Below are 144,179 nucleotides of genomic sequence, written 5' to 3'. Positions count from 1 at the left end.
TAAGTGGATATTAGCCCAAATGCTCAAATTACCCTAGATGCACAGAACACATGAAACTCAAGAAGGATGACCAAAATGTGAATGCTTCATTCCTTCTTTAAAAGGGGAACAAGAATACCCTTGGGAGGGAATAGGTAGGAAAAGTTTAGAACAGAGGCTGAAGGAACACCCATTCAGATCCTGCCCCACATGTGGCCCATACATATACAGCCACCAAACTAGATAAGATGGATGAAGCAAAGAAGTGCAGGTTGACAGGAACAGAATGTAGATGAGAGACACAAGTCAGAATACAGCAAATACGTAGGTGAATGCCATCATTAAACCACTGAACTGAGAACGGGACCCCCGTTGAAGGAATCAGAGAAAGGACTGAAAGAGCTGAAGGGACTTGAGACCCCATATGAACAACAATGCCAACCAACCAGAGCTTCCAGGACTAAGCCACTACCCAAAGACTATACATGGACTGACCCTGGGCTCCAACCTCATAGGTAGCAATGAATAGCCTAGTAAGAGCAGCAGTGGAAGGGGAAGCCCTTGGTCCTGTCAAGACTGAACCCCCAGTGAATGGGATTGTTGGGGGGAGGGTGGTAATGGGGAGGAGGATGGGGAGGGAAACACCCATAGAGAAGCGGAGGGAGAGGGGTTAGGGGGATGTTGGCCAGGAATCCGGGAAATGAAATAACAATCGAAAATGTAAATAAATACTCAAGTTAATAAGGATGGGAAATAAAAAAAGAAAGAATTACTAATTAGTGCTTTCATGAATTGTATTATGTAATTATGTATTATATAACTATTGTACATGCCTAATATTTAAAATATGAAGAGTGACTGAGGGAAAATATAATAAAAGAGGATAGGAGAGAAGGAGAGAGATGGACTGAGAGGACAGAGAAATCTGAGCCATGAAAAGGGGATCTCTTCAAGCCAGATCAATAATAATATGTAAGTATAATGGAGGTAGCCAGATTAGCTTAGAAGGTAAGGATAGATCATTTAATTGCTCACCTATTGAGTTGCCATTCTAAATAAATCTTGGTTTCCCTGTGTAGATATCGGGGAGCAACACAAGGTAAAGAACACACATGGTATGCCATCACTGATTATTGAATATTAGCCCAAAAGCTCGTGAAGCTCAAGAAGAAGAAAGACCAATACTTATGCTTCAGTCCCTCTTAGAAGGGGGAACAAAATACTCACAGGAGAAAATACAGAGACCAAGTGTGAAGCAGAGACTGAAGGAAAGGCCGTCCAGAGACTGTCACACATGGGGATCCATCCCACATACAGCCACCACACCCAGACACTCTTGCAGATTCCAAGAAGTGCATGCTGACAGGAGTCTGTTATAGCTGTCTCCTAAAAGGCTCTGCCAGAACATGACAAATGCAGAGGGGTATGCCTACAGTCAACCATTGGACTGAGAATGAAGTCCCCAATAGAGGAGTTAGAGAAAGGACTGAAGTAGCTGAAAGGGTTTGCAACCTCATAGAAAGAACAACAATATCAACCAACCAGATATTCCAAAACTCCCAGAGACTAAACCACCAACCAAAGAGTACACATGGAGTGACCCATGTGTCCTACTGAATATGTAGCTGAGGATAGGCCTTGTTGGGCATCAATGGGAGGAGAGGTCCTTGATCCTGTGAAGGCTCAATGCCCCAGTGTAGGGGAATGCCAGGGCAGGGAGGCAGGAGGGAGAGTGTGGGTAGATGGGGAAGCACCCTCATGGAGGCAAAAGTGGGGTGACAGGATAGGGGGTTTCTGGAGGAAACCGGAAGGGGGATAACATTTGAAATGTAAATAAAGGAAATATCCAATCAAGTAAATGGGAAAAAAAGGAGATTTTGTTTTAAAAAAAATTAAAGTTACAGGTGCCCTTGCATTTGGAGCATAGTGTTCAAGCACTGAGATATCCTCTTTGTGTATTTACTTTGATATGTATGAAGTGTCTTTTGATTACTTATGATTGAAAGTCTTATTTTATTAAATATTAGAATGACTAAACTAGCCTATTTCTTTAGTCCATTTGCTTGGATAAGCCTTTTCAAGACCTTTACTCTATCTTTCTTGCAGAGATGTGGTTCGTTTATCTAGCAGAATAGTGGACTCTGTTTATGCATCTATTTAACTCTGGGGAGTTAAGTCCATTGATGTTGACCAATATTAATTCCTGTTATGTTGATGATTGTGGTAGTAGTAGTGGTGGTGGCGGCGGTGGCGGTGTATGTATGTATATGTGTTAACTCTTCTTTTAGTTTTAGTGGTGCAAAATTATTTATTTCTTGTTTTTCCTGAGTGTAGTTACCCTTATTGGGTTGGAAATTTTCTTCTAGTATCCTCTGTAGGGATCAGTTAGTAAAATATATTGTTTAAATTTGATTTTGTCACAATATATCTTGGTTTCTACACCCATAACGATTGAAAGTTTTGCTGGGTATAGTAGTCTGGGCTAACATCTGTAGTATCAGAGTCTGTAAGCCCCCTGGCCAGGGCTTTCTAGCTTTTATTGTCTCAGAGAAATTGGTTATAATTCTCATAGGTCTACCTTTATATATTACTTGGCCTTGTCCCCTTGCAGCTTTTAATATTCTTTCTTATTTTTGTATATTTAGTGTTTTGATTATCATGTGTTAGGAGGATTTTCTTTTCCAGTCCAATCTGTTTGGTGCTCTGTAAGCTTCTTTATCTTCTTAGGCATTTTTTCCTTTAGGTAAGAGAAATTTTCTTCTATGATTTTGTTGAAGATGTTTTATGGGCCTTTGAGCTGGACATCTTCTCCTGTTATTCTTAGGTTTGGTCTTTTCGTAACGTCTCAAGTTTCCTTCATGTTTTTTGTCATGAAGCTTTTAGATTTTGCATTTTCTTAGACTGAGCTATGCTTTCTTCTATCATATTTTTCTATGCCTGAAATCCTGGTTTTCATTTCTTGTATGCTGATGGTGATGCCTATGTCTGTATTACTGTTCTCTTCCCTAGGTTGTTTTCTATCTCCAGGATTGCCTCACTTAGTGTTTTCTTTCTTGCTTCTATTTCCATTTTCAGTTTTTGGACAATTTTATTCATATCCTTCACCTATTTAATCATATTTTCCTGCACTTCTTTGCATTTCTTTATATCTCTTTGCTTCCTCTTTTAATACCTCTAATTCCTCGGATATAATTTACTGTATTTCTTTAAGGGATTTATTCATTTCCTTTTCAAAGATCTTTATCATATTTATAAGATTGGATTTAAAATCATCTGCCTGTGCTTCAGTTTCATTAGGATATTCAGGGATTGTTGTACCATGATATCTGTGCTCTGGTGGTAGGTTCTTACACTGACCTTTAGCCGTATGGTTTCCCCAGGAGGTGGCTGCATGATCCTGATAACAGCAGTACTTCTAGGGAAGGCTGGAGTAGTGGTGTGCTAGACAATGGAAGTGAGAGGACTGGACTACGCAGGCTGTGTCTCAGGCAGACACAACTGAAAATGAGTTGGTGGGGATGTTTCCAAGTTGGTTACTCTTGGGGCCCTGTAGACCTCCAACAGAAGCAGGATACTCTTGAGATTCCTTCAAAGTCCTCAGGAGCAACAGGCAATCCCAGAGGCAGACAATGGAGATGAAGGAAGTGTGTGGAAGTCAACTCTGTTGACTATGACCCAGACAAACCTGACTGAGAAGGGATTCATGGGACAGGTTTCCAAGCTTGTCACTGTTGGGGCCCCAGAGGCCTCCATGAGGAAGCAAAACATTTTTGGGGTCCTGCAAGTCTTCTCAGTTCTAAAGGGTGAGCCGGTGTGGTAATACTTTAAATGTTGCAAACATAAGCATGGCTCATGAGCAAGTGCTTCGTATCTATTCCAGGACCCCTCCCATTTTCTATCACTCTCTTCTCAGCTGAACATATCCCTTCGAATGGATTCACTGAATAAATAATGATGATGTCTTTGATAAGTCTTAAACCTAGAAACATAATACCATGCCTAAATCATACTATCACATAATATAATTTAATACAAAATAAGCATAGCATGTTACAGTTCATCCACAAAAACGAGAGGCAAGTGTAAACAATGTCCCGTCATTCATTTTGGTGAGGACTTCCTTCCGTGCTTAGGTCTTCCTTCTACATGCTTCATTCAGCATTCTCTGATGAGTAACTCCTATCAAGACACAATCAGTCAATAATTCATCTATCTTTTTAAAATTGTTCTCTGCTTCACAAATCATCCTCAAGTCTCTGTGGTTTTAGTTACGTTAAATTTCTCAGTGTAGGGAGATAAGAAAGGATCTCAGCATCATGATTAGCACACGACGTCCCTTCACCTTTCACTTTTCCAGTCCTCCAACTGAATCTCTGATGTGTGCTCCATGTGTCGGTCAGCCCCCGTGGGCCATTTCCCTTTTATTTCAGAAGACTTTTTGTCTCCTCTTATCCTTATACCTGATCTTCCTACCCTGAGTCATTCCCTCTATCATAAGAAATATACCTACGTATACCGATCCACAAAAAGTAACTTGGAGAACCCACTCTAGCATATTTTCTTTTCTTTTCCATTACACCTTTTTAGATTTCCTATTTCCTCTGTCATTATATCAGAATCTAGAGATAAGTGGATAATACATAATTTTGCTATCAAACACATTTCATATTTTATTTCCTCCTATTTTTATTTAATAGATACTCCATATAGGAGGAACTGTTGCAGACACTACGGATCAAAAAGTAACCAGCTGATATATAAATTTCCCCACTTTATGGAATAAAAGAGAGAAAAGGATGAACCAGGAAGCTCTGGAATGTTTCGCAGGATTAAGGAAATTATTTCAGTGGATTAGCACTGAATTTTCATCAGTTCCTATTACAAGACTAATTGGTACGAAACAACTCTTTACAGTCACCCAGAGATAAATGCACGTCTCCTTGAATCTCTATATCTCTATAGCACAAGGAATTCTTGTTGATAAAAGTAAACAGCCAGCAAACAAAAAAATTCCCAAAACCTATAGGACCTGGTAATTGCAATTAAATATAGTGAAAGAGATCATTGGTTTCACACACACACACACACACACACACACACACACACACACACACACACACACACAGTTTGTCATGGAAAACTTCAGCATAATTTTCACGTCTAATTTCCCAAAATTCCTGCTAAAAATAATAGGATGTTAATCAGATAGTGAGAAATGCAGAAATACATCATCTGGAACCCAATTAGCCTAGTTAGAATGCCTGAAGAGCCAGATACTAGATGAGTTTACGTAGAGTGCCTCTTTACCTGGTCTTCTCACGAGATACTTTCTTATCTGTGTGCCTTCCTCTATAGCACATATGGAAATGTTATTTCTGTCTATATAGATGAATATCACTATTTTAATAAATTAGCAAGTCAACTATTATGCATTTTATATGAACCTAGCATGGTCTTTTAAATCCTCCTTTGCCTGTTCTGCTTTGATAAAATATGAGCATTCTGTCCAATTCTTCAGGATTTTGCAAAGAATATGATATAAAGGATGATACTATGACGTTTTATGAAACATAAAACATGTTAAAAGGTAATGTATAAATACAATCATTTCTTTTATCACGATAATAATTCTAATTGTGTTGCATGCTTTCCACATCATATTTACATTTATTTTAGAAAATAGCTTCAATTTATAAAACACAACCAGATGAATGCTTCCTGTCATAAAAGATCATGTTGCAAATTTAAATTTGAGAAGCTACTTTGAACATGGTGTTCAAATATGTTGCAACATACATAAATATGAATATGTTGTGGACAATGGAAGTTCATTCTGTATGTTTACTTGACTGAGCTTCTCAGTGGAAACTGTGAGAGAGTTGAGAGATATAACTTCAGTCTGGAGGATGCTAGAATTTTTTAAGTGGTACTTTTGTGAGATTGACAGATAGCTATTACTAAACACAACACCAACAGTGAGAAATGCTCCAATGTCAGCCTCTCAAAAAAAGAACAGCTAATTCAGAGGAAACACATGATAGGAAATATCTGTGTCCTTTTCAGTTCTTCTGGGAGTTGAGAATACACCTTTGACAATAAATAAAAGAGTCAAGAAATAATCAAATGAAAATCTAAGCCAGGATATGCATTTTTAATATTATCTTTCTGAATAAAGATTAAATTTATATATACTTTTTACAGGATGGGATATTCCCCGGTTGGTAAGACATATGAGAAAAAATGAATAGATTCCCTCACATATTTCAATACAATTTAAAACTTAAGTTAGAACTTTAAAAGTAGGAAAATTGGTAAAGTCTATTTATGACGAGTAAGAATTAAATGCTGATGGACTGTTTTTTTAATCTTCTGTTTTAGACACTTTTACATTAATAAAGAAAGCTTGGCAGTAAAGGATGTTTTTTCCAGAGGCTTTGTTACTTTCATGTTGATGACATTAAAGCAGAAAACTTTATTGATCTGTCTTCAATTTAGGGTGGCTAAATTTTGAACTAAATGATACCAGGTAGGCAAAGAATTAGTAGACATGAGGTAATAGGAGAACTAGCTATAACCAAGTAGCTGTATTTCATGATGATCCCAGTGGTCAAGCGCCCTTGAAGATGCTGTTAAATTCAATGATCTCTATATCAGAAACTTGGGCGCTACCACATTTTCTCAGGTATGCATGCTAATAAAGTGTTTCATCTTCCAAAGACCTAATAGAATAATGCCACTTCTATGTGGTTTTGATACCACCTCCCTTTGCTTTCTCTTGGCTTAAGTAAACTGTTTAAATTAAGTCTCTTGACTGAATTCTGTCTTTCAACGTGCTAATAACTGAGATGAATTCATGTCTCAGGAATAAGAACATTACTCTTCTTGATGAGGACCATGGCTCAATTCCCAATATCTTTAAAGCAGCTCATAATTGTCTGTGACTCCAGTGTTGGTAAGACTCTCTTCTTCTGTTCATGAATACTTATATAGATGCAGGCAAAACTCTCATACGGATCCAAGAAAAATAAGTATATACATTTAAAGACATGAGAACTTGAAGACTGGTCAGTTTCCCATAACAGTCCAATTCTCCCTAACCAAAGTGCTGAGTGATTTCATCTCTGTATTAGAGTATTTTTGTTGTAGACATCTAGACATACAAAATGCTTCTATGTCTACTAGGACCGCTTTGCTAGGGATCAAAGCTCTGTTCTCTGAATTCTGGGAGGCGCAGATGTAGAGGTATTTAAAAATACCATGGAATCAAAGATAGAAAAAGACACAGATATTTTGTATAGGCTTAGAAATTAGTGTCACTGAGTTGCTCAGTAGGCTCTCTGTTGCTCTTAGAAGATGACATTTCTTAGTCCAGAGAAGAATCGTAAAGTGACTTATTTGATAGCATTATATCCTGATTCAGGCTTACTTTACATGAAATTTTGATGTGTTTCACATGGAGATCTGACAGTTTTTCAAGCTTTTTATTTATTGATTGATTTGGCTTATTTGCTTCTTTGTGATGTGTTGTAAAAATGGGATTATCTTCTGCTTCCATCAAGACTGAGCCCCTGAGTTCTAAAACACACAGTTCTTACAAATGACAAAATTACTCTCAGGAAAATTGCCTCTACTGTATTTTAAGAGCCCAATTTAGCACCTAGAGTCATAGTTTGAATATTCTGCACATACTCATCATACAAGAAATCTACAAGTTATGCTCTCAGGTATTAGTTCTTGCGACTGATGGGAAGGACAGAAGAAGGGAGAGGAAGGACATCAAGGAAATTTGGTTACTGTACTGAAAACAAGTTTGCACTAGCTGCACTGGGAAAGTTTATGAACTGACATAGCAAAACAATACCCAACCAAACTCCATGTAATAATAAAACACTAGATCCGCTGTGGTTATTATTACCTATCCTTTAAATTATTTTTTAATGTTACTTAACTATAATTTTCTTTCTTATCTAACTCTTCCATAAGCCTCAGTAAAAGTGTAACACATAAAAGGTGACTTAATGATAAAGTGACAGGAGTCTGAGGGGCATGATCTACGTTGTTTCACCAGTGCAATGTTGGACAGTTGTTCTTTACAAAACTATTGGCAAATTTAATAGTTTCTACACAGGGCAGATGATCCTATCATTAACACCTGGAGAATGTAAGAACAAACCAATCGCCTCTTAAAATGTCGAGATTGAGCCTTGAGTCTTTGTTCTTGCTGTGTCTGACATTGACTCTCTATTGCTAGCTTGAGAAAAGTCTGAGAGTTGCTGTGGGGTTTCAGTGACCATCCGGGCTGGCAGGGTCTGATCCACATGAGGCAAAAATGAAGCTTGCTTCTGCATAACATACTGAGCCATGCTGGTTTAAATGTCTAGAGTCTGACCATGAGCAGTTTATGGTAAGCATATATAAGCAAGGCACAATTTGGGGGAAAAAAGTTTCCTGATGTAATACAATCCCGATGTGTAGAAGGAGGCATAATTACATTGAAACTCAACTCAAAGTACATGTAACCTCTTTTAAAAATATAGGTTTTAAAGATAGACTACAGGTGTCATACTAAGGGCCTATAGAAGAATTTGTCATACAGATAGCACAGAGGTCATTTGGGCTATTAGCCACCTCCAATCCTGGATATGAGAGCCTGGGGAAACTTCTGATTATATGGATAATACAAAGGTTACAGAGTCTATTAAGTATCTCTGATTCTGGCTATCAGGACTTGGAGGAACACCATGCCATACAGACAATGAAAAGTCACCTAAAATTATCCACCCCTGGTTGTTTCTGTGAGACCTTGGAAGGATTTACCCTACAGATATTATATCACTAGGTGGTTTTCCTTTTGTTTCGTTTGTTGTTTTTGTTTGTTGTTTGTTTGTTTTTCAGGACAAGGTTTCTATGTGTAGTAGCCCTGGAATTTACTCTGTAGACCAGGTGGCCTGGACCTCAGATATCCAACAGTCTCTGCTTCCTGACCACTGCTTCCTAAGTGCTGAGATTAAAGGCTTGCAATCCCACATATTTCCCTAAATCACCAAGTTTTTAACCACCTCCATTCTCAGCCACCTAGACGGAAAAACAGGTTATACACATCTCCCATTGTTGAAAAGACAATTCCACACATTTAGTGTTCTTGGTTTTAGTTCTTATTTATAAGGCCAAGAACCTCTGTGCTCCCAACATGTTATAACGACATTTCCAAGATGGCCGACGTAAGTTACTTAGAATGGAACATTATTAGCAGTCCATACCGAAGCTGAGTGTCAGCCTCAGTACCAGACTGTCGTGATACAAATTTTATTCAGCCCTGGGTTATCTTTAGGATGCATGTCTTCATTTTTCTAGTTCAATAGTAACATGTTCATCCTCAGTCAACCCTAAGCTGGACAGAAAGTCTACCCAGTCTTCTTGAGGTACATGGTTGTTAATGTGGAGAACAGTCCACTGACTCTTGGCGGTGGACTTACTTTATTGACTCTCGAGGTCTTCTCTTTCTAGAGTCTGAGTGTTGTGTGGGGTGGCTGAAATTATTTCACTCCATACAATCTTTCCCTAAAGGACCATCAGGAGACCAGAGAGAGAAGGGATTTGACCCCTCCCCTTTGGTTCTTCTAATGTTAGCCCACAAGAGGAGATATTACAATTCTTGACATCAGAAATTTAGCCTCATTTTTTCTATCTTGTAGAACAAAATGATTCACATGAACACTTATTGCTGCCTTTGTAACTCCCTCAAGTACATACTAACAAACCCTTGTCATTAAACTGAGACCTCAAGCTTGAGCTGTTTGCATGTATCTTGTCATAGGCTACTGGCGTACACAGGTGCCATTCAGTAAGTAATTACTGAATTAAACACAGAATCGAACCCCACCACACTGTAGTTTCTGACTAGTTTATTTCATGGTATTTATTTTCTTTGGAATCAATGAAAAGCTTAAAAGAACCTCTCTTTTTCTCTTTCCTTTACCCCCTCTCCCCAAGTCTCCCGCCAGACACACTCACACATAAACACACAATTGTTTCATTCAGAGGTTTGACTATTATAAGGGAGGTAAAAATCTAAACCACTAATGTTATAATGATGAATTTTTAACCAGCCTCCTTCCTTCCCTGAACTCTGAACTGCATTTAAATGACTTTGCTTTTTAGCCAAAAATGCTTCTAAATGTTATGTGCAAATAAATACAACACTAATTACTAAAAGAGACCTTCTGACTCAGGCAGACCATACTCAATAGAATAATAAATCACTAGTTTGGGACTCCTTCATCTTGATCTTCTATATTTTTTGTTTTCTTTTTTACTAAATGAGAATTAAAGCAACTGAACTCAGGAAGACTAAAATTAGAATCACAAATAAACATCATGCTTTAATAAACGTAAAGTCCCCACCATTAACTCATACATGCATTTATTAATTTATGCATTCATCATAATTCACTGGGTAAAGGAAGTAAGGTTTTACTCTACAAAAAGAGATATTGCTGTGCTAAAACATCATAGCCAAAAGTAACCTGGGAAGGGAAGGGTTTCATCTGCGGGAAAGTGTCCATCACTGGAAAAAGTAAGGGAAGGGAAGGAAAGCAGGATCCTGGAAGCAATAAATGAAGCAGAGACCAGGAAAGGATGCTGTCACACATGCTCACTTGTATTCGTACACTACCCATAATCACCTTTCCATGTGTGTCGTCACTCACAGTGGACTAGGTGAAAATATCCCACAGAAATGCCAAAGGCCAGTTTGAGTTTGACATTTTCTCATTGAGTCTCTACCCAGTTGACTAACTTCTTTCAAGTTGATGAAAGGCTAACCAGAACAGAAAGGCAAAATATTCCTTAGTATGTTGAACAAGAGTTTTGTCTCCTGGACCCAGATGGGAGAAAGAGAGAAGAGAATGGAATTCTGCAAGTTGTCCTCCAAATAACTAGTTTCTCTGTGACATGGGACACACACACACACACACACACACACACACACACACACACACAGAAAGAGAGAGAGAGAGAGAAACAAATGCATAGAACCACACACATAAAAACATATACATGCAGACACACACTGAAACATACACATGCATACACACACACACCAATAAATGAATAGATATACTTGAAAACATTGAAATAAGCCATAGTTAGTTTATACAAAGTTTGTCTCATAGCTAAATCCTGGATAATTTACTTTCTAACATATCAAGTGAGTCTCTTTCTTTTTTAAGAGCTGAATTCAATAGAGAATATGCAGAAGTAAGAAAGGAGCTTGACTACAAATTAAATAATTTCTTATTTAAGAAATAGAATATCCCACACCCGCGGATCCCGGCCCGCAGCAGCTCTCTGCTCCCAGACCCGGTGAGAGAGAGACCCAACCGCCTGGTCAGGTGGGCACTCCTGAGGCTGCAGAGCGGAAGAGACCACCAACACTGCTCACCCCTGCCCACATCCCTGGCCCAAGAGGAAACTGTATAAGGCCCCTGGGCTCCCGTGGGGGAGGGCCCAGGAGCAGCAGGACCCCTGCCAGAGACACCCCGGACCCTGAAGGAAACAGACCGGATAAACAGTTCTCTGCACCCAAATCCCGTGGGAGGGAGAGCTAAACCTTCAGAGAGGCAGACAAGCCTGGGAAACCAGAAGAGACTGCTCCCTGCACACACATCTCGGACGCCAGAGGAAAAAGCCAAAGACCATCTGGAACCCTGGTGCACTGAAGCTCCCGGAAGGGGCAGCACAGTTCTTCCTGGTTGCTGCCGCTGCAGAGAGCCCCTGGGCAGCACACCACGAGCGAACCTGAGCCTCGGGACCACAGGTAAGACCAAATTTTCAGCTGCAAGAAAGCTGCCTGGTGAACTCAAGACACAGGCCCACAGGAACAGCTGAAGACCTGTAGAGAGGAAAAACTACACGCCCGAAAGCAGAACACTCTGTCCCCATAACTGACTGAAAGAGAGGAAAACAGGTCTACAGCACTCCTGACACACAGGCTTATAGGACAGTCTAGCCACTGTCAGAAATAGCAGAACAAAGTAACACTAGAGATAATCTGATGGCGAGAGGCAAGCGCAGGAACCCAAGCAACAAAAACCAAGACTACATGCCATCATCGGAGCCCAATTGTCCCACCAAAACAAACATGGAATATCCAAACACACCAGAAAAGCAAGATCTATTTTCAAAATCATATTTGATCATGATGCTGGAGGACTTCAAGAAAGACATGAACACACTTAGGGAAACACAGGAAAACATTAATAAACAAGTAGAAGCCTACAGAGAGGAATCACAAAAATCCCTGAAAGAATTCCAGGAAAACACAATCAAACAGTTGAAGGAATTAAAAATGGAAATAGAAGCAATCAAGAAAGAACACATGGAAACAACCCTGGATATAGAAAATCAAAAGAAGAGACAAGGAGCTGTAGATACAAGCTTCACCAACAGAATACAAGAGATGGAAGAGAGAATCTCAGGAGCAGAAGATTCCATAGAAATCATTGACTCAACTCTCAAAGATAATGTAAAGCGGAAAAAGCTACTGGTCCAAAACATACAGGAAATCCAGGACTCAATGAGAAGATCAAACCTAAGGATAATAGGTATAGAAGAGAGTGAAGACTCCCAGCTCAAAGGACCAGTAAATATCTTCAACAAAATCATAGAAGAAAACTTCCCTAACCTAAAAAAAGAGATACCCATAGACATACAAGAAGCCTACAGAACTCCAAATAGATTGGACCAGAAAAGAAACACCTCCCGTCACATAATTGTCAAAACACCAAACGCACAAAATAAAGAAAGAATATTAAAAGCAGTAAGGGAAAAAGGTCAAGTAACATATAAAGGGAGACCTATCAGAATCACACCAGACTTCTCGCCAGAAACTATGAAGGCCAGAAGATCCTGGACTGATGTTATACAGACCCTAAGAGAACACAAATGCCAGCCCAGGTTACTGTATCCAGCAAAACTCTCAATTAACATTGATGGAGAAACCAAGATATTCCATGACAAAACCAAATTTACACAATATCTTTCTACAAATCCAGCACTACAAAGGATAATAAATGGTAAAGCCCAACATAAGGAGGCAAGCTATACCCTAGAAGAAGCAAGAAACTAATCGTCTTGGCAACAAAACAAAGAGAATGAAAGCACACAAACATAACCTCACATCCAAATATGAATGTAACGGGAAGCAATAATCACTATTCCTTAATATCTCTCAATATCAATGGCCTCAACTCCCCAATAAAAAGACATAGATTAACAAACTGGATACGCAACGAGGACCCTGCATTCTGCTGCCTACAGGAAACACACCTCAGAGACAAAGACAGACACTACCTCAGAGTGAAAGGCTGGAAAACAACTTTCCAAGCAAATGGTCAGAAGAAGCAAGCTGGAGTAGCCATTCTAATATCAAATAAAATCAATTTTCAATTAAAAGTCATCAAAAAAGATAAGGAAGGACACTTCCTTGGTTGAAAAATCAACCAAGATGAACTCTCAATCCTAAATATCTATGCCCCAAATACAAGGGCACTTACATACGTAAAAGAAACCTTACTAAAGCTCAAAACACACATTGCACCTCACACAATAATAGTGGGAGATTTCAACACCCCACTCTCATCAATGGACAGATCATGGAAACAGAAATTAAACAGTGATGTAGACAGACTAAGAGAAGTCATGAGCCAAATGGACTTAACGGATATTTATAGAACATTCTATCCTAAAGCAAAAGGATATACCTTCTTCTCAGCTCCTCATGGTACTTTCTCCAAAATTGACCATATAATTGGTCAAAAAACGGGCCTCAACAGGTACAGAAAGATAGAAATAATCCCATGCGTGCTATCGGACCACCACGGCCTAAAACTGGTCTTCAATAACAATAAGGGAATAATGCCCACATATACGTGGAAATTGAACAATGCTCTACTCAATGATAACCTGGTCAAGGAAGGAATAAAGAAAGAAATTAAAAACTTTTTAGAATTTAATGAAAATGAAGATACAACATACTCAAACTTATGGGATACAGTGAAAGCTGTGCTAAGAGGAAAACTCATAGCGCTGAGTGCCTGCAGAAAGAAACAGGAAAGAGCATATGTCAGCAGCTTGACAGCACACCTAAAAGCTCTAGAACAAAAAGAAGCAAATACACCCAGGAGGAGTAGAAGGCAGGAAATAATCAAACTCAGAGCTGAAATCAACCAAGTAGAAACAAAAAGGACCATAGAAAGAATCAACAGAACCAAAAGTTGGTTCTTTGAGAAAATCAACAAGATAGATAAACCCTTAGCTAGACTAACGAGAGGACACAGAGAGTGCGTCCAAATTAACAAAATCAGAAATGAAAAGGGAGACATAACTACAGATTCGGAGGAAATTCAAAAAATCATCAGATCTTACTATAAAAACCTATATTCAACAAAATTTGAAAATCTTCAGGAAATGGACAATTTCCTAGACAGTTACCAGGTATCGAAGTTAAATCAGGAACAGATAAACCAGTTAAACAACCCCATAACTCCTAAGGAAATAGAAGCAGTCATTAAAGGTCTCCCAACCAAAAAGAGCCCAGGTCCAGACGGGCTTAGTGCAGAATTCTATCAAACCTTCATAGAAGACCTCATACCAATATTATCCAAACTATTCCACAAAATTGAAACAGATGGAGCCCTACCGAATTCCTTCTACGAAGCCACAATTACTCTTATACCTAAACCACACAAAGACCCAACAAAGAAAGAGAACTTCAGACCAATTTCCCTTATGAATATCGACGCAAAAATACTCAATAAAATTCTGGCAAACCGAATTCAAGAGCACATCAAAACAATCATCCACCATGATCAAGTAGGCTTCATCCCAGGCATGCAGGGATGGTTTAATATACGGAAAACCATCAACGTGATCCATTATATAAACAAACTGAAAGAACAGAACCACATGATCATTTCATTAGATGCTGAGAAAGCATTTGACAAAATTCAACACCCCTTCATGATAAAAGTCCTGGAAAGAATAGGAATTCAAGGCCCATACCTAAACATAGTAAAAGCCATATACAGCAAACCAGTTGCTAACATTAAACTAAATGGAGAGAAACTTGAAGCAATCCCACTAAAATCAGGGACTAGACAAGGCTGCCCACTCTCTCCCTACTTATTCAATATAGTTCTTGAAGTTCTAGCCAGAGCAATCAGACAACAAAAGGAGATCAAAGGGATACAGATCGGAAAAGAAGAGGTCAAAATATCACTATTTGCAGATGACATGATAGTATATTTAAGTGATCCCCAAAGTTCCACCAGAGAACTACTAAAGCTGATAAACAACTTCAGCAAAGTGGCTGGGTATAAAATTAACTCAAATAAATCAGTTGCCTTCCTCTATACAAAAGAGAAACAAGCCGAGAAAGAAATTAGGGAAACGACACCCTTCATAATAGACCCAAATAATATAAAGTGCCTTGGTGTGACTTTAACCAAGCAAGTAAAAGATCTGTACAATAAGAACTTCAAGACACTGAGGAAAGAAATTGAAGAAGACCTCAGAAGATGGAAAGATCTCCCATGCTCATGGATTGGCAGGATTAATATAGTAAAAATGGCCATTTTACCAAAAGCAATCTACAGATTCAATGCAATCCCCATCAAAATACCAATCCAATTCTTCAAAGAGTTAGACAGAACAATTTGCAAATTCATCTGGAATAACAAAAAACCCAGGATAGCTAAAGCTATCCTCAACAATAAAAGGACTTCAGGGGGAATCACTATCCCTGAACTCAAGCAGTATTACAGAGCAATAGTGATAAAAACTGCATGGTATTGGTACAGAGACAGACAGATATACCAATGGAATAGAATTGAAGACCCAGAAATGAACCCACACACCTATGGTCACTTGATTTTTGACAAAGGAGCCAAAACCATCCAAAGGAAAAAAGATAGCATTTTCAGCAAATGGTGCTGGTTCAACTGGAGGGCAACATGTAGAAGAATGCAGATCGATCCATGCTTATCACCCTGTACAAAGCTTAAGTCCAAGTGGATCAAGGACCTCCACATCAAACCAGACACACTCAAACTAATAGAAGAAAAACTAGGGAAGCATCTGGAACACATGGGCACTGGAAAAAATTTCCTGAACAAAACACCAATGACTTATGCTCTAAGATCAAGAATCGACAAATGGGATCTCATAAAACTGCAAAGCTTCTGTAAGGCAAAGGACACTGTGGTTAGGACAAAACGGCAACCAACAGATTGGGAAAAGATCTTTACCAATCCTACAACAGATAGAGGCCTTATATCCAAAATATACAAAGAACTCAAGAAGTTAGACCGCAGGGAAACAAATAACCCTATTAAAAAATGGGGTTCAGAGCTAAACAAAGAATTCACAGCTGAGGAATGCCGAATGGCTGAGAAACACCTAAAGAAATGTTCAACATCTTTAGTCATAAGGGAAATGCAAATCAAAACAACCCTGAGATTTCACCTCACACCAGTGCGATTGGCTAAGATCAAAAACTCAGGTGACAGCAGATGCTGGCGAGGATGTGGAGAAAGAGGAACACTCCTCCATTGTTGGTGGGGTTGCAGACTGGTAAAACCATTCTGGAAATCAGTCTGGAGGTTCCTCAGAAAATTGGACATTGAACTGCTTGAGGATCCAGCTATACCTCTCTTGGGCATATACCCAAAAGATGCCTCAACATATAAAAGAGACACGTGCTCCACTATGTTCATCGCAGCCTTATTTATAATAGCCAGAAGCTGGAAAGAACCCAGATGCCCTTCAACAGAGGAATGGATACAGAAAATGTGGTACATCTACACAATGGAATATTACTCAGCTATCAAAAACAACGAGTTTATGAAATTCGTAGGCAAATGGTTGGAACTGGAAAATATCATCCTGAGTGAGCTAACCCAATCACAGAAAGACATACATGGTATGCACTCATTGATAAGTGGCTATTAGCCCAAATGTTTGAATTACCCTAGATCCCTAGAACAAACGATACTCAAGACGGATGATCAAAATGTGAATGCTTCACTCCTTCTTTAAATGAGGAAAAAGAATACCCTTGGCAGGGAAGGGAGAGGCAAAGATTAAAACAGAGACTGAAGGAACACCCATTCAGAGCCTGCCCCACATGTGGCCCATACATATACAGCCACCCAATTAGACAAGATGGATGAAGCAAAGAAGTGCAGACCGACAGGAGCCGGATGTAGATAGCTCCTGAGAGACACAGCCAGAATACAGCAAATACAGAGGCGAATGCCAGCAGTAAACCACTGAACTGAGAATAGGTCCCCTATTGAAGGAATCAGAGAAAGAACTGGAAAAGCTTGAAGGGGCTCGAGACCCCATATGTACAACAATGCCAAGCAACCATAGCTTCCAGAGACTAAACCACTACCTAAAGACTATACATGGACTGACCCTGGACTCTGACCCCATAGGTAGCAATGAATATCCTAGTAAGAGCACCAGTGGAAGGGGAAGCCCTGGGTCCTGCTAAGACTGAACCCCCAGTGAACTAGTCTATGGGGGGAGGGCGGCAATGGGGGGAGGTTTGGGAGGGGAACACCCATAAGGAAGGGGAGGGGCGAGGGGGATGTTTGCCCGGAAACCGGGAAAGGGAATAACACTCGAAATGTATATAAGAAATACTCAAGTTAATAAAAAAAAAAGAGAGAAAAAAAAAGAAATAGAATATGAGTCAACTGAAGATAGTTGAAAATTTCAGTGGTTACATTAAAAATAATAGAAAACAGCAAGCAGATTTAATTATAGTAATATCTATCTAAATACATGTCTATAAGTTGATTGTTATTGAGAAATTAGCCACTGTGACTCATATTTGTAATCTCAGCACTTGGGAGGAGGCAGAAACATGAGAATTACCATAAGTTCAAGGCCAAACTGGTTTATACAGTAAGTTTTAAACTAGCCAGTGCTGGAGAGCATGACCTTGTCATAAAATTATGCATAAAATACTTTCTGCTTTTTAAATTTTTTTTGGTATTTTAGATGTATATTTTACACTTATCACTCACATCAATTCAGAAGCCAACTTTTTTTTTCTGGAGCATTTTATTTTATTTCTTTATTTTTTTAATTCTTTTTGATTGGTTTCTTTTTAATTTTTTGTTAGATATGTTTCTTTACTTACATTTCAAATGCTATTCTTCTTCCTGGTTTCGTGTCCATAAGCCCGCATCTCCTCCCCTCCCCCTCTCCCATACAGGTATTTCCCCCATACATCCTTCTTACTGCCCTCCCCCCATATTCCCATGCACCGGGGGTCCAACCTTGTCAGGACCAAGGTCTTCCCCTTCCTCTGGTGCCCCAACAAGGCTACTCTCTGCTACATATGCAGTTGGAGCCCTGGGTCAGCCCATGTATAGTCTTTGGGTAGTGGTTTAGTCCCCGAAGCTCTGGTTGATTGGCATTGTTTTTATGGGGTTGCAAACTCCTTCACCTCTTTCAATCCTTCCTCTAATTCCTCCCAAGGGGGTCCTGTTCTCAGTTCGGTGGTTTACAGCTAGCATTAACATCTGTATTTGACATGCTCTGGATGTGTCTCTCAAGAGAAATCTATATCCAGTCCCTTTCAGCATGCATTTTCTAACTTCATCAATCTTATCTAGTTTTGGTGGCTGTATATATATGGGCCACATATAGGACGGGCTCTGAATGGCTGTTCCTTGACTCGCTGCTCTAAACTTTGCGTCCATATCCCCTCCTATGGATATTTTTCCCCTTTTAAGAAGGAGTGGGAGGGGCTGGGGATTTAGCTCAGTGGTAGAACGCTTACCTAGGAAGCGCAAGGCCCTGGGTTCGGTCCCCAGCTCCGAAAAAAAGAACCAAAAAAAAAAAAAAAAAAAAAAAAAAAGAAGGAGTGGGAGCATCTGCATTCTGGTCATCCTTCTTTTTGAGCTTCCTTTGGTCTGTAGATTGCATCTTGGGTAGCTAGAGCTTTATGGCTAACCTTTGTTCTGTGGATTGCATCTCGGGTAATTGGAGCTTTTAGGCTAATATCCACTTATAAGTGAGTGCATACCAAGTGTGTTTTTCTGTGATTGAGTTACCTCATTCAGGATGATATTTTCTAGTTCATTCCATTTGCCTATGAGTTTCATGAAGTCATTGTATTTGGTATCTGAGTAGTACTCCATTGTGTAGATGTACCACATTTTTTTAATCCATTCCTCTGTTGAAGGGCATCTGGGTTCTTTCCAGCTTCTGGCTATTATAAATAAGGCTGTTATGAATACAGTGGAGCATATGTCTTTGTTGAATGTTGGAGCAACTTTTGGGTATATGTCCAAGAGAGGTATAGCTGGGTCCTCAGGTAGTGGAATGTCCAATTTTCTGGGGAACCTCCAGACTGATTTCCAGAATGGTTGTACCAGTTTTCAATCCCACCAAAAATGGAGGAGTGTTCCTCTTTCTCCACACCCTCACCAGCATCTGCTGTAGGCTGAGTTTTTGATCTTTGCCATTCTGACTGTGTGAGGTGGAATCTCAGGGTTGGTTTGATTTGCATTTCCCTTATGACTAAGGATGTTGAACATTTCTTTAGGTGCTTTTTGCCCATTCGATAATCCTCAGCTGAGAATGTTTGTTTAGCTCTGTACCCCATTTTTAATAGGTTTATTTGGTTGGCTCTTTGGAATCTAACTTCTTGAGTTCTTTGTATATTTTAGATATTATCCCTCTATCAGATGTGGGATTGGTAAAGATCCTTTCCTAATCTCTTGGTTGACATTTTGTCCAAATGACAGTGTCTTTTGCCTTACAGAAGCTTTGCAGTTTTATGAGGTCTCAATTGTTGATACTTGATCTTAGAGCATAAGCCACTGGTGTTTTGTTCAGGAAATTTTCCCCAGTGCCCATGTGTTTGAAACTCTTCCCCACTTTTTCTTCTATTAGTGTGAGTGTATCTGGTTTGATGTGGAGGTCTTTGATCTACTTGAACTTACATGGTATGTGGTGATAAGAATGAATCCATTTGCATTCTTCTACATGCTGACCTCCAGTTGAACAAGCACCATTTGTTGAAAATGCTATCTTTCTTCCATTGAATATTTTTATCTCCTTTGTCAAAGATCAAGTGACCATAAGTGTGTGGGTTCATTTCTGGGTCTTCAATTCTGTTCCATTGATCTATCTGTCTGTCTCTGTACCAATACCATACAGTTTTTATCAGTATTGCTCTGTAATACTGCTTGGAGTAGGGATGGTGATTCCCCCAGAATTTCTTTTATTATTGAGTATAGTTTTTGCTACCATGGGTTTTTTGTTATTCCAAATGAATTTGCAAATTGCTCTTTCTATCTACTTACATTTCAAATGTTGTCCCCTTTCCTGGTTTCCCCTCTGCAAACCCCCTATCCCATCACTCCCCACTGTTTCTATGAGAGTGCTCCCTGACCCACCCACCTACTCCCATCTCATTGCCCTGGCATGCCCATGCACTGAGGCATCTAGCCTTCACAGGACCAAGGGCCTCTCCTCCCATTGATGCCATAGCTCTCTAACATCATCTATTACATCTGCAATTGGAGTCATGGGTCCTCCTATGTGTACTTTTTGGTTGGTGGCTTAAACCCTTGGGAGCTCTGGGGGGGGTCTATTTGGTTGATTATTGTTGTGTTTCCTATGGGGTTGCAAACCCCTTCATCTCCTTCAGTCTTTTCCCTAACTCCTCCATTGGGGTCTCCATGCTCAGCCCTTGGTTGGTTCTGAGTACCAGCATCTGTATTTTTCATGCTCTGGCAAAACCATTTAGGAGATGGCTATATTGGGTTCCTCTCAGCAAGTACTTTTTTATATCTGAAATTGTGTCTGGATTTGGTGTCTGTATGTGGGATGGATCCCCAGGTAGAACAGTCTCTAGATGGCCTTTCCTCCAATATCTACTCTACACTGAGTCCCGGCATCTTCTGTAGACAGGAACAATTCAGGTTAAAAATTGGAGATGGTAGGTGGTCCCATCCCCCAACTGAGGGCCTTGCTTAACCTCTGGATATGGTCTCAACAGGTTTTCCCTCCCCTTTGTTGGTCATTTCAGCTAATATCATCCCCATTGGGTCCAGGGAGTCTCTTGCTTTCCTGGCACCTGGGACTTTCTGGTGGCTATCCTCAGTTCCCCATCTCCCATTGCTACACACCTCTGTTCAATTTCCTGACCCTCTGTATATTATCCCCTTTCTCTTTCCATACTGGATTCTCCCTCCCTTTCCCCCCTCCCCCTCCTCTATTCCTCCCAAGTCCACCGTGCACTCTAACTCCTATGAGTATTTTGATCCCCCTTCTAAGAAGGAATCAAGCAACAGTTTGGTCACCCTTATTGAACATCATATGGTCTGTGAGCTTTATCATGAGTATTCTAAGTATGTTGCCTAATATCCACTTATCAGTGAGTGTATACCATGTGTGTTCACCTGTGACTGGGTTATCTCACTCAGGATGTTATTTTCTACTTTCCATCCATTTGCCTATGAGTGTCATGAAGTCATTATTTTTAATAGCTGAGTAGTACTCAATTATGTATATGTGCCACATTTTCTGTATCCATTCTTCTGTTGAAGAACATCTGGGTTGTTCCCAGCTTCTGGTTATTATAAGTAAGGCTGCTATGAACAGAGTTGTGCATGTGTCCTTGTTATATATTGGAGCATCGTTTGGGTGTATGCCTAGAAGTGGAATAGCTGGATCCTCAGGTAGTGCTATGTTCAATTTTCCAAGGAATCACCAGACTGATTTCCAGAGTGGTTGTACCAGTTTGCAAACCCACCAACAATGGAGGAGTGTTCCTCTTTCTTCACATCCTCACCAGCATCTGCTGTCACCTGAGGTTTTTATCTTAGCCATTCCAACTGTGTGAGGTGGAATCTCAGGGTTGTTTTGATTTGCATTTCCTTGATAACAAGGGATGTTGAACATTTCTTTACGTACTTCTCAACCTTTCCACATTCCTCAGCTGAGAATACTTTGTTCAGCTCTGTACTCCATTTTTAATAGGGTTATCTGATATATGATATCTGATATATGATATTAGCCCTCTATTGTATGTAGGATTGGTAAAGATCTTTTCCCAAACTGTTGGTTGCTGTTTTTTTCTAATGACAGTGTCCCTTCCTTACAGACACTTTTCAATTTTATCAGGTCTCATTTATTGATTTTTGATCTTAGAGCATAAGCCATTGGTGTTCTGTTCAGGAAATTTTCTCCTGTACCCATATGTTTGAGGCTCTTCTCCACCTTTTTTTCTATTAGATTCAGTGTATCTGATTTTATATGGAGGTCCTTGATCAACTTGGACTTGAGCTTTGTACAAGGAGATAAGAATGGATCAACTCTGGCAAACCGAATCCAAGAGCACATCAAAATAATCATCCAATATGATCAAGTAGACTTCATCCCAGGTATGCAGGGATGGTTTAATATATGGAAAACCATCAACATAATCCATTATATAAATAAACTGAAAAAACAAAACCACATGATCATTTCATTAGATGCCGAGAAAGCATTTGACAAAATTCAACACCCCTTCATGGTAAAAGTCCTGGAAAGAATAGGAATTCAAGCCCATACCTAAACACAGTAAAAGCCATATAAAAAAACTAGTAGCTAACATTAAACTAAATGGAGAGCAAGTTGAAGCAATCCCACTAAAATCAGGGACTAGACAAGGCTTCCCACTCTCTCCCTGCTTATTCCATATAGTGCTTGAAGTTCTAGCCAGAGCAGTCAGACAACAAAAGGAGATCAAGGGGATACAGATTGGAAAAGAAGAAGTGAAAATATCACTATTTGCAGATGATATGATAGTATATATATTTTTTCTTTTCTTTTTCTTTTTTTTTTTTGGAGCTGGGGACTGAACCCAGGGCCTTATGCTTGCTAGGCAAGTGCTCTACAACTGAGCTAAATCCCCAACCCGATATGATAGTATATTTAAACGATCCAAAAAAGTTTCACCAGAGAACTACTAAAGCTGATAAACACCTTCATCAAAGTGGCTGGGTATAAAATTAACTCAAATAAATCAGTAGCCTTCCTCTACACAAAAGAGAAACAAGCCGAGAAATAAATTAGGGAAACGACACCCTTCATAATAGTCCCAAATAATATAAAATACCTTGGTGTGACTTTAACCAAGCAAGTAAAAGATCTGTATAATAAGAACTTCAAGCCTCTGAAGAAAGAAATTGAAGAAGACTTCAGAAGATGGAAAGATCTCCCATGCTCATGGATTGGCAGGATTAACATAGTAAAAATGGCCATTTTACCAAAAGAGATCTACAGATTCAATGCAATCCCCATCAAAATACCAATCCAGTTCTTCACAGAGTTAGACAGAACAATTTGCAAATTCTTTTCGAATAACAAAAATCCCAGGATAGCTAAAACTAACCTCAACAATAAAAGGACTTCTGGGGGAATCACTATCCCTGAACTCAAGCAGTATTACAGAATAATAGTTATTAAAAACTGTATGGTATTGGTACAGAGACAGGCAGATAGATCAGTGGAAAAGAATTGAAGACCCAGAAATGAACCCTCACACCTAAGGTCACTTGATCTTTAACGAAGGAGCCAAAACCATCCAATGGAAAAAAGATAGCATTTTCAGGAAATGGTGCTGGTTCTACTAGAGGTCAGCATGTAGAAGAATCCAGATCGATCCATGCTTATCACCCTGTACAAAGCTTAAGTCCAAGTGGTTCAAGGAACTCCACATCAAACCAGATATACTCAAACTTATAGAAGAAAAAGTGGGGAAGCATCTTGAACACATGGGCACTCGAGAAAATTTCCTGAACAAAACACCAATGGCTTATGCTCTAAGATCAAGAGTCCACAAATGGGATCTCATAAACTACAAAGCTTCTGTAAGGCAAAGGACACGGTGGTTAGGACAAAACGGCAACCAACAGATTGGGAAAAGATCTTTACCAATCCTACAACAGATAGAGGCCTTATATCCAAAATATACAAAGAACTCAAGAAGTTAGTCTGCAGGGAAACAAATAACCCTATTAAAAATGGGGTTCAGAGCTAAACAAAGAATTCACAGCTGAGGAATGCCGAATGGCTGAGAAACACCTAAAGAAATGTTCAACATCTTTAGTCATAAGGGAAATGCAAATCAAAACAACCCTGAGATTTCACCTCACACCAGTGAGAATGGCTAAGATCAAAGACTCAGGTGACAGCAGATGCTGGCGAGGATGTGGAGAAAGAGGAACACTCCTCCATTGTTGGTGGGGTTGCAGACTGGTAAAACCATTCTGGAGGGTAACTCCTTAATCAAGAGACCTTAGTGCTTACAACATATGAAATAATATAGAGAGGTACTTAGGTTTTTAGAGATGAAGACCATATGACATCATTGCCAAATGGAATTAGGCTATCATGAACCAAGGAAGTCTAAGAATTTCTGCAAGTAAGAGGTAGCTGGAATAGACTGGAAAAGATCCTGCTTAGAACCTTTTGAAGCAGTGTAGGCCTGAGTATACTGATTGCAGACTTTCAAATCTCATAAGGAACAAAATTGTGTTGTTTTAAGACACAAGATGCATGGCACGTTGTTATGGCATGCTAAGATCTCTTTATAAGTAATCATAAATTTTAAAAGATTTAAATATGGAAAACTATTGGCTTGCTTTTTTTCTTATGAGGAAGAAAATGGTCCACCTCGATCAATATATTCTTGAGAATTCTAAAATGTTTGGATTATTACAGCACTAACTACATCATTATTTAACTATGCTTGTAATACATAAATTAATAACTTTAAATCTGTTTTTAAAATGAATAAATAAAGATTTAGTCTTGGTGTTGGAGAGATGGCTTGGTAGTTAAAGTGATAACCGCTATTACAATGGTCTTGAGTTTGGTTCCCAGTATTGACATCAAACAATTCATATAAGTTCAGCTCTAGGAGTTCTGACATTCTTTTCTGGCCTCTTGAGATACCTAAATGTGGTGTACATAAAGTCACACACACACACACACACACACACACACAAATACACATGCTAAATATATTTGTCTATATCTAAAATGTATATTCCTACAAAACTGAAATATTCAACTGAAATAGTATAAAAATAGCAAAACTCATACCCATTGGTGTTAACTCCTGAGTCCACTATATTAGTGTACTTTCTTTGTCCAACCTTGTGCAGATAATTAAAAAATGGAAGAACATTTTACTTACATTTCCAATGTTGCAACGATTTTTCAGCCTTTAGGAGTTATGCCCTTTAATTTAATGAGATTTTTAAATAAGAAAGTAAATTAGATTTTTATATTAATATTTCATAGTTTATAATGAAAAAACCAAATTTTAAAAACATAATTTGCCTTTCTAGTCAAACAGTTTATGCTAGTTTTTTAATTTCTTTTAGTCTTCTCTAACAATATAAAATGCTAAGAAATTTCTGACTACTACTGACATTTTTAATAACAATAATTTCATTATTTCTTTGAGAATTTCGTACAGTATACACTGATCACATTTACTCCTTCTTTTTCCTCCCACCTCCTCCTAGATCCAGCCCCCCTTTCTATCATTTGTTTTTTAAGAAGAGACTACTGCATTGTAGATGTCCTGGCCCTCTGGCTTATACCAACATTTTGCTCACTTTTATAATTCTTTAATTGGTTAACTGCTGATAGTTTTATGGTGAATAGTTATTACTCAAATGTCAAAAATCATGCACATGTAAAAAGATAATGCAGACTATGTATAAAAAATAGAATTCTGAACACAATCCACACTATACCCTGTAACTCAACCCATCTTCTATCATTGCCAGCCCAGGAAGCCAGTCTAGTATTGGCAAATCTGATTTATGTGAAGTCAAGATATTTCTGGTAACAGTAAAGGACTTCTGTGTCCAGAGTCTGAATTTTTGTCCCTGTTTTCAACTTATTACCCTTTGAGAGAAAGGCAGACATCAACCCCTAACCTATCATCAACCTGCAGTTTGCTTACATCATTGACTTAATGACATCTCACCACAACTTTCTCTTTTTGCCTCTCTAAAGGATTCCCATCCTTCTGCCTGTATTTCAGTCTCTGCCAAAATGCTAGCAATAGTGATTGTTTCTATTTCTATGGTATAATCTAAGTCAACCATCTTTGCCTGTTTTAAAATAAACTTACCAGGCAAAATAGCCACGTAGTGCATAAACTCCCTAAGACAAACAACTGTTCCTAATTTTGTTTCAAATAACTGACTGTAGGTTCAGCTATGCAACAGCTGATTTTTTTTTACACTGCAACTTTCATCTTATATAATGTTCATGCACTTGTGGAGATCATAGAGATAGCAAATGATGTATTCCAAAACGAGCAACTAGCGAGGTGTGCAGACATGTTCAGCTTGCCACAGAATGAAGGTGTATCTATCATTCCTCATAAAGACAGAAAGTTCCCTGCAATATTTATTTCCACACGCACCAGGTACAAATGTAATTGTAATTTTTAAATCCCAGGCATGCATGTGATTTGCTGGAATAAAATTCTCTGAAAGGTGAAATATGCAAACTTATATTTATACTGTTCACTTGATTTCGTTCAAGAAATGGCAGTCATTCATTCATCACACACACACACACAAACACACACACACACACACACACACACACAATAAAGAATTTCATAGGCCTAGCTTGAAGGTTTATGTTTGTATTCCCAGCAGTCAAGAGGCAGAGGCAGTAATATTTGAGTTCTAAGGCACCCTGGGTTTCACATTAGACCTTGAACCAAGAGATGCTAAGAATATTCATTTAGAAAGAACAACAATGTCAACTAACCTGGATCTTGGAGCTCTTAGAGTCTGGACCATCAACCAAAGAACATACACATGCTAGACCTAGCCTTCCCACATATATGTAACAGATATTCAGCATGGTCTTCATGTGGGTCCCGAACAACTGCAATAGGGGCTATCCCAAAAGCTGCTGCCTGTATGTGGGATATAATCATCAAACTGGGCTGCCTTGTCTGACCTTAGTGGTCAAAGAACCACCTAGCTTCACAGAGACTTGAAATGCCAGGGTGGGGGATACTGGGAGGGGGCAGCTACCTGTTCAGAAAATGGGTGGAGGATGGGGGAAGGATTGTGGAAGAGTGTGACTGGGATGCAGGCAGTGAGCAGGATGTGAAGTAATAAACAAAAAATAAAATTAAATTAAAAAAAGATATTTGATTTAATCAGCAGCACACACACACAGCACCGAATCATAATTTAAATTTATAAGTGGGGCATACCTTAATACATTCACAAAAAAGTTATAACTCTGTACTCATGCCATTAAAGACACATATTATTTTTCTCATTCAGGTTTCAAATCCAGTGTTAAATTTGGCTGATATTATATAATAGAATTATTACCAAATACTAATACAGTAGTTTTATAAAGTGATCTAGGCCTTGGGCAAACAGAGATTGCATTTGCATTTTTATTTATTCAGTAGTCGTGTTACAATTCATATTACATCAGAGTCTCCCTTCATATATTAGGAAAATATATCCAAGATTTAATTCTGAGACAAGCCTTTGTATTAGCGAACAGGTATATTTTAAAAAATAATCTCTTTTATTAAAAATAGATTTTTCTCATACATTACATCCTGATTACAATATTCCTCCCCTCTACTCCTCCCAGTATGTCCTCATCTCTTCTCCTTCTATCCTTACCCACTTCCTTTCTGACTCTTATTAGAAAAGGATAGGTTTCTAATAGATAATCATGAAACATAATAAAATAAACTATAATAAGATGAAACAAAAACTATCGCAATGAAATTGGACAAGACAAACCTCAGGAATGAAGGGTAGCATGAAAGGACACAGAAACCACATGCCCACTCATCCATGCATTCAGAGCATCATAAAAATGATATGCTGAAAGCTATACTATACATGCAGAGCCACATGTAAGCCCTATGCTTGCTGTGTCAGTCTCTATGAAGACTTATTAGCCAGGATTTTAAAAAGATTTAAATATTTAAAAAAGATGAAGGTTGAGATCTACTATAGCATTATTGAATAAATCTTAATGTAGTAGATATGGAAAATTATTTTTAAAATAGTTTAATTTTAATAGCTTCAAACTAAAACCAAAAATGTTCACAAAACTATCAAACACAAAATAGCGAAGCCTTTTAATATCTGCATTTTTCTCTACCTAAATTTTACCTAAGCAATTGCAGGCCATATCTTCCATTGCTTGGAAAAAATGAACTTAAGCTAAGTCAGGAACATTGTCAGTCATTCAGAAGAAAAGGACATCAAAGCTGAAGTCAGCACACTTGGGCATGAGACATGTTTAAAATGTATCCATTTCTGTGATTGTCATGTGTTCTGTACAGTAACCTATTATTTATTGAATGAGAACATTTGGTAAATCTGTAACTTTCAAAAATATTATTGCTTGAGATTTGTCTAGTGCCCAGTAAGTTCTAACTAATATGTGCTCCTTGGTGTGAGATTGGTGGTCCAAAAAGATAAAGTAAGTTTACACATTAATAGAGTAAGAGTGTGTGTGTATGTGCATATGTGCATGCCTGTTTGTTACACACACACATATACATATATACATATAATTTATACATATATACATATATATATGAAATAGGTCATATGTACATTTTGTTACATTTGCTTATCTATACATACATGGAGCTTGCATGAACCATAGCATTTGCGTGACAATCAGAGAACAACTTGCAGAAGTTGGTTTACTCCCAACATGAGGGTAAGGGGTACGGGAGGGATCTAATTCAGGTAATCAGTCTGGTGGCAAGTTGCTTTTAACTAGTGAACCTTCTTGGTATCCTTTCTCCCAGTATATTTTTGTATATTGTTTCTACATTATAGAAGTTCCCAGGGTTTTTATTTTCTTGTTATAGGGAAAGCATAATATTCAGAGAATTTGACGGGTGCTTCTTCGATGAAGCCAGCAAAATTCCCTTCAAGATAATTTAGTTGCATGTAATACTAAAAATTATCTTCTTTATTTTGTTCCCAGAATATTTTTTGCTAAAATCCAATTTAGCAGTACAAAGCACCACTGTAAAAGAACGTTGGGTGAATTTATAAGTTTGCTAAAGCTGACATAATGCACTACACATGGGTTTAAATGAGAACATACATGTTCTCGTAGTCCTCTATCTTAAAAGTACAAGGTGAAAACCAACAGGATTGGTTTATACAGAGTTTTCCATCCTGTCTACACAGATGGCCACCTTCTGCATTGCCATGGGAGAGTCCTTTCTGTCTGATCTGTATGTGGCCCAATTTGTTTTTGAAAGAAATCTAATCACACCAGGTTGACACCAAAGCTCATTTTAAATTTACCTCTTTAAAAGTCTTTCCTCTGAATGCTGATATAATACAGCTTCAGTGGCTGGACCTTTGGCCAGTAACCCAGATAATAATCCACATTTGGGGTTATTGCTTCTGTCTCTCCGTAGGAAAAATTTCTCAGAATATGATCTTCAAAGATCATCAGATACAGCATAAACTAAATACTTTTGAACTTTGCACACGGGCAGACATGTTTACACTGGAACCAGGTAACTAGGTTATCATCAATAATCACATGTCATATGATTATTCGACCTTAATCGACATGTGTCATAAATCAAGCACCATTAAACATATCCAAGTCAGCGAACTGGAATGCATTCGAATGCTTACCCTCATATTTCCCCAGCCTAATACCTTATTAATTTGATCAAATGAAGTAATTCTACAAGGAGTTTTCTCTTCTGCTATGACTCCCTACTTGCACATTTAATGTGTACATATTCTCCTCTGTCTCTGTTGTAGTCTCACTCTACTTCATAGGCAATCTGGATATTATTTCATCTGATTTTTCATTTTCTTTGTAGCTATTTTCTGCAGCAAACCACTTGAAGCTTCTATGACCTTTCCTTTCAGACTTCCTTCTGTTGGCATGAGCCCTGATGCTCCACAATTCCTACTAACTTAAAAAAACAACCCCCTTGGCTCTTACTTGCAAGTGAATGTTATCAGTGGAAACTCCCTCATTAGAGCTGTACTCTTCCTGCCAGGGAGCAAAGATACATAGTATTCAAAGACAATGATACTGAATGTGCCAGCCTCCAGTCACTCCCTGAAACTATGAACAGAAAAGAAGGAGTTCATTTTATGCTCAAATCATGGCAGCCTATCATTTTTCTACCTGACATATACCAAGCTGTTCCAAAGTCCTGATTTTCAAAGGTCTTCACAGGGCAATCTCAGCATGCAAAGGTTGAAAGTCTTTTCTAAAATGCCTCAAAAGAAAACATGACTGATAAGTGAATATTAGCCCCAAAACTTGGCATAAACAAGATACAAATCACAGACCACATGAAGCACAAAAAGAAGGAAGACCAAAATGTGGATGCTTCAGTCCTTCTTAGAAGGGAGAACAAAATACTCAAGAGAGGAAACACAGGGACAAAGAGTGGAGCAGATACTGAAGGAAGAAAGGCCATCCAGAGACTGCACCATCTGGGGATCCACTCCATATGCAGACACCAAACCCAGTCCTATTGCTGATGGCAAGAAGTGCTTGCTGACAGGAGCCAGATATGGGTATCTCCTGAGAGGCTTGGCCAGAGTCCTACTGATACAGCTGACGATGGTTGTAGCTAGCCATTGGACTGAGCATGGGGACCACAATGGAGGAGTTAGAGAAAGAACTGATGGAGTTGAAGGGGTTTTCAGTCCCATAGGAAGAACAACAATATCAACCAGCCAGACACCCCAGAGCTACCAGTGACTAAACTACCAATCAAAGAGTATACATGGAGCAACTCATGAATCCAGCCACATATGTAGCAGAAGATGATGGCATTGTCTGACATCAATAAAAGGAGAAACCGTTGGTCCTGTGAAGGCTCCTTTCCCCAATGTAGGGGAATGCCAGGGCAGTGAGGTAGGAGTTGATGGATGGGAGTGGAAGCATATTCATGGAAGCAGGGGGAGGGGGAGGGAGCCTAGGAGAGGAAGGAAAGGGGATAACATTTGAAATGTAAATACATAAAATATTCAATAAAAAAGGGAAAAAAGAAAACATGACTATACGTAAGGGACTAGTAAAAGCAAATAATTTCTGTAATTGTTTTTTCCTGGTATCAAGATTTTAAAATTGAGCTATTATCAAGACAGATGTCTGATATTAAATGACTTCTGAGCATTAATATTGTATATTACAGAACATTTCTTTTATGCATTTAAATAATTGATCCCATGAAGTCTAGGCAATTCTATGACAAGCTTAGTTTTCCTGTTTTAAGGATCATCTCTATGATGTTTTTATTTAAATATTTTAAATAATATATTGGATCATATTCTTTTCCCTTCCCAACCCCTCAGAGATCCTGCCTAGCTCCTTACCTACCCAACTGCATGTGATTTCTTTCTTTCTTAAAAATCATAATCAAAATAACAAAAATACAAACACACACACACACACACACACACACACACACACACACACGCACGCACACAGACCATTTTGTGTTGACCAACTTCATCTTGTATGGGACTATCCTGAGTGGTTGATATACCCACTAAAATCCCATTTTTCAGTGCTTGGTTTACAGAAAGACAATGATCCAGAAATCAATTTTGAGCTCCCCATCTGGCTGGTACCAGGCCTTAGTTTTTTTCTCCAGCATGAAATTGCAGGAGAGATTCTAATTTCTTGAGGCCTATTGTTTCAATAGTCTGATGGCTAAAGGGAGGACTGTAAGTATCTTTGCAGCATCTCCACTATTGGTGGAATGGTTCAGTGGCTTTAACAGCTAGAAATACATTTTCTTTTCTTTTTAAATAGTTTTTGTTCTCTTATATATTACCCTCCAACTGTAGTTTCTCCTCTCTCTACAACCCTCACCCCAGCTTGCCCCTCTTCTCCTCTAAACTCACCCCACTCCTCCTCTCAGAGAACAGTATGCCTCCTGGGAATATCAAGCAAACCCTGAGTAACAAGCTATAATAAGACTGGGCGCACACATACCATCACATTAAGGCTGGACAAGGTAACCCAGTAGGAGGAAAGGGGTCCCACAAGTAGGCCAAAGAGTCAGAGAGACTCACCTTAATTGAAAACAGGCTCCTTGGTATCTGCTAGTTTTGCTTTTTAAGATTCCAGATTAATATCTACTAATCAGTGAGTACATAACAAGTATGGTTTTTTTTGTGATTGAGTTACTTCATTCAGGATAATATTTTCTAATTCCACCCATTTGCCTAAGAATTTCATGAAGTCATTGTTTTTGATAGCTGAATAGTACTCCATTATGTAGATGTACCACATTTTCTGTATCCATTTCACTGTTGAAGGACATCTGGGTTCTTTCCAGTTTCTGGCTATTATAAATAAGGCTATTAGGAACGTAGTGGACCATGTGTCCTTGTTATAGGTTGGAGCATCTTTTGGGTGTATGCCTTGTAGTGGTATAGCTGGGTCCACAAGTAGTACTATATCCAATTTTCTGAGGAACTTCCAGACTGATTTCCAGAGTGGTTGTATCAGCTTGCAATCACACCAACAACGGAGGAGTGTTCATGACTCCAGCCACATATGTAGCAGAGGATGACTTTGTCCAACATTAATAGGAAGAAAAGCCCTTGGTCCTGTGAAGCTCATTTCCCCAATGTAGGGTAATCCCAGGGTGTTGAGGTTGGAGTGGGTGGGAGGAAGTAGGAGCATCCTCCTAGAAGCAGGGGAGGAGAGAAGGGGTTTGGGAGAGAGGGAAATGGGATAACATTTGAAACATAAATACATAAAATATCTAAGAAAAAGAATCCAGATTAAACCATTTAATCAGGCCATAGGGCTGGCACTGGTTATTTAGAAAGATCTAAAGTGTAATCTGGTCTAGAGCAATGGGGATGAGCATAACAGGCACAATCCAATAAGGTTCCGCACTAAACAACAAGAACTGCCCTGGCTGTAAGTGTAAGTTTAAGTTACTTCTCAACTCTTGACTAGGTCCAAATGACTTACATAAAAATCTCAATAAAATTCCAGGACTGCTGTTTATCTGGTGACATTTGAACACCACATCAAATGAAGATCAAGTCTTCTCTTGAAGCATTTATCACTAAGTAAGTTGGCTATAGTTTTGTTATCAACAATGTTCAATTCTACCCCCTTTTCGTTTGAACCTCCTCAAATGGAAACACGATAGGCTTTCCATATAGGTAACCTTTAGGGAAAATTAAAACAGGTTTTCTCCTCTGCAGGGTGGGAACAGATTTGCATCTTCCTAGCTTACCTCTGACAGTTTGCGCTGGCGACAAAGCAGTTTAAAACAGCAGATGGTTACTTGCATATCATAGGAATGGGGGAGAAGAAGCAAGTGACACATCAACTGGGATCACAGCCCTGGGAAAACTTGCACATTTCAGCAAAAGCTACAGAGACTTGAATGTTTATAGGCAATAAGGAACAGGAGAGCGAACAGGAGGCAGAAACCTCAGTACAAAAAGGGAAAGGTTAATGTGGCAGAAGGTGTGGGCCTGTTACTCTTCCCCGAGGAAAGAGTAAGTGCATTTGATAATTTTGTTGCTGCATAATGTGTACGACTTCAGAACAGTGCGCCGTGGACATGGAGTTCTTAGCAAGTTCACAACTGGGAATACATTAGCACGGCATTTGAAGATGGTTCACCTCTGCACACACAGTGCCGTTCACAACCAGCCTAGGTTTGTTTCCTTCCCTTATACCCTGCTGAGCTTTTTCCATTTCCATCACGGATCTATATCAGTTAAACATATTTTAATTAAAAAAGAACTTCTTCAACATACAGAACTATTGTCCTGATATGCTTGGGACAGAGTCCTAATACATGAATAAAACCTGGGACTTCGTTATAGAGGCTGTGGGGGTCTATTATGCTTCAAGGTGGTTTCGTGTAAACGCCTGTATCTCCTGAGATTTCCCTGCTGATTTTGTATAATCTTTTGTTCTCTCTACTGTGACTGGGGGTAATAACAGGACCTGCCTCACAGGTTGGCTGTGAGGGCAACCAGAGCAGCAAGCCCTGTTGGTTACTCTGTGTTCTTTTACTGACAGCTTAACGTGATTTATTGTGAACAGATAACAGATCAGAGCAGTTCCTTCAGATTCACTTCACTTTAATAGTTCAAATTCTCTCCTCTTCTAGCAGATGGCTTTTAAAATTAATAAATGGTAAATAGCTGGCATTTGGTGTTTGCCACATGCCAAACATGGCGCTTAAGTGTTTTACAGTCTTGTTTCCCATGCTGTGGTGAACGCATTCAGCATTACTCCTGCCTTAGCTGTGTAGAAATGGAGACAGATCAACGAGGAGGAAGATTGACCTACAGCCAAGTAATGAGTGGCTAGAGGAAGGCAGCTTTAGTCCCAGGCTGTCTGGCTCCAGGGTCCACACCCTTACCTCTTCTCTACATGGCTTCCTGTGTTTGTTTTGACATTAGCCTATCTCTTGAGCTTCACTGGTTTCATCCCAGCCAAAGCCTAGATCAGTGCAGCTTCCCAATCCTTTGGACTAGTGTACTTCCCATGACCTCTCGCCTGGTAATTCTCTCTCTCTTTTCGAGTATCTGCAATTTGTCACATTTCATTGGCTTTTCAGCTGGTTTCCAAACAACCAACTGTTTATTGCTTCTGAGATGAGCGAGTGCCTGCTTGTATCTTATCCTCCTCATTCCCCACCCCCACCCACAATAATGCTTCAAGAAGACAGGCTCCATGCTAGCCTCAGCATCTACTTTGTCCTCAGTTTGTTCTTTTTTATCAACTTTGATCCCTCCACCGGGACTGTTCATAGAGGCTTACTGTGAACCTGGCAAGTGTAAAGACCTCTGATTAATGGGTCTTCCTACACGGAGATCACGATATCAGTTATTTCTTGCAAAGACTGTATTAGGATAGTTTGTAGAAAACTAGTATTTAGGATGACATATGGAAAACAATAAATGATTTTAATGGAAGAAAATTTAGTGGTTTTCTTTTACTTCTATTTATCTCTTGGGCTACCTGAGTCTTGATTACCTGAGTTATACGTCTCAGTTTTTAATATAAATTTTTATTACTATCCTTTGAATAACCATTTAGCTATCTAGTTTTGATGACGATTTTTTTCTTCTCTTGACATTTTATTAGCACTGTACGTTTTGCTATGAACGATCTTAGGAAAAAATTTTCTTTCAAATGAAGTGGCTAATTAGCATGACAATGTTCATGACCCTCATTCTTTGAAAAGTGGTTGACATTTAAGAACTGGTAGGACAGGTTGTGATTAAACTGCAATAATTACATATGGACTTTTGAGGTAAATGCTAATTTAAGATTATTTATGCTTTGGTACTATATCGTTTTAAAAAATATATGCCTGCTTAAAGCCCCTAATGCCATGGGCCATGAGATAAATCAACATCGAGAACAGCATCTTTCTGAGTGATTTGACCTGCCCAGTGCTGCTTCCTGGCTGGCCTTAGTGCTCAGCATTTCAAAGCATCTTTGCAGGTGCCACACACTACTCACTAAGCCTAATGTAGGAAGGCACAGTTATTGTCTCTTCAGTGACTGTATGACTACCATGTGGGGGAGAGGAAGACTCGGGGTAAGTTCATAGCATCTTTTCCCTCTGGGTCCCATGCTCATTTAAGAACTGCACAGAGGTAAAGATGTAGCATTCTAAAGACAGAAATTTTAAAAAGGAGGAGTACAAGGAATGTAGAAAAGAAGCAATCTGTACTTCTGTTAAACAGTTCAAAGATGGCAGCCTAGCTTGAGGGTGGTGTGGCAACAGTAATATAGTCATAATGCAAAACCTAAATGCTAACTGAATCTGAGTTGTGCCAGAAGCTACAGTAGATTACATATTTATATAATACATTTTACAACATATACATGTATATGGTTCATATTCCAAGAGCTAAAAATTAGTAAATTACTAAATCAAGGACCAAGAAGACTTTGTAATATATTTCTACTTCTAGACAATAAGCCTCAAGACATAGAAGGAAAAAGTTTCAGTTTGAGTTCAGTGATAGGATAAACTTATATAAACATCTGACATAGCCAGATGTGAGGAATTGTGGATATGCAAATTTTTAGATAAAGCAGCAATGTTTTTAGGTGTAAATGTTATTCTCTCTCCAGGAAATTCTTAAGAGAAACACACAGGAAAATATGTGAGGAAATATCCAGGTATCCCCTGGTAAAATCAAGGTAAGAGTTAAATGCTTTCAGAGTAAGCTATGTGAATGAGGAGGTATATGATTATATTATATAAACATAATAATTTACAGAGTTATATTTTATTCAATTAGTATAAGTATAATGTTTGAACACTGTATGACTATGTATAAATAAGTATATAACACCTGGGTATGTATTAATAGTTGCATATAGGATGTATGTGTATATGCTAATTAGTTTTTTCTACTAATTTACTGATTAATTGATTGATTCATTCATTCATTCATTCACTTCATATCCCAATAGCAGCCCCTCCTCTTCTTCCACTTCCTCCTCACATAGCCCCTCCTTGTAACATCTCCCCTTCACCTTTAAGAAGGGGGAAGTCCCCCAAGGTACCAACCCACCCTGGCACATCAAGTCACTGAAGGACTAGGTACAACCTCCTCCCTTGAGGCCAGATAAGGCAGCCCAGTTAGGGGAACGGGATCCACAGGCAGGCAACAGATACAGGGTAAGCTCCTGCTCCAATTGTTGGGGGACACTCATGAAGGCCAAGGCACATATCTGCTACATATGTTCAGGGAGCCTAGGTTCAGTCCTTGTATGCTCTTAGGTTGGTGGTCCAGACTCTGGGAGCCCCCAACAGTCCAGTTTACTTGAACCTGTTGGTCTTTTTATAGAGTTCTTATCCCCTCCAGGTCCCTCAGTCCTTACCTCAACACTTCTACAAGACTTCCCAAGGTTGGACTAAGATTTGACTGTGGCTTGTTCATCTGTTTTGGTCAGCTTCTAGGTAGAGCCTCTGAGAGGTCAGTTATACTAGTTTCCTGCCTGTGAATCCAAGCTGACACACACACACACACACACACACACACACACACACACACACACACAAAAGCCTAAGGATCCAAGGTAGTTGAAGGAGGAGGCTTGGCACATGCCACCCCACCCGACAAATTGGCAGGGGTTGCTCCAGCATTCATTGATGTCTTTCTCACATAGATAACTTGTGCATCCAGGCCAGCAGTGACAAATAGATGTCAACAGTGGATCCCAGTCATATCTACTTGGTACTACATGTCAGGATGCTCTTGGGAATTACTTCTGTGATCAGGCATCTGCATTCCTTGGAGACCACTGTGAACTCAACTTTGATGAGCCAGTCATCTATGTCTCCATAGAGATCCAAGACATAGATGGAGGACACAATTACTACTGTGACTGCATTGGGTAGTGGATTCACAGAGACACACTGTGAGACCGATACCTCTTTGTTGGTTAAATCCTTGTCACAATGATACAACATGTGCTGGTTACATTTAAATGTCAACTTGCTGCAACCTATAGTCAGAATGTGAGATCTTCAATAGAATGATTGCCTACTTCAGGTTGGCTTGTGGATCACGTATGGGGGCTTGTCATCATTGTTATTTGATGTAGGAAGACCCATTCCATTGTGACATTGTGGTCAGCATCATTCTCTATCAGGGGGTCCAGGGGGTCTTGATCTACAACACACAGGGTAAAGGTCGAGGGAAGCAGGCAGAAAACTAGGATTCAGTAGCAGATATTTGGTCCCTTCTGTTCAAAAGTGTGGTTGTGTTGGTACCAGCTACATGACATTATGACTCACTGAACAACGACAACCCAGAATTGTAAGCCAAATCAGGAAAGCCATACTTTCCACCCCTAAGTTGCTTTTGGGCAGGGTATTTTATCACAGTAATGGGAATGAGCACAAGTTATTTATGTGTTTTATTTATAAATTCTCTTTTTATGTATTATACAATTTCTCAATATTTCAATTTTTAAATACTTAAAACTCAATATGTGAGGGAATGCTGTAAAGATTATAAATGTTTTAAATCAATTCCTGAGAATAAGACATTATTAATTGTGGTCACATATTAGTAGGTAGTTCACATATGGGACTAAACTCTGAACTACTGAGATGTTCTTTAAATCTCCCCACATGTAGGAGTCTCAACTGTGAGGCTTGAGTAAATATTATATGTGCAATTTAAAGCATAATAGAAGAACATTATGAGGATAATTATTATCTTTATTTCTACCAAGGTCTGGAAACAGCAATTCAAGATAAATAGGTAAACTCAGATATTAATATGTGGATACAAATACATGATGAATTTTTTGGATGATTCTGCATATGTAAAGACAACATAAGAAAAAAGGTTCATCATAATAATTGATATTTTATTGGAAAATACTTCAATTCTAGCTACTTACTGTACTATATGGATTATAAATAGTAAGACTACATGTAAAGAAATTTATCTGCCATTCACTTTTATTTCAATTAGTTAAAATTAAAAAATCTCTTTGACAACTTTTCAGTGAAATAGACGATTATAAGAACAATTCTCCTGAGCAATATTTGCGGGTTTGGAGGATTTCAAATTTAATACTTGAAAAATATTAACTGTATTTGGTCCTGTATGGTTATATGTTCCTACTAATGCTGGTTTTCTAGAATGTAATTTTTCACATAACTCTTATAAAAAAAAAGCCCTAGTAGTTATAACTACTGTTGCTATGTTACAAATGAGTAAAGTTTATCTGTGACTCAAGTGGTGGAGTCCAGACAGTGGAGCCAAATGGCTTAGACTCAGTCTGGTTTTATCACTTTCCTGACCGAGCCAGGGAACAGCCTCGGCCTCTGTGTATGTTGGTTTCTTCATTTTGATGGCAGATACTATAATAGCTCCCATCTGACATGCAAGCTGTGAGGAATGAATGGCTTGAACCTCACAACTCCACACTGGGGATAGAATACCTAGATTAGCACTGGCACCAGGGAGAGCTATTTACCTAGACAGTAATAACAAAAGTAACAATTCCTACTGCAGTATTTCAGAAGAACTGAAAGTCCTGAGTTTCTTATTGCATAACATGTCTTAAGACCAATCTTACTGTAGTTCTAGGCATGGTAGAAAGTTCTTTGTACATATCATTGCTTTCAATTAAAATAAATGGCTCAAAAAGCTGACTTGATTATTATCGTTTTTTTTTTTTTTAGGTAAGAATACTGAGGTTTACAGACTTAGCATGTCTTTTTAATAATATAGTTTATCTTCTCTTCTTAAAACCCATAGCAAATGAAGGCATTTTATAAAATATTCAATATAGTGATAATAAATGTGAGGTGAACTCCTACAGTGTTGGAAGGCTTATTTTGAAAATTAAATTTTGGTGGAAATATAGTTACTTTTGCATGGCATTTATTTTACTTCTGAGACGACACCCCCATATTCCCTTCTCCTTGATGATGCTGAGAATAGATCTCGGCAAACTCCATTTCTCATGGAAATTTTCTTATATTCTGTCTTCCATATTAGGCACTAGGGAGAAAGGAGGAGAGACAGAAATCCTTACATGTTCCAACAAATTCTTTCCTCTGATGAATTTCTTAACTACTTCAAATCCTCTTCCCCATGAGATCTCAACTTCCAGGCCCCCAAGTCCACCTCCTGCAGCAAGTGCCCTTCTGGATTGTTGCAGACAATGTCGTCTCTTCCGGTCTGATTATTTTCAGCTCCCAAGCTAACCTTCTGTCTCCCTCAAACTCCCAGGGAGTATGTCTCAACAAAGAGTGACCTCTTCAGAATTTGTCACTCAAGACAAATTCTGCAAGATTTTCTCCATCCTTTGTGATTCTTCTTAATGATCTTCCATTGTCTAACCTCTGCCTGTCCGTAAATTATGTCTTTAACAGTTTGTAACAAGAGTCAAGTCAGTTCAAATTTTCCCCCTATTATACCAACATCAGGTCTATCTTTACTGGTTTTAACTTCTTTCTAGGTCTTTTTTTTGACAGTCTCTTACCTTCCATTTGGAACATTGAAGGAAGTATAGCTTCTTTCAAGTGCCTGGAACCACTGACTCTTTCTTCCAAGGAGGCATCTGTACCTACCTTGTTCAGAAACTATGAGCTTTGGTTCTCTGAACACTCTCCTCAGTAATCTAGATTTTGAGTGCCTCAGACTTATTTTCCTTAAGTCCTAGAAATTATGGTGATGACATGCTTCTGTATAAGTGCTTTAGATTACATTTTCTTTTGTTGAAAGAACTTTTGTGATTCCTTTCACCTCAAATAGTCACTGAGTGATGTATTAACTGACTCAGAGAAGTTTGAAAGTCAATTAATGCCATGATTTACTGAGCCACGGGCTTTAACCACATTTCCAGTACCAGGTATGAATTTCTGCCTGTGATTGATTGGTTTCCAAACAAAATCAAATCAAAACAAAACAAAACAAAACAAAAACAAGAACAGTATTACCACTCTTGCACATCTTGCCTGGAAAGTTGGTATTACAGCATACAGGGTGCAGTGATAGGTAAGACCACTGATGTTTATGCTTCCCTAGCAGTTCACACAGACCCTTCCAGTACTTTGAAAGCTAACTAGCAAGGAGAATTTCTTGGCCAGTTCAAATGTGACATTTCTGTGCTCTATAATCAAAGGGTGTGGTGTCTTCAGCTTGCATTTTGTTTTGTTTTTAATGCCTCTTTGACATGCATATTCACTTACATCTGGAAGTCCATATATATTAAGTTGGATTGCAAATCATATGCAGTTTGATTTAGTGTTCTAGTGAGGCCTTCTTTTGACGCTGCCACCCCTCCTCTCCCCCCAAAAATTCCTGATTGTCATGACTCTTCTATTCACTCAAGTATTTCTGTCACCACAATTCACTCTACTTTCAATTCATCTATATCCCACTATATCCACTTCCAAAATTAATTTCTAATGGAACTTTCTTAGACATTTTAGTTTTTTACATCCAATAAAAAATGCACAAATGCACTTATTAATGTAGAAAATGTATAATATAAATGGAAACAGTATCATAAAATGTACACTTGCAAATTTTTGCTTGATTTCCAAATGATGAATTGAATGGCTGGCAGACTATAGCATTTGGTAAAATGACCACCTGTTGTCCAGTATGTGAAAATAGTTGTATTAAGATGAATGTGTCTACATGGTATGGTGTCTACATTGTCTGTGGTACACTTTGCCTGTGCCCTTCATGTCCTCTTTTTTTCTTCAGCGATGACCCCATTTTCCTGCTGCTGTGGCTCAGGATGAGCTGATCCCAGTCAATTTTATTCTCTGACTGCTTGAAGAAAAATGACAATAGACATAAACAAAGATCAATCAGGCATGGTTCTGGTATTTGTAGCTGAACACGTGGCCCTTTCTTCTGAGACTTTTCAACTGATAAAATAAGACCCTGGATTGCTATGAGCTTATGTGTTTCACTATATGAAAAAAGTAGGGGATATAAAGTGATGAACCAAGAGATTTGTGATATTTTAAATACCATGTTTTAAGCTTGTTTAATGCCAGTTTCTTCATGGACCTCCATTAGTCTGCTTACTACATATGATGAATTCGTTTCACTTTGTGAGTTTTATTTCCATCATCAGAGTTAACAATATCAACTAAAATAATCAGAATGATTTTTATAAAGAATATAAGAAATATTTGGGAAAATGAATGGGCAGACAGGCTATGTAGATCATAACATTAGGAAAATATAACAAATTACCTTCAAATATAAAAATATTATAACAAAACATTATTTTATACTGTTGATCTACATTTTTAGATATGTAAAAAAGAGTCCAAGATTAAAGGACATAACAGAGAATAATTTCTGATCTATAAATTTATGAGCCAGTAGGGAGAAATTAGTTAAGTAGCCTTTGGTTATAAATTATATTCAATTAGATAGCATTAAATGTCTAAACAGTTCAAATTGCAGATTTGCTTGGGGTAATATGAATAGCTTTTAAAGGGTAAGGTGGGGGATAGAGGAGAGAAGGGATAGGGAGAGGGAGGGGAAATGCAGTTGGGAGGTAATATATAAGAGAATAAATTAATGAAAAGTTACTTTCTATGATGATAGGAAGACAAAGAATGATCAAGAATCCAGGAATTGGAAACCATCCAAAGTGCTGTAGCAAAAGACAATTAAAACTAAAGCCTGGATTTCTGTAAGCATGCAGTCCTAGGCTCAAGCTTTATATTCATTTTAATTACTATGATTTGTTCAAATTACTAGACTTAAAATAAAATGGATCTACTAAATTATCTTTCAGGATGCATGATAAGCTAATTTTAAAAGACATAGAGGGAAAGTAGTTATGAGATTACTAAATTGCTAAGAGCTCTAAAAGGTTGGCAATGGACTTTGAACCAAGATTTATAGTACATGTTTAATATGGTCCTTTAAGGTTGTTTTAACTATGATTGTTTTTCAGAGAAACCTCAGAGATGTTAGTAATTTGTCTGTAATTCCAGAGTTAGTACATAAAAATTAGGAGTCAAACCAAACTCTGATGTAGAGGGATTATAATCCAGCAACATGGCTGCTCTAGCAAAGGATCACCTCCAAATATCTTCCAGGTCAGTGTGATCTGGAGGGAATAAAGACATGTCCTTCGTTCACCCCTTTAATCCCTAACAATGAAAGTAAAGCTATTTTGTAGAAGGAAGCACTGGTAGTTGAAAGTGACATCTAACTGAAGGACAGACAAAGTGATGAATTAAAGAAAGATTTGACAGAATGAGTAAGAAGTAGGATAAGTCCAATTCTCATGAGAGCAGCACGAAAGAGAAATGACTTAGGAAAGCCAGTGAGAAAGAGAGAGAGAGAGAGAGAGAGAGAGAGAGAGAGAGAGAGAGAGAGAGAGAGAGAGAAATGGACAGAGAAACAGACAGACAGATGACAGTTTTACAGAGACAGATTGCAGTTGAAGACAGAAAGAGACAGAGAAACTGAGAAGGTATCAGAAGATAGAACAGATTACCAGACTTAGTTCAAGACCAAGCACAGCAATTCAGTCAGAAACCCAAAAAAGCCAGTTCGAATCAGTCATCTTAGAGAGTATCTTGGTCCAGAACAGCAGAGTTGAACCATCCAGCCATGAGTCAAGAAAGACTAGAAAGGATTAATTTATTCTGTAATAAGACTCAGAGACAAAAATTACATCCGTTAAATAATAGTTACCTTTACATTCTATATTATGTCAAAATTTTCCTGCTTGTCATACTTCATGACCACATTGAAACTCCTGTCTCATTTTGTGGCTTTATTTTTATTTTTTCTATATTGCGTGAAAATACTTTGTAAATTCACAACATCATAGAAAAATTGTCATAGATAGTTAAAAAAAGCTTTTGTGCTCTGAAAGCAGGATGCAGCTTTTGTTTGGTTTATTATTATACTGAATCTAGTGCAGAGCACACTGTACATGCATAATTCAATAATTTTATGTTAAATGTATTTCAATTATGTATTATTGTTAAAGTTAATTTATTCTAACTAAATGGAAGCACTGTATAATGACTATATTTGATATTATATATATATTAGAAGTTTGTTTTCAAATACACAGTTCACTGTGTATTCTATTGTCACCATAATAAATTATTCTCCAAATGGCTACATAACACAATAGATATAAATTTTCATTGCAGATTAAAGCCAGTTGCTGGGGAATGTGCGGAAAACTAAGAGGTCTTCTAGATATGCACAACTTAATACAATTATCCCTGGTTATATGTATCTATATAATTTAAAATAATCTAATTTAAAACAATTATTGGTACAGAGACAGACAGATAGACCAATGGAATAGAATTGAAGACCCAGAAATGAACCCAGACACCTATGGTTACTTGATATTTGACAAAGGAGCCAAAACCATCCAATGGAAAAAAGATAGCATTTTCAGCAAATGGTGCTGGTTCAACTGGAGGTCAATATGTAGAAGAATGCAGATCGATCCATGCTTATCACCCTGTACAAAGCTTAAGTCCAAGTGGATCAAGGACCTCCACATCAAACCAGACACACTCAAACTAATGGAAGAAAAACTAGGGAAGCATCTGGAACACATGGGCACTGGAAAAAATTTCCTGAACAAAACACCAATGGCTTACGCTCTAAGATCAAGAATCGACAAATGGAATCTCATAAAACTGCAAAGCTTCTGTAAGGCAAAGGACACCGTGGTTAGGACAAAACGGCAACCAACAGATTGGGAAAAGATCTTTACCAATCCTACAACAGATAGAGGCCTTATATCCAAAATATACAACGAACCCTAGAAGTTAGACTGCAGGGAAACAAATAACCCTATTAAAAAATGGGGTTCAGAGCTAAACAAAGAATTCACAGCTGAGGAATGCCGAATGGCTGAGAAACACCTAAAGAAATGTTCAACATCTTTAGTCATAAGGGAAATGCAAATCAAAACAACCCTGAGATTTCACCTCACACCAGTGAGAATGGCTAAGATCAAAAACTCAGGTGACAGCAGATGCTGGCGAGGATGTGGAGAAAGAGGAACACTCCTCCATTGTTGGTGGGATTGCAGACTGGTACAACCATTCTGGAAATCAGTCTGGAGGTTCCTCAGAAAATTGGACAGTGAACTGCCTGAGGATCCAGCTATACCTCTCTTGGACATATACCCAAAAGATGCCCCAACCTATAAAAGAGACACGTACTCCACTATGTTCATCGAAGCCTTATTTATAATAGCCAGAAACTGGAAAGAACCCAGATGCCCTTCAACAGAGGAATGGATACAGAAAATGTGGTACATCTACACAATGGAATATTACTCAGCTATCAAAAACAACGACTTTATGAAATTCGTAGGCAAATGGTTGGAACTGGAAAATATCATCCTGAGTGAGCTAACCCAATCACAGAAAGACATACATGGTATGCACTCATTGATAAGTGGCTATTAGCCCAAATGCTTGAATTACCCTAGATCCCTAGAACAAACGAAACTCAAGACGGATGATCAAAATGTGAATGCTTCACTCCTTCTTTAAATGAGGAAAAGGAATACCCTTGGCAGGGAAGGGAGAGGCGAAGATTAAAACAGAGACTGAAGGAACACCCATTCAGAGCCTGCCCCACATGTGGCCCATACATATACAGCCACCCAATTAGACAAGATGGATGAAGCAAAGAAGTGCAGACTGACAGGAGCCGGATGTAGATCGCTCCTGAGAGAAACAGCCAGAATACAGCAAATACAGAGGCGAATGCCAGCAGCAAAGCACTGAACTGAGAATAGGACCCCCGTTGAAGGAATCAGAGAAAGAACTGGAAGAGCTTGAAGGGGCTCGAGACCCCATATGTACAACAATGCCAAGCAACCAGAGCTTCCAGGGACTAAGCCACTACCTAAAGACTATACATGGACTGACCCTGGACTCTGACCTCATAGGTAGCAATGAATATCCTAGTAAGAGCACCAGTGGAAGGGGAAGCCCTGGGTCCTGCTAAGACTGAACCCCCAGTGAACTAGTCTGTGGGGGGGGAAGGCGGCAATGGGGGGAGGGTTGGGAGGGGAACACCCATAAGGAAGGGGAGGGGGAAGGGGGATGTTTGCCCGGAAACCGGGAAAGGGAATAACACTCGAAATGTATATAAGAAATACTCAAGTTAATAAAAAAACAATTATTATTATTCCTGTTGTATGATCCATTTCTGAAAATATTTTACAATCTAATATGACTATTTTTTCATTCACTAACAGTGTGAATTTTGCACATTGTCTTCACTCGAGAAAGTTCTCCTAGAAAGCACTGATTGAGACGGCCTGGAGAACACCGTGATGAACAGCCAAGGCATCTTTCCTGTAAACCCAGCCAACCACTCACCTTTTTCTTTTAAAAGAAAATTTATCTTAGAAAATGTGGCCAGATATTGGATGTCAGGGATGACAAATTTTGTGGAAAGTTTTGCTGTCATTTTAAAATATTCTCTCTCCCTTTGTTTCCTTCAAAGTGAAAGAACTCTTTAAGAGAGTTATTTGAATATTTATATATATTCTCAAAGTTGAAAGAGTATGACCAATAAACACATGCTTTTTTGCAAGCTCTAAGACTAAAAGAAGTAGGGAAATGCAAAATGGGGGTGAGTGATAAAATCTAAACCGTTTTGCTCATTTCAGCCACATGTAAAACAATCAGGAAGTAACTTATGATGTTAGTTTCTGCCCCAGTGACAAATGATTTCATGTGCTATTTAACATGTAGTTAGGTCCTTTCAAGAGTTATGAACAATGAAAATAGCTCCTATATATGCAACAATTATTGCCTTTATACTTATTGTATGAGAAGTAGACAGTATCAGAGGAAACTTCAAATGTATCACAGAAAAATCACCTACCATCCAACATAAAGCTGCAATATTAAAGTCCATAAGATAATTTTTACCATTCTTCCACTTCTAGACTCCAAGGAAGCTCTATGTCTTACATTATAATGACCACAAATGAGGCTCAAGAATATAAAGCTGATTTTATATCCAGCCACTTTGCTAAAGTTTTTTATCTGGTGGAATCTTGGGGCCTTTTAAGTATACTATCATATCATCTGCAAATAGTGATATTTTGACTTCTTCCTTTCCAATTTGTATCCTCCCTTCATCTCCTCTTGTTGTCTTACTGCTCTGTCTAGGACTTGGAGTACTATATTGAATAGGTAGGGAGACAGTGGGCAGTCTTGTCTCGTAGCTAATTTTAGTGGGATTGCTTCAAATTTCTCTTCATTCAGTTTCATGTTGGCTACTGGCTTGCTGTACATTGCTTTTACTATGTGTAGGGTATGGGCCTTGAATTCCTGATCCTTCTAAGACTTTTACCATGAAGGGGTGTGAAATTTTGTCAAATGCTCTCACAGCATCTAATGAGATGATCGTGGGTTTTTTCTTTTAGTTTGTTTATATAGTGGATTGCATTGATGGATGTCCATATATTGAAACTTCCAAATAAGTAGGCTTCCCCTACTCAAAGGGTGAACAGGCCAAGAAAGAAATGAGGGAAATGACACCCTTCACAATAGTCACAAATAACATAACATAACATAACATACCTTGATGTGACTCTAATCAAACAAGTGAAAATTCTTTATGACAAGAAAAAATAGAAGATCTCAGAAGATGGAAAGACCTCCCATGTTCATGGATTGGCAAGATAAATATTGTAAAAATGGCCATCTTGCCAAAAATCAATCTATAGATTCATTGCAATCCCCATCAAAATTCCAATTCAATTCTTCATAGTTAGAAAGAGCAATTTGCAAATTCATTTGGAATAACAGAAAATCCAGGATAGTAAAAACTGCTGTCAACAATAAAACAACTTCTGGGGGAATTACCATCCCGGACCTCAAGCTGTATTAGAGAGCAATAGTGATTAAAAACCTATATGGTATTGGTACAAAAACAGGCAGGTAGATCAGTGGAATAGAATTGAAGACCCAGAAATGAACCCACATACCTATGGTCACTTTATATTTGAAAAAGGCACTATAACCATCGAGTGGAAAAAAGACAGAATTTTCAACAAGTGGCAATGGTTTAACTGGAGGTCAACATGTAGAAGAATGCAAATTCATCCATTCTTATTGCCCTGTACAAAGCTTGTCCAAGTGGATCTAGGACCTCCACATCAAACCAGATACATTGAAACTAATAGAAGAGAAAGTGGGAAAGAGTCTCAATCACATGGGCACCAGGGAAAGTTTCCTGGACAAAACACCAATGGCTTATGCTATAAGATCAAAATCTACAAATAGGACCTCATAAAATTGCAAAGTTTCTCTAAGGCAAAGAACACTGTCAATAGAACAAAACAGTAAACAACAGATTGGGAAAAGATGTTTACCAATCCTACATATGATAGAGGGCTAATATCTAATATAGACAAAAAACTCGAGGGTAGACCACAGAGCACCAAATAACCCAATTAAAAATGGGGTACAGAGCAAGACAAAGAATTCTCAACCGAGGAATATTGAATGGCTGAGAAGCACCCAAAGAAATTTTCAACATCCTTAGTCATCAGGGAAATGCAAATCAAAACAATCCAGAGAATTCACCTCACACCAGTCAGAATGGATAAGTTCAAAAACTTAGGTGACAACAGATGCTGGCAAGGATGTGGAGAAAGAGGAACACTCCTCCATTGTTGGTGGGATTGTAAACTGGTACAACCATTTTGGAAATCAGTCTGGTGCTTCCTCAGAATATTGGACATAGCACTACCTGAGGACCCAGCTATATCACTCCTTGGCAGCTAACCAAAAAATGCTGCAATATATAATAAGGACACATGCTCCACTATGTTCATAGCAGCCTTATTTATAATAGCCAGAAGCTGGAAAGAACCCAGATGCCCTTCAACAGAGGAACGGATACAGAAAATGTGGTACATTTATACCATGGAGTAATACTCAGCTATTAAAAACAATGACTTCAAGAAATTCACAGGCAAATGGCTTAAACTAGAAAATATCATCCTAAGTGAGGTACCAAGTCTCAAAAGAACACACTTGGTATGCACTCGCTGAGAAGTGGTTATTAGCCCAAAAGTTTGAAACACCCAAGATACAATTCATTGACCATATGAAGCTCAAGAAGGAAGATGAAAATGTTGATGCTTCAATCCTTAGAAGGAGAAGTAAAATTCTCTTGGGAGGTAGAAGGTGGCAGAGACTTGGGAGAAATTGAGGAGGGGCAGGAGGAAAGGAGGGCAAGATCAGGTATGGAAGGAGACAGGGATGATATATAGAGGGTCAGGAATTTGAACAGAGGTGTGTAGCAATGTGGGATGGGGAACTGGCAGTAGCCAGCAGCAAGTCCTAGAATCCAAGAAGTCAAGAGGCTCCCAGGACTCAGCGGGGATGAGATAAGCTGAAATGCACAACAAATGGGAGAGAGAACCTGTAGAGAACACATCCACAGGTTAGGCAAGGCTCCCCTTGGGGGATGAGGACACCCACCCTTCTCAAATTTTTAACCCAGAATTACTTATGTAGAATGGAAATACAGGGACAAAGAATGGAGCAGAGACTCAAGGAAAGGCCATCCAGAGCCTGCCCCACCTGGGGATCTATCCCATATACAGACACTGAACCCAGTCAGTATTGCTTATGACAAGAAGTGCTTGCTGACAGGAGCCTGATAATGGATGTCTCCTGAGAGGCTCTGCAGCCTATACTGTTTAGATGCTTGCAACTAAACATTAGAATGAACACGGGAACCCCAATAGAGAAGTTAGAGAAAGGATTGAAGGATCTAAAGGTGTTTGGAACCCCATAGGAAGAACAACCATATTCTGCAGCCAGACCCTCCAGAACTTCTAGAGACCAAATCACCAACCAATGAGTACATATTGGTGGACCCATGGCTCCAGCTGCATGTGTCGCAGAGGATGCCATTGTCATTAATTGGAGGAGATGCCCTTGGTCCTGTGAGTGCTCTTTTCCCCTGTGTAAGGGAACGCCAACATGGTGAGGTGAGAGTGGGTGAGTTGGAGGGGAGCATCCTCATCGAAACAAGGGGAGGGTAGATCCCAGAGTGGGGAACTGGGAAAGGGGATTGCATTTAAAATGTAATTTCATAAGATATCCAATAAAGAGACGAATATAGAGCTGGTTCCCGAGAAACAATTCAGTGCTTCAGAGCCTCTGCTCTTGTAGAACAAAAGTTAGTTCCCAAATCCTACATCAAATGGCTTTAAACCGATTTTAACTCTAGCTTAGTTAAGGTTTTATCTCTGTGAAAAGACACTCTGACCAAGGCAACTCTTATTAATGGAAACATTTAATTGTGATGGCTTACAGTTTTAAAGGTTTAGTCCCATTATCATCATAGTAAGAAGCTGGCACCATGCAAGTAGACTTGGTACTGGAGGAGCGGAGAATTTTACATCTTGATCAAAAGGCAGACTAGGAGAGACTGTTTCCTGCAAGCAGCCAGGAGAAAGGTCAGGATCGCACTGGCCAGACTTGAGCAAATCCCAACCTACCCAGTGACACATTCCCTCTAACAAGGCTTCAACTCTAACAGTACCACTTGCATACTTAAACCACTTTAGATAGCCAGAGAAATCCTGTCCAACTTCCTGTAATTTATCCATATTAACATGAAAAATATAATCAAGTACTTTCCTGTTGTGATAAATAAGCAGGTAAGTCTTTTTTCTGGTGCCATCCAACTGACTCTGTTAGTTGATACAGTCATTGTAGTTCTGAAATCTGTGACCCCTTTCACTGTATAATAGGGCTTTACTCTTGCCTATAACTATTTTGATTTCCCTAGTTCATGCTCTTGGTACACTTCTTTCGCTGCCTTGCTGTGTATAGCTTTTTATGTGCAAGTTGAGAGAGATACTACTGCACCATTGTTATTCTGGGCCAGCTTCTTACCACCTTCTTTGTTTTTGTTCTCTTTCTTGTATATCAAGTTCATATGTGAACTTGAATGGCAACAAAAGGAGAGAGACTGACACTTTTCCTTCATCCAAAGTAGCATATCAGAGAGTCCTAAATTTGATGTCCTAATTTCTGTCTTACAACTTTTCTAGTTTTTCACCATGCATTTTATTGCAGAAAATATTATTCACTGTTGCAACTATATTTAGTATTAAGTAGGTATTTTTTCTATTAGATGCTACACTGAGACAGGGACTTTCTCTGTAAGGTATAGGCATAAACACTTACACATATATACACAGTGAAATTTAACAGTAATACATGCAAGCATAAATGTGATATTTTATATGTAACTGGTATATGTATACATAAATAAATGTAGGATGACAAATATTCATTCCTTTTTAATATTTATGAAAATATCTAAATATATAAATATGTGGCCTTGATTTTCCACATGTGCATAATTTTGTATATGCATTTGTATATACATGTTTTTGGTTCAATGATCATACATTTTTTATTTTTTCCCAAAAGTTATTCTACAACTAATACCTAATGTATCTTAAAACTTTACATCAACACTTTTAACCAATACGATAGAAAAGTACTGCCACACTGAGACAATTGCTAAATCAATAGACGAATAGGCTCTTTATCATTGATGAGCAAATCTACAGAGAAATAGCATGTTACTAGTAAGATTTAATGGGAAATGATCATTAATTAAGGCTTTTATATTCCAAGGCTTTTTATTATGTACTCTATGTAACTGCCCAGAGGTTAATGTGTACAGTTATCAGCATACAGAAATGAATGACACACAGACTTTCCTCTTAAATAGTTGCCAAACAGGAAACACATTTTATTTAATGTAAAATAACACGAAAGTCATAAGGAGATCCTTACCACACCAGGAGCACACACACAGCATTCCAGGACTCAAAGGAGATAAAAGTACAGAGCCTTATTTTATTCTTTATTGAACCGTTGAAATAGAAACCTTTTAAAGGAGTTTTTCTAACAGGAAAAATTTTTCCTCTGAGCTGAAGTATCTATGAAAGCCTGTTAAAAATTCTCAGAGCAATTATAGATATTTTGAAGTAGTATAAATTTCAGAGCCATTATACTTTGAAAGGCTGGATGGTTAAATTCTTATGAGATGATTGTCAGAGACATGCTATTACAGAATATTTTCATGGTATTATTTCAGCAGAAACATCAAACTCAAGGGTTAATGATATGGATATCAAAAGGGTCACTGACCTGAAAAGAATCTTAAGTGCCCCAGGAATCAACATAATTTGCATTTATGATTAAATTAGGAGTGATTAGCCTACTGCTACATTATAGAGTAGAGCATGTTAAGTTTACAGAAGCAGTGATCTCACGTAGTCTTTGCAGCTATGAAAAGAATAGTGAAAAAATTACGTTTGGAAAGATGGTCTAACTATAATCAGACCATGCAGCAACTCTGGATTTGAATTTGACTTGCTTCTAATTTGTCTATCCCTGGGAACACAAAAATCTCCCTGTTCTTGAGCTGTTCCTTCTCTTAGCGGTAACAGATCTCATAATACTTTAACAGTGTTGAAGCACCTCTTCCCTTTTTGTGAGACTCTTTCCTGATTCTCGTTCTACCTTTGCCCTTACCATGTCACTGCTAATCTACTTCTACAGTCACTAAGAAACACTACCTATGTCATCTCTTTAAGATTCTGTTTGTAAATCCATTTTGTATCCTGTTACACAACTCTCAGCTTCTGGATTTAGAAAGACAAAATTCTCTCACGATGGCATGTATAAAAATTCCCAGGAGTCAAATGCCTCTCAAGATGAAGAATAGATTCTGAGGTGAAGGGTGCTTATTTCAAGCCATCTAACCAGCCTTCACTCTTCTCAAATCTGTAGCAGTGAGATTTCATGAGGTAATGAATGCTGAACCAAGTCTACGCTGCAGGTTTTCCTAAGTCCCCATGTTGCACATCTTCCAAGCTTTGCCATTGTTCCGTAAACTATTCATTGATGAACTGTTCAGTTATACAAAGTATCCCCCCGCCTAGTTCAACCTAATACTTTGTCTCTTTAGTTTATCCCAAAGGGTGATTACTCATAATTCAAAAGCATAGAGAAATTCTCTGCTATCTATTATGAGAAGACATTAAGATGACTATTATGAATCTTCTTTACCTTTAGGTTGAGCACAATAATGTTTTACAATTATTGCTAGTGTCTTTTAGGATGCTATGAATAGTTTCTACAGTTTTATTTGCAAGTGTTTATTCCTCAGGGTATATGGTAATTAACAGTCAAAGGAGGCCAGGAGTTAACACCTGGCTCCAGATGTGGTTTGGACAGAAAGTAGTGCCAGAGCATTATTTCTTTCTTTCCTTGGCCACTATAATTTTGCTAATACAATTTGAGGCTTCAATAGATATTTTTTTGGCCATCACATCACAAAGGTGGCATGTAAGGAATTGTAAAGACAACTTTATCCACCCAGTTATTTTTTTTCCAGTATAAAATTTCAGGCAAGTTTATTTTCTACCACCCTATACTTGTCAAATTAATCTCAGAATTTAAATGTATCGAATTTAATAATAGCATGCATTTCATCCCATTAATTAAAGTCATCTAAAACAGCATATAGAATTGAAACTATAGACTTCCAACTCTTGTCATTGTTTTTCTGTGATATTTTGAGATATGAAAGAATGTCTTATGTTTTAGAACAGGACACAGCCTGAGGCGAACCAAAACTGTGTGTAAATGGCAATTTGAAACATTCAAAATTAGTACAGAAAAGTCATCTTTGAAAAGTAAATAACAAGAATAAATGAAAAGCTTTATCAGGAGTAGAAGGTATCAAAAGCCTGAATATTATAACTTTAGAAAAATATTATTTTTCATGAAACATTATTTTCCCCTTATGTATTCATCAGTCTGCATGACCTGAAAGTACAGCTCAGAAAACACATTTTTTTTGGCATCATCTGCAGTGACTCAATTCCTAGTGCTCCTTTGTCCTCCAGCATGCATTTGTAATTAAGTCAAGAGAGGACAACTGCACCTGGACCACCCAGTTCCTCTGCTGCTGATTCTTCAGACCCCAGTGTAAAGTGTCAAAGGGGATGAAGATACCATCCAGCTTCCTTACTCAGTAATCGTTCATTTTCTCATGAATCAGGGAAAAGGGAAACAGCTTTTGCTTTTTATAGATTCTGGCAGACTCTTCCTTAACTCTGATAAGAATTTTTTGGAAGATGGTACATTTAGCTTTGAGGAATGTTTACACGACTAACTGTGCGTGTCAGTGGAAAAACCGCTGGAGCTCGCTGTACACTGTTTCCTCATGGGAACAACACCCCTTTCTCAATGTCTGTCTTCGTCTTTTACTCTTTGAATGTTAATGTAGACGTGGTTCCCTAGCAGCCCCTTTTTCTCACACGTTATTGATGTCTGATAGGCTTACTTTCTGTAGTTGCTTCTAAAGAGATTAAGATCAGCTTAAATGTTTTGGATAACTCTACGTATTGAAATTGCTTAACTAGTTTCTGTGGATCTGTCTGCGTATATATTGAAAGCATGAGATAATTTATGTGATAACTGGTATAATGGATCAAAAATCATTCTTTAAGGATTTTATATGAACATATAGTAAAACATGATCACATCCACCCCCTTTTACCGTTTCTAAGTCTTTTTGGGTCTCCTTCAAATATTTTCCCTCCAAACTTCATGTCTTCTAATCCAACATAGCATGGGTTAAGGTACACGCACTGTAGTATAGCCAACCTTTCAGTTGCCACACTACAATGGCTCTCCCTTCTGCAGTGTTCAACTTCCAGTGGCTCCTGAGTTGCAGAAGTCAGGGAGGGATGTGCTCATGAACTCCTTCTTTCTCCATGTAGCATTGTAGTTGGCTTGATTCTGTGCTGGTCTTGTACAGACATACCTACTCTGATTTCATGAGTTATGTCTAGAAGTCAGATCTACCAACTCACTCCTTCCAATTTTGTAACACTCTTACTTTCTTTCTAACTCTTTTTCGGTGATAATCCATGATCTTTGGTCAAGGTCTTGATAAAGATGCCCCATTTTAGACTGATCACTCAGTCACTTATTTTAGCACTTTCATCAGTTATAAGTTCCTGTATTTACTGCTTTTCCCTGCAAAAGGAATGGTCTCTGACCAAGGTTGATAGTATACAAGGTCTATGGCTATTACCTACATATTTGGAAGACAGTTCACAACACAACTATTTAGAAAATAATGACAATAGGTTCTACCTAAGAGTATATAACCTCATTGTTTTATTTTAATATTTACTATTCCTTTTCTGAAACCATTGTTGTTTTTTATTGAACAAGGCAATTGTTTTCTTCATCAATCACAGATGAACTCTCCTAAAATATAATCCCACCATTAATTGACATATCCCAAGTCATAATTATCAACCCCCACTTCTATCTTCATTGTAACTTGCTCCTTCTTTCTTACTTCTTATTCTGTGTATGAAATGTGCATTTGTACTTTTTTAATCTGTCCCCATTTTAAAAATTAAACCCAGATTCTAAACAATCATCTTCCAGAATGCTTTCTTATGAACCATTTCTGATCTTGTTTTTCATGTTTGTTCTCTAGAGCATGAAGATGTTCAGTATGTAGCTCCCTATACCAAAATTATCCAAATTTAGGTGACACAATAGTGTTTATTATTTCGCAGTATTTCAAAATGCCCCAAAAAATCTCACTGTAGAAAACAAATTAAGCTTCTGAATGCTTTCCAGGTTCCAATCCTCATCCCATCCCCTTGAAGAGAAAATGCCATTCTCCAGCCATCAGACTCAACTTAGGAATCATACCTGAGGACATTCAGTTTTAAGCATGGAAACAATAACTATAACACATTTCCACAGGCGACCATATGCATATCTGTGTCTCTTTTATGTACAAGGATTTTTCAAGTTTAACTCAAACACATAAGCCTGCTCCCATAATGGTATATGTTTTTAACGTGGAGTTGGAACTTGTAATCCAGTCTCAACTAACAGGGGACAGATGAATCCCCCCACTTCTCTTTGCAGCTATAGCTGTATAATTCTTAACTTCAGGAATCCTTTTTAGAAATGAAAAGAGTAGTTAATTTAATACTTTAATTTTTATTTAACTAAAGAAAGAAGTTGAAATAAAATTACTTGATGTTATTTTTAATTCACAGTATACACAACCACAGATCTGAATAGGAAGACTCTACTGTCATCTGCAATTGCTGTTGCCATCAGTAAATTACATGGCATCTTGGTATGAGTCATTACTGTGTTTATGTCACCAACTTGAGGCACTATTCTAGATACCTTGACACTTGGTACTTACGGTTCTAGTGGGTTTTACCCTGTAATTTGAATGTATATTCAAGAGAAAACAATAAATCCTATTATGTAATTATTTTCACAAAACATAAATACTAATCATCCAGCAATGAGAAGTACATCTATTCAGATTATCATGGTTCTATATCTTGCAGTATATTATGGGTTTGCTTTTCATTCTTCCCTACGTGATTTGGAACTCTCTCTGATGTAAAAATCCTGCCTTAAGCACTTCTTGCAATATATACAGAACTTATTACATTGCATAAAAGTTTATTGCACTAAATTGTGTTTAATGAAGTCTGGTGATAGAACAATTGTTTTGAGGAGAACAAAAGTCTATTTTTGCTATGTTATCATTGCTTATGGTGATTTTTATTAAAATTTTTGATCAATTTAGATTCAGGAATATCATTCCACTCAACATTAATCTCCACAAAAAGTTCTCTATTAAAATTACACATGTCTGGTCAAAAATGGCAAGTCTCAGTGCTTTAAAAAATGTTCATGTATAAACCAAATGATAAGAACTACCCAGCACCTGCTGCCTTTAGGCAAGCTTTCAATAGAAATTAAAAACCCAGTATATCTAGAGAGAAGAAGTATAAAATCATTTTGTTTGTCAAGTGTGCCAAATTTATCTTTTTGATATACAGATATCTGTGTGAATTATCCAACCAATCCTTATACGTTGGCTATGTGACAAAACTTCTTATACTCTCTTCTGAAGAGCTCATTCCATGCCCCCTTCACAGTGTAGAGACATTTTAAAAATTGTAAAGTTATCATTCATATAATAGGTATGTACCAAAAGTTGTATTTCACTGGTTAATGAGAAAGCAAATAAGATGTTTTTATTAATTAAAAAAGCATATATGGCAACTAAATTTTCAAAATGTTGAGAATAATTTTATCTTGAATTATGTTTATATCCTACATGAGTAGAGTATCTGGATTTGAACAACTCTCAGACATTTACGTTCTCTTCTGCTCTTACAGAGATGTAAGGTGATTTCATGTACAGAAAGCTGAAGTCATAGAACAGTTTAAGATCAGCAAAGCTCTGAAGGGTCCTTCTACCAAAAGAGCAACTGAACATTTCCCCACCTTGGACACTGTTTCCAGACAGGGCATCTAATTTGACAATGAGATCTTAACATTTCATTTTTTTCCAGTTTTATTAGGAACCAACCTCAATTTATTAAGTACAAGATTGTTTTAGCAGTGTGATTATGCTTTCAAGGTCTAAACTTTTTATTTATCATACACTGATTTGGATGTTAGTTGTATATTCTAGTTCCTCCATTTAGAAAAGGACCTTAGGACTTTACAATTCAATTGCTTTTCTGAGCTCAGTGCAGCTGACTTGTCCTGTCATGTTTTTCTGAGTACTAAGAGCACAAGTCTTGATTTAAAGATCAAACTCAATTTTCAACAAAACTCAAAATTACTGCCATAATTCAATCATAGAAACTCATAATATCTCTGTTCAACCTTCTCGATCCGAATTCATTTTGCCTTCATTGTTGTTTTGATGAGTTCTTAAATTTCTACTTAGGTGTCAAATGGAACTGATAAAGAAAAGGTAATGGGAGAAGCGTCACACATCTTCACTGACACAGGGCCAAAGGATCCCACATATTCTTACCAAATCTCCAATAATTCTACTTGATCGAGTAGGTGGGAGTGTGAGAATATCTACTTAGGTTCACATGCAATTCAAATACAGAGACAGATACTTTCCTGTCTAAATAATTCTCTTTATATTTTAATTTTAATATGGGTGTTTGCTTATTTGAGATTGTGTGCACAGGTACCTATGTGGAGGTTAGAGGAAACTTTGGGGGTCATCCTCAGGAACTTAACTGCTTTCAAGACATGGTCTTTTGACCTTATGATCTCCAATTAGACCAGACTGAAAGACCAGATAACCATTGAGTTCCTCCATTCTCTACCTCCACAGTGCACAAACTATTGGGCTTTTAGATTTTTTGTTTCATTTCTTTTACATTGGCAGTAGGGATCAACTTTATGTCCTTGTCTTTGCAAGACAGTCTTCCCTTAATGGACCAACCTTCCATCTGCAAGTCACAGCTCAGGCTATCTCCCAACTCCTGATCTTCCTCAGCACGTGCCTCCTAGTGAATACAGTTACACACACACACACACACATACACACACACTCATATAATGAAATAAAATTGAAATGTTACAAAAATAGAAAGGCATAGTTAAATATTTGGAAATCAAGACATGATTTTCCTTTGAATGAGATAAGGGTTTCTTGACTTCAGAGAAAGTGGAAGTAAAAGAAAATATGGAACATTGTTGAAGAAAATAGGCTAGGATAGGATATAGATATAGTTTATATCTATCTATCTATCTATCTATCTATCTATCTATCTATCTACCAATTTATCTATCATTATCATCTACCTATTTTCTACCACCTACGTATTGTCTTATTCAGTCTATATTTATGGAAGTAAGTGTCAAACTCAGAACCTTGTGTGAACTCAAAATAAATAGCACCACTGTGCCATACTCTCAGACTTATTATGAACAAGTTCTTGCTCTAGAGATTACACTAGTCCTGAGTGAAATATACAGTACACACTGGCCTCAAATTTGTTATCTTCCCTTTACTGTCTCCAAATTTCTGGTAGGATAAGCAAATACCAGAATATCCAGTTTGGCTACATGGGAAAACAATATAAGTTTAGAAGATTCATTTGCAAGGGATAGGACAGACAGTGAGAGGAAGTGCAGTTCTGGGGGAGATAATGTGGGATAAACAGCACATGAACAAAGAAGTAAGTTTAGGATATGAATCCCCTTTGCCGTGCAAGAGCTATGTAAAGCATATTATAATTATATGTCCATAGAGTTTGAATTTTTGACACAAAACTAGGTACGAGGCCTTCTGGTCTCTCACTAATTAAGATCTCATTGTGATTTCTAACACTTTTTTGTAGTGGGTGGGGGGAATTTGTTGCTTCTTGGTCTAGAGTGTTGCATTTGTTTCACAATCAAATCCTTGCAGTTCCTCCTTTCACCCAATAGGTTTCCTTTTAGCTTAGATTTTTCTTACTGAAATGAATTGTGCTTTTGTAAATGGCTTAACGGTACTATGCTAAGGAACTAATTAAGTACACAATATATTTTTCCTAAATTGAGAAGAGGACCAAGATATCTGCAATGACTAGTCAAGGTAGGGGAATGATGTTTTAATTTATTAGATAGTACTCCCTTTGCATACTTAACTACTTCCCAAACAAATCTTAATAGTGCTCTTTTTGTCAATGAGCAAGTTGCTTGAAGAAAAAAAAAAAAAAACTCCCTGCTATATGTACAATTGGCATTTAATCAGATTGCTGATTGAATTTGATGTCATCAGTTTATTGCATTGACTCTTTCTTTGGGTTTTCAAAGAATTTTCCTAAGTGTGAATCACTCCCATTAATCACAAATATATAATAAAGTAGATAGAAGGTTAGCAAGGAGATTCCCCTCTTGCGGTTGCCAACTACTCTGTGTCAACTGGATTCACTTATTAATCATTTAATGCCATTGACACATTTCCAATTCTACACAGACAGACAGCAATAATATGAAAAGTGCTGCACATAACTCATTTACTGCAATGCGTATTCTTTACCGTGTTTTCCCAAGTTGTATGGAACATGGTTCTTACTAAACAATTTTCTGAAGGCTGTTTCCATATTTTTCCATTTCTCTACAATACCTTTCACATTCAATCTTTGTTCTAGTACAAATATTTTTCTTAACCAGGCACTTGAATAAGAATATTTCTGAATGGCAAAGCTCTGGAATATTTTGGAGAACCTTATCCAACATTACCTCACTGGCAAGTTGCCTTAACATAGCTTTATGTACTTCAATAACTCAACAACCAAGTCATGTACTCTGAAAGCTGATTCGTGTGCTACTAACACAAACAATCTTTGTGGTCAAATAATATATTTTATACAAACAGCTTTGGGTAGATATTGAAAGATGAAAATACATAGGACAGTACTTGCCTTTCAATCTTTCACTAATGCAGAAATGTTTCAATAGACAGCACTACTCGGTAATAGATGTTCGTGAAGCTGAATGGGATACAGAGGTACTCCAAACTGCGCCTGCTGGAGAACTTGGTCTTAAAACAGTCGTGGTTTCTAACACAATCATTATCTATCTAAAGATTGATGTAGCATTTTGTACAACTCTCTTCATTATAAAGAACACTATGTTTTGAAGCAAGCACTTTATCACTCCCGTCCTAGCCCACTGGCATGAAACTGCCACCCACATCTGCATTCATTAGCTTCTTCGTGTTTATACTTTGTGCGTGCATACTTCGGCTCAGCGATGTATACTCAGAACATTCCTCCACATGACTCAGAATGTGGTTCAACAATACAGTTCAGTCTCTACTTCCGCGGATCCTAGGGTCCATTACTCCACGTACATTGTTCAGATCAAAGGGAAAAATCAAATCAACCCACAGCTCCGTGGTTGAGGAAACAGGCTCTGACCTGCTTACACCTATCTATGGCTCCTTTTCAAAGGGAAGCTTATTTTCAAAATCCGGATCTTTATCCTTTCATGAAGATGAACAAATAAGAAAATAAAAAAAAAAAAACAAAACGAATCAAAAATGGCAAATGAAGTTATGTGTAAAGTTCCCATCCACTGAGCATGACCGCTGTTACTAAGTCTAACTATGGCCGGTGTTACTAAGTCTAACTATCAAGGACATTGCCTTATGATTGAATTTGCTTGCAAATTATTAAGCCCATAAATTATCTAAGGAAAATGAGTATAGTACTAAATAATTGCCCCAGCATCTTGCTAATCGTCCTTTGCCATCTATTAGTGCAATATTCATTCTTGCCTATTAAATATATTTTGTGCTACTGAAAGAAACCTAGTCTTTTATTACTTTTAAGTTTCGTGAAGGCTGTTTAGGGGAAATGTTTAAATTACTCCCACATACAACCCTCCTGCTTGTAAGGTAGTCAAAAAGCCACGCAAATTTTATTGGTACATTTTAATACCCTATGAAAGAATTAAATGTACATATTTTTATGTCAGAGGCTAGATGGTCACATTCTCCCCAGTTTCTATAAAGGCCTTTCATCTACAGAACTACAAAATGAAAAGATTTTCTATAACGAAATAAGCTCCTTTTATGTCTTAAGTACTAAATTGATTTACAACTTCTTATTGAAATGAAGGTACTCAAATTATCCATGCCCCCCCCCCCCCGCCAGTTTCTTTTTAAGTTAAAAATGAACTAAGTGAGTTTGCCTTTGGTGTTTTATAATGTCAATAAAATTTAAAGAGCTTTTGAATAAATAGAATTGCCTAGACACCAGGGACTACATCCTTTTGTTTGTGTTTCTATCCAGTTGAAACTGTTTCACTCGTATCAGGACAGGCTCCATGGGAATTCCAAAAGCTGAGGTGTCTGATTGTATCACTCACCCAGTCCAAGCCACCTTTCCCAGCAAGAATTTTCCTGGAAATTATTTCTATTTGACTCTTTCCTATAGAAGAGATTAGTTTTAGAGGCCAAGTTGCTCCCATCTGTGGCATAGCCTTTCCTTTAAATGAGCCCTTTTGTTCTTTTTTAAGTAAATCTCTAAAGCTTGACTTACATAGAATTTTCACTAGAGTGCTTGCTTCACTTTAGCTCTGCTTGTCACCTCCCCTGAGTACCACTCAAATTAAAAATGGACTCCTTTTCACCTCAGTCCGTTCTGTGGGCTTGAGGGCAATCCCAGCCCTTTAGTTCATCTGTATTTGGACTGACTTCGATGGCCAAACATCATATTCATGTTATGTAATTGTTCAAAGCCTAAGACTTGAATCACCTAAGAGAGATGTGGCATAACTAACATAAAAATAAGATTTTTTTTCTCATCTTGGGATATCATTACCTGTAGCAAGCAACACGAGCTTCCACTGGTATTTTTCAATATTGACAAACCTGGAGAACACCTCATATGTCTCATGAACATGTTGTTAAATCTTGAAAATTCTCTCCCCTCCCCTATGGGAAACTCTGGAAAAAAATGTTGGCGGTCTCTAGAAAGGTTTGGCCAATTTTTTTCATATTGTGATATATAAAGACTACAATAGACAGCTACAATAAACATTTCTTTAAAGTGAAAAGCTTTTTAAACAATTAGTTTAAACATATTTAGGGTAAGGCACAATCTGTTTAAGGCACTCAAATGCTGCCACTCTGAGTCATGACTCCTCTTGCTTACCCTCAATATTGTTTTCTGTTTTCTTTTCTCTTCTTTTTTTTCTTCTTAAACATGTCTTATTTTACAAATAAGACATTTATTCCTTAGTCTAAACAAGTGCTAAAGTAACATGCAACTTGGGCCTTAACTGTCATGGCTGTGTTCTCAAATAGAATGCTGTTGTTTTTGGGAGTGGTGGTATTTATTCTTTTTGAGACAGAATCATAATCTCCAGCCCAATTAATAACTATATAGTGTAGACTAGCCTCAAATTTGCAGCAATCCTTCTGATTCAAGCCTGGCAAGTCTTTAGAATTTCATTGTGAGCTGCCAATACTGAAAAGTACCAGTGGAAACTTGAGTTGTTTTCTGCAAGTAATGATATCACAAGATGGGAAAAAAATCTTATTTTTATATTAGTTATACCATATCTCTGTTAGGTGATTCAAGTAATAGGCTTTGAACAATTCCATGTCATGAGTATGACTGTTGACCATCAAAATCAGTTCAAATACAGATGAGCTAAAGGGCTGGGGTGTCCTCAAACCTACAGAACTGACTGAGAATGAAAGGGAGTCCATTTTTAATTTGAGTGGTACATGGGTAGAAGTGACAAGCAGAGTTAAAGTGAAGGAAGCACTCTAGTGAAAATTCTTTGTAAGCCATTTTTTTAGAGATTTACTAAGTGTGCTGTCCGGCCAACTTATAGTTCTTATCCACTGAGCGTTCAGTTTATTTTTCAAATGAGAAAAGGTGTTGTATCCCTTAGTGGGATGTGAGCAGACCTGCAGATTAAAAAGTGATTCCTGCTACTCAGAGTCACAAACATCATTAAAATGGCTGAGACTTGTAAAACTTCTGCATGACCCCACCTTCCTGGATGTTACTTAGGACTCTCATAAAAATTATTTACTTTGTCTCCTTATTTTCACACAATGAATCTGCTTGTGACATTTTAATACACCTTGGCACTGTTCATGTACTAGGAGTTTACAGGGACATTGTATGGGGACTTTTCTTTCAGGGCAGCCATGAAGCAAACAGAACTGGGTTAGAAGTTAACTGCAGCTAGGAGAACTAGCAGTAGGGTGTCTCTCTGATTATTTTTTAAATGTAACTACAAAGTATATTTACATTTGCAAAAATAGCACTTACTGTTAAAAATATTTTTTCAGCTGGATGAAGAACATTTGTACACAGACACACTCGGCCTTTATGAAACAAAAAGAAATTGGGAGTCAGGAAGGGAAATAAGATATTCAATTCCATTAGACACAAACATGAGTAGAATTAAGAAATACACACACACACACACACACACACACACACACACATTCTGATTACAAGCATGGTACTGTACTTAATTTGGGTCATTTTGTGTTTGGGTCTTGCAAATTGAGTTCAAATGTGTCTATGTGTCATGAAATGCACATTAAAATAATATATATGTATATATATATTATATTATATAAATGCTTTTATACAGAATAAATGGAACTATAGTAGTGGCTGAGTTGATGTGATTCATGGAAAATTCAATATGGGAAAATTCTCACAAGAGGAAAAATGTCAGTCCTATCATTTTTAAATTTGTATCTAAAATGATCACAGTAGCTGAGTCTTCAATTAATTTTAATTTACTTATAAACAGAACATACCAAGACCATTACATTCAATTTCATCTCTTGATCATTTCTTCATCAAATATATTCAGTCTAGATTTTATCATCAATTCTTTTTTTTTAATTAACTTGATTATCATCAATTCTTTTTATGTTTGTTTATTATATTTGAAATTCTAGATTATAACATAATCTACTGTTAAGTTACAGTATCATTAATGTTTTGATAAGCTCATTGAAAGTTTGGAAGTATCAGTTATAAAAGCATTTATTTTACACAATTGATAGTGTACCATACCTACCAACACAATACAGAATTACTTACCATCTGGAGAACTTGTGTGACTGGGACAGAGGGTCCCTCTACCTAGTATCAGACTGTGATACTGCATGGTGTCTCCCTGCTTTCATCAACAATTTGAGGTGTGGTAATGTAAAATGTGTGTCACTTTCAAACAATCATGAAGTTGAAAATATGTCACTTAACTATAAATTAGAGGTTGTCCATCTCTTCCTTCACAAAGCTCTGTGTGTCGCTGTGTGTGTGTTGTGTTTCATTTTATACTCCATAATCAGAAATTCTAAAATGCGCTTTTTATTCACTTCATATATTCATCTATTAACATACCCACGTTTCCTACAATATGAAGTTCTTCCTCCTGTGATGTATATGATAATAAAGGGATTATTTGTATTAGAATTTAAATGAGTTCAATTTATATATTCAATTCCTATTTTTACAAGGACATGAATATATGTATTATTCACAGGAGAAGAACACTAGACAAAGTTCTGTGTTACTAACAAATTTTTATCTCATTGTCCACGTAAGTGCTGAACATTTCATTTTGATATATTGGGCCTTTATCAATCACTTAACTGACTTTTTTTTTATTTCTCCACTATCAACTCTCTTTCTAGTTTAAGTTTTAATGCTAAAATGAATATTCTTGATTTACATGTTTCAATATGTTCTCATGAGCCAATCCAAGATCACAAGATGGATGGGAACCACTAATGCTGAGCACACACATTTCATATTTGAATACAGATGGCCAAATGCTACTAAAATATGTGTCTCTGTACATCTGCACCAATTATAAATGGCAGTGCTGCTTTCCGTGAATAATCACTAACTTTTCAAACAGCTCCTTCTGAAAGACAGTACATCTCTTATTTGGCATTATTTTGTATGAATGAGGCTCAGACCTGTGTGCTGATTTTTTTAAGTAAAAAATTATGAATTTTGATAATCAGTTTTAACTTCTGTTTTAAATATTACTTCACTGTGGGTTTGTAGAAGTGTTATTTATGTGTACTAAATGAGCTTTTCGGTGCATATACTATGAGTAAAAATGCAATATTTTCCTAATTTTATGCACCCTGTATGTTTTTACAGAGCTTTTTGTGCATACTTTTTTGTGAAGTCTTATCACTTCTCTCCTTTTTTGTTTCTTTTTTACTTCATGTTGTCTTTGAGAAATAGTCCCATAAATTTCAGAGTGACCTCCAACTCAGTAGTCATGACCTTGATCTCCCGATTACGAAAGTTATCTTCCTCCAGGATCTGAAATGAGATCGAGTGACTTATTTGAAATAAGGACAAGTGAGCATTTCATAGAGACAACTCTTGATGAGGCTACAAAAAGATCATGCATATTTCTGGCCTATCAGACAGTGTTTCATGCCTTCATACCAATGATAATTATTAAATGTAAATGGATTTTGGTCTGTCATGTGTTTTGCTGTTGTTGTTGGTGGTGATGGTAGTGTTTTGTTTTTTGTATTTTTTTTTCTTTTTACTTTTCTTAGTTGAAATTTGAGAGCCCAAACTTACTATCATTAACAATGTTAACTGCCACAGTCTACCATGAAGGGGATTTTTGTTGTTCTTGTTGTTGTTGTGGTTGTGGTTGTTGGTGTTGGTGGTGGTGTTGGTGGTGGTGGTGGTGGTGGTGTTGGTGGTGGTGGTGGTGGTGGTGGTGGTGGTGGTGGTGGTGGTGGTGATGATGAGCTTTTAGTTGAGTCATTTTATAGCCAGGTTTTGTTGATGACCTCTTCAACTTCATGGAGAGGATATGTGGAAAAAGTAACAGGAAACATCTGAATCATCACGCGAAGAATTGCATCTATGGTTGTATGTGTTTAAAAGGAAGAAAAATGTTGTCAAGAGACTACTGGACTCTGGGGAAGAAATCAGAGAACACAATCTCTCTCAACATGTAGGAGACAGGACCTCTGTTGCATTGATTGTGAGAAGTATACATTTGATTGACTTTTCTTTACAGAATCATAGCTAAAAGTACAAACTAATTCATATTTTAGAGTGGAATATTGTTTTTAATTTTGAAAATGTTCCAAGGACTTGTGTTCTATATTATCCTACATTGGGTAGTACTTGGTTGAGTTTATACATCTGCCAATATTTTTACTACTGAAAAAGTATAGCCTTCAAAGCAAATATCAGAAGCTCAGATTGAAAATTGCATCTGTCTACTTCCCACCTCCAAAGTTTATTAGCAAGGAATAGTATTATTAATAGAGCCCTGACACCAGATTAAAAACTCATGAATAAGCTGACCAAGGAGGAAGCAAGAACGGGGCTGACTGGAGAAGGGGTTATGGGAAAATAATAATGAGACTTCGCCCTTACAGACAAACGTTTGAGAATGAATGTGAAAAATAGGTAGAAGTTAGGATGAATAAAGAAAAAAAGAACCGCAGTGTCTGTGGCAAGATGTCCTGTGACTACAAATTGTGGGGTGAATGAACAGAGACAAGAGGAAGTCTAAAGAGTAACTGGTTATGAGTTCATGTAGTAAGCTCAGGACAGCAGAAAGATGGACAGAAAGGGGAAATAAAGTTAATATGTCAATTACCTGAGTATCCAATGTTATTATTAGGAATTCATTTACTCACTGATACATTACCATAAAAGCTGTATATCCCAAAATGGCAGGAGAAAAATAACTCCACACATATGACATCATATGATGTATATATTCAGACACCCCCCCACACACATACCGTTGAACTCATTAATCAACTAATTAAAGGCATATTGAGGACCGTAAGTACAACATAGAATTTCATCTTTTACTTGCCATCTTTGTTTATTATGAATCTAAGATCAATATGCCTATTAATTTCCATGAAAATTATCTCCTTTAAATGTTTTTATCTCTTCATATAAAATACTATCTTAGTGCACATTTGTATAAATATTATTTAACTAGAGGTCAGTCTTTGACACTACACAAACTCTATGCCAGCCTGGGCAGCAAAGAGAGACCCTACTGCAATAAAGAAGTGTTGTACATATACAGTGAAATATTCACTACTAATAAAAATAAGGCTTTAGTCTAGAAAATGATGGAATTTCCAATTTTTTAACTTTTTATGTGCCCTGGTGTTTTGCATCAGTGTATGTCTGTGTAAGGGCATCGAATGCCCTAGAAATGCAGGTTCAGAAAGGTGTGAGCTACAATGTGTATGTTAGTAATTGAAGCCAAATTCTCTGGAAGAGCGTCCAGTGCTTTTAACGTGCCAGCCATGTTTTCAGCCCTTTGATACCCAATTTTCATAATAGGAATGGCAGTGATTTTTAAACCAATTGATTCTATTTTAAGACTTTGGCACCGTCATTAGTTAGTATCTAATTATTTAAGTTAGTATTGATTATTTAAAAATAAATTTAGGAAGTATTTCATTGCTACTTGTTCAGGTTATCTGTACAGGTCTTCCAGTTAAATGATTGCTTCTCGAGAGAATAGAATTTATTTTACCAAGAAGTGAGATATTTATGTTTCCAAAGGCAATTAAAAAATCTAATCTAAACCCAGTAACTTAAGAGTTCTGAAAAAATTCTTCATTTTATTCAATAAATTATTTTTCTTAATTCATAAATGACCTTTAAGTAACATAGTCAATAACCTTTGAAACAACACATTTTATGTGTAGTTCCCATTAGTAGACTATAGTCAATCTACCAAAAAACATGAAAGATGCCAAGACAAGACAAGAGTATCTAGAGTGAAAAGAATGCATGTCTCCCTGGGAAATAAGTCTCAGTAACTGTCTGTATTCTGTTAGCCTTGGCTGGGTTTTATGTGTTTGGTCCTTCTAAATTCCATGTTGGAATACAGTCACAATGTAACAGTGTGGAGATCAGGGCTCCTGTTTACAAGTTATGTTAAACCTATAAAATGGAGCTTTTAGGACTGGGATCTTCCTGTAAATACTCAGTGGCCTCACAAGGCTCTGATTTACCCATCACTATTTCTGTTGGAATTTCCATCCTTTAGGACAGTGAATGTGCAGTTTTGTTCTCTAGAAATGATACATGCTTTGGCATTTCACAACAGGACATAATGATCTAAATCATTGTCATTGTTCATGATGCTAAAGTAGAATGTCATAACATGGGGTCATTCATGAGGAACAGATTTGTAACTCTCAGTGTAAAGTAGTAGTTCTCAACCTTCCTAAGGCTGTGATCCTTTATTGTAGTTCCTCCTGTTGTATTCCCCGAACATGAAGTTATTTCATTGCTGCTTCATAACTGTAATTTTGCTACTATTACAAATAGTAATATAAATAAATGTGACCAACAAAGGGACCATGGCCCACAGGTCTAGAGTCAACAAGTACAAGATCAATACCCAGTAGGTTTGCTGTCTTGCAAGAGCTTTTTTCTAATGATGATTATTAGATAATCTTCTCATGACATAGTGGACCAATTTATTTCCTTTATGGATCACTGATTCTAGTTTTGTTTTGCTTTTTAAATTTTCTTAAAAGGTTGTTTTGTTTTTTTAATTTTCTTCAAAGATCTGACCACCAAAAACCACTGCCACAGGGGGTTAAGGTTAATATATGAATTGTAAGGAGAACACAAGCATTTAGAACACAGCCATTACTTAGTAATAATCAGGCATATGCATTTGTGTGTATAGACATATGTACATGCATATACAAAAACATACACACATAACATGTATGTGTGTGTGTGTGTGTGTGTGTGTGTGTGTGTGTGTGTGTGTGTGTGTGTATGTGTGTATCATAGTAACAAGACCGAGGAGGGGTACATAACAGAACAGCAGGGAATGACACATTGTCATTTATTTTCTATTGGTTCTCTGAGAGTTTTTATTATAAAATTTATAAAAGTAGTTTTAGACTTCATATTTTCAGGTATTAAATAACTGAGTACTAAGAAGAATATCTAAAATCAATGATTTATAATGAATGAGGCAAGAAGAGATTTCATATCCATTAGTGAAATAATTTAACACATTTAATGTCACTTTCATCCTGATATTATTTTTCTCATTTTCAACATGAGGTGCAGGTGTACTATTATCAGTTATCTCTGGAGAATAAAAACCGATGGCTGACATATTAAGCCAAACTTATTTGGTGTGTAGAAGTCCTTTCTTGCTGACACCATTTATGGCTGTCACATAATCTTGACAATCACAACATCCCTTCCTATTTACCCAAATCCCTTCTATGGTTGCATAAAAAAATTAAAGTTATTGTATTGTTTATTCAACACACGTGATTCAGCCATGAACTTGGCAGAATATTTCTTTATATTGGGGCCCAGATATTCTAATTTGTTGCAGAGTTTTTATTAGAACTATTATTTACAACAATGGGTATTGCATTGAAAAATCCAATAAGATATTTCAAAGACATTATATTATGCGGTGCCATGAGGAACATAATATAGTTCAGTTTCAACCCGATACTTTCTAATAGCTATTTTAAAATCTTTCCCACAGCACTTATATCATTCTGTCTTCTTTCAGATCCCTCAGTAGGATAATCTTGCTTTCACATCTCCCTGATGCACAGTAGTTCCCTCTGCGAGTACATTTTATCCTAAGATTCCCTTTTACATAATATTGTTCTTTGGGGATGTCAACTTAAATTTAACTTGAGGAAGCTTTCATGTGTTCACTCTTTACAAACTTCATCCTCTCTTAGTATATAAAAATAACAAATGATAATATTGAGTGTATTTGTATAATATGTAGTCAAGTCACAATGATCAGGCTATAGCCAATGACTGGCCATCAAATGATCAGACCTAGTTTAATCCAAGCCATATACAGCCACCAAACCCAGACAATGTTGCTGCTGTCAAGAAGTGCCTGTTGATAGAAGCCTGGTATAGCCGTCTCCTCAGAGGCTCTGCCAGATCATGACAAATACAGAGGTGGATACTCATAGCCAACTATTGAACTGAGAACAGGGACCCAATGGAGGAGTTAGAGAAAGGATTGAAGAAGCTAAAGGGGTTTGCAACCTCATAAGAACAACAACACCAACCAACCACAGCCCCCCAGGGACTAAACCATCATCCAAAGAGTTCACATGGACAGACAGACCCATGGCTCCAGCTGCCTATGTAGCAGACGATGGCCTTGGGCACCAATGGGAAGAGAAGCCTTTGATCCTGCCAAGGCTAGGTGCCCCAGTATAGGGAAATGTCAGGCAGGGAGACAGGAAGGGGTGGGTGGATGGGGGAACCTCCTCATAAAGTTAAGGGGAGGGGGCCTGGGACTGGGGGTTTATGGACGGGAAATCAGGGAAGGGGATAACATTTGAAATGTAAATTTAAAAGTCCAATAATAAAAAAAAAGTAAATGCCAGAAAGAAAGAGAGAGAGAGAAAGAGAGAGAGAGAGAGAGAGAGAGAGAGAGAGAGAGAGAGAGGTAGACCTGAAGTCAAGCAAAGGGTCTCTGCATGTGCATTCTTCTGTCTGCAAATACAAATTTCAGTGTTACCACTGGAGCTGTCTGCACTTTTGCTGATTCCGGGCACCAGCATGGTCATTACTTTTTTTTGCATGAATAGACTTTACTAAATTTAATTTTCCTGAAGTGTTCTCATTTTCGAACCATAGAGCTGATTGTGGATTTGTGTGTGTGTGTGTGTGTGTGTGTGTGTGTGTGTGTGTGTGTGTGTGTGAATTACCATTGGCCAACCATTGTCTTCTAATATTTTCCAGCCATCAGTCATTTTTTAACCCTGATCAGTATTATGATTTGTACCTTGATAGATTTTTTTTCTGAAACAATCTATTTTAATAGACTAAAGAAAATCAATGAATAAAAATTAAGTAATTTTCCCGCCAACTTGCTGGATAGCCAAATTTACCTATTTGGTGAGTACCAGGTCAGTGAAAAAAACTGAGAAAAGAGTGTGGGAGATCTTTCCCAAGTTTGTCTCTGTTATTCTCACACATTTGCATGCACAGACATGCATGCATATATGCATACATGCTTACTTGGGAATACATACACAAATTATTATTATCAGTCTTTTTATTGTTCTTCTAATCTTCATTTTTTATGAAAGTATTTATAAAGAATATGGTTTTCTGTAGTCTTTAATTTTAAAGATCACTATTCCAAGATACTACATTTTGTTACATCTATGTACATTTTGCTTGTATAAGTTTACTGTGCCATTTTCACTCTTATGAATTTTGAATTCTATATTTAATATTTATGTAGAAAGCTGTAGTTTATTTTGATACATCATAATACAAATTCATAAAGTAAAATTACATACAGTTTATTTACTTCATTTCACTCAGACACACTTTGGCATACCTATCATTTATGATCGTATTGCTAATCATTATTTTCTAAATGAAATCAGTGAAAAGATAGCATAGAAAAATCCATTTTTTTGTTGTGTGATAAATGTGACACATATTTCCTTTAATAACTTAGCTTGTTAAATGAAACATTTGGAACTTAAAGTACCAAAATGAGACAAAATATGGGAGCATGACAAACTGAGCATATAATGAAACTCTGTGTCATTTTTGCAAACACACATAGTAAAATTATACTACTGGCAATAATCTCATTTGTAAGTATACAATTACCACCCACATCCTATGAAAAAAATCTTTCAAATTCCAGTCATATAGTTAAGGAGGCTAAATAAAGTCTTTGAAAAGTCCAAGGAAGCATGTTCCATTTTCTTCCCCTATAATTAGCTGTGGTAATTTAAGTCATAAATTTTCTGAAAAAAAGTTACACTTAGATGCTTTTAGGAGGTTAAAAAACATTTACTTAAGAACATTCCATATTAACCTGACTGTGCCATATACATATATATATATATATTATCTAATATAGAGATAAAGAAGTATATCCATTTATACTCAGTATTCAAATAATTTTAACATAGTCTTTGTGTCCTTAATGTGTTGGTCAAGAAGATATTGCTGTCATCAGTTTTTTGAAGAGATAATTTATTTCTTCTGAATAACAAATACTTCAATAAAAGAAAAAAGTTGGTAGCCTTGCTTCATGGAGTATTTGTCTTATTTACCCTGTACAAATCCGTGCATTCAACTGGACATGGCAGCATTATAATGGTAGATTTTAAAGTCATGCTTGATGGTTAGTTTTAATTAACAATTTGACAACATCTAGAATCACGCCAGAAGAGGTTCTCAATGAGAGATTTCGCAGATCATATTGATTTGGGACATTTCTGTGAAGGTTGTGTCCACGGTTATTTAAGTTGCTTCAATTGAAGTAGAAAGATCCAGCCTGAAAGTGGGCATCATCACTGCTTGGTTTGGGGCACTGGACTCTATAAGACCAAAGGAAATCAGTTGATGACTAAACATTTATGAATTCATTTCTTTCTTTTCTTGACTATAGATGTCATATAACCAGCTGTCTTCAGCTCCTGCTAATATGAGTTCCCAGAACTGATTGATGGTGACCTGGACTTGAGTGCCAACATAAACGGATGTTTCCTAAGTGGTATGAAAACTAGTGAAGCAAATCCTGTTGAATTAATGAAGCCTTCTGGATCATTAGAGAAGGGAACATTAAACAGTGTTACATTTAGCCCAAAAAGGAAGATAATGTCATCAATAAAATCAAGTTAAAATCATTTTTTAAAATAGGTATCATGATATTAAATTGAGTCTAAACACACACACACACACACACACACACACACACACACACACATACACATACACATTCATTCACATACACACAAATAGGATATACATGTTCTACTCCCTGGTTGGTTCCCATGAATGTGAACTTATTAGGAAATGCTGTCTTTAAAACTATAAACGAGTTATGGTAGGTCAAGGTAGTAGGGAAAGCCTTCATTGAGTCAGACTAGTTGGTTTGTTATTCTTGAATATGAGCTTAACCGATTGACAAAAGTCTAGAAAATACTAAAACATACTCTGAGTGTGACTGTAAGGATGCTTCCATAAATGAAGAGCTGAGAGGGAAGCCTTTCCCTCACCATGTGTGGCTCCATCTTAAAGAACAGGGGCCAGAAGAGCAATAATGGAAGGCAAGGAGAAAGCCATCTAGTATCTAGGATCGTATCATTTTTCTTTGCTTTTTACCCAAAAAGAAGTGAGACACCTTTGGCCAAACAAGGCTATCACCATGATGTGTCTGCCTCACCTCAGGCCAAACAGAATGTACCTGCCTGAGCTAAGACTGAAAGCTATGAAAATGCAAAACACATCTTTCATTTTTTTACTTCTTTTTTTATTGGATATTTTATGTATTTACATCATGGTCCAATAGGACACACAGAGTTTCTGGTGTGTGTGTGTGTCCTAGGATGTGGTCTATTTTAGAGAATTTTGCATGCAGGGATAGGGAAGTTCAGCATAGTGTTTATTTTGGTGTTAGAATAAAATCTTCTGTAGCTATTTAATAGGTATGTTTAATTTTGATTTTTTTTGTTTATCTTTTGTCTGGATAGCCTCTCAATTGCAAAAAGTGAGGTATTTAAATCACCTACTATTTTTTTTCTTTTTCTTTTTTTTATTAACTTGAGTGTTTCTTATTTACATTTCGAGTGTTATTCCCTTTCCCGGTTTCCAGGCAAACATCCCCCTAATCCCTCCCCCTCCCCTTCTTTATGGGTGTTCCCCTCCCCACCCTCCCCCCATTACTGCCCTCCCCCCAACAATCACGTTCACTGGGGGTTCAGTCTTAGCAGGACCAAGGGCTTCCCCTTCCACTGGTGATCTTACTAGAATATTCATTGCTACCTATGAGGTCAGAGTCCAGGGTCAGTCCATGTATAGTCTTTAGGTAGTGGCTTAGTCCCTGGAAGCTCTGGTTGATTGGCATTGTTGTTCATAAGGGGTATCGAGCTCCTTCAAGCTCTTCGAGTTCTTTCTCTGATTCCTTCAACAGGGGTCCTGTTCTCAGTTCAGTGGTTTGCTGCTGGCATTCGCCCCTGTATTTGCTGTATTCTGGCTGTGTCTCTCAGGAGCGATATACATCCGGCTCCTGTCGGCCTGCACTTCTTTGCTGCATTCATCTTGTCTAATTGGATGGCTGTATATGTATGGGCCACATGTGGGGCAGGCTCTGAATGGTGTTCCTTCTGTGTCTGTTTTAATCTTTGCCTCTCTATTCCCTGCCAAGGGTATTCTTGTTCCCCTTTTAAAGAAGGAGTGAAGCATTCACATTTTGATCATCTGTCTTGAGTTTCATTTGTTCTAGGCATCTAGGGTAATTCAAGCATTTGGGCTAATAGCCACTTATCAGTGAGTGCATACCATGTATGTCTTTCTGTGTTTGGGTTAGCTCACTCAGGATGATATTTTCCAGTTCCAACCATTTGCTTCATCCCCTTTCCTGGTTTCCCCTCTCCCATCCTCCCTACCCTGGTTTTTATGAGGATGTGCCCCTTCTCACCCACCCACTCGCACACCAAACTCTGGCATTTTCCCACACTGGTGAAAAGAGCCTTCACAGGACCAAAGGCTTCTCCTCCTATTGATGCCAGACAATGCCATCCTCTGCTACATATACAGCTGGAGCCATGGGTCCCTCCATGTGTACTCTTTGGTTGGTGGTTTAGTCCCTGGGAGCTCTGGGAGGGGGGTGTGGGTTCTGATTGGTTGATATTGTTGTTCTTCCTAGGGGGTTGCAAACCCCCTCAGCTCCTTCAGTCCTTTCTCTAACTCCTCCATGGGGGTCCCACTGCTCAGTCTGATGGTTAGCTGCAAGCATCCTCATCTGTATCAGTAAGGCTCTGGTGCAGCCTCTCATAGGAGACATCCGTATCAGGCTCCTGTCAGCAAGCACCTCTTGGCATAAGCAATAGTGACTGGGTTCAGTGGCTGCATATAGGATGGATCTCCAGGTGGGGCAGTCTCTGCATTGCTTTCCCTAAACATAGTAAAAGCAATATAAATATATAATAAAAAGTCAATATCAAACTAAATAGCGAGAAACTTGAAGAAATCTCACTAAAAGCAGGGATTAGACAAGGCTACCCACTCTCTCTCTACCTATTCAATACAGTACTTGAAGTCCTAACCAGAGCAATTAGACAACAAAAAAGGTCAAAGGGATACAAATTGGAAAGGAAAAAGTCAAAATATCACTATTTGAAGATTAAATAATACTATACTTAAGTCACCCCAAAACTTCCTCCAAAGAACTCCTAAACTTGATAAACAACTTCAGCAAAGTGGTTGGATGTAAAATTAACTCAAATAAATCTTTCCTTTTAAAAACTAGTTTCTTGATGTTTGTCACAGCAAAACAAACCTCGCAATATGGCTAGTATCCTTCTGGGAGGAGCAAAGACACAAGACTTTCTAGCTCAGAGCTCTGTGATATTGGGCACATAGTTTGGAATACTAATATCCTGTAGAAGAATTTTAATATAGCAACATGAATGCTTTGTTAAGAGAACATATCTGAAGATATTCAGGTCTGTGTAATCTGACTGGATTGCAGGCACATGCTTAGCATACGCCTTTAATCCCAAACAATGACAATGAAGATATAGTTAGTTTGTAGAAGGATGCAACCATGTTTGAAAGTGGCATGCAGTTGAGGGACAGAGAAAGTAATGAATCAGAGAAAGATTTGACAGAATGTGTCAGAGTTAGCATATGCCCAATTCCCATGAAAACAGTATGGAAATTGCAGCTACTTAAAAACAGAGGAGAGAAAGGAGAAAGAGAGGAGGAAAGGAGGGTGAGAAGAGGGGGAGGAAGGAGAGAGAGAGAAATAGAGAGAGAGAGAGAGAGAGAGAGAGAGAGAGAGAGAGAGAGAGAGATTTTCTTGCAGTGCAGTGCAGAGTGGAGAACATTTGAGTTATATTAAGTTAGTGCGGTGGAGATGAACTTGTTTGTGAAGTTCAGGGCAAGTTAGCAGAGGCCATTTTTACCAGGCACTTTTACAGAGACAGGTGGCAGGTGAAGAAAAAACGAGCCAGAGAATGAGAAGGAGCCAGAAGGTTAAAACAAATTGCCAGAGTCTGTGGCCAAGCAGAACAATTCAGTTGGAAGCTTAGAGAATTTAAGTTGAATGGGTCATCTTGGAGAGGTGTTTGAGCCAGGACATGTGAGATGAAACATGAAGCCAAAGGTCAGAAAGAACTAGAAAGGGTGATCTTACTCATCAGTAAGCTGCTGAGCTAGCAATTACATCTGGCAAATAAAGTAACTTTTACAAAGTAGCCAAAGGATACTGGGGAGTGATGGCAGTACCAGGTGTCTCACTTTTCCTCTAAATCCTGGAAGTAAATCATAACCTTGAAGATATACAGATTTTGAAATACTAGAGTCCAATGATGGGGAAACTGTCCTTTTCTGGTCTTATGACATCTATTGTATTGTGATCATTTCAACAGTCTGAGAAAATAATTGTTAAAACAACACAGATATTCTTTTTCTTTAAAACATCTCTTTTTTTTCACTCTGTGGTGTGATATTTTACCATCATCGTCTGTACTTATATTGGAGATATTTTCAACCCATCCTGCCTTGCAATTTAGGTTCCTGATGAGCTTAGTTCTTTTTGCCCACGTCCTTACAGTTGAAGATGGACTCATGGGAGGCCATTTCTTCTCCAGTAAAACTGCCTTACTTAATTTCGCCTCTGTGTAACCTCTATCTCATTATGAGACACAAAGAAGTTATATATGGAGTGGCTCATATCAAAAATGAGCAAAGAATATTTTGAGCCCTCTCTTTAGATGAACACTTCTTTTCTCAAGACACTTAAGAGAGTCCAAAAAAATCTAAATGATTTATGAAGTATAACATGTTTCTTCCTTGGAAGGTAGCATGCCAGGAATGAAACTAAGAAAATAAAAATTAAATAACAACTTTTATATACCTCAAGATGTGTCTACGAAATAAAGAACTGAAATGTCTTAAGGCTTCTATTTCTATACAAACATCATACTAAGAGTCAAGTTGGAGATGAAAGGGTTTATTCAGCTTATACTTCCACACCTCTGTTTATCACCAAAGGAAATCAGGACTGGAACTCAAGCAGGTCAGGAAGCAGGAGCTGATGCAGAGGCCATGGAGGGGTGTTACTAGCTTGCTTCCCCTGGTTTGCTCAGCTTACTTTTTTTATAGAACCTAAGACTACCAGCCCAGGGATGACACCACCCACAGTGGGCCCTCTCACCCTTGATCATTAATTGAGAAAATGCCTTACAACTGGATCTCATGTAGGCATTTCCTCAAGGGATGCTCCTTTCTCTGTGATAACTCCAGCTTGTGTCAAATTGACACACAAAACAAGCCAGTACATGAACATTTAGTTGGTTTTTACTAAATGACTTTATATTTCTCTCTGTCTAAGTATACAATTCATTCTTCCATGAGAGTTAAGGGAAACTTGTAAATATCTGCTAGCAGTGATTCTCTGTCTGTGAGTCACAAGCACTTTCACAGCGATCATATATCAGATATCCTGCATAATACATTATGCTTCCTAACAGTAGCAAAATTAGAGCTAGGATGTTGCAATGAAATAGTTTTATGATTGCTGGTCACCACAACACAAGGAACTGTGTTAGAAGCTCATAGCATTAAGATGTTTGAGAACCACTGTGCTAAAGCACTCTGATGTCAACAATTCTAGCATGCATACCTTGGACAGTGAATGACGCATTTTCTAATAACAAGTTGGGCTAAGTCAGAGCTTCAAATATTTATTCAATAATCTTGTCACACTTCCTGGTGTTAGTTGCCCTATAGTCTTCTCAATCAGAGGAGTCTTCTAGGGTTATTTCTTCTCTAATTTGGAGAAATATATATGGATCCACCCCTGAAAAATGTTTTTCAAAGTGATAACTTTTTAATAGTTTGTTTAGTTTTTTCAAGATTGTGGATTTGTTGGTTTATTTATATCTGTATAGAAATTACATACTTTCAAAAATAGTAGAGTAAACCAAAAATTTAGCATATGTGTAGGTGTTAAAACCACATACTTTAGATCTAAACTATAGGGATTAACAGTACCAACATATATACACATATACATATATGTACATATATACATATTATATAATATATTCATACATGCACATATAAACATGTACATATATGTAAAGCTAACATGAATTGAACTAACTTACCTACTACTTTATATACACAAACAGTTCTGTAGCTTTTCATAGTGTGTGTATGTATGTGTGTTGTCTGTCTCTTCTGTATAATTTTATTGTGGACTTTTCATCATATGTACACATATGGCTTCTCACTCATCAAGCTTACTACAGGACAGCTTAATATTTTCACAGGCAGATGTAGACTGTGACTGTGGCAGCTGTTTCCATTTTTTAAATATCTATATCTTTTATTTAATAATTTTTTGAAACTATAGTTACTTTTTCTTCTTCATTGTTCCCCTTCAACTCTTCCCATGCACTTCCTTGCTCTCTATCAAATTTGTTACCTATTTTTCAATTGTTTATTTTTTATTTTTCAATCCATTTTTCTTTTTTAATTGGATATTTTATGTATTTACATTGGAAATGTTATCCCCTTTCTGGTTCCCCCTCTCTCATTGCCCCTCCCCCTGACTCTATGAGGATGATGGCCCTCTCACACACAGCCTCTCACCTCAACAGACTGGCATTCCCCTACACAAGGGAAATGAACCTTCACAGGACCATGGACTTCTTCTCTCATTGATGCCAGACAATGCCATCCTCTGGTACATATGAAGGTGGAGCCATGGGTCTGTCCATGTGTACTCTTTGTGTAGTGGTTTAGTCCCTGGGAGCTCTGGTTGGTTGCATTGTTGTTATTATGGGGTTGCAAGCCCCTTCAGCTCCTTCAATCCTTTCTCTAATTCCTCCAATTGGAACCTTGTTCCCAGTTTGATAGTTGCCTGCTAATATTCATCTCTGTGTTTGTCATGCTCTGGCAGAGCCTCTCAGGAGACAGTTATATCAGGCTCCTGTCAGCATGCACTTCTTGACATCAGCAATATTGTTTGAGTTTGGTAACTGTATGTATTTGGGCTGGATCTCTGAAGTCATTATTTTTAATAGCTGAGTAGTAATCCACTGCGTAAATGTACCACATTTTCTGTATCCTTCCAATGTTGAAGGGCCTCTGGGTCCTTTTCAACTTCTGGCTATTATGAATAAGGCTGCAATGGACATAGTGTCTTTGTTATATGTTGGGGCATCTTTTGGTTGTATGCCCAGGAGTGGTACAGGTGGGTCCTCATATAATACTATGACCAATTTCTGAGGAACTGTGATACTGATTTCCACAGTGGTTGTACCAGTTTTCAACCCCACCAACAATGAAAGAGTATTCCTCTTCACATCCTTGCCAGCATCTTCTGTCACCTGTGTATTGCACCTTAGCACTTCTGACTGGTGTGAGGTAGAATCTCAGGGTAGTTTTGATTTGCATTTTCCTGATGACTAAGGATGTTAAACATTTCCTTGGGTGCTCCTCAGTCATTTGATATTCCTCAGCTGAGAATTCTTTGTTTAGCTCTGTACCCCATTTGCTCATAGGCTTATTTGTGTCTTTGGAGTCTAACTTGTTGAGTTCTTTGTATATATTGGATATTAGCCATCTATTGAATATAGAATTGGTAAAGACCTTTTCTCAATCTGTTGGATGCCATTTTTTCCAATTGACGGTGTCCTTTACCTTGTTGAGAAAATGCTCCCATGAGATCCATCTGTAAGGCATTTTCTCAATTAGTGATCAAGAATGGGAAGGCCCACTTTGGGTGATGCCATCCCTGGGCTGGTAGTCTTGGGTTCTATAAGAAAGCAAGCTGAACAAGCCAGGGGAAGCAAGTCAGTAAGTAACATCTCTCCACTTCCTCTTCTTCAGCTCCTGCTTTCTGACTTCCTTTGGTGATGAACAGCAGTGTGGAAGTGTAAGTAGAATAAACCCTTTCCTCCCCAACATGCTTCTTGGTCATGATGTTGTGAGCAGGAACACAAATGCTGACTAAAACAGTATCTAAGGAGGCAAGGGGGCATTTCAACTCCTACTACCTACAAACTGAGGATGGTCAGCAATCTATGATTTAAATATAATTATCGAAATTCAAAATTATTTTATTACTTAAGATGTATGAACACAGTGTGCATGCACAGATGCGTGTGTTTGTTTGCATGCACACACATACATGCAAGTAAAGGAAAATAGGACAAATATATAGCTTTAATTTTACATATACATATCCAATGTAATAGATAAGACAAAAAACTTCCAAATAAAAACCCTCAAAACTATATATTTGGCTGCATCTATTAAAAGAAAAAGTCATTCTTACTTGTGTTGTCTGGGGTTAGTGATCAATAATGAACCCCTTTTTATTTAGATGTTGGGTCGAATTAACCAAAGAACCTATTCTAAAAATATTTATCATATTTTCTTTTTTTTTCTTTTTTTTTTTCGGAGCTGGGGACCGAACCCAGGGCCTTGCTAGGGCCTTGCTCTTGCTAGGCAAGCGCTCTACCACTGAGCTAAATCCCCAACACCATATTTTCTTAATATATAGTGATTTTCCTATACAATTTAAAGTATCATTTAATTTCTCATGATGATTTTTCAGTTTTTTTAAATGTGAAACCTTTTCAAGATTTTCTTGTTTTGACAGAATTCCAGGAAACACAGACAATGCACAGTGATAATAAGGCACTTCTGTTTTCTTTTCAAACAGGAAATATAGTTGAAATAAATTAGCTCTAGTATTTATTGCTTCATTGAAAACAGCCTCTTTTTATGCCTCTAAACTTCTTGCCTGTTAATGAGCCAGGGCTTTTAAAAGTACTCATTCAAACACATAAATACATATAAACATATAATCAGGGACCGATACTTTAAAAAAATCTAGGAAGATAATAGTTAAGGTTATGGTTGTTTAAAGTGCTTTACATAATTACTAAAATACAAAGTAAATGTATGATAGAGAGATAAATTTGATGAGGATACAAGGATAAAACCACTTAAAGAATTTTACCTTTATTTTCAGATATATTTAACTAATACTCATTTTATGTCACTGTTTCATTTAAACACAAAACCCTTTCCCAACTCAATTTTCCAAGACAATTTCTTTGTGCAACTCTGGCTGTCCTGAAGTTCTCTCTGTAGACCAGGTTGGCCATGAACCCAAGTATCCACCTGCCTCTGCTGGGACTAAAGGCCTGTGCCAGCACCACCTGTCTAAAACCAAAGACTTCTCTTGAGTAGGCTATACTCTAAGGTTCCTCTGGCTGGACTGTGGAAAGCCCACCGGGGGTCTCTGGTTTTTCTTTTGAAAGGAGCACACATTGATCGACTTGTTACACTGTTGTTCTTCCTATTCTCTTGAAGGTGGGTACTCCCGAGAGAAACCATTCTAACCAAAACCAACACACTCTCTCTCTCTGATTTACTCCTCCGGCCAAATCCTTTCCCCTTGCTGAATTCTCACATAAAGAATTTCTCTGAGCAATGAATCAAACTTTTATTTGCTTTTCCCATAACTCACCTCAAACATCCCTCTAATTATCTTGTTTCCTTTCCCCATAATTAGTGCTCATAATCTTATTTCAGTGAGATACATTTACATTTTGTTTATAGAAAAGAATCTATACTGTCAGTTTTTCACTGCATATTGTAGCTCATGTTGTTAACACTGTAAACTTTTATGGATTTGTTCCTTCACATTTCACCAAGGAAGAACTGGGAAATGATCTTGTGTGTATTCATTATGAGAGATGGTAACCAAAATGCTTTGGGGCATGGTTTGATGAATTTAATTTAGAAGTCCTGCTTTTTTACTCATTTCAAGAAATTATAAAGTAAAAGAAAATATGCTTTCATCTTATGAAAAAGAAAGTTGTATCTAACTTATTTTTACTGAAACAAATCAGGTCTCAAATACATTTAAAAACTGGAACTTTTTCTTTACTTAAAAACTATATGGTATTTTAAATTTATTGAGTGATAGTCTATGTGCATACTATATACATATATCATTTCAAATAAATTGATATGGTTCTCATTTTTATAGAACATCCAGAGCTTTCAAATAGATGGCTCTCAGATATTTCTTGAGAACCATTTTTACATAACCAAAATAGATATGAATCCATTAAAATTGAATGTCTACATTTTAAGAAAATTCATGTAGATTACCGTAATTGTAATACTGTGTGTCTTGGATTTAATGATAATTATAGTCCTATTAATCGGTAGGATTAGAAAGAAGAGGTTGAAATGAAGGAGATTTCTCAGTGGGTATAGCCCTTGCTACACAAGTCTGACCACCTGAGTTTCAATCCCAGAATACAGATTAAAGATAAATGCAGTGCTGCCTAACTCTCTAATCCTAATAAACACTGTGGAGAGAGGAGAGGTGGAGACAGGAGAACCTCGTGAAAATCTTGAGATCCAGCTAATCAGAATGAACGAAAGATTAGGTACAACAGATTAGAACAACAGAGTAGAAGCAGCAGGGTCTGGCACCAGAGGTTGTCTTTGACCATACATTTACTGTAGCAAAAGGGGGGTGCCTACACACACACACACACACACACACACACACACACACACACACACGTAATTACTTGAGGGTTTTGGATTGCATAAATAAAATAAAATGAAAAATGAAGTTATTGACAAAAATTAAAATCTTAACCATATCAAAAAACAACCTCTGTTATAGAAAGGAAAGTACTGAAGCCAAAATTGATCTTTTGAATCAAATGTACACTATACTTTATTTTTAATCTACGTGAGATTTCTATCTATCTCAACGTTTAATGGACCAAACGTGAATAGACAATTATTAAAAGAAGATATGCATATGGGAATCAGGTAGGTAAAATCAGTAAAGAGGTCAATTAAAAGTGCAAGGACATGTCTTTTCACACCTATTAGGGTAACTATAGTTACGAAGATTTAAAGCAATCATGGTATAAATTACATTGAAATTAGTGTTTGCTGCTTAAGCTTATTGAAATGCTGGCCATGGACACAAGTTTTCCTATTTCAGACCCAAACATATTTGTATCAAAGTACCTTCCAAGGTTTGTTGACTGGTGATGGGTTAACAGTCTGGCCTTATAACAAATAACAGGAAAGGAGAAAAACAAACATCTCGGGGTATTAAAAAACTTCACAGCCTAGTTTATAGACAACGAGGAAGTCCATTTTCAGTAGTGAGGACTATTATTTATTCTTCCGTATAAAATTACCTGCACTGGAGGCTGAGAAGCTAGAAGCTGGTTCATGAAGAGAAAATTCCTAATAGGGAACTCACCTGACTGTTTCCACATGGCATACCCTGTTTATTTCTACTGGATGCTCTAAGCCTGAAGTTTGTTGGTGTTACTTTGTTCCCTCAGTTAAGCTGCTTTACTTGTGTCTGATGTTTCAAGTGCCTGATTCCAGGTACTTTGTTATGTGTCTGTTATGCATTTGATCTGATGCTGCTTGCATTATGCTAATTAGGTCCCCAAAATTGCACGAGAATCCACATGCCCGCACATAATAAACTGAGGAAATCCTGTCTGGCCCCCCTTGGTTTTGATTGGTAAATAAAGTTACTGACCTGCTGCCAGTTACAGGGCAGGGAGACAGAGGCCAGACTTTTGGGATTTCTGGGCAAGGGACAGAGGAGGAAGAGAGGTACAGCTACCCTGCTGTGGGAAGGAGAGGAAACGTCCATCTGAAAGGTGCAGGGGACAGAGAAACACCTGACATGTAAGAGCCAGGGAAGAGAAATCCCAAGTCCCCCCCACCCCCAACACACACACACACACACACACACACACACACACACACACACACACGCACACACACTGGGTCTAGGGCAACAAAAGTGAAATATCGATTTTAGTAAGCAATACTCAGGAATATTGAGAGAGTGTTTTAGCCTCTCATGGAGGTTTGGAAGTAGCCCGGCCATTGAGCTGTTAAAGGCATGTCAACTTATAAAGGCTGTGGGTATGTGTATTTCATTCAGAATATTAGGGCTGGTAGCGAGGAGCATTGCTGCTGCTGCTGGGGTCATTTGACGAGTTAATTAGGTTCAACTGTATTTGTCTATTGCTTCTACTTAATCTGCGTTAAATGCTCTTTTACTTTGGTTTGCTGCATACTTGATAAACTCACTCATTTAAGAAGGAAATCACAGTTAAAGCAGACCAGACCATCCTCAGGTCAGTACAGAACAGTAACTGTGCGTGCGAAGTACATGGATCGCAAAGGACAATCCATGTACACTGGGGAAGGCAGAGCAAATTCATATGAACTTAATGGAAAACACTTTCGAGGTTAAAAATAGAATTAACATAGGATCTAACAACCCCAATCTGGTCTATGTAAAAAAGAAAAAAAATTGGTTTCTTGCGATCTCTGTACTACATGTTCATCAAAATGTCCACCAGAAGATCCAACATAAGAATGACACTAACTATTGTCTTATGGATAACAGAATGAGTTAACAATATCCATATTTCCTTGTATACATACATACATACATACATACATACATACATACATACATACATTCATACATACAGTCTACCTGTCATCTATCTATAGAGTAAAGAATAAAATATTAATATGTATTTTAAGTAAACAGAAAGTCCTTTCATGGCTTACAATATGGATAAGCACAGAGGACATTATAGTAAAGGAAATACAGAAAGTCAAATACTTTATGATCTCACTCGTAGTACAATCTAAAAACAAATTGTGATTTCCAGAAGTACAGTGCAGTAGTAGGCTGTAAATACTGTAAAAAGAGTAGCTTATAGTCAGTGCAAAAGTTCGGTTGGCAGAGTGAATAAGTCCTAGTTGATGATGTATAGTGGCATGATTACAGTTGAAGTTTTATGAACATTTGAATTTCCTGAAAGTTGATCCTTAATGCCACTTAGTATCCCATAATAAATATGTGAGGAGATAAACATGCTAATTAATTTGATTAAGACATTTTTCAGATATATTAAACCATCACTTTGTATTCATAAATATATTACAGTTTTATAAATATATCTAAACCAAGAGAAAAACAAATCATAAACAAAAAGAGAAAGTTCAGTCAAGAATATATCCTTAATCTGATTCAGGAATTAAAGCTACTTAGAGAAGAAAATATTAGGGAATGCATTAACTTTCATTTCTCTTTTACCTTGACTATATAAAATTTCTATGGTGTTTTGCTGACTTTCTCTAGTTTTCTGTACTCCCCATGTTCTCAGAGCACACCGTGCCTTGGGATTTAAGCTCACTTTCAATTGTCATTTTGTATGACTCTCTTTATCTTATTCCCTGATCAAGAATTTATTGACAGTACTTATCAGTAGGTACTGAATCAAAGAGGGACAATGACAACATGAAAAGACCACTGGAAAAAATAAAATGAGACAGGAAGGAAGAGAAGAACGTAGCACGTTTTGTGAAGAAGACATTACCTAGAAAGGAGGATCAGTCTGTCCATGTGATCGATCATCCAGTCAAGGAATAAGGTGCCGTTAGCTTGCCAGGCAAAATGGCAGACAGTACAGGTCAGCTTTGAAGCTGGAAAATGAAATAAAACAAAAAGCAAATAAAACTTCATTACACTGGTAAATTTCTCTCAATAATGATCATTTGATAGATGATGTACAAGGATAGAGTATGCACTCTTATTTCATGCCTATGCTTTTTAATGACTTTTTCAGAAGATGTACATTGATGAAGAGACTAGTCAGAAATCTATCTCCTAAAATGTAAAATTTTTTCATGAGCTCTACCATGAAATAATCTACTTGGCATTAAGTAATTTCAACAAAAGATGTTCCATAGAAATTAGTGTACTGCCCCTACCTAATTGTGAGTTAAATTTTACATGTACATTTATTAGAGTATAAAAATTTGTGTATTGTATTTTTAATATTTTTTTAAATTGAAAATAGATTCTTCTCTCATAGAATACATCCCAACCATAGTTTTTACCAATGCCACTCTTCCTAGCCACCACCTCCACCTCCCTAATGCTCCAATCCACTCCCACTGTTACTTCTTCAGAAAAGAGCAGGCCTCCAGGAGATGACAGCAAAACTTGATGAAATAAGACAAGGCAAAAGCCCTCATATGGAGGTAGGACAAGGCCATAAATAGGAGGAAAAGAGTCCCAAGAACAGGCAAATGAGTCAAAGATTCATCTGCTCCCATTGTTGGAGTCCCCTAAAAACACCAGGTTAAGAGCTCTAACGTATACACAGAAGACCTAGTGTATACTCAGGCAGCCCCTCTGCTTGTAATTTCAGTCTACGAGTCCATGTAGCCCTGCTTAGTTGATTCAGTGGGCCATAATCTCCCAGTGTCCTGCATCCTCTGTTCACTAAAGTCTTTCCTCCTCTTACATGAAATGTCTGGATCTCTGAGGGGAGAGACCCAATGGAGTTCTCCAGTCTAGATAATGTTTCTGTATGATGTCTGACTATGAATCTCAGCACCTCCTCTCTCCTGCTGCCAGAGGAACCCCATGGTGACTGGACAAGACACCTATCTATGAGTATAGGAGAAATATGATTAGGAATCATTTCATTGTTTGCTTCTGTTTTTTTGTTTTGTTTTTGTTTGTTTGTTTTGTTTTGTTGCCAATCATGTTTGGTTCTATGCTAAGTATCTCGGCTATCAAGTCTTTGTTTCCTGGCTACCCTGGCAGTGTAGAGCACAGGCTTCCTCTCCTAGCATGGACTTTAAGTTAACCAGTGGTTGGTCACTCCCACAAGTTCTGCCAAAACATTCAATGTTGTCATTGTGCAAGAGGACTGCACCTCAAAATGTGCTCTATTTCCTATGTATTAGCATTCTTTCTTTTTTCAATTGCTGTGTTGGTTGTATTTATTGATGATTATTGCTGTGTCGTCTGTCATGCAGTAACATAGAATTAAAATTTCTGTGTAAAAGCGGAGAAACTTGACTGTATAAATAACTTGAGAAGTAAATCTTTCTGCATTCTATTATCTGTATGCCCCTCATTGGTGAACCCCATTAAAATGGATTCAAAGATAAAAGGAAAGGCTTGCTTGAGAGAAATATTCTGCTAATTTTACTCTGTAAGTTACAGGGCAAGCCAGAACCCAGAGAGACTCAAGCTGCAACACGAAAGCTATTAAACTCCCTCAGGATGAGAGAATAAAATCAACACAGCATATGTACGTTCTGGGTTCTCTAAATTTGTCTCCCCAGGAAAAGAGAGTGTGAAGGGCAGAAATCTCAGGTGAAAGGAAGATTTGGCCATATCCTGTGGTAACTGGCGGCATTTAAAAGAAAGGGTCGTCCATATTAATTATCGCTAATTTATATCTGTTTTATATCCACAAGTTCATTTTCCCTTCCTTTTAGTGACAGAGAGGGAGGGGCCTTTAAGCAGATGAGGCTTAAGTCTCCATAAAATGTTACTGTTTGTATTTTACTGTAACTCTTTGAAAGATGCATCATAGAGAAGGTTTTGCACTGATATCTGAATCAATCTCCAGCTTAGTGTTTTCTAGATGGTAAATAAAATAAATCACTGGTTTTCTTCAATCAGTCCTTTCACACATTTACTATAACTGTAATAAATTTAGGTAGAAACCTGAATAACTACTTGTGATTTCCAAAATAGAAATACTTGAACAAGCAAAAGCTTGGCTAAATTTTGCGTCCTTGATATAATACATGATGTAACAGAGTAGTTTTTATTGAGAGGAAGAAATATTTTAAAGGAACTGCAATCATAATGTTTAGTTTAACCACTTAAAGAAAATCTTAAAATGGATGCTATTTTTTTAAAGCCATGGCATATATCTTTTCATAACCAACCTAGTTAAGCAGAATACAGTGTAAAGTTACTTTGCAAATGATGTTAATATTATTTAATATATAAAGATTGTTTATTTTTAAAATTCATCCTGACCATTTTTAATTGTAGTACAAGAGTAATAGTAATTTTCAGGAGCAAATACAGTAGATGCTTTCTTATGTAGACAAATTAAAATTTACCTTAGACTTTGTAAGTCTAGCAAATTAAACATTTTCATGCAACTTTCTTTTTTCTTATTAGGTTTCTACTGATGTGAGGTACACTATGCAAAAAGCACATTGGGGGAAGTATTTATTTTAGCCTACAACAAGAACTCAAGGATGCTCCCTAGAAGTAAATGCCAAAGAGAAATGTGGCTAAGTAGCTTGTTCTCCAAGTCTTTCACAGTTTGCTTTCATAAAAACTCAGGACCACCTACTTAGGAATAGCCCTGCCCTCAAAGTTGTTCCTTTTTTTTAATCAGTCATCAATCTGGAAAGCTCTACAACAGGCACATGTCCAACAGACAGGTATCTCAGTTGGGGTTCCCTCTCACAAATCACCATAGCTTATATCAAGTTGGGATAAGAAAACTAAAACAACACCAAACTACACATGACACCCTTTTGTTTATATTATTTTTAATATTTAGGATTTATATTTTTATTGGCCAGGATACCATACACTCTTTTAGGGTGGCTAGAAGTCCTTGTGTTAGCCCAGGTTTACCTCAAACGTTTGATAATCTTCTTGTGTCAATATCTCAGTTCTGGGATTGCCAGCAAGTTCTACTACACTCAGACATGTTATTAGTTAGAGCTTTTGGTAGTCGTACAACCAAAATAGCATTTATTTTTGGGTTTTATTAAGAAAACATTTGGCAATATAATATATTAACATGTACAAATAAATTAAAAAAAACCTTATACATACATGACTTGAGAATAAATGAAAGAGTTTACATTGTTATCATTTATATAGAAGACAATGTTGACAGGTCAGATTGTTCAAATAAATGATAGCATCCTACTTCTCTTATTATAGAACATATTAATAGATTATCTATGCATATATTTTTGTATTAAAATAATTTATGTATTAGAATACCAAGTGCCCAAGGAAATATGAAATAAATCTGTAGTTCTTTACTCTAAATTTTACTCTATAGTTTAACAGCATTCTTAAACTGAACTACATTTATATGAAAATTATCTTGTTTATCATATATATATATGTATATATATATATATATATAACCTATAAAGAAAAACTCACATTGAGGATGATAATTCATGGTCAGATCAATGAACTGTGTTTTAATTCAAAGACAACCAAAGATAACTAATTAAAAATACAAGATTTATTCACTCATTTTTTTTAGGTAGTGATGGAATTTGTTAATAAAGTGCCTACTCGAAGTAATTACTATTCACAAAAGTTTTAATTTTGGATAAACATCAAGCAGAATAATTTTAAGCAAAAGTAAAAATATTTTGCAGCTAATAAACTTTGATAAATGTATATACTGTCATATTCAACAACTCAACCAGAATATACAGCCATATGTCCCAGTTACTTTGAGCCAGCCACTACTTCTTTCATTGGAGAATGGTGTGTGTTTGTCTGTCTCTCTCTTTCTCTATGAGTGTGTGTACATGTGTATGTGTGTGTGTGTGTGTGTGTGTGTGTGTGTGTTGGACTGAGCATGAGGAGTTATGTATTATAGAAAACCATGCCTACTATTGTGCAACCATATCCATAAAATTTATTTTGAGATAGGATATGACTAAGTTTACAAGGTTGGTGTTAAAAGCACTCTGTTGCAAAGACATGACTAGAACATGGAATTCTCCTGCCTCAGACTCCCAAACATCTAGAATTATAGGGCTATGTGATAAAGCCTGAGTACTCTTTTTCCTTCAGGATTATTCAGAGCATTTATTATTAATTGCATGGCCTCTCTTGCTTAGAAAAAGTTCTGTTATGCATCCATGCACCCAACCTATAATTGCAATGTGTTTGTGACATGCTGCCTGCACATGTGATACCTGGTGGTCAAGAAACACAGAAGGAAAAAAGGACTTTCTTATTATTCCTTGTGTCCTGAAATAAGCCCTCATACGTATCTACAAAATCATGATAGCATTATACCAAATTTGCCCTTCTATTAAAAGGTAGCTGTTTATTGTCACATAGTACGGTCATTAGCCACCATAATTCAGAGAAGGCATAGAAACCTACAGAATATGGTGGCCTATAGTCATGGCCCATAACAAAAATATGTGTTAGAGAGGCTGTCAACTTAGAATCACCAGAGTTCAGATTCCAGCCATCAATTTCTCCTAACCCTCAATTTCATGTAGTTAGCCTAGGGTGACTTTTGTTCCAGATAGATAAATTTTGAGGATAGAAACTATTTAATGGATCTGGGAGTAGTAGTTTTTAATGATATAGCTCCTTTTGAGTCCCTCATGCTCCTATAAACTAACTTGTCAGTTCATCAATCATTTTCCTATCTGTCCCTGACCTAACTGGGGTAAAGAGATTACTCTTTTTCCTTTCTCCAAGGAAATATAAGAAATCCTTCCTTCTGCTCTGAATTATTGATATATTATTTATAGGCATAAGAATACAGAGAAGATTCTCAAGCCAACCAAACCTTCTCAAATTCCCCTAACTTATTATCGGATAATAATTATGCCTTTAGTCATACTTTTGCAAAATTGTTCATTCCTCACCAAACTTAGGCTTAAAATACACCATAGTTTTCTTTTCTATTGATCATTTTGTCTAGTATCACATAAAACTTATTTTAAATAACTTAGTATTATTTTATCTATCATCCTGTCAAACTCACATTCCCTTTAGGGCCTTTAGTGAAGAATATTAAAGGAGAAAAACATAATGGTTTTATTTCCATATTTGTCTATATCAGTTGTTGGCATCTTTATTGCTGAGCTGTAATAATATATTGTGCCTTATCATTCCCTCCTTGATAAATACTTTTCAATTTTCATTTATTTTGAGTGAAGTTGCTAGGAGGATCCTGTGAAAGCCTTTTTATTAGTCTACAATTTCATGTCTCTTGGCTGAACTCCTGGAATGGGAATTGCTATGAAACTTAAAATTTCAAAGAACTCTAAAGTACATTTACAAAATGGTTGCCAAAGTAAACACAAAGGGCAGCTCTATTATTGAAGGAAAAAAAAAACAGTAAGTGCCAGCCAGAAGATAAAAGAATGGAGGGAGCTTTATTACCTACCGCAACAAAAGAAAGTACTGGGTTTATAGCAACATTGGTATACCATCTTTTAATAAAGGAAACAAGATCATTTATTCAGGAATCCTATACAAACTCACAGGGAAAAGTACCTTTTGTATGGGTACATTGCTAAGTATACTCAAAAGGTTCTATTACAGGATAAAGTGATATCAGACACTCTTCTGTGCATGATTACCTCCAAGTTAAAGAACACATATTTGGAAGGGAAAATGGCAGGGATATTTCTGGGTATGCTTAACTTTTGCCTTAAAGAAAGATGGCCAGTATTAATAATTTTGGACATGTCTAAGTTAGACTTGTAAGGATGACAGAGAGAAGAAGTAACTCTAGACATCTTCAGAATTATTCTTTTCCAAAAGATTTTACATTAAGGCAAAGAAAGTGACACTTTGAAATTACATTTATATGGAGTGTTTCAGAGCACCCGTCTCACATAAATTCAGTCACACTATTTTATACTCCAGATTTTTCTTTGCGTTAATTATACATGATCATTACAAACATTTTTGATAATAGGAAGGCATATCTTTTTTTCTTTTTCTTTTCTTTTACCCTAAAAGTCCAATTATGGCTGCCCATACTTACATGTGTGTAAGATTATCTGCTGGGTCATGGGCAGTTTAACAATGGTGGGGCTTCCCACACGGAGCAACTCTGAGTTTCTCAGTAGCCATGCTATCCCAATACCTCTCAAGCAAAGGTTAGGGAATTGAGAGCACCATCCCACCCCATGCTGGAATCTTTGACTCACTTGATCTTGTTCAATTGTTTTACAGATAACGATGGCAGCTGTGAATCAATGTGTGTGGCAGCCAGGGCACTTGTAGATGCCAGCCTTCCACAGCCTTCCTCCTCATGCTCCAGCTGTTATATTCTTTCCAACCCCTATTGCATGAAGTTCTTGAGGTAGACTTGGGCGTTGGTCTTGAAATAGATGTTTTATCTGTAGCTGAACACTCAGAGTACCTTATTCTCAGCACTGCCCTCTGGAACAGAAAGGTACTCTGACTAAAGGAGTGAACAGCACAAACCTAGAGTTATAAACATAAATGCTTATCTATTTAAAAGATTTACTTATTTTTATTTTATGCATCTGTGTGTTACATATATTTGTGCATCAGGAGCACACTGCTTCTGGATATAAACAGACACCATTAGATTTTCTAGAACAGGAGTTATCGATGGTCCTGACCTACCAGGAAGTTACTGAGAACAAAATCTGGGACCTCTAGGACAACAGCAATATTCTTCTTTATTATTTTTTAATCTTCTTCCCCCATCTTTATTACATTGGGTATTTCTTATTTATATTTCAAATGTTATTCCCTTTCCCGGTTTCCATGCCAACATCCCCCAAAACCATTCCCCTCCCATTCTACATGGGTGTTCCCCTCCCAATCTTACCCCCATTACCGCCCTCCCCACAAGAATTCCATTAACTGGGGGGTCCAGCCTTGGCAGGACTAAGGGCTTCCCCTTCCACTGGTGCCCTTACTAGGCAATTCATTGCAACCTGTGCAGTTGGAGCCCAGGGTCAGTCCATGTATAGTCTTTGGGTAGTGGCTTAGTCCCTGGAAGCTCTGGTTGGTTGGCATTGTTGTTCATATGGGGTCTCAAGCCCCTTCAAGCTCTTTCACTCCTTTCTCTGATTCATTCAATGGGGTTCCCATTCTCAGTTCAGTGGTTTGCTGCTGGCATTCGCCTATGTATTTTCTGTATTCTGGCTGTGTCTCTCAGGAGAGATCTACATCCGGTTCCTATCAGCCTGTACTTCTTTGCTTCATCCATCTTATCTAATTGGGTGGCTATGTATGTATGGGCCACATGTGGGGCAGGGCCTGAATGGGTGTTACTTCTGCCTCTGTTTTAATCTTTGCCTCCCTATTCCCTGCCTAGGGTATTCTTGTTCCCCTTTTAAAGAAGGAGAGAAGCATCCACATTTTGGTCATCTTTCTTGAGTTTCATGTGTTCTGTGCATCTAGCGTAATTTGAGCATTTGGGCTAATAGCCACTTATCAATGAGTGCATACCATGTGTGTTTTTCTGTGATTGGGTTACCTCACTCAGGATGATATTTTCCAGTTCCATCCATTTGCCTATGAATTCATAAAGTCATTGTTTTTGATAGCTGAGTAGTATTACATTGTGTAGATGTACCACATTTTCTGTATCCATTCCACTGTTGAAGGGCATCTGGGTTCTTTCCAGCTTCTGCCTGTTATAAATAAGGCTGCTATGAACATAGTAGAGCACGTGTCTTAGTTATACGTTCGGGCATGTTTTAGGTATATGCCCAAAAGAGGTCCTCAGGTAGTTCAATGTCCAATTTTCTGAGGAACCTCCAGACTGATTTCCAGAATGGTTGTACCAGTCTGCAATCACACCAACAATGGAGGAGTGTCCCTCTTTCTCCACATTGTCCCCAGCATCTGCTGTTGTCAGAGTTTTTGATCTTAGCCATTCTGACTGGTGTGAGGTGGAGTCTCAGGGTTGTTTTGATTTGCATTTCCCTTATGACTAAAGATGTTGAACATTTCTTTAGGTGCTTCTCAGCCATTTGGCATTCCTCAGCTGTGAATTCTTTATTTAGCTCTGAACCCCATTTTTAGTAGGGTTATTTGTTTCCCTGCAGTCTACCTTCGTGAGTTCTTTGTATATTTTGAATATGAGCCCTCTATCAGATGTAGGATTAGTAAAGATCTTTTCCCAATTTGTTGGTTGCCATTTTGTCCTAACAACAGTGTCCTTTGCCTTACAGAAGCTTTGCAGTTTTATGAGATCACATTTATTGATTCTTGATCTTAGAGCATAAACCATTGGTGTTTTGTTCAATAAATTTTCTCCAGTGCCCATGTGTTCAAGATTCTTCCTCACTTTTTTTTCTATTAGTTTGAGTGTATCTGGTTTGATGTGGAGGTCCTTGATCCACTTGGACTTAAGCATGATCAATGTGATAAGCATGGATCAATGTGCATTCTTCTACATGCTGACCTCCAGTTGAACCAGCACCATTTGCTGAAAATGCTATCTTTTTTTCCATTGGATGGTTTTGGTTCTTTTGTCAAAAATCAAGTGACCTTAAGTTGTGGGTTCATTTCTGGGTCTTCAATTCTATTCTACTGGTCTATCTGCCTGTCTCTGTACCAATATCATGCAGTTTTTAATCACTATTGCTCTGTAATACTGCTTGAGTTCAGGGATAGTGATTCCCCTGGAAGTCCTTTTATTGTTGAGGATAGTTTTAGTGATCCTGGGTTTTTTGTTTTTCCAGATGAATTTGCAAATTGTTCTGTCTAACTCTCTGAAGAATTGGATTGGAATTGAATCTGTAGATCAGTTTTGGTACAATGGCCATTTTTTTCTATATTAATTCTGCCAATCCGTGAGCATGGGAGATCTTTCCATCTTCTGAGATTTCTTCAATTTCTTTCTTCAGCGGCTTGAAGTTCTTATCATACAGATCTTTCACTTGCTTGGTTAAAGTCACACCAATGTATTTTATATCATTTGGGACTATTATGAAGGGTGTCGTTTCCCTAATTTCTTTCTCGGCTTGTTTCTCTTTTGTGTAGAGGAAGGCTACTGATTTATTTGAGTTAATTTTATACCCAGCCACTTTGCTGAAGGTGTTTATCAGGTTTAGTAGTTCTCTGGTGGAACTTTTGGGGTCACTTAAATATACTATCATATCATCTGCACATAGTGATATTTTGACTTATTCCTTTCCATTCTGTAACTCTTTGATCTTCTTTTGTTGTCTGATTGCTCTTAACTGCTGAGCTCTCACTCCAACCCCTACATAAATAGTAAGGCAGAATGTGCTTATACTTAGCTATTACATATGCCCACATCTGCTCATCATGGAATGCTATTTTCAAAATTATATTATCTAGTTGTCCATGGCTAGAACATCAAAATACATTTGTGGGATTAAGTGTGTGTGTGTGTGTGTGTGTGTGTGTGTGTGTGTGTATGTGTGTGTGTGTGCACCCATGCAAGTGTGCATGCATGTGTATGTTTGCTTTGTATTCTGTGCCCTTCTAGTTGATTTTTTTGAAAATTGTTTAGATTTTGTGAACAAACAATATCATCTGTTAACAGACAAATTTTAACTCCTATTTCAGCTTAAAGTTTTTAAGTTTCATACTTCACACTGGTTAGGCTTTGCACTGTGGAATTCTGCATCTCATTGATTGTATGGGTATCTGCTATTTCTGACCATGTGAACTGGATGTCAGTTTTTTCATGACAGTTCCTTAGGAAAATTTCTTACTTTTAACTTGACCCTTATCTTAGTGTAATAAATTTTATTGTCAAAGGTTTAGTTTTCTGTGTATTTTTCTGTGCTAGATTCCTTCTGCTACTTCTATAACCACAAAACTATTATGAAATTTTGCATTGTCTTGGTCAGAATCGATAATCAAATTTATACTAAAGTCATGGAGAAGATGAACAGTATCTCCTACCCTGTTATCGAGTTTGAACTACTATTTACCAAGATTGTGATACTGGAAATTCCCTTATAAATATAAGAATCTTTATTTGGTAAATTCAATGTGTGTGCACGCACATGCACATGTGTATTGTGCAGAGGTGCATGGATATGTGCTCATGCATGTGGAGAACACGAATTGGATGACAAAATGCAGGTGTTTTTCTCTATTACTGTCCAATGGCTTTTTGAAGCAAGATCTGTCAGTAATTTGGTGGTTTGCCAGTTCATCAACATTGGCTGTCTAAAGGCTCTGGGACCTTCCTGTCTTTGCCTCCACAGAACTGGGATTGCAAGCAGAAGCCAGAGAAAACATTTTATCAATTGAGTCATCTTTTTCAACCCAGTGCATTTTGTTTTAGGAGAAATAGGGCTCCTAGAATTTCCAAATTAAAAAAAAAAGCAGAGTGTAGTTCTTAACGTAGAAGTTTGATAAATTACAGCACTTTCCAAAGCTTCTTGTGGCTTTTCCCTTTTCTAACAGACATATTAAGGCAGTTGATGGTTTTGGGAACTGCAGTTTCTGAGGAAAAGGCAGAAGCCATGGAAATCCTTGGAGTCTCTATATAGCAATTGCTTTCAGCAAGATCTCATTCCCTCTGGGGAGAGAAACACTAATTAAAGAAACAGTGGGAAGCTCAGTCACACTGAATAAATAAATACAGCCACTTAAGCAAAGTTTTCTCTTGACAGTGTGTGAATTGGAACACAGGTGGAAGTGCTATAATACCTAACGTGGATTGGATGGTAAGAACAACTCCTTAAGGGTTTCAGGCAGGAATGGCTCTCTTACTGTGTCACCTTCTCAACATGAGGAAGGTATGGAGAGGCATTAACATGGAGCTGCAGGTGTGAAAGAATCAAGGGCAACATAAAAAGAAGCAGCCTAGGAGAACAGCTTTGGAAAGATGTTATAATGCATGGGTAATTCCTCACTGGGCTGTGACTATCACATAAAAAAAAAGTATTCACATGCAATCTTGTTTGTCTCAATTCCCTGCTTTTATTTTTTAAATATTTATTTATTTATTATATACAAGTACACTGTAGCTGTCCTCGGACACCAGAAGAAGGCATCAGATCTCATTACAGATGGTTGTGAGCCATCATATGGTTGTTGGGATTTGAACTTAGGCCCTCTGGAAGAGCAGTCAGTGATCTTAACTGCTAAGCCTTCTCTCCAGCCAGTCCCTGCTTTTGATAATAATGTACTATCACTTTGCAAACAATCTGTCACTACTTGAGGATGCTGGGATTCATAAAATACCAATAATATTATGTTTGTAATGTTATATGAGTCTATAGTTATTTCAACAAAGTGTTTAAGTGAATCAAATGTAGAAGCATAATGTGTTGAGTCACACAAATGAAATATCTACTTAGTACTAGTACTGTAATTTCATATTGTATCAATACAATTTTCAAATATATTTAGCTAGGCTCCCTATCCATGTTGACCTCTGGTAATATTTAATACACATATAATTACTTCGTCCACTTCCTTTCAAAAATCAAAAGTTCTACAACGAAGAGTCATTGACAAAAAATTGGGGTGTATGATCGTTTCTAAGCCAATGACAGTGTCTGTAGACAAAATCCACTGTAGAGCCACCAGCATAACAAACGTGGCCAGTTTAGGCTCAGGAGAAGATTCTTCACCAGGAGTCTAGATATTGCTGTCAAAAACCAAAGAAACATTCTTGCATGAGCTTATTTCATTCACCATACATTTATCCCAGCAGCTAAAATTCTATCCATTGCAATGAGTAAAGGACATTTCTCTTATCCACACAGCATTTTTGTATGTCCTTAAGGGATAAGGTTACCTGGGCTGAACTCACACTGCAGATCGGCTGTCTTTGAAACTGAGCATCCTGTGTAAGCCTCCTAAATCCCTGCATCTTAACAGTTTTAAGCCTGAACACCACATCCAGATGAGTGAAAATATTTCTACCTAGAGTCATTTCTTTTAGCTCAATAGTTTATAGCTTCCAGGATCCAGAAAAGATGTGTACTCGGAGGTCTTAAAATCTGTAATTAGTTGAAGAACTTACAATGAAATAGAATGAAATAAAAGAAAGAAGCTGGAGGAAAAGCAAATACACTCCATCATCATAAACCTGAGGGAATACACACTAGAGCTGTTAGCAGCCTGGTATATTCTAGGCTACAACACTTCTTGACTTCTCTCCATGATTGCACTGTAACAATTGTTTCTTTGTTAGCATTTTAACTACTGGATGGTTTTGTATAAAAAGATTTCAAACTCAAAATACATTATGAACGATAGAAAACAACTGCTATCTCTCTTAGAAAAATCAGATCTACAAGAGAGTCAGGGACCATTTTGAAACTAGGGCAATCAAAGCGCTACCTTGCCTACATTTCTTTAGGAACAATTCTGAGTCAAAACTTTTGAAGATAGGTTGGTGACCCCATCCCTCCACTGGGGTCCCTCTCTACAGGCTAGAGGTGGTTTCTTCAGGTTTTATTTCCTCACTGCATTTTTGCTAAGGTCATCCCCATTGAGTTCTGGTAGCCTCTCACAACCAAGGGCTCTGAAATTTTCTAGAGGTCCCCCCAAAACACTCCCCACTCTGCCCCAGGATCACCTTGTCTTATTTCAGTGGAAGAGGGTGGGTCTAATTCTGTAGAGACTTGATGCCCTAGGGAAGGAGGAGGGTGAGGAGTTTGAGGTGGAGATAGGGAGTGAAGACAGTTGGGGTTGGGGATTGGGGGAGCACTCTCTCAGAGGCAAAGAGGAGGGTGATGAGGTAAAGAACTCTTGGATGGGGGACCGAAGGGGGTAACATTTGGAATGTAAATAAATAAAATAATTTAATAAATAAATAAAAGTGCCATTGAAACTTGCCCCCCATTTCTCATTCTTTTATTCTCTTTCTGAATGTTTCTCTCTATAGCTTTCCTATGAAAACTAATTCCTTTAAGCTTTCCCAGGTTTAGACATCTTAGCCTTTAGCAATTGCCTTCATTTCACCATCAGAAAAAAAAAATGTTCTCCTTAATTGGAATCTTAAAAATGCCCGAGGGCAAAATTCCTCTTCATCTGACCTGAGTCATGCATGCTCTATTCCTCTGGATGATGGATAGGGTTTTCAGCCTGGTAGAACCTATCATTACCTGTTGGAAGAGTGAAAAAAACTACAGCTGTTCCCATGACAATAGAGTTGTTTTTAGATAATTGGATGGGTGTTCATGAGCAAACAAATGGCCAGTGTATTGTTTCTGTGTTGTAAACGTGTTCTCCATTTCTAGCCATAGCGATGAAATTATTTCTCTTCTACATTATAGTTTCTTTACCATTGTGAGGAAAAGCTTCTGTTTCTAACTCTGAAGTTCAGAGCAGTTATATTGCAAAATCCTGACCTTAATGTTTTTCAAGTTTAATATGTTCCACTTACATTTGGCATCTCCTCTCTACTTCATACTGTTCACAAGCAAACAAAGCTTGTCCCAGTGACCTCTCTGAATATTCATCATATACATAGATAAAAGATTTCTTAGCATTTAATTTTGAAAGAATTATCATTTTAATAAATAATTGACAGGAATAATCACATAATTGTTCAAAACTTGTATCACTCAGCTAGTTCAATTGAATAAGATTCCAGTTTCAATTTCTATCACTGTGGAAATTTTTTTCTATGAGCCCCAATATTGTTGCAAATGCATTGTAGAATATCTCTTTGGGTTTGATTCCCTCTTAGTAGTGTTATAGATGAAATTAAGATCCACTTAAGTCAATTTCAAGGCCACAAGGAACAACCCCAATGCATGCAACTGAACATCTATGGAGAGTTATCAGAAGTGATCCATGCTGTTTAACTCCACAAGAAAAAAGGAAACTAGAAAGGGTGTTTGTTTGTTTTTAAATTTTGATACATTCAAAGCTAAATTTTCAATGTAATTTTCTCTATCTTTAAAAACTGTATGAGTTACAATGTGCAACGAGAAGGTGATTTTCCTATAAAGAAACAATGCCAAAATATGCAAATAATTCTATTTTCAGTAAATATGTCTTTACTCATATTTGCATATCTCTCACGTTCCTCTGGGATGGGAAGATGGCGACCCTTCTGTAGATTCTTGGCATGTTTAACAGGTGTGTCTCACCTACTTGTGTCTGGGAAAGTCCACATTCAATTCATATAGAAAATGAATCAGAGAGACACGAGTGCCAGGGTGCTGCCTACGTTCTACAGAGACAATGATGCCAAGACTGGAGGCAGTGAAACAAACACTGGAATGCTGGAATGCAGATGACTGGAATGCAATCTCAGTTACACATGTAGCAAGTTTTTTTAAAAAAAGGATAGAAAAATCACTCCAAATTTTCTTATGTCTAATTGGAAATGAAAGTAGACCATGTTGTAGATACAATTTTTATTGCTATGATAAAATATAGAAGTGTTATTCAGCCTATGAATCAAAGTTACCACCCACTGTTGCAGAAAAACCAAGGCAGCAATGAGAAGCCCTCACATGCATTGAACAGAGAAGATAAATGAAAGCATGCTACAGCTCAGCCATCATCCTCTGCTCTCAGAGGTAGGGAATCCCCTGCCTAGAAAACAATAGCACCCACCATGGACAGATCTCCCACCTCAAGATAACCACCCTGAAGACATGCCCCCAAGCCACATCCCCAAGACACTCCTATAGCCAACTTGAGCCAGACTCCTCCAATTGAGACTCTTTTCTCAGGTGATTCTGCTTTCTTAAAAACTAGATGGAATTATAAAAAGAGGCATATAGAGGATTTAACTAAGAATTTAAAAATAAGCAATTCTCTGTCCATAGCTGAGGGCCTTCATTCAGCCTATTATAAGTGTGTTATTGTTACTTCAATGACCAAGCAAATCATTTCTCAAAATCATACTGAGAATTACTAAATTCCATCAAATATATTGATTATGCAGAATCTTCTCAATAATATAATTGACAACAGTAGAAAACTAGGATCTTAGATGAAAATAGATTTTTTGCCATTTTAATTGTGACACAATAAAGTGATCATTTGTACTGCCTTTGCTGTTCAAGTTAGATTTTTAAATTGCATCAGTACCACCAATTTTATTCTCAGAAGACTGCATTAATCCTCAGAGTCAAAAGTGCTACAAATTTTAAGCAGAAAATAATATTTATTGTTTTTCCACTTATCTGCGTATCTGTATAATTTATGTTTTTTTCATAATGTCACTATAAAACAATGATGCTGAAATACCAGCTACTTTTAAAAACATTTTATTACAGGTACTTACTTAGCCTGTATACATGTGACTATATGTAAACACAACCCTGTCAGAGTATGTATGTCTGGAGGTAAATAACATATGAAATTCTGTTTCTATCATGTGTATTCTAGAGCACATTTAAGTAGTGAAGAGGTGGTTGGTGTGTTTGCCTACAGAAATATCTAACTAGCCTAGAAATAATATTTTCTTTGGGAATGTTATAAAAATATTTCGTCTAAGTTTCTTAACTAAATATTTTTTGTCACTGAGAATTTACAAAGACTTCTTTGCTATTTTGATCATGCAACATTTTGAGTTCCGGAATGATATACTAAACACCAGTGTTTGTTTTTTGTTGCGCACCAAAGATGCCTGCGTCATCTCTCGTCATCTCACTGAGCTGATCTTACAAATCGCTTTTTTGCAGCACATACTTTAACTGTTGACAGGCATTTAAGTATTTCATCACTAGAACACTGGGTTTTGTGGAGGTTTTTTTTTTTTTTTACTTGTGTTTGTTGCAATGGTGTCAATTTTATACATCATGTAGTCTTAAACTGCTAGACTCCATCAAGACAAAATGTGTTAGGTCTGCCAACACATGATCTCTCTACATAAAACATGACAAATCACAAAACAGATATGCTCAGGGATGAATGACACAGGTCTGTTTTCTACAAACAGAAATTTTAATAAGTCCCCTACTACCTAGTTCCTCTTAGGAAAGAAAAGGAGCACATATAATTTTATTTGATGCTTAGGAGAATATTTACTTGACAAGAGAGTTCTCACAGCTAACCAAATCCACTCCTTGAAATATTACACACACACACACACACACACACACACACACACACACACACACACACACATCCCACATACGACAACTGGAAGCAATTCCACAGAGCAATTCTGTTTCGGTGTATTTCAGCTTGGTTCTTCCTTAACTATCTCCACACTTCTGATTCTAGAAGTTATAAAATACATTTATTTTGTAATATTACCATTGACATAAAGCTTTGTATGATAAGTGTAGGAAGAGAGAAAGAGAGGTGGGGGCTGAGTTGAGTTCAGTTGAATTCAGTGCAGTTTAGCAGTTTAGTTGAACACAGATGAATTCAATTGAAATTGTGCAGATCCATTCAATTCCTGTGGTTAGTCCATTTCGGTTCATGAAATTCTAAGGCAGTTTTTCTAAGTAGAGCAATTCAGTGAGAAGCTAAGGGAAGGCACTTTGAATCAGTTAGCTTGGAGAGGAGTTTTGAGCCAGTTTGGAAAGAACTAAAAAAGGTGAACTTATTCAGCAGTAACCCTCCTAGACAAAAACCACATCAGGCAAATAAATATTTGTATGTGGCAGTAAATCTTAGAGGCTGAAGTAATTTTGTCCTAGCTTAGAACATGGAGGCTGGAGCTGAAGCACTCAAAATTTTGGTTAGCAGATTATATTGTAAGGTGACTAGAAGCTTCCAGGGTTAGCTTCGGACTAGGGACTAGTAGGGAAAAAGAAATGCTCACACAGTTTTGCTACAGCGCTCATTTCATCCCTTCATCTGAAGAAATAAAAAATGACGTTTACTTTTACAGTTCTGTTACTGAATTTTGAGTTAAAGTAAATAGAAAGAAAACTGTTTCACTGTGCATCAGATTAATTCTCGAACATACAGATGGTTTTCTCTGGGGTTCATATCAATAGAAAATATGCATAGTAAATTTTGTTTATTTATACTTCAGGAGTTGTTCACACAGAATCGTTAGGTGCCAAAGAATCATGAGTTAAGCATGTCCTGGTCAGAGAAGGGGATTTTGAAATTTTATGTGGTTTAGCTTGTGGCTTCTTGATTTACTTTACATCTAGTTACCAGCATTTGCTTTTTCTTTGTAGTCTCTGAAAAGCTTAGATGAAATCTCCTATCACAAACGTCTCTAATTCCTTAGACATGATGATCTGTCACTGTGCACATGCCTTGGTTACTTATCATCTTCACTCAGTTCATCACTTGGATGGAGTGGAATTTTATATCAGACATCTGCCCTGAAGAACTAAGTAGGAGGATCAAAGAAACAAATCCCCCTTCTCCAAATATCTCTGTCCCTTAGCATCTGCCCTGAAATAAAAATCTTGTACTGGGTTCTGCCATATCTATGAGAGATTCTAAGCATACCAATAGTGATGAGGAGAATGGTTGAGAGTGAGGAGAAAGCTAGGACTCCTGTACAAAGGGAATATAAATTCTCTATGCAACATTCTTTACGGATAGCAAGTGCTTTCACGTTGGACAAACTTTAATTCTAAATTTTTGTTTTGCAGCTATAATGTAGTAATAGACTAGCAACCAACAGAAACTCTTTGAGAATTAGATTATTTTTTAGTCTTTTTTTTGAGAATTAGATTATTACCTAGAAGTTATTAAAGATAACTTCTACTAGCGTAGCTTGCAAATAAACTACATTTAATATAGAGCAGTGGATAAATGTTATCTTTAAAATTTGCTGATTATAATTATAATGTACAGTCAATATATCATACCACATGATATCACATAATACAATGAAAAATGTTTTATAGGATATACTTTAAATGAGTAAATAATAGACTGCTTATTTCTAGGTTGAAATAAGCCTAGGAAACAACTTTACCTTAGATATAAACCATGGCAGGCTACCTAGCAGTGACTCTACCAAACTAAAGTCGAAGAATATTAGTTTTAATTAAATGTTCACTTTTCTCCTCTGTTGTGCACATAGACAAGTAACCTTTTGTAGTATGTAGATTACAGTTAGCACATTATTTTGCTGTGACTATTTTGTTTAATTTTTTCAGTTAGGTAGTTGTCAATCTGGTTCTGGCAGCAGAGTTAATGAGTAAGCAAAAGACATAATTAAGATGTTTTTACTAACTCTAAAAATAACAGAAGAACATAGAAATGAGAGCACAGAGTTTGATTTGATCAGAGGTATATTTAAAACATTTAAATTAAGGAAAATGCATCAATCAACTATTTTTGATGATTGATATGTACTTTGCAGATATAAATCAATAGTCTAGACCCTAGGTTAAAATCTTAACTATATAATATTTTAATATTATGTAAAAGTATTTTAAAATATGAAAGTATGCAAAAGTACAAAAATAAATAACTTTTACAATTAAATTAAATACTTTTGTACTTAAAAGATTAGTGTTTATCGAATGGGGTACTCAGCAACTTTCCACATTTCATGGTAGCATGTCTGTTGTATTGTTCTTATTCAAGTGTTGTTTACACAGCCATGTTAGTGACACTACATATTAGTAAGTTATCCCCAGTGGTCAGTCCTGAAACACACATCCAAATAGCATTTTATAAACTGAGCAGTTTTATTTAAGATGTGTGTGTGTGTGTGTGTGTGTGTGTGTGTGTGAAAATAGAAACGTTTAAATATCAAACAAAAACAAATAAAGAAATTAATTTGGGAACAAGGGTAAGTTGAAAAAAGGAGTGTTTGGAGGGAGGAAAAAGAAGAGGTAAATGATGTAATTCTATTTTAAAATCAAATATTAAAACTTGTTTAAAACTGTTATTCTTTAATTTTATAAAATTATACCCAACTGATCAAATGAATTTTGTAACATCACACAATTAACTAATCTTGGATTTTGCTGCACAAAATCTGATCCCTTTTGGCCTTCATCACCATGGCCTTCTTAATGTCTAGACTGACTATTACTGTGCCTACTTTAGAGGTTTGTCCTGGGGGATTCTTAGCTTGAGAATTACGGATGTTTTAGTTCTCCACTATGAGGGTCCATTGGATTTTGGGGAATGTGTAACTTTGTCTCTGACTTCTTCTTTCCAGATTTCAGTAACTATCTTTTCCTCTTCTTCTCTGATTCTATTTCAATTTATTGCTGAAGATCAAGTCCCAGATGTCACTTACATCAAGTATGTGAATTTTTCCACTGAGCTATATCCATTGTGTCTTAACAACTAAAAAGAACCCTGGGAATTGTAAAGTAACATTTCCTTTAGTTATGAACCTCTAGTCTAATGAAACTCTTGACTGTAACAAAGTAGCTGATACAGGTTAAGAATATAATGCTATATTTGCATTACATAACCAACATTAATATAATTTATATGACTATATTCTTGCATAATAAAATTATCAAGAAAAAATTAAGTATTAAATATTATTGTCTCTAAAAATAATTTTATCTTTCTCTTTGAGTTTGAGAAAACTGTAACTATTTTTCCTTAATGATTAAAATTCTTTTGAGATAAATATTGTACTAGATTCAATTATCAAAGTAATCAAAATCATTAGTTTCTGACATAGTTATTAGTACACAAATAACACATATAACAATAATATGAAACATTAGGAGATGTATCAGTGTTCTATTTCACACTAACTTTAGAAATTCCAGGACAACTGATCACATGAACTTAAATTTAATTGTGTACCAAATAGTATTTATAATTAGATAGCTACACCATCATTCAGTTCAAAGGCAAACTATTCCTAATGATCAAGAGTTCAGATGGCCTTCAAGCTGAGCATTCATTCAGAGACTGTGGTTAGATAATAGGGGTGCTTATCTCATGTTTTCTTTGTGGAAATCCAACTCTAGTAACCTCCTGAGGCCAGGGCACAAGACTTGGTTCCTTTCCCCAAATTAACGACTGTTGTAGTAGTCACCATTGCTACAGAGCATACTATAGAATGAACAACAGATCGTTTGGGTGTAACTTCATCAGAGTTCAGGTTCTGTGTATCTCACTCCTTTGTAATGTTCTTCTGAGAATTCCTTTTAAAAAGAAAGAGAAGAAAAAGAATGTAAAGAAGACAAAACAAAAATGGGCCACCAATCCTGTCTCAGAATTGGATTCCTGGAAACTCAATCTACTTTGTGTTAGTAACTGAAAAGATGACTCAGAACTCGTATTTTGAAGAAGGTTCAGGACTTGGAAGTGAAATCCCCAACAGATAGCATCTAAGGTGCTGACAGCTCCTAGCGTTCTTTGAAAGTAAGATTAAAACTTTTACTCATAACAAACTTGGAACAGGAGCAGAAAGGATCATCCTGTACACTCCCACAGAATTCTTCTCAGAAAAAAAAGGAAGTGGCTCACCCAAAGTCTCCTTTTTTTTTTCTTTATTAACTTGAGTATTTCTTGTTTACATTTCGATTGTTATTCCCCTTCCCTGTTTCTGGGCCAACATCGCCCTAACCCCTTTTATATATGGGTTTCCCCTCCCCATTCTCCCCCATTACCACCCTCCCCCCAACAATCACATTCACTAGGTGTTCAGTCTTGGCAGGACCAAGGGCTTCCCCTTCCACTGGTGCTCTTACTAGGCTATTCATTGCTACCTATGTGGTTGGAGGCCAGGGTCAGTCCATGTATATAGTATTTGGGTAGTGGCTTAGTCCCTGGAAGCTCTGGTTGGTTGGCATTGTTGTTCATACGGGGTCACCTTATGAAAGCCGTGATACTACATGGTAGTAGAAAGAATGGAAGAGGACACAGTAGTGTGGGTGGCAGAAGGCCACTGTATACAACAGACAACCAGGTGGCGTGGAAGCAATTGTAGGAGACACCTACCACTAATGTACTGTGAGGTATCAGCAAGAGCAATTTTTCATCATTAAAGAAGTATCCTAATGGCAGCAAATACAATAATTGGCATTGGGCTTAGCTTCAGAAGAAAAAAAGCTTTTCTTCTCTGAATATGAAAGAAGTTTGACTCAAAGAAACATAGCAATACAACACAGAACTGGATCTAGATTCCATATCTAATCTATATCTAGTCTATATCAATATGAGCTTGACATATCAATAACAAGTAATGTTTGGACAGAGCTGGAAAGATGATTAACAGGTAAATTCTGGTCAATCTTGACATCCTGAGTTCTATCCTTGGGATAAAAATAATGGGAGGAGGGGCTGGGGATTTAGCTCAGTGGTAGAGCGCTTACCTAGGAAGCGCAAGGCCCTGGGTTCGGTCCCCAGCTCCGAAAAAAAGAGCCAAAAAAAAAATAATGGGAGGAGAGAATGAGTCTCTGAAAGTTGTTCTCTGACTTTCACGTGTATGCTTGTGCACACACACTCTCCTCATCCATAAATAAAAGGCATTCATTTCTTTTAAACTAGTGTATATGAAGAGCCTTACAGATACAGATGAGGACGCTTGCAGCTAACCATCAGACTGAGCATGGAGACCCCAGTGGAGGAACTAGAGAAAGAACAAAAGAAGCTGAAGGGGATTGCAACCTCAAAGGAAGAACAACAATATCAACCAATCAGATTCCCCTCTCCCAGAGCTCCCAGGGACTAAACCACCAACCAATAAGTACACAGGGATGGATCTATAGCTCCACCTGCATATGTAGCAGAGGATGGGTTTGTCTGACACCAATAGGAAGAGAAGCCCTTGGTCCTGTGAAGGCTCCTTTCCCTGGTGTAGGGGAATGCCAGGGCATTAAGATGGGAGTGGATGGGTGGGAGTAGGACCATCTTCATAGAAGCAGGGGGAGGGGGAGGAGGGAGAGGAGAAGGAGGAAATGTAATGTAATGTAAATAGATAAAATGAAATGTAATGTAAATAGATAAAATATCCAAGAAGAAAAGTGAAAAAAATAGTGTATGTGGGAAAGGTTGGAGAGAGAAATGGGAAAGTGGAAAGAATGTTACTATATTTTAATTAAAATATACACACACATTTATATATATTGTGCACATACAAATACATATACATAGACAAATGTGAATGCAATAACAATTAAAAAAAGACTCCACAAATTTTAATGAGAGTTAGGAGGCATTATGGGAGGATTTAAAGGATGGAAAGGTAAGGTAAAAATATAATTAATTCTAATCTCAAAATTTAAAAATGTAATAAAGAAAGAGTAATATAAGTGGACAGAAGAAAGCAGGTAACCCATTCAAATAAAAATAAAATTCTGTGCTAATTCTGAATTTGTGCTAGGAGTCTTATGAGGAACCCACTCATCAATGAATCTGTGATATAACTTAAGACAATCCTTTATAAGGTTTAGGCCCTGTTCCTTCCCTACATATGGATTTCTTATGTAAAAAGCCATGCCACATGAACACGGGTATATTTTTACTTCTTCCCTGACACTATTGACTTAAGTAATTTTTTTCCTGTCTTTATTCTATAGCAGAGTCAGTAGACAGCTAAAGGCAGACCTGTGGTTTTATTTGTGTCTTACAAGAAGTCTTCTGGTGTTCAGTAGGTCTGACTTTGCTTGTGATATTTCCGCAGATGGCATTTCTCACTAATCTTTCCTCTAGTCCTTTGTTTCCACTGTTAAATCCTCTGTCTAAGGACAACCAAGGACAAAAGATCTGTATTTGTATATTGAAGAAAATTCAAATCGAAATACATGAAAAACTAAATGTAAGCTGGAACTATGTCACTTCTAGAAAGATTTGGGATCCGCTGGTCGAAGTTTCCTGAGCCTTAGGTGGGAATTCTTATGGTTTCAGTTAGTTCTGAACATTTACACTTACCTATTTAATGAGCGACTTTAGTGATGAAATTCCTGCCTCTTTATATGTGTTTGTCGCATACCTGGGTATGCTTGCATGCATGTAAGTCTGTGTGCGTGTGGAAGCCTGAGGTTGACCTGAGGTTTCTTCCTTTGTGGTGTTCTAGTTCATCGGGTGAAGCAGAGTCTTTTGTTGATCTTGTAGTTTGCTACTTGTGCTAATCATCTCAGCCAATTTAATTAATGACTTCCTGCCTCCGCCTCCCATGAGCAGGAATTTCCAGTAGGAACCCATTTCCACTTGGCTCTTAGTTTCCAGGATACTCAGACCAGTGTGCCAAGCCCTTTCCAACTTAGCCAACTCTGCAGGCTAAGGTTTGCTTTTTCTATACGGATTCTAAGGATGAATTAGGACCAGTAAGTGAAAAGACAGATTATAAATGAACCGAGGAGGAGAGTAAGTCATTAGTGCCTTTAAATATGACATTTTGATTCTTACTTTTTCAGTTAGTACTTAATTTCTTTGTATCTGCTGATCATATTTGTGAACCAACAGCACTGATTCACTGTAAATATTATTTTTGTACTACTTAAATTTTCTTAATACTTGCAATATGTGTAGAGCATTTACTGTGTGCACCTAAAAACTCATTTAATTTTTTTTATTGGTTTGATGTAGAACTCCTTAAATTAGCTCAAACCTATAATTCTGTTGCTCTTTTCCTGTCTGCCCTGCTTTTCTGTCTGTTATGATTCATTAAATAAATACAAAGTTGAGTCTTTTGTACATCTGTGTATTTGTGCCTGTGCATTCTAAAATATTCTATTTAATTTGTATTGTAAACTATATATTATACCTATGGTTTCTACGGGACTTTTGATGGGAGGAAAATTAATCTTGTAAAACAATGAAGGAAAACAATATGTTCATTGTCTATGGCATGCCTGACATAGGTTTTTAATGTGCAGTTTCTGTAATATATTGCTCTATTTCTCAATAAAGTAGCAATGTAGTGTGATTACTTTTAGTTTATAGGTGAGGAGACTGGAGATCACAAAGTATAACAGTTTTGTCAATTACTAATAGCTCATAAGAGGTCAGATAGAAATTTAGACCAGTTCTCTTTGACCCGAAGTGCATGTTCTTTCAATTACAGCAGTATTCTGTAAGAAATGAGGAACATCTTAGACTTTTGAGTGGAAGAGAGACATGATGAAAGTTGTATTGTTAGAAAATCGATGTAACTGCATCTGACATGAAGATGAGAAATGAGAGCCAGGAGGTTGTTGAAAGAGTCCAGGCCAAGCACAGGCAAAGCTTGGCTAAGAATGAAAGTGACCGCTGGAAATGGAAGAAGCAGAGAAGATATGGCTGAGAACCGACAGAAGAGTGGAGCTGCCTGGTTGTTGAGGCGAACTGAAGGGTTCAAGACGATTAAGGTCTTTCTGACAGATCAACACAGCAGGGCACAGAAGTAGTTTTATGTGGTGAATGAAGTTTCCCCCCGAGGAAGATTATTTGCTGAACTTCGGACACTCTCAAGTGTTAGACACAGAGAGAGTGCATGAGGTGGCCATTTAACATGTCAGTATCTTGAGATGGAGAGAAAAGGCTCCGCACTGAGGAGAAATGAGGGATTATCTGTTCTAACTAAATCCAAACTATTGGCCTGCCAGGGTAGAGGTTGTAAAAAATTGTGAACAGATGTTTAAAAATATTTACATTTTAGTCCTGAGACATGGAAAATATCTAGAGAGAAAATAAAAGATTAAAATTCTAGCTTTTATAGAAACCAAATAATTATGTACTGCAAACGTTAAATGTTTATAAGCAATAAATGACATGAATTGTCAGTGCTGTGCCCATGTCTCCTCCCAGACGAATTTATGACTTCCAAACACAAACAGCCTGAACCATTTGAACTGAAACCAAAACCAAAACCAAACTAACACACCAACAAAACATCCTTCTAACCGAGGGGAACCCACAGTGCTAGCTCAGGCTACTTTTCTAACGATTCCTTTCAACTCAGCCCAACCACTAGTTGGAGCAACCTGGTGCATAAGTACTTCAGTTCCCTTGTTCCTTGGACTGGATTAACTCAGGAACAGCCCTAAGAGGGATACCAGCTGCCAGTAATTTTCCATTACTCTCAGGGGAGCTGGACTCCTGACAGCGCTGCTGGATAACTTTCTCCTCTATTATCCCTTACTGATATTACCTTGATTCACTTACTAAGTAAACGTGGCATCTTAACATTAAACTGCCCCTGAGTTTGCTACCCAGCCAACCCAAATAAACACAAAATTTACAGAGCCTCAGGCTTTGGTAGCACCAGGGAAAACACTATGGAGTCTGAGGGCAGTCCATGTGAGTCAGGGGAAGATTAACTTTCGATTAAAAAAAAATAGAAGAATGCTCAGAAATGGCAGGTAACTAGATGTTACAGATTTTAGTAGTGACAAAATTATTCTGGCTGGCTCTAGTTTAGTGATACAGACCAGTAACTCCAGACACTTAAGAAGCAGAGCTAGAAGAACTTAAGTTTTGAAGACCATGCCAGACAAAAGAGTGAGCTCAACTTGGACCTGGGCCACCCAGTGAGGTGCTATTCTGAATAAGAAGAGAAAAGAGAAGAGAGATATTTTCCAGTTAGACAGAACTTCGTAGAAATTATGACCTCATACAATTAATTTTGTGACCTTGCACATGTTTAATATCTCTGGCTTCATTCCATTTCTAAAGCTGAGACTGGGGATAGTAAGATCTCTCCACCAAGGACCATAGTTTAAATACATCAACATGTAGGGCATATGATGATGATGATGATGATGATGATGATGATGATGATGATGATGATGATGATAATAATAATATAATAATAGATAGGAGCTATTACTGCCTGTGGGAATCCAGCTGAAATGTGGTCGCAGACACACAATGGTGATACTCAGCTTGGTGCCATGTGATTGATGGGCCTGTCAGGACACTCTTCTATTACAGAAAGAGTGAGATAAGAAGCAGCTAATTGTCTGGGGTTCTTCCTTTCCCATGGGGCCTAACATATTTACAGGTCATATTTTTGATAACAATACATTTGTCTGGACACACACTTAAAAAACTAACCCAAATAAACATTAATTCACCTTCAGTTTTGAAGTTGTTTAACAAGGGTATTGTTTTCAAACAATGAATGATATCTGATTATTCTGGGAAATATGAGACTCTCCGTTTTTACTTAACAGATCAGAACGGTGTTCCAAATAACAAGGTGAGAAGAGCTTTTTAGCACTCAACACGATTATGCCTCCAAAATAAGTGATGACCTCAAGTGAACTTTCTCTGTGCTTATTTCTAATGGATATTAGCAGGTGTTTCTTCATATATGAGGCCATTTTAAAATTAGTATTCATTAAATGTGGTATTTCCGAAAAAATAATATTCCACTATTCTGTCTAGAGCTCAACAACAAAACAAAACAAACCTTGGAAGCTTTCCGGGTACTGCATACTTTTAATAGCACAGAAGAGAAATGTCGATGTGTCAGTTCATTCAAAGTTCCTGAGAGACAATTAGAAAAGAGGAAAGGTGAGAGTTTTAATCATTCTGGTGAAGCAAACAGTCATCTGTGTCTCCTACTTTCATAATACAAGTGTTCTGACTTTACGTATCCATATTAAAGTAAATTCTAATGTAAAGTTATCAAAAAGCATTTCAACTGCTTGAATTGCATGGGGAATTAGATGAGGATTATGCAGCAAAGCTCCCTTATTAGTAATCACAACAAAATCTATGCATTCAGACACTTATGTTGTTTTTGAATTATTCATCACTGATGTTGAAATTTAATATTACACTTTGTGTGTGTGTGTGTGTGTGTTGGACCAAATGACAGAAATGAATAACTCCTGATGCCTTCCCTCCAGGATTTCACTGTTCAGAGAAACAATTTATATGCCCACCTTCAGTAAGGCATAACAATAACAAAGGTGGGTTTTCTTGGTAAGGAATTTAAATGCTGTAAGTTTTCTTTTTTCCATTTTACCACACTCACTCATTACTCACCATTTATGATGTATATCTTCCTTTACAACCTGTCAGGGTCTAATCACTATGGAAATGCATCTAGGAATTTCTATGTGATTGTTTCCAGCAATGTTTAAAGCAAGAGAAAAAAACTCAGCATGATAGGTAGCACCATTCAGAGCACTCATGTTGTGGACTCAACAAAATACAACGAGCTAGCTGAGCGCCCACATTCCCTTTGTTCTCGTGGTGTAATGTGGACACAATGTAACCAGTTGCCTTACACTTCTGTGCTGTATCTTCCATGATCCTGGAACTGAAAGGCCAACTTGGTTGTTTGCAGTCTCTGGATGGCAAAGAATGTAGAATGTCTCTACTCTGAATGCATTAGCCATTTGTTCTTTATCATTTGAAAAGTGTCTCCTCAGAGGTCCTATGAAATGGCTAAGAGGGAAAGCCACCTTACTGCCAAGCATGCTGAATCAAGTTTGATCCTTGTAACCTACAAGTTGGAAAAAAGAACTGACTCCCAACAGCTTGTCTTATGACCTCTATGAATATGCTAAGACCCAATGTGGCATGAACAAACATGTACATGCTAAATGTAAAAATAAATGACTAATATACAAGCATATAATGAAAAAATACCTGTTCACTTTCCTTGTGAACTTATTAACTGAATTGTTTGCTGCCTTTCCCCCCATTCTTTGTATGAATTTATGATATAGGTATATCATATGAACATTTGACAAAGAATCTCTTTCACTCTGTAGACAGAGACTGTATCTTCACTCTGTTGATTGTTCCTTACTCCAGGCTACCCACTTTAATTTTGATACAGTACCATTAGTCAACTCTTGCTCTTGTTTTCTGAGACATTAGAGTCCTCTTCAAAAAGTTTGCCTATGTCTGATTTTTTTTTCAATTGCTGGTTTCTTTCTTTTCTTAATTATTTACTTATGTTATTTATATGAGTACATGGTAGCTGTCTTCAGACAAGCAGAAGAGAGCATCAGATCCTATTATAGATGGTTGTGAGCCACCATGTGGTTGCTGGGAATTGAACTCAGGATCTCTGGAAAAGCAGTCAGTGCTCCTAACCACTGAGCCATCTCTCCAGCCCATCAATTGCTGTTTTCTATGTAAAGTTTCATTGTTTGTTTAGACATTGCAAGGTTACTGATCCATTTTGAGTTGATTTTTGTACAAAGTTGCAGGTAGGAATCTAGCTTTAGTCTGTTCATTCTATTTAAATGACTATCTTGGTTCATTTCAGTTTAGACCAATATCCTATTTCATAGAATGCAAATCTCTGAATGAAAAATATTTGTACCTGCTGTTGTAGGAATGTAGTTTTAAAATAATTTTACTAATATAAAATTCTTACTTAATTATCTTTATCTCTAACCCTTTCGTCTATGCATTTCAAGTTCTATCTGTATTCAAGAGCCTGACTAGAAGCATATTGCTAGTCTTACTGGCCATTTTGAGAAGACTCATTTCTTTTTCTTGGTGCTTTCAAGAGCTTCTCTCCTCTGCCTTTGCTCTAGAGTTCCCTTGTTTGTGTATCTATCTGTTGATCTCTTAGAATTTGTCCTTCTTTGTGGTTCTGATCACAGATCTGTAGCTTTCTGTTGTTAATGAGATTAGTTTTCATTCTATATACTATGTCTCTTGCTTTTCTGGAACTATCGTTATACATTGATAGGAGGTACAGATTCCTGATTGTTCATTTATTTTTACTTTTAACTTTGCTGTTAATCAGGCTGAAGAATGTTAATTGACCTAGTATTGGGGCTTGTGAACATTTCCTTCTGCTAGATCAATCACATTGTCATGACCCTTAGTAAACTTTTCATTCAGTTATTGTTGTTCTGAGATACAATTCCCAAACACACAATTCCTAAGCATTTGCTCAGTTTTCTTGGATAGGATTCTGCTTATTTACTGCATTTACCATTGTGGAATTAAGGTTTTGCCTAGACTCTGCAAAAGTATATTCTCACAAATAGTTTCTACTTGCTTCTTTTTAGATTTTAATGTACTATTTCCCTTTCCAAAGTGTTTGTAGAAAACTGAACAAAATTATCATATGACAACTCTGATTATGGGATTATGTTAATGATATTCCTCCCTGTTGTTGTTACTCTTCTTTCCCCTGTTCCTATAGCCATATGAGTTTTCTAAAGAAAGTATAATGTAGCTAGTTATTGTTCTGGGTATCCATTGAAGTCTTGGTTTCAGTTTGCTGATCAAATGACGAGTGAAAAGACATTTCCTTAAATGCTTTCAACTATTCTGTCTCCATAGTTTTCTCAAGGGGCTGAGGTTGTGATGGACTCCTTCATGACTGCCAAGGCAGTCAATACAGAATTATGAACTGATGCCTCTTATTTTCCCAGTATCCCACAGGTAAGCATGAGGATTTATGTCTTTATAGGACTTTTCTGGACATGTGAACCTTCCCATACATGTGTGTGCCTTCTAGATTTCCTAAGATATATTTGTGTTTTTCCAAATTCCATTCAAAATTATGTCTTAGCTCCCTCTATATCTGTTCATCACCCTGTTTGCTCCATGTGTTAACACCATCTCAGGTAGCTACATTCATTCTCTTTCCTGAGTGCACTTGGAGAGAACAGCCACTCATCCTTACAGATTTGTGCATCCGTATAAAAGGAGACACATGGCATGGTGTCTACCCGGAATGACCTCTAGAAGGCTAGCAAGTCATCAAAAAGTGGCATGAAGCTCAGGAAGTGGAGCTTGATTGATGGAAGTAGTTTATTGGATGTGCTATTAAAACCCGTACTCAGACCCTGGCTCCTTACCATTTCCACTTGTTCCTGGCCATGATGAAAGAAATTGTTTTGTTCTGCCATGCCTTTTCTCCAAGGAAATTCTGCTTTTTACTGGCAAAAACAGCAGAGTGATACCATTGGGGTCTGAAACTCTGAAATTCAGATGCAAATGTATTTTAATTTTTAAACTGATTAACTGAATACATTTTGAGTTTAACTACCCAGAAACCTATGTGCATGTTAAACAATGAAGCCTTGATCTCTGCACATCTTGTAAGCCATCCTATGTACCCTTTTCCAGCTTTAGACTGCCAAGCTTTTTGAATGGTTACATACAGAAAAGAGTGCAATATATGTCTGAAGGATTTATTTTAGAAGGGCACAATGTTTTAAGAGGTAAACTTTCAAAGACCTCCATTGTATAATACCATCATGTTAATGGCTATGATTTTTTTCATATTAAACAGGAGTAGATCAATTATTAAAATGTCAAATTTCTGAAATGAGGCTTTAAAGGAGTTCTCATCTCATTGTGTCCCATCTAGTTGATGCTAAAATGCTACTTTTCACTAGGGTGGTATAGCTGTAGTTTATAAGATGGAGTCATAAAAACAGCAGTGCCAACCAACCAGACCATCCTGGGACTAAACCACTACCAAAGCACTATATATACATGGACTGACTCAGGGCTCCAACTGCATAGGTAGCAGAGAATAGCCTTGTTGGGGCACCAGTGGAAGGGGAAGCCCTTGATCCTGCCAAGATTGGACCCCCAGTGCAGGGGAATATGGGGGGGGACAGTAAGAGGATGTATGGGGTGAATACCCGTATGGGGGAGGGGGAGGGGATGGGGGCTTATGGACAGGAAACCTGGAAAGGGACTAACATTTGAAATGTAAGTAAAGAAATATATTTAATAAAAAATTTTGAAAAGGAATTCAGATAAAAAAAGATACAGACATTTCAGAGTTTGCTACTCTTAGGATGTATTCTTTTGTCTTGAATTAAAAACTCTTGGCTCACTAAAACCTTGCTTCCTTTGAGAATCCTAGAAAGGTTCATTTGGATAATCTTCACTTAGGATGTCCCCTCATCATATTAACTTTGGGTCAATGGTAAAGAAATTATCTATAAATCTAGGTTTCTGTTTTCCTCATTTTTCTTTCATTTGAAAGAAAAATGTGATCTGCATAGGTCTGCGGTTGTATACCCCACACATTAAGCCATTACCTGCCTGTTTGAAAGCAAAGAAAAAAAAATCTGATTTATGAGAAGACTTAAATGAGAGACCATGCATTTCATAATAATATTATTTATCCTCACTGAAAGTAGTAATGAAAGATGTACAGTCATAGATTTTTTTTTTCTAGAAGGAAAATATTAAAATGAAAGGTCAGGGTATTCTATCAAAAGCCAGGTGGCCAATGACAAGAGATTACTACAAGGATCCAAGGTACATCAGTCCCTCTCACTTGGGGCATTTTACAGGATATTTCTACAATGACTAAATCTAATTAAAATGAACAGGGATAAAAATCAAGTAGACACTATTTATGTGCAGTCATATTTACTTGGGTAAAACTATAAATGTTGGTACTTAAAACTACGAGCTTCGGAAAAGCACGGTTCTTAATTCAAGGCCTGCTGTGTCATGGAACACCTGTGTGATACTTAGTCTTCGTAACCTTCAGTCTTCCCTTTTACCAAATGTAGAGTTGTGTGAGAACAAATGCTACATGTTGTGTATGAAGTTCCAAATTCATTGCCTACAGAAGCCATACGAGTGCTAATTACACAGTGGTTATTATTAGCATGGGCTTCAGCACTGATGCCATTAAATGCTTGTGCAGATAGAGAGACAGGTCTTAAAACTCAGTAGCTTTTAAAAATTAGTGAAGCTCCCATGAACTCAGAGAAGGAAGCAGCAAGCACAAGGCCTACACAGGCCTGCACTAGGCTTTCTGTGTATGTATTTACAGCTCTTGGTTTAGATTTCTATGGAACACCAGAGAAGAAGGATTTTTTCCTTCTTCTTCTGTCTGTATACCTTGTCTAATGTGCTGGTTTTCATTTTCTCTGATTATACTCTATTGAGTGGTAGTTTGCTGTTATCTCTCAAAAACCTATTCTTTTCTAATGGGAGACAGAAATGTGGTCAGTTCAGCTGAGAAGGAGAATGAGGAGAAGCTGGGAGAAGAGGGAGGGGAAACTGTAATCGTGATATATTGTAAAAGAGAATAATCTATTTTTAATCAAAGGGGGAAAGTCTGATAATTTCAAGTATGACCTGATCCACATAAGAAATGGAAAAATAGGAAATTTACTCAGTGCCTTATGTCTATAATAGTAATGTGTGAGTGGCTCAAAGAACTAGTGAGTTTTCTGTAGGGCAGCTATGCAAACGAATCTTCTTCACAATTTTGGAGAAATAGTCTAGACTTAGCATAAGAGACTGATTAACTCTGTTCATTATCTTCTTATTTCATTGCACTACTTTGTCCCATTTTATCAACTCAGAATTATTTTATTACTTGTCTAAGAACAAGTAAGAACATACTTGACTTTGCTAGCTGCTAGATCACATATGAAAGCATCTTGCCCTCATGCAAAATGCTTTTTTAATTCAAGTATATAATCTATCTATGAAACATTGTTTTATTTTATTTTTATTTTGTTAATTTACGAAATAGTATAGTTTCTCTTCCACAGCAATAACAATTATATTATCATCATTTGTTTTGGTTCCAATTTTATTCCATTTCATTGTAATGGAATCAGTTTTCTGATTTATTTATTTATGTGGTGTGCATATACAATAAGGTATAAGAACATGCACAAGACTTTTTGAAGTTGTTAGGCAGTGAGGTCTTGTATATCTTCAAATGTTAAAGGCTATGGCATCCATCTTGATTATCCTGCAGAACTTAATGGTAAGGCCCTATTGTCACAAACTTGATTTATTGAAAATTGGGAAATCAGACTGGTAGGACCTGGAAGATTCATGTATACCAGCTAGCTTACATAGGGTTGAAAGATACTATGAATGTTACTAAAGAGAAGAAAATCATCACAGTTGTATCCAGCTACAAAGCTCTTTATTCTTTTTTATTGGATAGTTTATGTATTTACATTTCAAATGTTATCCTCTTTCCTAGTTCTCCCCTCTCCCATTCCCCTACCCCTGCTTCTATGAAAATGCTCCTACTCCCACCTCGACACCCTGTCTTCACAGGACCAAGAGCTTCTCCTCCTATTGATGCTGGACAGTGCCATTTTCTACTACATATGCAGCTGGAAGCATGGGTCTCCCCATGTGTACTCTTCGATTGGTGGTTTAATCCCTGGGAGTTCTGGAGAGGGGCGCGCGGGTCTGGTTGGTTGATATTGTTGTTCTTCCTATGAGATTGCTAACTGCTTCAGCTCCTTCAGTCCTTTCTCTAACTCCTCCACTGGGGTCCCTGTGCTCAGTCAGATAGTAAGTGCAGGCATCCTCACCTGTATCAGTAAGGTATACTTAATACTTGCTAAGACTTTCTGTTCAAAAGATCTCCCTACTCCCAATATTTTACAAAACTTTTATAAAATGGAAGTCTTGATTGTCAGGGTTAGTTTTTAAAATTAGAAAAACTAAGACGTGATAATTCGTTTAAGTTACACTAAGCAATGAATGATATAATGCAAACCATGAGTGCAAACTCCAGTGTCTAATAGCTTCCTACTGAAACAAGAAGAAGTTTCGGTGGTTAATGCATAGAGAATATATGCCAGGATGAAAGGCAACACAAGTAGTTGAAATGGTTTAATAAAAGAATAATAGATGTAATTAAATATAATTATAGTGCAGCGTATGACTCACTTTCTTTAATACTTTTATAATATTCTATTGTGCAAATGTATGATATCTTTATCATCCATTCATCTGTTGCTGGACATCTAGTCCATTTCTATTTCCTGTCTATTGTGAAAAAAGCAATGAAGAAGGATGAACAGATATTGCTACAGTAAAATATGGTGTCCATTGAAGATATATCCAATAGAGGTACGGCTGGATCATATAATAGACATATTTTTAGCATTTGAAGAACTTTCCACAATGATTTCTGTAGTGGCTACACCTGGTTGCATTCCTACTAGCAATAAATACGTGTGCTAGATATGGTACCATTACATGTGGTCCCTCACGCCTGTAATCTCAGAATGAAGAAGGGTGATCCCAGATGAATTTGAGGGTCGCATCCTACAGAGCTATGAGTATCTTATTCACAACAAAGACTCAGAGTGAGGACAATACCCAGATGAAAAGATAAAGTTGGAATGACATATGCATATTTCAACCAGTTTAGATGTTAATAACAAATCATTCATATCATAATAATGATTAATTTAATCTGAAGTAATGTATTGAACTATGGGACTCAAATTTGAATCAAGTCTGCTACAAACAATGATTCTGGTTTAAATAAGCTAGCTTTAAAGATTAAGTACAAATCTCAACATATAGGTAGGTATATATATTAGGCAGCATTTAACAGATTTAAGGCACAATTAGTTAATTGGCAACTGTATATGAATTCATGCATTTTTATAGTCATGTGCATAGACATGTATGGTTATAAATATAATCATAGAAATTCATGCCTCAACATTTTCTATAAAATCAGATCTTAGCAAGGAGAATTATTAATATATAATCTCTTCTACGGCAGTACAATGGATTTTAAAGTCTTGAAAAAATAAATAAGAAACCAGTGGGAAAATGTGTCATTTACTATTTGATTGGTAATGGCAAAATGACAATGTATTCTTAGCACATATTACTACCACAATAGTTGTGGCTCACAGACCATGACTTTGTGACAGCTGTATAATTTTAGTGAAATTATGAAGAATAAAGCATTGTGATGTTAAAAATGCTTCAAAATTAGTCTTTGCACTTAAAGACCTTATGTAATAACATGGTGCTACACGTAAACATCTTTTAAGTTTCAATTTGCAAAATGAAGAAGGTAACAGGCATTTTCTTTCATATTAACTTCAAAATTCTTTATGCTAACACAAGTAATCAAACTTTGCTAGTTTACACATTTTTTTCTTATTAACAGTTCCATTGCAATTTATTTATTCATTCATTATTTGTGGTTGCATGTATATAATTATGTACATGTGTGGAAGTCAGAGGACAACTTTGAGTATAATTACTCAGGCGCCATTCACACTTCCTTTTGAAATGATGTCTCTAACTGGCCTCAATTTGCCAAGTAGCCTAACATAGCTACCCAGCAAGCCCCAGGGATCTGCTTGTCCTGACTTCTCCATCCTGGAACTACAGGGACACAACATCACTTTCAGATCTTTTGACATGGAATTTGGAGAGCAAATTCAGGTCATTGTAAGTAATTGACTTAGTGAGCCATTTCTCACCTCTCTCTCTCTCTCTCTCTCTCTCTCTCTCTCTCTCTCTCTCTCTCTCTCTCTGTGTGTGTGTGTGTGTGTGTGTGTGTGTGTGCGCGCGCGTTCATGGGTATGTGCATACATGAGGAAGTTACCTGGAAATTTAAACCCTTTTACACAATTTAAATTTAACAAAAACCAATTCAACAATAGTTTATAAAAATTATAAAAACTTTAAATTATTGCTTTTTTTCTAATGAATTTGAAAAATGATGTATCAAATATCATTAGTATACCGAATTGGCTTGCAATAAAAAACCAAATGCTATCATTTTGAATCATTACTTTAAACATAAGGCAATTTAATAATTTCAAAATATATATCATTTTCTATTAGATAATTGAGACTTTCACATTATTAATAATGCTGTGAAATAGTATAATTTATAATAAAATTGACTGGTTATAAGAGAACTAGAAAGAGAAAATACATAACATTCCTCAGATACATTTTTAAAAATTAAAAAAAATAATTTTTAAACATCTGTGTCTCTGTCAGATTACCAAGGAGATTTTTTCCTTTCCTTGCCCCTGGATAAAAGATAGACTCACACCACGAGGAGTAACTTTGCTGGATCTCACCTATGGAAGTCAAAAGGCTGTACCCAAATTGCCAGCAAAGATGAGTTCTATTAAGTTTAGAACTTTGAAGAATCTTCTTCAACCTGTATTCTGCAGGATGAAATTTCACATAATTCAATTTTTTGCCTCTGACGACTCTTGGTTTTGAATGCCTATTTGCTGAAGGAAGCCTTCATATCTCAGAAGTCATCCAGAGATCCTCTGAGCTCACCCCTATCTCTTTCTTAGGGAACTCTCCCATGTGGTTTTAAGGAAAATGGGCAATTTTGATCTATTACGTTGCAACAGCATAAGCTAGGCACCACACCAAGCTTTGTTGTTATATAAACTTAATTGTAGAAGTAATATTCTTGATTATTCACTTTTATTCTGCACTCTGCTGCTTGCTACTAACATTAAGCTTAATAGACCTAATGTGAAGAAAAATAAAATTTAAGGGTAAATGAATGAAACTTGAAAAAAAAATCCACTACGAAAAACATGGTCCGAAGAAATAGACATTGAATAGCCTATCTCATATGTGTATGATTAGCTTTGACCCTTTAGATTATGCAGTTAACTTGAAAAAGAAAAAAAACTATGTAACACAGGTAATGACAAAAATGTCAATATGAAAATAAAGAGAGAAAATACCTAGGGTGGAAAGTTTTAAATAGGGATAGGATTCGGATGGGGTTGGGGGAGACTGAGAGGGTGGGAGGCCCTAGAGAACCCACGATAGTATAGACTCATGCTGTCTCACTTGGTTGCCCTCCAGAATAAAATAATATGATTCTATTGCTGAAAACTCATCATAATATGTTTGCAAGGTAGAAAGAAATCATGTTAGAATTATGTTTGAAATTTTCTTCGTGTAGGCTAGCTTTCAAACATCTGGAAGTTGCTACAGAGACTCCTAGATATAGAAGACATCACAGTCTTACCCATGAGTGAATGCTATGAATATCACGACCAGTTGGCTAGACAACATGGATCACATGTGCAATAGTGGCTTGACAATTATGAGATAAGTAATTTCTCTCTGATCGGGTCTGTGGTGTGCACTATAAAAGGGAGTTCATGCCTGGTACTATAACTGGTCACAAACTCAGGCCAAGAAAGGTCAGTAGTTGGATGTGAGAAATTCATACTCATGTTTAATACTCAGAATGTCAAATTGTGTTCTGAGTTTCAATGTCTAAACTATCAGAGAAAGGGCAATTTCAACCCCAATCAAAGAAGGGTCTCTTTGCAATGAATGCTGCTGAAAGGAGAGATTAGTTGCATTCCAAAATGTTGGGAGTAAGAGCTAACGGCCTAGCCCTAAGCAATGCATTTATACCACCCCCTGCAAAGATCAGAGAAGCTTACAGAAGAGATGGAAATAATGTAAGAGTTGGAAGATTGGAAGAAAATGCAAATTTTCATTCTCTATACATGACACAGGCCATGTCATCATAAATTCATAATAGTTGTGACTATCTATGCTGGGTCTTCTCAGGACAGACTTTCTTCATCACTTAGTTACTCATTGGGAAGGAGCCCATGACTCTGCCATGTGTCTCAGTTTCTGTATAATGGTTCAGAGGCTTATTTATGCAAGAAAAATTCCTAGACCATGAGCTTGGGCTACTAACTCATAACTTGTATTACCTGTTTATTCTACTCAATGTCTGCCACATGGCTAGTTAATTACCTTTCCTAGTTTCTCATGTCTACTTTCTTCAGAGTCTAGGTGGTGCATCTCCTCTGTCTTATAAACTCCAAGAGTTCAAATCTCTCTACAAGAACACTAACCTTTTATTTCCTGCATTTTGCTGATAGGCCATCTGCTTTTTATTGCATTTGCTCCCACATAATGCACAAGAATTTCTTACTACACCCCTTATTGAAAAAATATAGGCTATTGATAAACACATGAGTGAATTTACTAGATTCCAATGCTTGGTTCTAATCCCATGACTGCACAGACAATGCTGGTCAAGACCAAAGGAACAGAAACAAAATGAAAAGAAACCAATAAGAGAAAGAAATTAGTGGAGAAGAGGGGCTGGAAGGGAAGAGAGTGCTTTGAGGAGGGTAGCCTTCAGAATGCACCATATGCATGTGTAAAAGGCAGAATTTATGGCTATGATGTCCAGAGAGCTATTTGTAAAGATTTATTTTTAATTGTGTGTGTGTGTGTGTGTGTGTGTGTGTGTGTGTGTGCGTGCACACATGCACACAGTGGCCAAAAACCAAAATTCATTAATCCTCAAGTAATAATTTATAATTACACGTAGTCAGTTTGATGAATTACTAATATCTGAAGCCTGCTTCTCAGTAGGAAAACAATATTAGAAGCAGACCTCAGCTCTACACAACATACACTTTTAGCTAAAGATGATGAGACCTTGACAAAATGATTCTACATTTTATCTGGAAGAATCAAGTGGCAAAATAAATTTTAAAAAAAATGGTGACTGGAGAGATGGCTCAGAGGTTCAAAGCATTTATTCGAGATACTCAGTGTTCTTGCAGATGATCTATGTGAGTTTCATTTACTTCAGATGGCTCCTGAGTACCACTAACTCCAGCTTTAGGAATTCTGATACACTTTTCTTGTTTCTGTAGACCCACACAAAACATGTTCTATTCTCTCCTTCTCTCTCTCTCTCTCTCTCTCTCTCTCTCTCTCTCTCTCTCTCTCTCTAAAACACACACACACACACACACACACACACACACACACACACACACACAAACACCCACACACATACACAAACATGCACACAAACACACATAGACACAGACATTCGCACCACAAACTAAAGTGGATTTTTATTATTAAATAAAATGTTTCCCCATAGACATTGGAAAAAGTAATGAACCGTGGTATGAAACATTAATGGATTTAGAATGTAAAAATTAATCAACTATCACAGTATACTAGCATTTCGCAGGGTTACTGTTGCTGTGATGAAACACCATGACCAGAGCAACTTGCTGAAGGGAGGTATTTATTTGGATTGCTCTGCCACACCATTGATTTTCAATGAAGGAAATCAGGACAGGAACTCGGGGCATGAGCCTAGATCAGGAGCTGGTGCAAGCCCATAGCAGAGTGTTGCCTACTGGTATGCTTTCATTTTTATAGAACTCAGAACCATATGCCCAGAGGTAGCCCCACTCACAAACACTAAGCCCTTCTACATCAATCACTAATTAAGAAAATGCCCACCAGCATCTCTTTCTCCACACCCTTGCCAGCATCTGTTGTCACCTGGATTTTTGATCTTAGCCATTCTGACTGGTGTGAGGTAGAATTTCAGGGTTGTTTTGATTTGCATTTCCCTATTGACATAGTTGAACATTTCTTTAAGCATTTTTCGGCTATTCGATATTCCTAAGTTGAGAATTTTTTGTTGAGCTCTGTACCCCATTTTTAATAGGGTTGTTTGATTCTCTGGAGTCTAACTTCTCAAGTTCTTTGTATATATTGGCTATTAGCCCTCTATCGAATGTAGGATTATTAATGATCTTCTCCTAATCTGTAGGTTGCTGTTTTATCCTGATGATAGTGTCCTTTGCCTTACAGAAGCTTTACAATTTTATGAGATCCCATTTGTCTATAGTTGATCATAGAGCCTGGGCCATTGGTGTTCTGTTCAGGAAATTTTCCCATGTGTGGATATGTTCAAGGCTCTTCCCCATTCCCTCTTCTATTAGTTTCAGTGTATCGGGTCTTATGTGGAGGTCTTTGATCCACTTGGACTTTAGCTTTGAACAAGGAAATAATAATGGGTGAATTTCATTCTTCTTCTTTGTTGACCACCACTTAAGCCAGCACCATTTGATGAATATGTTGTCTTTTTTTCCACTGGATGGTTTTAACTATTTCGCCAAAGATCAAGTGACTATGAGTGGGCTCATTTCTGGTTCATAAATTATATTCTGTTGACCTAGTTGTCTGTCTCCTTACCAATAACATGTGCTTTTTATCTCTATTGCTCTATAGTAAAGCTTGAGGTCAGGGATAGTGTTTTCCTCAGAAGTTCTTTTATTGTTGAGAATGTTTTTTGATATCCTGTTTTTCTGTTGTTCCAAATAAATTTGAGAATTGCTCTTTCTATCTTTGTGAAGAATTGGGTTGAAATTTTAATGGGGATTGAATTAAATCTGTAGCTTGCTTCGGTAAAATGGCCGTTTACTACGTTATTGCTGCCAATCTATGAGCATAGGGAATCTTTCCATTTTCTGAAGCCTTCTTTGATTTCTTTCTTCAGCAACTTAAACTTCTTGTGGTACAGTTCTTTCACTTGCTTGTTTAGAGTCACACCAAGACATTTTATGTTATTTTGACAATTGTGATCAAGCTTCTGATTTATTTGAGTTAATTTTATATCTAGCTACTTTGCTAAAGTTATCGGCTGCAGGAGTTGCTAGTAGAATTGCAAGCTGGTACAACGACTGTGGAAATCAGTCTGGTGGTTCCTCAGTATATTAAACATAGCACTACCTGACGACCCAGCTGTACCACTCCTGGGATATACCCAAAAGATGCTCCAACATATAACAAGGACATATGCTCCACTATGTTCATAGAATCCTTATTTATAATAATAGCCAGAAGCTAGAAACAGCCCAGACGTTCTTCAATAGAGGACTAGATGCAGAAAATGTGGTACGTTTATGCAATGGTGAACTACTCAGCAATTAAATCAATGACTTCATGAAATTCAGAACCAAATGGATGGAATTAGAAAGTATCATCCTGATTGATGTAACTCACTCACAAGAGAACACACATTGTATAGACTCACTGATAAGTGGATATTACAAAAAGCTAGGAATACCCATGACAAAACTTGCAGGCCATATGAAGCCCAAGAAGAAGGAAGACCAAAGTGATGGTGCTTCAGTACTACTTAGAAGGAAGAAAGTAGAGATGTACAGGGTGGCAGGGACTTGGGAGGAAGAGAGGAGAGGGAGGGAAAAATGGGGAGCAAGATCAGGTGTGGGAAGAGATGGGGGATAAATACAGAGAGTCAGGAAATTGAGCAAAGATGTGTAGAATGTGGGGTGGAGAATTGGGGTGGGGGGTAACAGAAAGTTCCAGATGTCGGAAAAGCAAGAGACTCCCAGGACCAAACAGGGATGACATTAGCTGAAATACCCAACAAATGGGAGAGAGAACCTGTGGACACCATATTGAGAGATTAGGCATAAACCCCAGTTGAGGGATGAAGCCCCTGACCCTTCTCAAATATTTTAACCCAGAATTGCTCCTATCTGAAGGAAATACAGGGACAAAGAGTGGATTAGAGACTGAAGGAAAGGCCATCCAGAGATTGAGCCACCTGAAGGTCCATCTCATATGCAGTCACCAAACCCAGTCACTATTGCTAATGCCAAGAAGTATTTGCCTGATATAGCTGTCTCCTAAGAGGCTCCACCAGATCCTTAACAATACAGATGTGGATGCTTGTAGCTAATCATCAGACTGAGCATGGAGACCCCCAGTGGATGGATGAGTTAGTGGAAGGACTGACAAAGCTGAAGGACTTGCAATCCTCTAGGAAGAACAATATATATGTATATATAAACACCAGACCCCAAGAGCTCCCAGAGACTACTAAACCACTAAACAAAGAGTACACAAGGTGAGACCCATGGCTATAGCCACATATGTAGCAGAGGATGGCCTTGTCTGGCATCAATAGGAGGAGCAGCCCTTGGTCCTGTGAAAGTTCCATTCCTCAGTGTACGGGAATGCCAGGATGGTGAGGTGCGAGTGGGTGGGTGAGAGGAGAAGCACCTTCATAGAAGGAGGAGGAGGGATATGGGGCAACCAGGAAAGGGGATATCATTTAAAATGTAAATGCATAAAATAAGTAACAACAATTTTTAAAAAGAGAGAAAAAATTTCCATATAGCCTGCTCGAATGGAGGTATTTTCTCAATTGAAACTTCCTCCTCTCTGATGGCTCTAGCATGGGACACAATTGACATAAAACTGGAAAGTACATCCATCCAGTCAACATTTTACCATTATACCTCTTTGTAATAGGGTTGTTGCTGTGACAGAAAGATCAAGTTTATAAGATTGAAATGATTCAAGGTTATTTTGGCATGAAATTTTGAGATATTATGTGGTCTTCACATTCACCAGCATCCTGATGAACTACTTTTAGGGCTGATACTTAGTCATCCTTAGTAGACATTCCTACATATTGACTTCTAACACCCACTTTTATGCCTAAATTTCATCCAAGAAAAGAATAAAGATTATGTGAAAGGACTTAAATTATCAACCCGCTAATATTTCATCAACTAGAAAGTAGTCATATAGTTAAAGGAGGTCTCTGAAGCACTGTCTTTAGCAAAATAGCAATAGGTAAAACAAAATATTTATTCCAAAGAAATCACTTTCCTGTAGATGTTACCAGTCTGTCCATTTAAATATCTAACTATTGTATGTATCCACTTTTCTTTTCTATTTTAAGTAATTTTTTCACTCTTATGACAAAGCATGTAAGGTAATCAAATTGGAAGGGGAAAAAATAGTCTGGTTCTGGCCATGTTCAACTTCCTTTCTTTTCTTTTCTTTTAATTGGATATTTGGATATTTTCTATTTACATTTCAAATGTTATTCCCTTTCCCGGTTTAATGTCCATAAGCCTTCTATCCCATCCACCTTCCCTTCTTCTGTAAGAGTGTTCTCCCTCCCCAACCACCATCCTTTCCTGCCTCCCAACCCTGACATTCCCCTACACTCGGGAGGGGGCAGCCTTGGCAGGACCAAGGGCTTCTCCTTCTATTGGTCCACAACAAAGCTATCCTCTGCTACATATGCAGTTGGAGCCATGGGTCTGTCCATGTGTAGTCTGAGTAGTGGTTTAGTCCCTGGGAGCTCTGGTTAGTTGGCATTGTTGTTCTTATGAGGTTGCAAACCCCTTCAGCCCCTTCAATCCTTTCGCTAATTCTTCCTCCTGGGACCCCTTTCTCAGTTCAATAGTTTGCTCCTAGCGTTCACCTCTGTATTTGTCATTCTGTGGCTGAGCCTCTCAGGAGACAGTCATATCAGGTTCCTGTCAGCATGAATTACTTGACTTCATGAATATTGTCTAGTTTTAGTGGCTGTATATGTATGGGCTGGATCCCCAGGTGGGGCAGACTCTGAATGGCCATTCCTTCAATCTCTGCTCCAAAATTTGTCTCCATATCCTATCCTATGAATATTTTTGTTCCACCTTTAAATGAGGACTGAAATATCTACTCATTGCTCATCTTTCTTTTTGAGCTTCATGTGGTCTGTGGATTTTATCTTGGGTCGATTTTCTTAAATTGCTTTTAAGTCTATGGTTCAGTAATGCCTCATGGAACACAGAATGAATCAACAGTGCTCAATTAATGACATCCTGGATATGAAACTAAGAGGTAGAAGCCAGTGTCTCAATATTACCAGTGCAGGCTTCAGACCAACGAACAAGGTACCTTCCCCTCAAACATTCCCCTTAAAGTTTCAAACACGTTCTGCATTATACAACAGCCAAACAGCTAATTCTTCAAAATGTGGAATGGTAATATTTATATTCATTCTAAGTACTGATCCACTTATGAAGGAAGACATAGTTTCATGTATAGGTGAGGTAAGATTCAAGTAATTCAAAAAATTATGATCTTTCATGAATGACCTAAAATTTCACATTAACTCTTATTTGATAACATCTTTTCTAATGTACTACAGGTGACATTATATAATTTTATACAATATGATTAGGTAGAAATTCATAGGTATGAAAATGATTAAATAGCAAAACACATACTGACTGGAATATGATGCAGTGTTCAATATCAAGCTTAAATTTAGATCCAGTGAAGATGCTCATGGATGTCAATGTAGATATATCCTCTAGGTTTCTATGGCTATAGTAAGACACAATGACCAAGCTAATTTATCAAAGGGATAGTTTCATTGGGCTTACATTTCCAGGGAGTTGGAGTTGATGGTGCAGGTATGAATGCATGGTGACAGGCAGTTGGAGTAGTAGTTGAGGGTTCACGTCTTGAACCACAAGAAAGAGGTAGAGAGGGCACACTGAGATTGGTATTGTAGGTTTTTTTTTAACTATAAAAGTTGACCCCAGTGACACACCACTGACAAAGACAAACCTCCTATTCCTTCCCAAACATTTCACTACTTGGGAATCAAATTTCCACATAATTGAACTATCCAGCAGTGCTATCAGTAAAAACAGGATAAAATTATCTATAAATTTGTTTCCCCATTATAGCTGTAAATGTACACATATGTATATACGTGCATATAAACATGATATATATGTAATTAAATATTCATAAAAATGTCATGGAGTGTCTCAGTTTCATTACAAGAAAGCACATAGTCTGCACAAATGATTTGCAATGATTTTTAAGAGTTTCTCAGTATAAAAGCCATGAGAGCAATCTCATACTGTCTTCCAGTTTGGTTCTCTGGCACTGACATTGTTGGAAATTATGTTTACTAGGTAGGCCACCTCTCTGTGAGACACAAGGAACTTCTTTTGGCAATGTCACTGCTACTACCACTGTGACCTTGAAAGAGACTCTAATAGTTTTTTCTGCTCTTTTGCTATGAGAACTGGCTCCTTATTTTCTTTTAAACTCAAAGGTTTAAACAACTATGGATCACTAATTTGAAGCTTACTAATCCTTAACTGAAATACTTCATTTGTTAAATGAAAAATTAACTCTGAACTCCCCTTAAAGTGAGAACAGTGGATTTTTAAATCTAATTTTAATTTAAAATCGATACCACCTATCAGTTAATGTTATTTGAATTAAATGTTCTCAGAAAATATACTGAAAGCAATTCTAGTGGATTGAGAACAAAATTTAGACTCATTCAATAAATTAAAAAGGGGACTTTGGTATAAAATTCTATTTAGAAAAAGAAAACCATATATTCTTACTTCCAAAATTACATGTTAGGGACAATAATTTCTAAGCATCTTCCTTACACTTTACATTTTAGACCAGACCATTGGTGCAAAAATCATTCCGTGAACATAAATTATTTATGTCACCTCAGTATTTATATTCATTGAAAGAAAACTTTCTGGCGATGCTTCAGTTAAGTTAGCACTTTTTTTCTGATGCTGTATCTTTTTTCTGAAGAGATATTTATGAAAATACAATTGATCATTGGTATTCTTTTGCTATTCACTCTGTGAAATCCATAGTGAGTTTGGTCATGTGTTAATGCAATGCCATTATAGCCTATAATAAGGCTACTATCTTGGAAGATGAGAATTACTCCCACATCTTAGAAATGTTGAAAATGATGCAGTGCATTGTGGTAGTTTTGTGATTGTGTCATTAGTGACACAAAGCCGGTGTAAGTACAGAGAGTGCTCTGCAAATGTCGGGAAATAGAAAACTGGGGTTCAGCGTGGGAAGACAGAGTAAAAAGTTTGATATCATGCAGTAATTGGCTTTTGGAGGTAGAATATGGATTTCAGGAATAAATTTCAATACACTGAAATACATGTCCAATATTCACGCTGAAGAACTGAAAATGAATAATAAGAAAAATATGTTAAGGAAAAATTATAGTAGATTATGTTGAGAAATCTCCTTCTGTTTCACTTTATACTTCATTTATTAAGTATGGTTCTGACCACTTCTGTTTCTATAAACTGGAACTAAAAATGAGAAATTTTATGTTTTTGTGTGTACTCCAAGTTCTCAGTACTGAGTATCTGTACTTTCTCCTGTTTGCCCAGTTGCTACCCTCATCATTATTATAGATAACATTCCTGTCAAAACAGGAGTATTCCATAGAAAATGATTAATGAAAAGTAAATCTTGAAATTAAGAATAGAGTCACAAGAAAAATGAATAAGCACTGATGTTAATCACGACATTAAGCAGTTTATAGTTATTTATAACTTTTTATAATAGTTATTTACAACAATTTATTTATTTAGGGAAATTCTAAATTTTCAGGCTGATGCAGTCATTGATTTCTAATAGATTCTGAAAATATATAACGAATAGTAAAACACTAAGTTGAGAAAAAGAGAATATAAAGATTATGTACAGAGAAACCATTTAAAAATAGCTTCTGATTGGCTGTGAATCAATGAAATAATGCAATAAACATGATTTGTACAACTTCTAATCTAGTCAGAGACTGTACCAAACATCCCCAAGCAGAACTACTACAAATGAATTTAAATGATTTTTTCAAATTAGTTGTCATTTATACTTTTAAGGTTAAAATGACTTTCTGAGAAAATTTTAATTTATATTTGCATAATAACAAACTAGTTTCTACAATATGCTAAATTGTTACTTAATCAGAAAGAAATTAATGTAATGTTTGCCATCATCTTTTCTTCAACACAAAAATCAAGTGTATCTCCCTGGACAAATTCATTTTAGCATGCTTTGAAGAGGATATAACCATGTTTCTTTTCTGTCCTAAGGACTAAACACATGGCTCTAATCAGTTAGCAATACTTATCACTATAATTCATGACCTGCTCACAAAAAGACAATTTGAATATCTAACTCCATTTCTGTCATAACAAAATTATGATAAATAAACAAAGTGGTTTAGCCAATGAAAATTAAGAGGATTCATTTCCCTAGCTCAGAAATCTACTTAAAGGCTTTGCATAGTGACTCCTAAGAATTCATGAAAAAGACATTCCAAAATATTTTGTCCATTTCCAAGTTTGTGATTTTTCTTTCTTTACCTAAGACTCTCAATGTTTTTTTTTATCTAAGCACTTGGGAAGCTATTAGAGGTTTATGGTTCAGATCACAAACGAAGTAACTCATGAAGAATGTTGCTAAAGTTTTAGAGGACAAATGACCCATTTGTAACCATTGAACCATTGTTCCAGGGATATAGGGATAGATGGAGAATCACAAAAAATTAGCCACGTTGAACAACTTTTTAAGTTACTTGTGTTCTTGCAGTGGCAAAATACCTAAAAAAATTTCAGGAAAGAAGAAAGATGTGTTTTGGGTAATAGTTCATGATTATGTTCCATCATTGCAGAAATTTCATGGCAGCCTGGGGTCAAATCTACAATCCGGAAGCCAAGAGCAATGAATACTGCTTTGTGACTTCCTTCTTTTATTCAGTGCAAGAAGCAAGTATTTAGTGCTGCCAGCCTTGTGAAGTTTGGATGTTTCCATGTGAATTAGCCCAACTAGAAATGCCCTCTTCTGTGATGCAAGACTATGAAAATAACATTAAAATTACATTCTAAGAGAGTGAAAATTTTAATGGACCTCAGAAGCAAAATAATATTCTTAAAAGTTATTTAGGACTTAAACCTGCTGGCCTGTTGTGTGGGAAGCTCTTTGTTTGACTCATCTTTCAGAGAACAATGTAACAATCTTACCTGCCTTGGTTCCACATGTAATCAGTTTTTGTAGCCTAAATTAATGCTTACCTCTAATCTCAAATAATTTACTCTTTCATGCCTCAGACCCAGAGTAACATGTGCAAGTTATAATAAACATTTCCTGAAAGTAACAAATAGAGGCTAAGTTCAGTCTTACAAAATACATGTCTACCATAAAAGTCGAATACAACATTTGGACATTATTTGTTAAGCACTGATGTTTGCACCACTGTTTCTTATTCAGGTCAGTTGGGGATCTGTTGGAATCAGTGACTTAATCCTTCATAAAACTCTGCTAAAGATTCTATAAAATGTCCTTTATTTCTTCTCCATGTGATGTTTTATACTGTTCCAAAAGACAACAGAAATTACTTTGTTAGTCACAGATACATACCAAGTCAGCAACTGACAGATACAGAGACCCACACAGTTACCCAGCAGACAGACAGAGTGAGATTCAGAAGACAGTATTCACAGAGACACAGATTCAGACTTATACATGGACAGAGAGTGGCTAGAAGACAGAGGATCATGAAGTAAAGAATTCTAGTCTGGGCTTGCCTTTGGTTAAATGGTACCAAAAGGAAAATTTTGACCTCTTTCTTTATTAGTACATTCAATTTGACTGCATGCCCAGACAAGTAGAGACATTTCTGTTCATGGAGATACTAAATCTCATTAAGTTGATAATCAGTATTGAAAAATACAAAACCATTCAGAAGAAAAACATATACATTTAAAAAAATCAATCTGTATATATAAGAAATATGCATTAGGGCAAATGAAAATCATATGTATATACTTTTGACATTTTGTTAGAAAGAAATAATGCAGAAAACTAAAGATATACACTTAACTACAAATATATATTACATATTGCTGTCAAGATATGCAAGAGCAGATACATGATTAAAGAGTGTAGTTCTATACCTAGAAACTATATGTATATATGTATAAATTAAATGTTATTTATTAACTCAATATACATTTTGATATCACTAGATAAGGTTCATAGATAATAGAAAGGCATTCATGAAATAATATGTCAACACTTTCTCTTTCTAATATAAAATTAATTGATGATGTTTATATTAGATTAATAAGTAAAGCTCTAAGAATTCTATTTTAAATTTTTATTACTGAATAAAAAAATTAAGTGAAACATATAACAGTGATTGTCTTTGGGAAAACGTCTTTGGTAAATAAAACTAAAAGGTATGTTTCTAATTTTTATTTTAAGTCAACTTTGATTAGAAACTGTTGCATTTATAATAGTGATAAAAACAATTTTAAACAAACTGGGAGAAAAATGTAAATATATAACATATGGATGGTTACTACAAGTAGACAAGGTGGGAAATTTGTTCCAGTTGAGATCAGATTTAGTTTTATTTCTGTAATGAAATTCATATTTTCCTTGATTGAAAGAGAGACATTGGGGTCAGTGAGACAGTTTAGCAGGAAACGGTGCTTTTCATCTAGCCTGGAGACCTAAGTTTGATCCCAAAACTCCATGAAGTAAAGAGAGCAGACTGCCACAATTTATCCTCTAATGTTCAAGTTCACCTTGGTATGAACAACTCCCCTACACAAACACACACACACACACACACACACACACACAGAGACAGAGGCAGAGACAGAGAGAGACAGAGAGACAGAGAGAGAGACAGAGAGACAGAGAGAAAGAGAGAGACAGAGACAGAGAGACAGAGAGACAGAGAGGGACAGAGACACATAGAAACAGAGAGAGACAGAGAAAGAGAGAGAGAGAGAGAGATGCCAACACAAACATACAAATTAAAACCTAAATAAAAAATTAAGTAAACATTTTTCAGTAAGCATCGTATGGAGTTGATCTCTCCTAATCAAATAAGTAGGGGATATAATTGAGTTGTCTCTAGAATTTTCCAGTTAAAGCTCACTGACATTCCCAGACTACTTACATCAAATGTAAGTGTCTATGTGATGGAATGTATATGGGTTTCTTCAATTTAATTCCTTACATCTTGCCTCACGCAGTGGAACACAGATTTACAGGACTTCTTCTCTCATGTTCTCTATGATTTAACTTTCAAACCTCAGAAAAGGCCAAAAGGAGATGAAGGCTGAGCCTCATGTGGGGTGACGGAAAGAAGTCAGATTCTTGTATGGAAGGCAAGTCTTTAATATATGCAGGCATGTTCTTTCTTACAAGCAGATGCTGACATTACAAGATAGCAAGCAATTGGGCACAGATGGTGTGCTTGGCATATGGAAATGGCTACAGGAGAGTCGGTGCTCAGCAGAGGGCTGGTTTCCTTTTCTCTTGAGGTTCTTTGGGCTGTAAATATCATAGACTTCTTTCTTACTTAATGCTACTCTGAAAAAGGAGTGTTCTGAGCCAGTATAAAAACAGTAATTTATCAAATATTCATAAGATAACAGAATAACTTCTTAGCCATCCTTACAAGAATTGTTCTTCAATGTCTAAATGTAATTATAATGTTAGTATTCTGCATGAATTACGTGTATAACCTCTCTGTTTTGTATTTATTTTAATTTTTACTTTAGACATGATTATTCCGTCCATTTCTGTTAGTAACGGAGTAAATGAAGCTTAGCTTTGGTGCAATGTTATCTTTGTATTTCTGATAATTGCACTGAGTCAGAATAGCAACAGGATAAAATAATGTCGACTCTCTGTTATTTATGTTTCTCACTGAAAGTGTGTCAGGGTACTTAACCAAATTACTCATGATGACAATTGAAGGTGGAAATGAAAAAGGAAAGTAAATGCTTAAATCAAGCTGTGAAATAGATAATTGTTTCAAATTACCATTTGTAGAGCAAAATAATGTCATATTTTATTTTTATACAAAAACCAAGACAGCTTTATCATGCTCATAGCTTTGGCTAGATGTGTTAAAAATATACATTTAAAGGTATAATTTTTTTCATTATTAAAAAAGGGGGAATGATTACCAAAGTTCCTTAAAGTGCCCAAATTGATTTACATTCGCTCGCAAAGGGACTTCAATGATTTTATACCCTTAAGGCATCTTCCACACAAAGGTTTTCCCATTGACTTCAAAGTGGGAGCCACAGTGGTGCACATAAACGTTGAAATGAATGAAAAACAGATTGAAATTTCTGAATGAGCATAGCCAATTGAAAAGCAGCTAGCAGAAATGATCAGAACTTTCACTTGTGCTCGCTGACCATTTTAATCACTATTGCATTAAATTCAACCATAAGGATGTACACATTTTTTGCTGAGAATATGTGAACAAAAATTCCACTGAACAAAAGTTGCAAGACAGCCGAAAGGAAAATTTCAACTCTTTTGGTGTAATAAAGCATTATTTTGACTTAATGAATGAGTCATATCATGAATTCATGCTTATCAAACTTTTCATCATTTGCTGACTTCCAAGATACATAATGTTATGCAAAGAATCTCATAGCAGTGTAGGTGTGATTTATCTGAGAGGGTCTTTCCATAGAGTAGCTTGTATTTTTCCAAGAAATGGTTTATCTCTGAATGCATTTTAGACTAGATGGGGAGTCTAGGCATGGGGAGTCGGCATACATTAGTAGGCTGTTATGTTATCATCTAGGAAACAAAAAGTTGATGTTACTTAGTTACATACTTCTTAGCAATGAATTTCACAGTCTTCTTTAGTTCTTAGTGCTTCCCAGATAGGTATGCTAGGTGTGTGGGGGGGCTGGGGGTGGTGTATCCATCAAGATTCTCAAGAACAGAATGGCTAAGACAAATAAATCTTGCTAAACAGGTTTATTAAATTGGCTTACATAACATTGTCTGTGTAGTCTAATAATACCTGTCATCACAATGAAGAGGCTTGGAACCTAAAGAGTCCTCAGTCCACAAGGGTGGGTACCTCAGTGTTTCTAGTATGACAATGAAGGCTTGAATGATACCTGGAGAGCCACTGGTCTTCAGTCCATTTTGGAAGGTTGAAGATGTGGTTGGATGGCAGGAAAGGATGATAGCATCAGGGCCAACAGCAGAAAATGAATAAATGAACATGACGGCAAGGTCGTGGCACCCAGATGTGTGCTGCCCACATTTATGGTAGGCATAGCCATTTCAATTAATCTGATTATGAACCCCTTACTAGTATTCCTGGTGGCTTGTTTTTTCATTGACTCTATATCTAGTCCAGTTGACAACCAACATCGAAGGAGGATATTTTATATAAAACCCTTGGAGGAGATGACTGACTCTAGGGTTAACCTTCTTCGTACTGATTATGTATTAAAGGATATGCTTAATAAACCTCTCGGAAGGCTGCAGGATGGAAGGCAGGATTTATTTGAGAAATGATTGATACAAATATTTCTATGCATTTCAATTCTGTTTACTCTGATATATAGGATTATGGATAGTACATTTATTAACAAGTTAAAAGATTGCACTAACTTGCAGAGGGCCCGATTGGAAACTTTCATTCCACAATGACTAAGTCCATCATAATAAGACAATTTGCAAAGAAGAGTGTTGAGAGGACAAATGTTTTGAAACTGTCATTTGATAAAATGGACAAATGCATACATGGAGAGAAATCTATCCCTGAAGATTACAAAGTAAGCAAAAATCAACTGGGAAAGTTTAACATAACCCATGTCTTGTTAACATTGCTATTGCTGTGATAAAATAAAACACCCTGGAATAAAAGGAGAGAAAGGCCTTCCTTGGCACATAGTCTGAGATTTATAGCCCATACAGCCCATAGAGTCCAAGCATAAGGACCCTGAGACTGCTGGTCAGGTGGCATCCATAATCAAAGAGTAGAGAGGAGGATGCTTGTTCTCAACTCACTTACTCCTTTAAATATAGTATTCAAATCCAGCAAATGGTGGTACCTGCTATGCATGGGTCTTCCAATTCCAAACTAATGAAGGTAACTATCAACAAGAATACCCAGAGTCCCATCTCCCAGGCACTTCTAGAGCTCACCAATCTCCATTGGGATTAACAGTTAGGTGAATGTTTCCAATGGTCCTTACTGTTAATTTATGCCTTCTAATATCTGTAAACATCTTTTCCTTTCACACACCAATTTAATACTCTCCATTCCATTAAACCAATTTGAACGTTTACATTGCTACTTTACATATACCATACCTGGATAGCCAGTCACCTCAATGGCTCCTTACTAATTTCTGATCTCGGTGGGTATTACAAATAAAGTATCAGTATCTGAGGATTCAAAGCTAGCATCTTTCAAAATGAATAAAAATATGGGCCATTTGTCTTTTTGGGTCTGATTTACCTTTCCCGGAATGCTTGACCCAACTACATATTTTCTACAAACGTGTAGTATGAATATATGAATTTCAAATTTTAATTTTCCATGAGAGATGAATATTTCATTGTATGTATACACCATTTTCATTTTCTCATCATCCATTATTAGACATCTATGTGGTTTCCATTTTCTGACTATTGTAAATAGAGCTCCCATGTAGGTGGAAGAACAGATTATATCTATTGTAGGCTACAGAATAGTGCATATATATACTTTTGGATATATATTCAAAAGTAGCTTCACGGGATCATGTACAAGATCTATTTCTAGCTTTCTGAGATATCTCTGCACCAATTTTCATAGTGGCTGCAGTAGTTTTCACTGCTACCAACACTGTTCCCATTTCTTCTCATCTGAGATAGCATTTGCATTCATATGGTTTTTGCATCTTAGTCATTCTCACTGGGATAAAATGGATATTGCGATCATGTTCACCCCTCTTCCCTTTCTTACTAGGTCCATCTCTTACCTTTCTTACATACTGAGCTTTAGGTCTACTGTTTTTATTCACTCATCAAGTTCAATTTGTTCTGCATATATATTTTTGTATGTGTGGTCTTCAGCTATAGAAAGGTCGACTACTATATTCCTAAGGAAAACCAATCTTTCCCTTCTCTGGGCAACTATCAGTGGCCAATTGCTTCTCTGTTAGGGATAGGATCTATGTCGACCTCCTATCTCCATGCTGGAATTTGATCTGTGTTGAGCTGTGGGGAGCGGGTGTAGCCGCAGTCCCAAGATGGCGCCTGGGACCGCAGCTAAGTCTCATGACTAGCACCTGACTTCCTCACACACCTGAAACTAGCCACGTCCATTGTGAGAGCTGCGCAGGCGCACCATGACGCAAGGTCAGGCCATGTGACATGGACCTATGAACTGAGATTACACAGTCTGGACTGAGGAGGCTGAGTTGAGGGAGGATAAGGGAGTGTGCTCGGGGGGAAGAGATTGCTGCTTGCATGCAGAAAGAAAGGTTCCTGAATAAACTGCTTTGAGGAGAATGACATGGTGTCACTCCTTTCTGCGGGACGAAGGCGGAGACGACATTGAGCTTGCATGTGGTGTGTGCATACTGTTAAGATTGCTGTGAGTCCACATGTGTAGCTGCACACTTGTGTCAGCAAGACAGTTTCCTTTGGCTCTTACAGTATTTCACAGTGCTCTCTGAGTTTTACTGAGAGGAATTCTGATATACATGTGCAAAATTCTCAAAGAACTGATAATAAACCAATAAATCTTAAAGAAAAGAACACACAAGGAAGATTTCTTTCCACAGGTTCCAAGCCAGCATCAGTAATTATCAAGGCAATTTCCTCTATTGATCACTTGTCCCACTGCTTTAACAAAATGCATGATAGTAGCAAGTTAACAAGGGAAGGACTTATTTTGAGTCACTCTTGCTGGTCACAGTTCAGCCTGGTGGGAATGGCAAGCAAGTAAGAGCTTGAGGCAACTGGTCACACCGCATCTGACACCAGGAAGCAGAGAGCAAAGAATGCTTTTCCTCTGATTCCTTTGAAATCCTTTATAGGCAGTCTAACACTCTAACTCCTGGAACAGTATGAAACTCATTTGGGTGGGTCTTCCTGCCTTAATTAATTTAATTAGATAATCTCTCCTGGTCTTTCATAGGGACTTGTTTCCATGGTGACTCTAAATCCCATGTGACAATCAAGATTAAACAACACAGAAGTGTTGGTGACTTTTCCTGGGAAGAGAAGTAGATGGGACTCTCTATTCAGAGGTACTTTTTCTGTTCTGATAGGATATTGGCAACAAATCAAAGAAATAATTTTATTCAAATCTAGATTAGGAAAATGTACTTTATTGTGGTTTTTAATCAGGATCAGGTGTGGGTAGGGCCACAGAGCCATGAGAATTAGGAGAAATCTTCAGCTCAGTGTGGTGGGGAGATGGGAGCCATCTCCAGGTTGAGACCTGGAATAAGAGAGGTACCCAAAAATCAATGGGGGTGACCCTAGCTGTGATTCACAACTTCAGAGATATTGAACCTGAAGAGGCTATCTCCCATAACTAGAAACCCCGATGGAGCCATAAAGACACTAACCCACCCCAAAACCACTCAACACAAAATTTGTCCTGTCTACAAGAAATGCAGGGAAAAAGATGGAGCAGAGACTGAGAGAGAGAGTGGCCAACCAATAACCACCCCAACATGAAACTCAAGCACCAATCCTTGACACTATTAATGATACTCTGTCTTGCTTGTAGACAGGAGTCTAAAATGGCTGTCGACAACAGCTGATTCAGACAGATAAAAAGACTCACAGCTAAATAGTGTGCTTGGGGGCTCTTAGGGAAGAATAGAAGGAGGTTTAGTGGGCCTGAGGCATATAGGAACTCAATAGGAAGACCAACAGAGTTAACTATTCTTGAAACTTGGGGTTATCAGAGACTGAACCGCAAGCCAAAGAACATGTACAGGCTGGACCTAGGTCTTCCAGCACATATGTAAAACATATAACTTGGTCTTCATGTAGATCTATAACGGTTGGAGCAGGGGCTATCTCAAAAGCTGTTACCTGTCTGGGAAATATGTTCTACTAGCTGGGCTGTCTTGTCTGTCCTCAGTGGGAGAGGAAGCACCTAGCCTAGCAGAGGCTTTAAGTGCCAGCGTCTTGGGATACCTAGGTGGCCTCTACAAATTCAGTAGAGAAGAGGAGAGAAGATGGAGGAAGGATGGAATGATTGTGGGAGGGTTGACTGGGAGGGAGGCAGTGAGCAAGGGGGTCTGTGAGCAAGGGGGGCAATGAGCAGGATGCAAAGTGAATAAATGAAAAATTAAATTAAAATGTAAAAAAACCTCCTAAAATCAAAAATATGAGTCACAACAACAAGTCCATCCCATCAAGCAGCAACTTCGAGAAGTGTCTTTTCTCTACCAACCACAGTTCACTGCGTCTATCACTTCTAGAATGAGCCTCTTGAGTAGTTAAAATTTTCTGAGATTTCTTATTCGTTTTGGTTTCATAGCATTGTATGAGCCAGCTGAGCTGCTCTCTTTGAGGGAGTTCTTAAAATTCAGAGTAACCGCCTGTGTAATCGGTAGCTTTGGGAAATGAAGCCAGCTGGTATCTAAAATGGGGAATCTGATGGAACCGTACGTTGATTGGTGGAGTCTTCACTAATCCAGAGTGACTTTAAAGATTCCATGAGCTGCCGAGCATCTCTTTGGTGTAAGAAGAAGTAGAAACTTGGATGTTGGTGTTAGAAACCAGGACAATAAATAGTAATGTAACTTTAAAGCAATAGAACAGTCTATAGTTGGGTCAGAGCCATAGTATAGCAAAGGTAAACCTGACAGCATCTCACAGCAGCGATTTACAGTTGCTTTTATAAGAAATAAACAGAAACAAAGAATTGAAAGTCATGAACACAGAGAATGAAAACGTTACACTAAAATAATCAAAAGGTAAAATTACTGCTCTCAAACGGATAGGTGACAGGGATATAAAAATGTCTTCCAAGTTGAACAAGGTGCCTGAATTCTGTCACTTCAGCATTTACGGAACCCAAGGAAGTATCTTAAAGATATCTTAGATTACACAGGAAGACTTTATCTCCATATACACACATCTACACGTTACATACATACATACATGCACAAACACACACATACACATATATAAATACATACATTGCGCACACATGACTTAACGTTAGGTTGCAGTCCCATGCTTTTATTATATCAAAAAAATTATCATCAAAAGAAAGTAAATTTGGTTCAATTGTTTCACGCCCTGTTAAATTTTTTCATATATAAATTCTATTATTTAAATATACTATTTAAAATATACTTTAAACTTTGAAAGAATACACTATTTTTTGTAATGACAGGCAATTCATAGAAACATCAAACTTCTAACTTTTAAGATTACATTTTTTTTAAAAAATGCAGCCCATATTTGATAACAAAACAGCCCTGTGTGGGTGTTGATTTTTTTCATTCGTTTACATTGTAGCTAGAATACTTTTTTTACCTCTTATCTTTTATGAAGTTCTCTACTTACTTTGTAAATATACTTCTCCACACCAGACTTCAGGGTGGTTGCTTTCCTTGTCTTTTGCAAACGTGTTAGAGCAAGTGAAATAATGAGGCCTCTCTTTCAGATTATGTTCTAATTGTTGTATCTCTATTGCAAAAAAAAAAAGAAAGAAAAAAAGAAAAAGAAAAAGAAAAGAAAAGAAACAAAGCTGTTAAAGGTAAATGTTATCTGAACTTATATAAGATTATTCATGGCAATGTAAGGCACTACTGTCAATGTGCCTGAAGTATTTTGTTGTTGTTGTTATTTGTGAATTATGCTCTTCATTTAAATGGAATATTTTTTTACATTGTGAATATTCTAAAAAACAGCTCTATTAAAAAGTACATGAGAGCTATATGGTGTGTGATTAAATTAATCAAGGGCCATTAGTATGGTGCTGTGAGTTTCTCAGCAAGAGAGCTTTAGCAACTTGAAACTTGATTAATCCTGATTTAGAATGCATCCCTATCAAATAGAGTAGTTTAAGCCTTAACTGTCATGACTAAAACATGAGGAGGGAGACGCTTAGTGGAATGAAGTTGAAGAGTTCATTGACAACACAAATCGTTCCCATTAGTTTTTGCACACTTGTGTTTGAATATGTCTTTGGGATATGCTTAAGTGTTGTCCATGTAGGGATTTGAACACAGACTGTACTTTCTCTTTCTGTGAGTTTCAAGGTCTTGTCTCCCCAGGGCACACAGAGATTCAGTGAAGACTCAGTTGTGTAATACGGTTCTACCCAATCTCAAAATTTGTTCTTCTACAAAAAGAAATATATTTTTCCTTACAAAAATGTCATCAAAGAATATGACTAACATGATTGAGAAAAATCAACTTATATTTATGCATTAATAATATAAGAACTAATTATACATATAAAGGGCCAGAATGGGTATATTTGGCTGTTCCATTGTAGCTCAGTGTTACATTAACCAGGGATGTCTGTGTGTTTATAGTTTCCAAACGTGTAGTTTTCTTTGGTAATTTGGAGAGGTCTATGGGAAGCCATTATAACCCATGCATGGTGAAACTTAATGTTGTTCACTATGGCCGTCCTACTAATCAATGCTTTGATAGAAACTACACAGTAACCTTTTTATTTTTATTTCACAGATAAATTGTTGGGTGAATTGTGACCAGATTTTTATTTTCACTATAGCTTGCCTTTAGACTTTTATTTTTGCTAAATTTATACTACGTTCTACAGTTACTCTATCCCACCTTTATTTTCTAGGACTAGACCATTGTTCCATTTCCTGCTTTAATATTTTTCTAATTCCTGACTATATTCCCCAGAGGTTTTGCTTCCTTCCCATGAGATATCCTGTATGTAAAGGAATGCCCTGTCAGCAGATGGTCACAAATGATCTCACTGCCACCAGTGAACACTGTACAAACATCTCCCCAAGGTGTTTCCTGGCATCCTTCCCTTAAGTCCCCCACTAACGAAGCTGAACTGTAGCTGTCTTCCAACCTTCCGCCTTCCCCTGAGGAGAGAAAACCTTTGGAGATTTCATGTCTGTATATGAACGACATTCCTTTATGTGATCAGGATTTGAAGATGGAAGTTATATTTTTCCCTCAACACTTCGGTCTCCAATCTACTAAAAGGGGCATAATTAATATTTACTGTGATACTACATTTTAAGAACTACAGGCAATGGGCATATTTTTAAAACTCCCAGTACCCCAGGTTTGATGTAGCAAATGAATGAACTAATTTCCTCTAGTGACTTCTTTTGGAAACCGTGGACTAATACGTGTTTATCAAAATGTCCTCACTATTAATTTTGTAGGTGGAGCTATGTAAACTGATCCTTTGGATCCTTTCTCAGTTCTCATTAAAACTGAGATAGGATGACGTGTAACTGGCAAGCTAGACTTTAGATTTTATAAAAACAAACACCACAAATATACACAATTATGATTTTTATTGGTGATATTTGTTGGTGAATTATAGGCCAAAGCGACCTAAATATCTGTGATTTAAATGATGGAGTTATCTCTATCAGGTTTGGGTGCCTCTTCCTCTAACCAAGAAGAGATTAATATGTATAGATTTTTGTTTGTTTGTTTGTGTGTTTGTGTTTTGTACATTTCCAGATTGACAAATACACAGAAATTTAAATAAATA

Source organism: Rattus norvegicus, chromosome 7 (assembly GCF_036323735.1).
Source record: "Rattus norvegicus strain BN/NHsdMcwi chromosome 7, GRCr8, whole genome shotgun sequence".
In the NCBI taxonomy this organism is placed as follows: domain Eukaryota; kingdom Metazoa; phylum Chordata; class Mammalia; order Rodentia; family Muridae; genus Rattus; species Rattus norvegicus.
The sequence above is the reverse complement of the archived record's forward strand: the minus strand, read 5'-3'. Positions refer to the sequence as shown.